Below are 144179 nucleotides of genomic sequence, written 5' to 3'. Positions count from 1 at the left end.
ACAATCGTGCAACCCATTCGTCAATCAATGGCAGTCGACAACAGCAGTCACAATCCTTCTTCTCTTCCTCCAACTCTAGCTCCAGTGGAAGCCAACCACGGAAGAAGCAACGTCGCCAAGGATGTTCATAAATCACTGCTTGTTCCAGTTTCAGCTACCAAAGTGCATAATCAGAAGCCTGCACCCCGAGACCAAGCAAGTCGATTATGTCGCAACTGTCATAAGCCAGGACATTGTTTCAGTGATTGTCCTCTTCCAAGAGCAGCAAAGGCAGTTCGTCGTGGTTCACAAGTTACCAGCACTGCCCACGACACCAATTGACACCTAAATGTGCAACCTCCGCCTCAACGGATCATTGTCAAGGGCACCGTCAAAGGCCGCATTGTTCCACCGGCAATCGTTTCAAGCCTACAACACCAACGCCAGCAGGGTAAGCAATGCCAGGAGAACAATAGCTCGCTACAGCTACAAAGAGGCAGTACGCTCCTTCGTCAGCACCCGCAGCAAGTGTTGTCAGCACCAGGTCGCCCAACTGTTGTCAGTTCTAGCAATGCACCTCGTACTGCTCCAATCCAGAGGCCCATCAGCAAATCACCGCTCGGCAACCCCGCGAGCAAGAAGTTCCCACCTGCTACAGCTGTCAAGAGAGTTGTTACTCCACCATCGAAGATCAACAAGCAGAGCAACATTCCCGGTGAGACTTCAGCTAGCAGGAACTAAAGGGACAAGTCAGTCAGGTTTGAATAATGGAAGCAACAGCAGTTCCAGTCAAGACCTCTACTTTTCAGGTCTAGAAGGCAGTTCTAGTCAGCAGCAGTCTACAAGTGTTTAACTTTGTCGTATTTCTCCTTGTACATAGAAGTTTATGGCAGTTATGTAATGAAAAGAGAACATTGAATAAAGTATGAGTCAATTAGTTTTCCACTTATATGATCCATCTCGAGCATGCAAAAGCAAATCAAAATGTGTAACTATCAGTGTCTCAAGAAACCAAGAGTTTCTCTTCTAACTCATCGCAATTTCGTTGAGCTCCAAAACTTGTTTGCGAGCCAAAAGAGGAATGGTTAACCAACGGAGTGAAAATGGTTAGACCCTCAACACTCGACATGATGAGATCTCTCTAAAGGCAGTATCGGCGGTATTCAAATGAAAAGAGGGATGGAATATTTGAAAGTGACATTATATAAAGAATCTTGGGAACTCTCTAACCTTGGAAGCTGTTAGAGGGTTGTAATCGACACTTACACCCTAGTGGTGCGAGCATGAATTCAGTATGTGTTTCCTTAGTTCAAGGCAACCAGTATAAGTTCCAGGAATCATTTCAATGTTTCTCAGAAGTTAAAAAAGAAATTGTTCCATACACGAGACAGGAAGATACAGAGTCAAGTCCAGAAATGTGTAGTCAGCAGGGTATATGGCCGAGAATCCCTTTTCAACGGATTATTGTTGACAGAAGATGATGGTCGAACTGAAGCGCTAAGTTTTCGTGATGAGATGAAGTTTGGAACCTACCTTAGCACCTATACCACCAAAGTGACTTTGAAGAATAGTTAGTAGGGAAGAACGCTGTTGTTTGCTTTGTGTGTAGATATGGTTGCATTCCCGTCATTGATGTAGTTCAGTGAGGAGCGTGTAACTATACTAGGTTGTTTGCTTAATCAACTTAAACAATATAATGAACTACACACACCAGATCAGTGGTAACTTGGTTAAGGTCTTAACGTTAGTGTAACCCCTCTCCTTTTATCTTTTCTAATCTGCAACAGATGGTGAACCCTCGTGCCAGTGGAAGTGGAAACAATAACAATGAAGGCAACCCAACCCTTGCTCAAGTGCTGGCTCAACAGACCCAATTGATCAACATGTTAGTGCAACAAGTGCAGAACCAGCAAGGGAACAACAATGTCAATCCTCCGCCGCCGCAGAACAAGTTAGCTGATTTTCTTCGTGTGAAGCCACCTACCTTTACTAGCACTACCAACCCAGTGGAAGCAGGTGATTGGCTGCACACTGTTGAGAACAAGTTGGAACTGCTCCAGTGCACAGATCAGGAGAAAGTTGTTTTCGCTTCATATCAGTTGCAAGGATCTGCTTCAGAATGGTGGGATCACTTCCGGATGAACAGAGCAGAAGGACAACCAATCACTTGGGCGGAGTTCACTGAAGCATTCACGAAGACACACATACCTGCAGGTGTTGTTGCTTTGAAGAAGCGTGAGTTCCAGGCACTTAAGCAAAAGGATCGTACCGTGACAGAATATCTTCATGAGTTCAATCGTCTAGCTCGCTATGCTCCAGAAGATGTGCGTACTGATGAGGAAAGGCAGGAGAAGTTTTTGGAAGGCTTAAAGGATGAGCTGTCAGTTATGTTGATCTCTCATGACTATGAGGATTTTCAGGAGTTGGTTGACAAAGCAATTCGACTGGAAGACAAGAAGAACAGGATGGACAATCGTAAGAGAGGAAGGATTGTTTTCCAGGAGGCACGGGATAGTAGCCAGAGACAGCGTATCAAGCCACTCCAAATTGGTGAATCTTTTTCTGCAGGTCAAGAACAGTCACAACAGTTGGGCATCAGTGGTGAGATCAACTCAGAGACTAATGCAAGCAATGAAGATAATGTTGAGCAAGCTACTCAATCAGTGCCAGCTCAGCAGGATCAGTCTCAAGAAGGTAATAGTAATGGAAGGGAGCAGCGGGTGTGTTTCAATTGTTATGAGCCAGGTCACTTTGTAAAAGAGTGTCCGAAGCCGAAGCGTCAACAGCCAAAAGGTCAAGTCAATAACATCATCCTCACAGGAGCAAATGCAGTGTCGGTTGCGTCTTCAAGGGATACAGCTCAGCCACCAGTTTCAAAGCAGCAGTAGTTTTCTTTAAAGCCTTAGAATAATTATCGGAGTTATGGAATAAGATAGACTACAGTTTACCTATTTCCTTTTTTCTTTCTAGCCGTTCCGAATCTCGGGACGTGTAAGGGGGGTAGATTTGTCACATCCTGATTTTCGTTTCAGGATTTATAAATTATTTAATAAATTATTATTAGAATTTATATTAAATGTTCGTTAATTTACCAGTGAAGTTAAATGTGGGAAATAAAATTTCCTAAATATAAAGCATGGATGGATTTAATTTTTATTAAATTCTCCATGGTTAACTATACTCTCTGAAATTTTCTCGGATTTTTCGGAGCTCGACTCTTAATTTTAATCGTACAAAGAGTAGTTCAGAAATTATTTAAATATTAAATTAATCATTAAATGGTCTAACCATAATTTTTTTAAGTACTTTGAGTGTCCAAGTATTTTCAGGATTTTTCTTGAAATTATTTGAGCATTGGAAGTAATTTTAACAATTCAAAGATCATTTCAGTGATTATTTTAATTGGAAAAAGTTTTTAAATCTTCTCCGAAGCCGTTGGGCTGATTTCAGCCCAACTATCTCCCTCCTTGCGCGCGTGGCCAAGCGGCCCACGTCGGCCCAGTCCAAGCCGCCGGCCTCCCCTCCTCTCAGCCAGCCCAGCCGGAAAAGTCTGATTTGCTTCCCCGGGTACTGTTCATCTTCTAGCTTCAGGCAGAGCCCGAGCTGCTGTCCTGCCTTGTAGCCGACGCCGTTTCCTCCGTTAAATCCACCACATCCCGAGCTCCGTTTGCAAAATTAGTTGAGGGGAAATATTCCTCTTATCCTCCTCTATCCTTTCCCCAAGAATCGGAGCAAACCGTTGAGTATTTTAACCGAATCGAATTCGTTTTCGATTTTATCCCCAAAACCGAGTTTAGTTTTTTCCGGGCCGATTTCTTGCGGGAGGAGTCCGATCTCTTCAATCCAAGGCTATAAATAGGACCCTCTAGTCGTCCTCTTTCGTTTGCCCCCTTCCCCGAGCTCTCTCGTGCCCCGTAGCCTCGTCGCCGCGTCGCCCAACCCGCCGCCGCCGCCGGCCGAGCTTCGGCTGCGCCTAGCCGCCGCATCCGCCGTCGCCGCCGCTTGCCGTCGCCGCCTTTGCGTGCGCACAGGAGTAAGGAAGCCCGGCCGCCCCTCCGCTGTCGCCGCCGACCGCCGTAGTGCCGTCGCCGCCGTCGACCGAAGCCGCACCGCCGCACAAGTTCGCCGCCGGCCACCATCCGTCGTCGTTTGTCGTATCGGTGAGCACCATTGAGTTCGCAATGTTGTCCGCTACGCGTAGGTACCCTTGGTTAGCCCCGCCGACCACCCTAGCTCCGGCGAGGTCGCCACCCGTGCCGTGGCTGCCGTCGATGACGTCATCATGACGTCATCTTCTCCTCTTTTTCAGTTTTTTTAATAGATTAAAACTTCGGAAATTCATAACTAAATCATCGTAACTCGGATTCGAGTGGTTCAAGTTGCTAAATTTTTATAAAATCAAGATCTACATGTTAAAAATATCCACATGTACTGTTTATGCTTGTTTTTGTACTGTTTTGTTGAATTTTGTTCTTTCGCTTTAGTTTCCGACATTCCGAAGGAGAGCGTTTTCGTTGCGAAGGTTCGTGAGTGCGTCGGAAGTGTTCAAGAAGACTAATTGAAGACCGATTATTGCAAGGCAAGTCACACAGATCCCAAACAACCCTTTGAGCATGTTGAACCCGTTTAAAGCTATTATTTTATTTCAACTTATGCATTATTTTCGAATGTTATCGGGGGTGGTGAGCCTTTCCCAATTAAATAATGGCCGAAGATGACTTTATTTTCCTATGAGTTATAATTTGATTAGCATGAACCTTATATATTGGATTGGTTCAGCTAAATGCCATATGTATGTTTGCTTAGTCATGCTTAGAAACATTAGCTAATTAAAGGGGTTAAATATAAATTATATATTATTATTATTATTATTAATTATGGTTACGTTAAATGGTAGCTCACGATGGTTAATCGTGTGATGTTAATTGATAATTAAAACCTGGTTAAGGTGGGTTGTGAGCATATGGTTTTGATGGTTGTGCTCATGACAATTAAGGACCGGTTCGCGAGCTACTGTTGTGAAACATTTATCGTGCCAACCACAAGCCAGCGTGGGCAACGGCTTTACCTTTTGTATAGCATGATTTATTATGGTGTGCCAGACTGTGAAGCGGCGAGAAGTCCGTGGGGGTCACTGGTGAGTCCATTGCCTCTGGTTTTGAGGGGGAGATTATGATCCAGGAACGGTGCACTGTTTTGAGTTGTGTTGTGCAAAGGGTATTGTCACGATTTCCCCCTTTGCAGTGCCGTGGTGGTACTTCGGGGCATGGCAACATGTGTGGAATCGTGTCTTGTGGGTACAGTGGTACACCTCTGGCCAGAGTAAAACTATTCGAATAGCTGTGCCCGCGGTTTTGGGCGAGTTGAGCAATGTTTTTCCAGATCAGCATATGACATACTCAACAAGGCACATAGCAAATATGCAAGTGCACAGGATAACAAAGGATGACATAATATAGCTCATTTGCATAAACAGCATTCAATAAATATTTAAAAGAATAATAATACAGTTGAATAATTAATCAATATTAAATAACACCATACAACACACCCGTGTTGCATAGGCCCAACCTCATTTGAACAACCAACCCTGGTTGTACAAATCAAACCTCCATACCAGGAACATGCCATTCCAAACCAGGAGTCAAATTAATTATTACAATTACCATTAATGTATAATATGAGACTAATCACGAAAAATATTGCTCAACTCACCCATAATCGCGGGTACGGCTATTCGAATAGATTAAACTCTGATTAGAGGTGTACCACTGTACCCACAAGACACAATCCCACAACATGTCACCATGCGCCTCAGCACCACCACGGTACCTCGGAAAGGAACTGTGACAATACACCTCGCACAACACAACTCACCACAGTGCACCGTTCCTGGATCATAATCTCCCCCTCAAAACCAGAGGCAATAGACTCCCCAGCGACCCCCACGGATGTCACAGCCTAAATTTTCGTTTTAGGATTTATAAATTATCTAATAAATTATTAATAGAATTTATATTAAATGTTCTTTAATTTACAAGTGAAGTTAAATGTGGGAAATAAAATTTCCTAAATATAAAGCATGGATGGATTTAATTTTTATTAAATTCTCCATGATTAATTATACTCTCTGAAATTTTCTCGGAATGTTCGGAGCTCAATTCCTAATGTTAATAATACAAAGAACAGTTTAGCAATTATTTAAATAATAAATTAATCATTAAATGATCTGGATATTATTATATTAAATACTTTGAGTGTCCAAGTATGTTCAAGATTTTTCTTGGAATTATTTGAGCATTGGAAGTATTTTTAACAATTGAAAGATCATCTCATTGGTTAATTTATTTGGAAAAGCAATAAAATCATCTTTCCTAGTTTTGGGCCGAATTCAGCCCATTCTCTCCCTTCCTGTCAGCCCAGCCGAAGTCTAAATTCTCTCCCTGGCGCTACAGTGCTCCTTCTTCCAGCTCAGGCAGAGCCCGAGCTCTCCAGCCGTGCACAGTGCCGCCGCCTCCTCTTTCCAAGTCTCGCCTCCCCGTTGCTCCTTTTTTCAAATTAGTTGCGGGAATGGAATCCTCTCAATCTCCTCTTCCTTTTACCCAAGAAATCCCCAAAATTTTATATGGAAATCCTTTCCAATTTCGCGGATCAAATCCTTTCCTTTTTCCGGCGAAGATAAACTTTCCCGAGTTTTTCCCGTCGATGTGGGCTCGATCCCGGCCTCCCATGGCTATATATAGAGCCCCCAGCCTCTCCTCTTTCGGCCGCCACCTCCTCCTTCTTCTGCCGCCGCCGAAACCTTCTCCCCGCGAGCTCCCTCTCTCTCCACCTCCGGCAGCCGCTACAGCCGCCCCTAGCCGCCGCCTCATCTGCCTCCTTCCTGCGCCGCCACCTCCATCGGCTTCGCAAGGTCTACCTCTACCCCGGCCACTGGTTATTTTGTGCCAAATCCCACCGGAGGTTGCCCGTCGTCGTGAACCAGAGCGCCGCCGTCGCCGCCGTGTCTCCAGCAGCCCCGCGCCGTTGCTGTGGTCGTCGCCTTCGGTCGCCGCTGTGCCGCTGTTGCTAACTGCCTAGTCACAGCCGTGCTGCTGCTGCTCGTGCGTGCCAAGTCGTTGCCGTTCCGCTACCGTAGCCACCATCTGCCATCGCTGTGTGTCGTCGTCGCTGTGCCGTCGCCCTAACCCTAGCCGCGTGTCTCCGCCGAGCCGCCGCCACCTAGCCGAGCCAAGTCGTCCTAGTGCCGCCGTGTCGCAGCTGTGTGCCGCTTTAACCTAGCCGCCGCTTTAGCCGTTGCTCGGTAATCAAGTTGTCTAGCCGTAGGTGCATCCCTAAACTCCTACCGGCTTATCGTTTGCCGTACCGGGGCTTTACCGTGAGTCGTGTCTAGCTCACCAGTTTAGTCGCAGCCGTTGTTGAGTCGTTCACTCGTTCGTTCGAACGAGGTGTTCCCCGTGCTTCGTCCGTCCGTCCGTGTTGAGTTGTCCTTTAGTTCAGAGCCGCCGGTTCCGTTCGCCAGTTTCGGTTGATCATTTGGGTGATCCCGTGTCACGTAGAATTGACTCATTGCGTTGGTATCTCGTGAGGCTCGCTTGCCAGATCAATCTAAGCCATCCGATCTTGGTCAACTCTCGGTCAAGATTAATCTCAGCCGTCCAAAATCGATATAAATCCGTTCTCTCTTTTCAGTGGCATATTATTCCTTTTTAATATATGTCATCTACCAATTATAATCTAATCTTTTTCCGGAGGTTGTTTTAATCTTTTATCTCAGTTATAAATCATTTGTAAATTGTTTAATTAATGTGGAATAGTCTTTTTCTTTAATAGGTTTAATTGGAATTTAAATCTTCTGAAATTTGTAATTAATTTATATGAAATCGGAATGAGACCGTTCAAGTCTCTAAATTTATCTAAAATCATGACCTACATGTTTGTTTACTTTATATGTATTGTTTATTTGGTTTTTATTAGTCTTTTTCCTCGTTTTGCGTGTTAGCTTGTCGTTTCCGTCGTTTCGAAGGTTCGTGAGTGCGTCGGAAGTGTTCAAGAAGATTAATTGAAGACCCTTTATTGCGAGGCAAGTCACACAGATCCCAAACACAATTCCTTTGAGCATGTTGATCCTATATTTAAATTCTCTATTTATTTCAACTGTGCATTTATTTTCGAATGTCACCGGGTGGTGTGAACTTATTCCTTTGTTATGGCCAATTTGCATTGATTACCCTATTTCTTGATTACCTCGGGTTATAATTTGACTAGTTGGATTTATATATTGGTTCAACTAGAGGTATTAGGTATAATTGCTTAGTCATGCTTAGAAACATTAGCACACAATTGGGATAACTAATGTTTCACTACTACTTAATGATGGACATGATAATGGTAGCTCACGATGGCTAATCGTGATTGGTTAATTAATTAATGTGCCAACTAAAACTTGATAATGGTGGGTTGTGAGCACATGGTTTTGATGGTCGTGCTCATGACAACTAAGGACCGGTTCACGAGTTTCGGTTGTGAAACATTAACCGTGGCAACCACAAGCCAGCATGGGCAACGGCTGGACACTTTGTATAACAAGGCTCATTGTGGAGTGCCAGACTGAGAAGTGGCGGAGATAAGCCCACGGGGGTCGCTGGGGAGTCCATGCCTCTGGTTTTTGAGGGGGTGACTATGATCCGGGAACGGTGCACTGCTTTGGGTTGAGTTATGCGAGGGGTCTTGTCACAACTACACAAATGGTGACATGTTCAGCATGGGCACATGATGATATGGTGACATATTGTGGAGTTGTGTCTTGTGGGTACAGTGGTACATCTCTGGCCAGAGTAAAACTATTCGAATAGCCGTGCCCGCGGTCATGGGCGGGTCTAACAATGTCTTTCGTGATTAGTCTCACACTTCTCACCATAATAAATGATGCTATAACTGGTAATAATTTGATTAGCTCCTGGTTTGGAATGGTACATTCCTAGTTTGGAGATAGATCTGTACAGCCGGGTATGGTTGTTCAGGATGGTTGGGCCTGTGCAGCATGGATGTGCTGTTCAGTGATTGATTAATATTGATGATTAATTACTCTACTGTTTTACTCTTAAATGTTTGCTAAATGCTGCTTTTGCAAATGAGCCCTATATTATGCCATCCTTTGGTATCCTTGTGCACTTGCATATTTGTTGTGTGGCTTGCTGAGTATGTCATATGCTCACCTTGCAATAATCAATCAAACCTCAGTTGAAGACAAGTTGCGAAGGAGAAGACGTTTGGCTTATACCCAGTTGAGCTGCCTGTGGGAGTGGAGCCGGAGCTTCGCTAGATTTTATTTTCCGCTGCAGTTTTCTTCATGGTGAGGACTAAGTGCCTCCTAAGTAAGTATTTATCGTTTTAGCTAATTTGATGAATCTGTATATTAAATTGTCAGTTTGTGTACCTCAGCTGATTCCTGGACGAGGATTTAATGCACAAATAAGTTCGGGAATTACTAGTGAATTTCCGGGCGTGACAACGGACTTCTCGCCGCTTCACAGTCTGGCGCACTATAATGAATCATGCTATACAAAAGATAAAGCTGTTGCCCACGCTGGCTTGTGGTTGGCACGGTAAATGTTTCACAATAGTAGCTCGCGAACCGGTCCTTAATTATCATGAGCACAACCATCAAAACCATATGCTCACAACCCACCTTAACCAGGTTTAATTATCAATTAACATCACACGATTAACCATCGTGAGCTACCATTTAATGTAACCATAATTAAAAATAATAATAATATATAATTTATATTTAACCCCTTTAATTAGCTAATGTTTCTAAGCATGACTAAGCAAACATACATATGGTATTTAGCTGAACCAATCCAATATATAAGGTTCATGCTAATCAAATTATAACCCATAGGAAAATAAAGTCATCTTCGGCCATTAATTAACTGGGAAAGGTTCACCACCCGATGACATTCAAAAATAATGCATAAGTTGAAATAAAATAATAGCTTTAAACGGGTTCAACATGCTCAAAGGGTTGTTTGGGATCTGTGTGACTTGCCTTGAGCTTCCGCAAACGCTTCGGAACCTTCCTCAACGGAAACGCTCTCCTCCGGAACGTCGGAAACAAAAGCAAATAAAAAATAATCAACAAAACAGTACAAAAACAAGCATAAACAGTATATGTGGATATTTTTAACATGTAGATCTCAATTTTAGAAAAATTTAGCAACTTGAACCACCTAAAACGGATCTACGGTTATTTAGTTATGATTTTCCGAAGATTTAATCTATTAGAAAAACAGGAAAAAGAAAAGATGATGATGTCACGGTGACGTCATCAATGGTGGCCGGCCCGGATGACGACCTCGCCGGAGCTAGGGCGGTCGGCTGCGAATTTGGAGGGCATCTACACGTAGAGGACGTCGAGACGAACGCGACGGTACTCACCACCACGTCTAACGACGACCGACGGTGGCTGGCGACGAACAGGCGGCGGCGATGGTCCGGGTTGACCGGCGGCGAAGGGGGAGGTGCGGCCGAGCTTGCCCACTCCTTGGCGAACCCAAGGGCGGCGACGGCAAGCGGCGGCGACGGCGGACGCGGCGCGGCGGCGCGGCTGCTCTCCGGCCGGCGTCGGCGGCGAGCTAAAACTCGAGGCGGCGGCTCTAGGGGTCACGAGAGAGGACGGGAGTGGGGGCAAACGAAAGAGGAGGACTAGGGGGGTCCTATTTATAGCCTTGGATTGAAGAGATCGGACTCCTCTCGCAAGAAATCGATCCGGGAAAAACAAAACTCGGTTTTGGAGATAAACTCGAAAACGAGTTCGATTCGGATAGGATACTCAACCATTTGCTCCGATTCTTGAGGGGAAAGATAGAGGAAGATGTGGGGATAAAAACCCCCCTAACAATCGGACTCAGGATGGCCGGAATCGATGCGGATTCGAGGGAGAAAAGGGGCGGCTCGGCTCGGCATGCACAGCTCGGCCGGCCGGCTGGAGCTAGAAGGAGCTCCCGACAGGTGGGCCCCACTTGTTGGTCTCCACGAGAGAGAGGAGGCGGCGGCTCGGCTGGGCCAGCTTGGCCGGCTCGGCCGCGGGTGGGTAGGAGGCATGTTGGGCCAAAAACGGCCCAACAACTTTAGGGAGGGGTTTTGGAACTTTTTAATTAAAAATAATTTGTGAAATGATGTTTTATTTACTAAAAATACTTCCCTTGCTCAAATAATTCCCAGAAAAATCTAGAAAATAGAGGAACAAGTAAAGTATTTAATAAAATTTTATTTAGCTCATTTTTGTGTTGAAAATTTTCCTAAATTATTAGAGTTTAACTTGTAGGCTTTTAAAATAATTTCTAAAAATGATTTAAGCAATGCATTTTTAAATTAGGCGATTTTTAGGGCGTGACAAACCTACCCCCCTTAAACGGAATCTCGTCCTCGAGATTCAGAAGAACTGGCGAAGAGATGAGGATGAGCTGACTTCAATTCATCTTGTCGCGACCGAGAAAATTTGCATTTTCCCGAACGCTAGTGTATTAATCCCCGTCCCAGGAAAAGCCGGGGTACACCAAACAAACATGATACAAAATGCACATCTTTATTATATCGATAATATTTACATTATTACAAAGGTACTTCAGGCCTGACAATCAAAAGTAAACAGCAGCGGACTAGCGGGCCTACGGCTCCATCTTCACAGGCGCTCAACTGGGGTATAAGCCAGGACTCCACCTAAGACTTCTTCTCCAAAGCTTCTCTTACTGAAGGGGGGAAAGATAGAGCAAGAATGAGTACAACCACCGTACTCAGCAAGTCACACCGGCAGATGCATGATTAATGCAAGGGGGTACAAGGGGATAATAATAGGGGTTAAGTTTTGCAGTAAACAGCATTTAAAAGTCACTTAGTTGCCCAAAGCCATTTTATAAAGACGATCCTAGAGCTACATAATGTTATTAATCAAGGCCGTGAACCCACACGAACCTGCCTTAACCCAAGGCCTACGATGATTCAGACCGAACTAGCAACCCGACCCTGGGTCCCAGCTCGTCCCAAGCCAACCCAGGCCAACCATTCCACATTTTAGTTGTTAAGCAGGTTTTAAGAATTAAAACACTAACTTGGGTACATTGCTAGGCTTGCCCATAACCGAGGGCGCGGCTATTCGAATAGATTATACTCTGATCAGAGGTGTACATCTTTACCCACAAGACACATCTTCCTCACATGTAACCACGTGCCACATACCACCACGGCATACGGACGGAAGACATGACATAGTTTCCAACCCATCCTAGCCATAGACAAGAGTACCGACCCAACCCCGCCTACGGCCGGAACCTCCGGGACAGGTAGGCAGGACTGAGCCCCTAGCAGCAGGACACCAGCCCTGTGCCATGACATCTCGACTACCGGGCCGCAGCTCGTGTAGCCTTCATTTTTCCTAGAGATGTCCATCGACCCCCGACTTCGTCCATCTCCATCCATGTACCTTTGTTTATAACCAGACTGAGCCACAAACTAAGCCTTACCCACTAGACATGTGGAAGTACGGTAGTGCTTTGCAACAGAGGCCCGAAGACCGGTCCTTATGTGGCCGAGGTGCTACTATCAAAACCATGCACCCCGAGCCCAGCCTAAAACCATTTTGAGGGTTTTGAATAGAGGGGGAGGTGTGCGTCCAATTCCTCAATAATCCAACCATTCCATAATGTCCAAGTGATATGAATATTCCCAAAGTCTAGAGTTATAAAACCACCTAATGTTGCCTAATTAATCAGCGAAGCATCTACCTAAATTCATACTAGTGGAACCATGAATAGAGTACCCACTAGTTGGGGTTTTGTTTATTCTAGGGTGAACAAGGTAATAATAACAATAGCAATAATAATAAGGTCATAACAAAGGTAAATAGGCATGGCTAAATAAAACAGTGATAACGCGGAATTTAAATAAAGCGATAATGCATTAATTTAAATCAAAATAATTTTATAAACTGGGATTCAATATGCTCAAGGATGATGTGACTTGCCTTGCTTAGAGAGAACGGCCTGCTGAACCTTCGGCGACGACCGCGAACCACGCTTCGAGAACCTCCGGAACGACAGAAGCTACGCGAAACACACAAGCAAAGCTAAACCCTATAAAGAAGCAATAACAATACATAAAAAGAAAGCACAGGGTTCTTTAGGTTATAACAAACATTAGGAGATTTGAACGGGTCGATTCAGAGTTCATATAACCAAGATATGATCATCCGAAGTTTAATGCTGTTATATGGAGATTTGCGGATTATTATAATTAAGCTTTGCAACTATAAAACATGTGGAAGCGCTAGCCTGGAAAAGACAGGAAGGCTGCGCTGTTGACATGCGGACCCCACATGTCAACCTAAAGGACCGCGGTAGACCGAGTACACAGAGACAGTCCGCGGGTCGACGGAAGCGGACCCCGTGTGTCAACCGAGGTGAGTGGCTGACAAGCGGACTCCACTAGACACCACGCGGGCTGCACACGTGAAACCACGCGGCTACCGAGCGGGCACACTAACACGGTCACCACACGCACAAGCGAACGACTACCGACACCGGTACACGGGTACCGGGGTCGACAACCGCACAACGGGCACGGGCGACACCGAAAGGACGAGGACGGGGGCAGCGAGAGGACGGACCCTTTCCACCACGCGACGAGGCGTGGGAACGACAACGACGAACGGGCGCGGCGGAGACGGCCGGGAATGACGGAGACGAACGGCGAGGGGACGACTTCGGCGGCGATCCTTGGACGAAGGCGAGACGCGGCAGGCACAAGGCTTGACGACGCGGAGGCGAGGACGAAGACGATGACGGGGCTGTAGCGGCTCACTTGACGGAACGCGGACGACAAACGCGAACGGCTTGACGGAGGGACGAACGCCACGACGATGAAGACGACGAGAGGACGACGACGACCGGGGCAGGCGAGGAGGCGACGAGGCCAGCCGGCAGCGGCTGCACGGAGACGAGGACGGCGCGGAACACGCCGCTGCGATGACGATGACGGTGGCGGCGCAGCAAGACGACGAGCCGGGCGACCGACGGGACGTCGACGACGAGAACGAACAGAGACGACGATGATGGACCGCGGAGGGGTTTGGATGGAGGGGAAGCGATGCCGAGGACGACCTTGCCGCTGCGATGCCGGAGAAGACGGCGACGCGGTCGACCGGGGAAATTCCGGCGAGGAGGATGGAGAGGCCGGCGCGGCACGACGGTGTTCCGGCGAAATACGGGCGACGCCGTGGCCTGGCCGGGGAAGGGGACGGCGTTCCGGTGCCGGGAGAGGTGGTGGCGACGTCGGCCGACGCACGGGAGACGCGGCAGAGGCTGCCGGAGGCGGAACAGTGGCGGCAACGCCACTGTTGCCGGCGGGGGCGCACCTCTAGGGGTCTCCGTGCGAAACGGAGGGCAGGCCGGGGGAGAGGAGGCTGCTGCGACGCCGGGGAAGGCGGCGTCACGGCCGGACGGCGCATGGGCGAGGCGGTAGGGGCGGCTGGAGGGTGGCCGGCACCGAGGAAAGAGAAGGAGGAGGCGGGGAGAGGTGGTGTGGTCGCGGGGGAGCTCAGGAAGGGGCTAAAACGATAGAATGGAGCGAGAGGATTCCGTTTTATAGCGGAGGGAAGCGAGCCGAGCACGGGAGGAGCGGGGAACGGCGGCGGAAAAGGCGCCCGGCGGCCATGGAAGGCGGCCATGAATGGCGCAGCCGTTTCGGTCAAAATAGTGCACGATTAAAGGGGAGATTAGGGGGAAAAGGGAGAGGAAGGAAAGGGGATTAATTCCCCCCAATTAATTTTGGAATCCAACGCTTAAATCGCGCGGATTCTAGGGAGGAACGAACTAGGGTTTTCACGGGAGGGAGAAGAGGCCGAGCGGGAGGAGGAAGACGCGCCTGGCAGGCGGGTCCTACGCGGGGCGAGCGGTCAGCGCGCGTGCGCCGCACGTGCGCACGCGGCTAGGGCAGCTGGGCGGCGCGGCTCGGCATTGGGCCAGGAGGCGGCCCAGCTGGGAGGGGGCAGGGCGGCCTGGGCCGGGCAGGCCGGGAGGGGAGGGAGGATTGGAAGGAGTGGGCCGAGGGGAAGGAGGGAGGGCGGCCCAAGAGAGAGAGAGGGGGAAAGAAAAAGAGAGGGAGGAGGGAAAGACTTTGGCCGCAGGCCGAGGGAGAGAGAGAGGGAGGACTTTGGGCCAGACTTGGCCCAAAGGGAGGAGGGGGATTTATTTTTAGCTTTTTCTTTTTAATAAACTTTGTTAATTGTTTTTGTTGCTTAATAATATTTCCGGTGCTCTGAAAATTCAAGTAAAATTTGAGGGCTCATTTTAGACCAAGGAGAATTTAACAAAAATTCTCCGGGCCACATTCGAATTTTTCTTGTACGTATTTTAGTGTTTGCCAATTTCTTTTTGAATTTTAATTAATTCTATTATTCCTTTAAGAAAATGATTTTTAATTCGGGATGAATTTATCAGGACGTGACACATCTTCTCTCTCCCAAGTGGCTTCTTCTTCTGAGTGATTGCTCCACTGAACCTTACAGAACCGTATAACACGATTCCTGGTATTCCTCTCGCTTACTTCCAAGATTCTTACTGGCTTCTCAACATAAGTTAAATCTTCTTGAAGCTCTATACGTTCAGGATCTGCTTCCTCCGTAGGTACACGTAAACACTTCTTGAACTGCGACATATGGAACACGTCATGTATTCCCGCCATAGACGGAGGCAACTCTAGCTGATAAGCTACTTCACCTCTTCGACTCACGATCTTAAAAGGTCCCACAAAACGCGGTGCCAATTTCCCTTTGTTCTGGAAACGATGAACACCTCGTAACGGCGTAACCCGTAGGTATACATAATCCCCTTCTTCGAAAGCCAAATTTCTACGACGATTGTCGGCGTAGCTCTTCTAATGTGACTGAGCAACGCGCAACCTTTCTTGGATAATCTTCACTTTTTCTTCTGCCTCTCGCAATATGTCGGTCCCAAAAACTTGACGCTCACCGGTTTGATCCCAAAGGAGTGGCGTACGACACTTTCGGCCATACAATGCTTCATACGGAGCCATTTGAAGACTAGCTTGATAACTATTGTTATATGAAAATTCCGTGTACGGCAGATTCTTGTCCCAGCTTCCACCAAAATCTAGAACACAGGCTCTCAACATGTCTTCTAAAATTTGATTCACTCTTTCTGTCTGGCCATCAGTTTGAGGGTGCTAAGCGGTACTGAAATTCAAACGAGTACCCATCTCTACTTGTAGTTTCTGCCAAAACTTCGAAGTAAACTGACTACCTCTATCTGACACTATCCTCTTGGGAACTCCATGCAAACATACCACTCTGGCCATGTATAACTCTGCAAGCTTGTTCCCCGTATAGGTTGTTTTGACCGGTATGAAGTGAGCGACTTTAGTCAATCTGTCAACTACTACCCAAATAGAATCATGTCCTGCCGACGTTCTGGGTAGACCGGTTATAAAATCCATTCCTATTTCTTCCCATTTCCACTCTGGAATCTTCAACGGTTGCAACAGACCGGCTGGCTTCTGATGTTCTGCCTTGACTCGCTGACATACATCACATAGAGCCACATATTCTGCTATCTCACGTCGCATACTGGCCCACCAGAATTGTTGCTTTAGGTCTTGATACATCTTAGTGCTTCCAGGTTGAATGGAATACAAAGTTTCATGAGCTTCTTTCATGATAGTATCCTTCAACTCCTTATTATCAGGCACGCAAATTCTTTCTCCTAACCACACAGTTCCTTGCTCATCTTCTATATAACCGATGGCTTTTCCTCTTCTCATGTTCTTTTTGATTTCTTGGATATCAGGATCGTACACTTGAGCTTGTCTAACTTGATCAAACAGAGTGGGTTGAGCTTTTAAAGTGGCTACAAAACCTTTGCTGACTATTCCCAAGTTCAACTTTTCAAATTCCTGGCATAACTCCCAAGGTAGATGTCGACCTTCTGACATATTACAGTAGCTTTTCCTGCTGAGAGCATCGGCTACAACATTTGCTTTACCCGGGTGATAATGGATTTCCATATCATAATCTTTAATCAACTCTAACCATATTCGCTGATGCATGTTCAAATCAGGTTGAGTGAATATGTATTTCAAACTTTTATGATCCGTATACATCTCTGTACGGTTACCAAAAAGATAATGACACCAAATTTTCAATGCATGCACTACAGCTGCCAACTCTAGGTCATGCGTAGGGTAGTTGTTCTCATGAGGGCGTAACTGCCTAGATGCATAGGCAACCACCTTCCCATCTTGCATCAAAACACAACCCAAACCAAGTCGGGATGCATCACAATACACTTGGAAACCTTTCCTTGAATCAGGCAAAATTAACACAGGCGCAATCACTAGCCTTTTCTTCAGCTCTTGGAAACTTTGCTCACAATCTTCTGTCCACTTGTACTTCACTTCCTTCTATAGCAGACGAGTCATTGGTCTAGCGATCTTTGAGAAATTCTCAATAAACCTACGGTAGTACCCCGCAAGACCAAGGAAACTACGAATTTCTGAAATCGTCTTGGGTTGCTTCCAATTTAACACTGACTCCACATTGCTTGGATCTACTGCCACTCCTCCGGATGATATGACATGACCAAGAAACTTCACTTCGGACAACCAAAATTCACATTTACTGAACTTGGCATAGAGCTGATGCTCACGTAGTTTCTCTAAAGCTAGACGAAGATGCTCTTCGTGTTCTTCCTTTGTCTTGGAGTAAATAAGAATGTCATCAATAAACACCACGACAAACTAATCCAGATAATCCATAAACACCTTGTTCATCAGATTCATGAAAAAGGCCGGGGCATTAGTGAGTCCAAATGACATAACGGTACATTCGAACAAACCATACCGAGTTGTAAAGGCGGTCTTTGGTATATCTTCCTCACGGATTCGAAGTTGATGATATCCACAACACCCGTCGGTATGTGCGTCTTCTTGAAAGCGGCCGTGAACTCCTGCCAGGTGATAGGTTCTCCCTCAGCCCTGCCTTGGCGAAAGTGATCCCACCATTCAACAGCAGGACCGTGCAACTGATGCAAAGCGAAAGAAATTTTTTCCTGCTCCGTACACTGAATCAAATCCAACTTCTTCTCGACTGCATGCAACCAATCTCCTGCCTCTACTGGGTTGGTGGTGCTTGAAAAGGTAGGGGGTCTCACACGTAAGAAATCTGCCAACTTGTTTTGGGGAGGTGGGGGTTGATTCTGGTTATTTGCCTGCTGATTCTGTGCCTGCTGCACTAACAGATTAATCAATTGTGTTTGTTGGGCCAGAATCTGAGCTAGCGTGGGATCTCCTCCATTGTTACCAGCTCCACTTCCACTTCCACTTCCACTTCCGGTGCGCGTGTTCACCATCTGTAGATAAGCACAGACAACAGGAAAGAACGACAGAGAGACACCCTTAGAACGGAGTTATTTAATTAATTCAAATTCTATATTGCTCTTAACTGTGTATGATTACATTTAGATTGCATTAACACTATCTCACCAACTATCTTACTCTCTGACAAGCAAAAGAACTAGACTCATGCTGTTACATCCCACCAATGATGTAAGCAACATACTAGAACCCACACACTCACAAGCAAACTTAAGCAAGCAATCTAACACAGCGAACTACGGCAACGATCTAACTAAGCGACTAATCCCGCCTTGCGTCGGAACGAAGCGACGGATCTTCTTCCTCTGGGTCTTCCTCTTCTTCCTCATCACTTAAGATGTGGATGACAGGTTCAGCACGATCAGGCACAGCGTCTCCCATCACACGAATCTTCAAAGCTAACTGGAGACAGGGTGGTGGACAGGTTCTCTTCCTTGCAGTGAGGCGAAGCTTGGGCGTTGGCGGCGGCGTTTCTCCTTTAAGCTCAGCTAATTCCTTCTGTAGACGGTACACCTTGCTCTCCAACTTGCAAATCTTGCCTCGATTCCAGTTTTCCCTGTCATGAGCTGCTTTATCTCGCTCCACACTTACTGCATCCATAGCACTAAGCATATGCACAGCATGCATCAGAGTGGCACTCTCTTCACCATCAGGACAGGTGTAGGTTCCATAGTCTTGACCATGAGGCTTGTGGGGGTGATACTGGAAAGCTGATGAATCCATCTCCTCTTCAAAACGTTGACGCAACTCTCCAATGGACACCAAAGCTGCTTCTTGATAAGCATGGCTGTACTTTCTTCCTCCAGCCTCGAACTTAATGGACGGAAGGTCTTCACGATCACTAGCCAACGTCACACGAACACGACACTTCTCCTCGTTGGGGTCATGGGAAATTTGGCGATACTCGGGAGCAACTTCATAACCTACTTCAAAAGCCATCAACCTCAGCTCCCTGACGAATCCTAGCACCTTGATCAAATTTTTCGGTGAATGGGGCGGCATCTAAAGAAACATAGAAGGGAGGAATTAATGCATATTTTTAAGTTAGCTGCACCAACTTGACTTAACTGATTTGACCAAAAAGGAAGAAAATAAAAGAAAACACACATACAAAGCTATTATATATATTTTTTTGAATTTAACTTTTGAACAGGGACAAATTAGTTTAGACAAGTGAATAAAATAAAACTAAAATACCTAAGATCTACTATAAGCACGGTACAGTGTCACGATAACAGAGATGAGTAGTACTAGTGCTAACATGATTGAATCGATACCATAATAGATGTACAGTGCCGACTAATCAATGAAGTTTAATAAAGTGAAATAAGAAACATTTTGAGAAGAACAACTTTTTGCTTTCAAAAGAAAAGGAATTATGTTAAATAAATTTTGTGCATAACCTTGCATGTGCTGCCAACTTAATTAATTTGTAAGAGAATAGAGAAGAGCAGTTCGATTTTCCAAAATATTTTGAAGGCTACTTAAGGTTTACCATTTGGCTTGTCCTAAGGTCAAGGTGGCTCTGATACCAACTTGTCACGCCCGGAATTTCTATCCAAAATTTCGAACACTTACATGTGTGTTGAACCCTCGTCCAGGAATCAGCCGAGGCACACAATAACAAATTGATAATAGAGTACAAATAAACATCTATTTAATATTCGCAAATAATAAATTATTACAGAGGTAGATAATTCCTCTCAAAGAATAACATTCTACGCAGCGGAAAAATAAAACTAAAGCAAACTACGGAACAGCTATGGCGACTCCACTCCATAGGCATCTTAACCAAGAACAAGCTTAATCCTCCAGATCATCACCATCGCTGATATACTCAATAAGGCACACAGCAAATATGCAAGTGCACAGGATAACAAAGGATGGCATAATATAGCTCATTTGCATAAACAACGTTTAATAAATATTTAAAAGAATAGTAAAACAGTTGAATAATTAATCAATATTAAATAACACCATACAACACACCCGTGTTGCATAGGCCCAACCTCATTTGAACAACCAACCCCGGTTGTACAAATCAAACCTCCATACCAGGAACATGCCATTCCAAACCAGGAGTCAAATTAATTATCACAATTACCATTAATGTATAATATGAGACTAATCACGAAAAACATTGCTCAACTCACCCATAACCGCGGGTACGGCTATTCGAATAGATTAAACTCTGATCAGAGGTGTACCACTGTACCCACAAGACACAATCCCACAACATGTCACCATGCGCCTCAGCACCACCACGGTACCTCGGAAAGGAACTGTGACAATACCCCTCGCACAACACAACTCACCACAGTGCACCGTTCCTGGATCATAATCTCCCCCTCAAAACCAGAGGCAATGGACTCCCCAGCGACCCCCACGGACTTCTCGCCGCTTCATAGTCTGGCGCACTATAATGAATCATGCTATACAAAAGATAAAGCCGTTGCCCACGCTGGCTTGTGGTTGGCACGGTAAATGTTTCACAAAAGTAGCTCGCGAACCGGTCCTTAATTGTCATGAGCACAACCATCAAAACCATATGCTCACAACCCACCTTAACCAGGTTTTAATTATCAATTAACATCACACGATTAACCATCGTGAGCTACCATTTAACGTAACCATAATTAATAATAACAATATAATATAATTTATATTTAACACCATTAATTAGCTAATGTTTCTAAGATGACTAAGCAAACATACATATGGCATTTAGCTGAACCAATCCAGTATATAAGGTTCATGCTAATCAAATTATAACCCATAGGAAAATAAAGTTATCTTCGGCCATTAATTAACTGGGAAAGGTTCACCACCCGATGACATTCAAAAATAATGCATAAGTTAAAATAAAATAATAGCTTTAAACGGGTTCAACATGCTCAAAGGGTTGTTTGGGATCTGTGTGACTTGCCTTGAGCTTCCGCAAACGCTTTGGAACCTTCCTCAACGGAAACGCTCTCCTCCGGAACGTCGGAAACTAAAGCAAATAAACAATAATCAACAAAACAGTACAAAAACAAGAATAAACAGTACATGTGGATATTTTTAACATGTAGATCTCAATTTTAGAAAAATTTAGCAACTTGAACCACCTAAAACGGATCTACGGTTATTTAGTTATGATTTTCCGAAGATTTAATCTATTAGAAAAACGGGAAAAAGAAAAGATGATGATGTCACGATGACGTCATCAATGGTGGCCGGCCCGGATGACGACCTCGCCGGAGCTAGGGCGGTCAGATGCGAATTTGGAGGGCATCTACACGTAGAGGACGTCGAGACGAACGCGACGGTACTCACCACCACGTCTAACGACGACCGACGGTGGCCGGCGACGAACGGGCGGCGGCGGTGGTCCGGGTTGACCGGCGGCGATGGGGCTCCGGTGGTCAGCGGCGAAGGGGGAGGTGCGGCCGAGCTTCCCCACTCCTTGGCGAACCCAAGGGCGGCGACGGCAAGCGGCGGCGACGGCGGACGCGGCGCGGCTACTCTCCGGCCGGCGGCGGCGGCGAGCTAAAACTCGAGGCGGCGGCTCTAGGGGTCACGAGAGAGGACGGGAGAGGGGGCAAACGAAAGAGGAGGACTAGGCGGTCCTATTTATAGCCTTGGATTGAAGAGATCAGACTCCTCCCGAAAGAAATCGATCCGGGAAAAACAAAACTCGGTTTTGGAGATAAACTCGAAAACGAGTTCGATTCGGATAGGATACTCAACCATTTGCTCCGATTCTTGAGGGGAAAGATAGAGGAAGATGTGGGGATAAAAACCCCCCTAACAATCGGACTCGGGATGGCCGGAATCGATGTGGATTCGAGGGAGAAAACGGGCGGCTCGGCTCGGCATGCATAGCTCGGCCGGCCGGCTGGAGCTAGAAGGAGCTCCCGACAGGTGGGCCCCACCTGTCGGTCTCCACGAGAGAGAGGAGGCGGCGGCTTGGCTGGGCCAGCTGGGCCGGCTCGGCCGCGGGTGGGAAGGGGGCATGTTGGGCCAAAAACGGCCCAACAACTTTAGGGAGGGGTTTTGGAACTTTTTAATTAAAAATAATTTGTGAAATGATGTTTCATTTATTAAGAATACTTCCCTTGCTCAAATAATTCCCAGAAAAATCTAGAAAATAGAGGAACAAGTAATGTATTTAATAAAATTTTATCTAGCTCATTTTTATGTTGAAATATTTCCTAAATTATTAGAGTTTAACTTGTAGGCTTTTAAAATAATTTCTAAAAATGATTTAAGCAATGCATTTTTAAATTAGGCGATTTTTAGGGCATGACAGCGGGGGAGCTCGGCGTCGGCGCTCCTCGGGACGAAGGCAGAACGGCGGCCCGGCGGCGTTCCGCGAGCGGGAACCGGCGGACGGCGGCCGGAAGGACCTGGGGAGGATTGGGGAGAGGTTAGGAGGGGGAGAGAGGGCTCCCAGCGGCATGAATCGCTGGTCGGAGGTGAGAACGGGCGGCGGATGCTCACCGGCGCGAGGAAAACCGTGTTCCGGCGGGATCCCGACCGTGAAAAGCGGCGGCCGAGGTGCTCCTCGGCGCTGCGAAGCGAGCGGCGGCGACAGCGCGACTTGGGGTGGCTAGGAGCGGCGCCAAGCGGCGGCTGGAGTCGGCGGCGGCGGTGGTGGGAGGTGGTGCGCGTGGCGACGGTGCTTCGAAGGCGGGAAGGGGAAATTGAGCGGATGCCGGGGTGCGGCACGACGCGGCGAAGCCGCTGGTGGCGGTCGCGCGAAACGGCGGTGGTGGGAGCTGCTGTGGCGACCGGCTGGAGGGTCGCCGACGAGCGGCGGCGGGAGGTGCGACGGTGGCGGGGTGGTTTTCGTGCACGGGAGGGCTCGGGAGAGATGGGAAAATGGAGAGGGAGGTGCGGGGAATGTTTTTATAGGGGAGGGGAGGCCGAACCGAGCCCGGGAGAGGCGGAGTCGGGGCGGCAACCGCCGGTGGCATGGGCGGCATCGTGGGGTGTGCGTGGCGGTTTTGGAGGGGAGAGGTGGGGGAAAACGGCGCGGATGTGGGCGGCGAGGTCCCACGGACGAGCGCGCGCGCGGGGTGGAGGAGGTGGGCGGAAACGGCGGCGTCGTGGGGCGGCTCGGGCGGCCATGGCGGCAGTTGGAGCTGGAGGAAGGGGATGACAGGTGGGGTCCACGGGTCCCACCTGTCGGGGAGAGAGGGAGGGAGAGCTGGATGGGGGACGTAAAACAGACTTCGCGAGGGAGAGGGGAAACGGGCCGACGGCCCAAGAGAGGGGAGGGAGGCACAGCCGGGAGAGGGAGAGAGAGGGCGCGGGCCGCGGGAGCGGAAGGGAATTGGGCCGGGGCGGCCCAAAGACAAAGAAAGGGAGATTTTATATTGTTTTCTTTTTATTTAAAATTAGTTTAATGAACTTTGTGACTTTAAAAAATTATTTCTTGAGCTCCGAAAATTCACGGGAAAAATTCGAAGAGTGTATTAGGGCACAAAGAATATTACAAAACATTCTCGGCCAATGATTTTTAAAGGAAATATTTTACTTCCCTCTATAATTTCACTTGATTAAATTGCTTTAACTTTTATTTAAATTCGAGAAAATGCATTATTTAATGATTTTTAATCCCGAACGAAAATCGGGGCATTACAAATCTACCCCCCTTACAGGAATCTCGTCCCGAGATTCTGGGATGGCTAGAAAGAAAGTGGGCGCTGGCGGGCGGTCTGACTGATCTGACTGATCTGCACACTGCACTGTTTCTTTTTGTCTCAAACAGACTAATTGACAGACCAACCTGCATAGCTGAACTGACCGGCATCGACCATTCTGTTCTTTTGCTCCAAACAACTGAACTTACTGGCCTCACTAGATTCGACCTTGGAGTTCTGGCACCCCACAAACCTGTGTGAGTGATCTGGCTGGATTCAGCTCTACAGTCCTGTTGCTCCCAAAACGGAACTGATTGGTTCTGCTTGAACTGACCCATACTAGGACTGCAGATGCTCCTGAAATTTACTTATCTTGGGCTGAACTGTTGATGCTAGCAATTTGATAACCTGCCAGTTCACCAAGCTGGCTAGAGAAGGATGGAGTTGTTCCTAAAACTTACCTCTGGCATTCGTAAATCATTGACCCTTAATTCGCTTGGGCTGCTCTTGATATGAATGGTAAGTGTTCTAAGAGGCTGCTTGATCCATCTTTCGTCTGAACTGCAACTGTCTCTGATGCTGCTTTTCAAAGCTGAGCTGTTGTCCTGGCCTCACTGGTGTACCTCAGAATACAATCAGATAACTTGAGATCGGCGTAACTCTACTAACACCTTGCAACAGGCTTCTTCAAGTACTACCCGAATTGCTGCACTGAGTCGAACCTTCAACTGAAACAGCAACGAGGTGAGCCAAAACTCATCTCTGCAACCTACCCCCCTTACAGGGAGTAGTCTTACTTTCGCCTGACTGGGAACATTTGAGCTGTTGTCCTCGTAAAAACAACCAACACTCCTTGGATCTACAAAGAGTCCTGACTTTGAAAACCGAAAACTTCATCGGTCAATCAAAATGAAGCAATGACGGATACACTTTCGTCCCAGCGAGACATGGAGCTTAACCCTTAACTGATGATAGGAGATCCCACACAAAGAAATTCGCATATAGCTCACGAGCATATTGACTCCTGTCTAACCTTCCCATGAGTTCTACTGCTGGCATAACTTTCCTGTTTCTAGCCTGACTTCGATGTCATATGCCTGAACGGATGGCATAGACGACATTCCTTGAAACAAGCACTGATCACTTAGCAGATCGAACTCAAGAGGTCCTTCCCAAGGCACGACATTTCACTTCTTCGATCATCCTGTGCTGACTCTTCCTGGGTTGGCGGGCTATAGACCCTGCAACTGCTTTCCCATGAAATATTGCAATCTGAGCGTCTGGCGGAAACTGACTTTGATGCTGCCGAAAGTTTCTGCTCTTTGATCCCAACAACTTCCCTTTCATATCTCCAGTAGAGCTAACCTGTTGACAAGAGAGGTTCTCTACCCTACGCCCTGCTGACCTACACATTTCTATTTTTGGACCAGACTCTTGTATCTTCCTGACCAATGTATGAAACAATTTCTTTTTCATCTTCGGAGAAACATTGAGATGATTCATGGAACTTATACTGGTTGCCTTGAACTAAGGAAACACATACTGAATTCATGATCGCACCACTAGGGTGTAACTGTCGCTTACCATTCTCTAACGGTTTCCAAGGTTAGAGAGTTCCCAAGACTCTCTATGTGATGTCACTTTCGAATATTCCATCACTTTTTTCATTCGATTACCATTGATGTTGCCTTTAGAGAGATCTCATCATGTCGAGTGTTGAGTGTCTAACCATTTTCACTCTGTTGGTTAACCATTCTTCTATTGGCTAGCAAACAGGTTTTGGAGCTCAACAAAATTGCGATGAGTTAGAGGAGAAACCCTTGGTTTCTTGTAGCACTGACAGATACATAGGTTAACTTGCTTTTGCATGCTGAAGATGAATCATACAAGAAGAGAAACTGACTGACTCAAACTTTATTTAATATTCCCTTTTCATTACATAACTGCCATAAACATCTATGTACAAGAAGTACTACAAAACCAAACAATTGAAGACGGCTGCTGATTAGAACTGCCCTTTTCACGACTGAACTTGAAAAGTGGAAATCTTGACTGGAACTGCTGTTGCTTCCATTATTCAAACCTGACTGACTTGTCCCTTCAGTTCCTACTAACAGAAGTTGCATCGGAAACATTGCTCTGCTTGTTGGTCTTCGATGGTGGAGTGGCAACTGTCTTGACAGCTGTATCAGGTAGGATCTTCTTGCTCGCGGGGTTACCGAGCGGTGGTTTGCCGATAGACCTCCGGATTGGAGCAATACGAGGTGCATTGCTAGAACTAACAACAGTTGGGTGACCTGGTGCTGACAACACTTGCTGCGGGTGCTAACGAAGGAGCGTACTGCCTCTTTGTAGCTGTAGCGAGCTGTTGGTTTCCTGGCATTGCTTACCCTACTGGCGCTGGTGCTGTAGGCTTGAAACGATTGCCGCTGGAACAATGCGACCTTTGACAGTGCCCTTGACGATGATCCGTTGAGGTGGAGGTTGCACATTCAGGTGTCGATTGGTGTCGTGGAGAGTGCTGATAACTTGTGAACAACGACGAACTGCCTTTGTTGCTCTTGGAGGAGGACAATCACTGAAATAATGTCCTGGCTTACGACAATTGAGACTTAATTGACTTGCTTGGTCCCGGGGTGCAGGCTTCTGATTATGCACTTTGGCAGCTGAAACTGGAACAAGCAGTGACTTATGAACATCCTTGGCGACGTTGCTTCTTTGATGGTTGGCTTCCACTGGAGCTGGAGTTGGAGGAAGAGCAGAAGGATTGTGACTGCTGTTGTCGACTGTCATTGGTTGACGAATGGGTTGCACGGTTGTCCCTTGTTCTTTCTTGGTCTTAGCTATGACCGCGTTCAACTGACAGTCCTTAGGCACATGATCTGTTCCTTTTCACAAGAAACATGTGACCTTCCTCAAAGGGCATGCATATGAGTAATGGGTATATTCACCACAGCGGCATGTGGGGAGGCATAAACTAGCAATGTGTCCGACTATCCCACATCTAGTACATGCTTTGAACTCCATTCCTCTTTCCACGAAACTGTTAAGTGTCGCCTCATCCTCATCATCATCATCATCGTCATTATCATCATCGTCAGCAGAGAACCGCTCTCCTGATTCATCATCTTCGGGTCTGGGCGGACCGTACTTTATGAGGTGTCGGGTTAGCTGACGTGCTCCACGGAAGGTGTTTCTTCTTCTCTGACGCTTGGGTATCCTTGCTGCGTCTTCCGGAGTAAATTCTGAACCGGTGACGATCATGGTCCTGCCATTATCCATCTTCCATATTATTGTCCCGTTCGCTCCATAGTTGGGCTGCAAAGTACCATCCTTCTTGTCGGTAGACTGACTTGGAGCTTGGTTACTTCCTGGGCACTGCTTCCCGTCTTTTTCAGGTGAACTGGCGAACACTTTCCATGGACAGTTCCGTACATAATGACCTTGCTCACCACAGTCATAACAGGTAGCACTTATTTTCCTTTGGTCTGACAATGACTTGACTACAGTTATCTTCGGGGATCTGGACAGCATTTTGACAGGGGTCTTAGGTGCCGATATTGGGAACTCCTGACTCTGACTCTGATTCAGGTTCCGGGCTAACACCTGGACTTGCATTTGTGGCTGGTGGCCTTGACGCGGCTCCTGACATTGCCGTTGCCTCTGCTGCATCTGGTATATCTGGTACTGACGTCGCATCTGTTGCAACAATTCTTCCACTGTCTGAGTCTGATTAGCCAGGACTTTGGATTGAGGCTGATCTTCTAAAGGTTGACGTGGGAAGCTCATAGAGTTGTGCTGAGTTGATCCATGAAACTGTTGAGGTCCTGATCCGATGAAATTGTCCCTCATGCTGACCAATTGCTGCGGGCACAAGAGAGAGAGTGGGAGATGAGAGGGGTTACTAGAGATGAGGTACTAGACCACTTGCCTACTGATCTGTTGTGAGTAGACTTTTATTGTTCAAGATGCTTAAGCAAACAACCTAGTATGGTCGCATCCCCACCAATGATGCAAACCATACCCCTACACACAAGCAAACAACACATGATCTAGAAGCTAACGAAACTACTCTTCCGGGAAGGATTGGGTTTAAGGTAAACTCCGAGAAAACTTCTCTTGATCTTCGCGGAGCGACGACTCTGGGCTGATCTTCTTCCTCCTTCTGCACGAAGCTTGAGACTTGACTTGACTTCCGAACAGGCATGAAGTTGGCGGTTTGTCCTCCAGGTTCGACAACTAAAAGAATTGAAGAGACAGGGAGGAGAATTTTAAAAACCGTTTCGCAAAGGAATGCCGAAGGGCGAGAGGAGACATTTTTGCAAGTAGGATTTTCAGAAAACTTGTCCTTAGGGTTTGACCATTTGGCTCAACCTACAGTCAACCTGGCTTTGATACCACTTTGTCACGCCCAGAAATTTAGCCCAAATTTCCAGACTATTTTGTGTATTAAATCCCCGTCCAGGACCAGCCAGGGTACACAAAACAACAAGTAATATACAGTTCCAAATGTAAATAAAAGCGTAAAATACTTACAGAAGAAGCACTTAGTCCTCACACCGAAACGAAAGTAGCAGCAGCGGAAAAAGGCGATCCTAGCGGGGCTTCGGCTCCACTCCACAGGCAAAACTCAACTGGGGTCTGAGCCTTGGGCCTCTAACTTCGTCTTCAGCTCAGAAGCTCTACACTTCTGAAAAGGGGGAATAATAGCAAGGCTGAGTACAACCACCGTACTCAGCAAGCCACACCAACGATGCAGACGTGCAAGGGGAACACAAGGACGGTTTGTGGCTATTTGCATAAAGGCGGTTGTAAAGCATTTTATTGAACAAAACCGTAAAACAGTTGAGTAATTAAAGTAACATTAAATCTCCAATGATCAACGCTACACCACGTTGAACAGGCCCAACCAACCCACCTGAACTACAGTGCAATGGGTCAATTTATTAAGGTGGGACTAATCACGGTGAATCTGGTTGACCGCCCATAACCGCGGGCACGGCTATTCGAATAGTTTTACTCTGATCAGAGGTGTACAACTGTACCCACAAGACACAGCCCCACGACACGTTTCCGTGCGCCGACATGCCACCACGACATACCGGAAAGAGGCCGTGACAGGACCCTTCGCATAACCCCCTCTAACCAAGCACACCACACCTCAGGTTTCACCCCCACTCCTCGCAAGGCAGCGGGCAGTCCCCTCTCGTGCCTAGGTGAATCCGGAAGCCGCATAGGCCGTCGTAGGGCCCATCCAAACTCCATCATGCCCACCCTTGCCTGGATGCGTCAGCTAGAGGAAAGCTACACTACAAGCCCAGCCGTTGCCCACGCTGGCTTGTGGTAAGTACGATAAGTTCTTCCAGGGCATCCCGCGAACCGGTCCTTAATTTCCATGGGTGCGACTAGCAAAACCATGCACCCAGAGCCCACCATTCAGTCGCATTTTTGTTGGATAATTACGACCTTGAAGCATGGCCAGATGTCTCGAGCACGCAGCTCATTCTGATACTAAAAAGGTCTAATACTGCAATTATCCCATCAACTGAGCTAGCAGTAATTAAGCATGGCTAAGCATATAGTTCTAGCTAGGTCACATAAGTAATATGAGCTAGTTGATTTACTACCCCAGGTTGACAAAGGACAGATATCAAGTAAACATAGCACAAGCAAGCAAATAGGTAATACCCGGATCCCATGTAATTAGCAAGACATGCAATTTTATTTGCAAACGATAAAGCATTTGTAAATTAGGATCAAAATGCTCAAGGGGAATGTGTGACTTGCCTTGTTTCTTCACTTTGATCTTCCGAACTCTTTTCCTCGCGACCGCGGACTTCCGAAACGACGAAACTACACGCTGGCACGCAAAACGAGGAAAAAATCTAATAAAGACCAAGCAAACAGTACATAAAAAGTAAACAAACATGTAGAGCTCAATTTTAGATGAATTTTGCAAGTTGAACGGCTCAATTCGGAGTTCGAATGAATTAGATATGGATTTTAGAAGTTTTGAGCCGTTTAAATGAATTTCTAGAATTAAACCGAATTATTGCGCAATAATTATTTATTTTCTCAAAGGAAAAAGCTTAAGCGCTGACGTCATCAAAGAGGCCGGCGCCGACAGGCGGGCCCCACACGTTAGCGGGTCAAGGGAATCGGTCCACCGTGGACCGGCACCACGGGGTGGTCCACCGCCGGTCCACGGGAACCGGCGGCCCAGATCAGCCCGAGCTGATCGGGCGGCCACGGGGTGGCGCGGCTGAGCACGGGCACGGCTCAGGCCGGCCCGGCCGAGCGAGGGCTCACGGCGGCGCGGCCTCCTGCGGCGACGGCCGACGCACGCGAGAAAGCGGCGGCGCGGCGCGGCAAGGGGATCCGGGCGGCCCAGGCGAACGGGGCGGCGGCAAGCCGGCCGGCCGACCTAACGGTGGCGGCGCACGGCCCGGTGGTCGCCGGCGGCGGCCACCGGCGCGGCAGCGCGCACGGGAGACAGAGGATGGAGGCAAGGAGGGAGAGGAGGAGCTCACCAAGGACGCGATGATGAGAGGCGGGGAAAGGCGGGGGAGCTCGGCGTCGGCGCTCGTCGGGACGAAGGCGGAACGGCGGCCCGGCAGCGTTCCGTGAGCGGGAACCGGCGGACGGCGGCCGGAAGGACCTGGGGAGGATGGGGGAGAGGTTAGGAGGGGGAGGGAGGGCTCCCAGCGGCATGAATCGCTGGTCGGAGGTGAGAACGGGCGGCGGATGCTCACCGACACGAGGGGAACCGTGTTCCAGCGGGATCCCGGCCGTGAAAAGTGGCGGCCGAGGTGCTCCTCGGCGCTGCGAAGCGAGCGGCGGCGATAGCGCGACTTGGGGTGGCTAGGAGCGGCGCCAAGCGGCGGCTGGAGTCGGCGGCGACGGTGGAGGGAGGTGGTGCGCGTGGCGACGGTGCTTCGGAGGAGGGGAGGGGAAATGGAGCGGATGCCGGGGTGCGGCACGACGCGGCGACGCCGCTGGTGGCGGTCGCGCGAAACGGCGGTGGTGGGAGCGGCTGTGGCGACCGGCTGGAGGGTCGCCGACGAGCGGCGGCGGGAGGTGCGACGGTGGCGGGGTGGTTTTCGTGCACGGGAGGGCTCGGGGGAGAGGGGAAAATGGAGAGGGAGGTGCGGGGAATGTTTTTATAGGGGAGGGGAGGCCGGACCGAGCCCGGAAGAGGCGGAGTCGGGGCGGCAACCGCCGGTGGCGTGGGCGGCATCGTGGGGTGTGGGTGGCGGTTTTGGAGGGGAGAGGTGGGGGAAAACGGCACGGACGTGGGCGGCGAGGTCCCACGGACGAGCGCGCGCGCGGGGGGTGGAGGAGGTGGGCGGAAACGGCGGCATCGTGGGGCGGCTCGGGCGGCCATGGCGGCAGTTGGAGCTGGAGGAAGGGGATGACAGGTGGGGTCCACGGGTCCCACCTGTCGGGGAGAGAGGGAGGGAGAGCTGGATGGGGGACGTAAACAGACTTCGCGAGGGAGAGGGGAAACGGACCGACGGGCCAAGAGAGGGGAGGGAGGCCGGCCGGGAGAGGGAGGGAGAGGGCGCGGGCCGCGGGAGGGGAAGGGAATTGGGCCGGGGCGGCCCAAAGACAAAGAAAGGGAGATTTTATATTGTTTTCTTTTTACTTAAAATTAGTTTAATGAACTTTGTGACTTTAAAAAATTATTTCTTGAGCTCTGAAAATTCACGGGAAAAATTTGGAGAGTGTATTAGGGCACAAAGAATATTACAAAACATTCTCGGCCAATGATTTTTAAGGGAAATTTTTACTTCCCTCTATAATTTCACTTGATTAAATTGCTTTAACTTTTATTTAAATTCGAGAAAATGCATTATTTAATGATTTTTAATCCCGAACGAAAATCGGGACGTTACAGGCGGCGCCGAGAGGCCACGTGGATGGCCCAGATTCACCCGGGGTGAATCGTGCGGCCACGGGCGAGCGGGAGCCAGCTCGCTGGCCGGCCGGCAGGGGAGCGGCGGCGTGCGGCCCGGTGGTAAACCGGGGACGACCACCGGCGCGACGGTGCGCACAAGAATGCGGCGGAGGAGGCAAGGAGGAGGGAGAGAGGTGCTCATCGAGTGCATAAGGCGAGGAGGCGGCGCGAGAGCTTGGTGGTGAGGAGAGGTGGCGGCGGCGCCCATCGGGGTAAGGACGACGGTGGCGGTCCGACGATGGCCAACATGCGAGAAGCGGCGGCAGGGGACATATGGAACCTGGGGAAGGAGATAGAGGGATTAGGGAGCGAGGAATTGCAGCCGGAGGCGGTGGAGCTCACCTCAAGCGGGGGAAAGCGGGCTCCTGTGGCGATTCACGAACAGGGAGGGGTGGCCGACGTGCGGCTCGACGCCGTGGAGCCGGAGGAGAACGTGGAGGACCCGGCGGCGCTCCAATCGACGGCAAGTGGCGGCTGGATGCGGCGAGGGTGGTGATGGCTTGGGTTGGCGGTGGAAGCGGGGCTCTCGTGGTGGTTTGGGGAAATGGAGTGGACGCCGGGGTGCAGCACAGCGCGGCGGCGCTGGGGATGTCCTCGGCGCGGCTCGGGATGACCTGGAGAGGCGGCAGATAGCGACAGGAGGCGGCGAATGCGGCGGAGGCCTCGGGTGCGCGGTGGCGGCGCTCGGGCGGTGGAATGGAAGAGTGGTGTGGCGGCCGGGCTTGCCGCGTAGCGGCGAAGCCATGGTGGTGGAAGCACAGTGCGGCGATGGCGGGAGCGGCGGCGGCACGTGGCTGGAGGGCTCCGGCGAGCAGCGGCGCACGGGCTTCATGGAGAGGAGGGGGTTTCGGGCATGGGGGAGGTTGGGAAGAGAGGGTGAAATGGAAGAGGGGAGCACGAGGGTGCTTTATATATGGCTCGGGACTCGGGATCGTGGCTGTGAGGGCGGCAGGGGCCGGCGAAGTGGGGCAGGTGGAGGAGAAGAGAGAGGCAGGATTCTAAATTTGAATCCCGGACATCTTGAGCCGCGCGGGATAGGCGGGGAGGGTGAGCGGTGGCGGCAGTTGCCGGCCCAACCGAAGGAAGGGGACGGAGCTGACAAGTGGGGCCCACGGTCCCACCCGTCGGCCGGAGTGAGGGAGGAGGCCGAGGGGGAAGTAAAGCAGACTTGCAAGGGCCGAGCGGCGAGCTGGGCCGGGGAAGAAGGGAAAGATGCGCCAAGCCCAAAGGGAGGAAGGGGATATTTAATTTGTTTTTCTTTTTATTTAATTGGTTAAGTGAACTTTGTATTGTTAAAATTACTTCCTGAGCTCTGAAAATTCGTGGGAAATTTCAGAGAGTATTTTAGAGTACAGAGAATATTACAAACATATTTCCGGCCATGATTTTTAAAGGAAATTTTTAATTCCCTCGTTATTTCACTTGATTAAATTGTTTTAGCTTTTATTTAATTTCTAGAAAATGCCTTATTTAATGACTTTTAATCCCGAAGAAAAATCAGGGCGTTACAAAGCTTCACCACCACATGCATTGCTCTTTAGCCTAAGTATCCCGCATGATCTCCTGATCGTCTGGATATCAACTCCTCCCAAATCGACTCCCGGTCCATGACCGCCAACACTCTCCCGAGGCATTAAGACACAACTACACATGAATAAACAAGATACCATATTCTGAGCACAATGTCTTTCCCAAAGTGACTCAATATTAGCACACAACAGAATTACACACATATAGAAATCATCTAGAAGTCATAATCACAAAGTAATCGCATTTATCCAAATAAACAACCCGAAACCAACTCCAAACAGGGGGTTAGCTTGTTAGACCGTCAGGCCAGCCGGTCTGACCACGCGCTACATGCTAGTCTGGTCGATCCCACACAGTTAGCACCATTTTGATAATAATCTAGCAAATATCAAAACAAATTATCTCACATACTAAGTATTCATCATAAAATAATAATATAAAACACTTTGGTTTCATAGTCCGCCTTTCAGGTGACGTGGCTCAACCACAATGTAGGAAATTCCAATCACTACATGCCAGTCTAACCAGCCTACTCCACCTGGTCTATCCGACCCCCACACAGTTAGCACCACTTCGATTATAATCCAGCAAATATCAAAATTAATTATCTCACATACTAATTGTTTATCATAAAATAATAATATAAAACACTTTGATTTCATAGTCCGCTTTTCAGGTGACATGGCTCAACCACAATGCAGGAAATTCCAATTAACTACACTAAGTGGGGAGATGGATTGTATAGGTTTATAGGGTAGAATTTAGAATTAAAGTATTTAAATAGAAGACACGAACTTTAAAGATTGTGTTATAAAAATAGCAAAACTGTATAGAAAAAAATCAGGTTTAAATAAAAGTCAGTAGGGACTAACAATAGCATAGCATAAATTCAAATATTGTATAGCACATTTCGAAATTTGCTAATCAGGTAATTTCTGAAAATACCCTAGAAAATTTCTCTGAGTTCACACCATCTATCCATCACATCTGACTCACTTATTTTAATAATACAAGTACCGATTCTTCATGACAAGTAAGGTATAGACAATGTCAATGGAATATTGATGTCAGAGTATAGGTACCTGCATTGCATCTAGTAATGGAATATTGATGTAGATTTTCTGGATTACCTCGATGAACCGGCTGACCTGCTCATCCACGGTTGGCTTCCTGTTGCCGCGAGGAAACGGCTAAATGTTTGTATCCAGAAATTTCAGCGGAGTCGTCCTTCCGTCTTGTGCCGTTTTGGAATTTTCAGGAGTGGGTTCCTCCTCCAGAACTTCCTTTCCCTTAGCTCCCTCAGTGGGATATGTGTCACGCCCGGAATTTCTATCCAAAATTCCAAACGCTTACATGCGTGTTAAACCCTCGTCTAGGAATCAGCCGAGGCACACAATAACAAATTGATAATAGAGTACAAATAAATAGCTATTTAATATTCGCAAATAATAAATTATTACAGAGGTGGATAGTTCCTCTCAAATAATAACATTCTACGCAGCGGAAAATAAAACTAAAACAAACTACGGAACAGCTATGGCGACTCCACTCCACAGGCATCTTAACCAGGAACAAGCCTAATCCTCCAGATCATCACCTTCGCTGAGATACTCCTCCTCTGATGATTGAATATTGCAAGAATGAGCATATGACATACTCAACAAGTCACACAGCAAATATGCAAGTGCACAGGATAACAAAGGATGGCATAATATAGCTCATTTGCAGAAACAGCATTTAATAAATATATAAGAGAATAGTAAAACAGTTGAATAATTAATCAATATTAAATAACACCATACAACACACCCGTGTTGCATAGGCCCAACCTCATATGAATAACCAACCCCGGTTGTACAAACCAAACCTCCAAACCAGGAATATGCCATTCCAAACCAGGAGTCAAATTAATTATCACAATTACCATTAATGTATAATATGAGACTAATCACGAAAAACATTGCTCAACTCACCCATAACCGCGGGTACGGCTATTCGAATAGATTAAACTCTGATCAGAGGTGTATCACTGTACCCACAAGACACAATCCCACAACATGTTACCACGTGCCTCAGCACCACCACGGTACCTCGGAAAAGAACTGTGACAATACCCCTCGCACAACACAACTCACCACAGTGCACCGTTCATAGATCATAATCTCCCCCTCAAAACCAGAGGCAATGGACTCCCCAGCGACCCCCACGGACTTCTCGCCGCTTTACAGTCTGGCGCACTATAATGAATCATGCTATACAAAAGATAAAGCTGTTGCCCACGCTGGCTTGTGGTTGGCACGGTAAATGTTTCACAACAGTAGCTCGCGAACCGGTCCTTAATTGTCATGAGCACAACCATCAAAACCATATGCTCACAACCCACCTTAACCAGGTTTTAATTATCAATTAATTAACCTCACACGATTAACCATCGTGAGCTACCATTTAATGTAACCATAATTAATAATAATAATATAATATAATTTGTATTTAACCCCTTTAGTTAACTAATGATTCTAAGCATGGCTAAGCAAACATACATACGGCATTTAGCTGAACCAATCCAATATATAAGGTTCATGCTAATCAAATTATAGCCCATAGGAAAATAAAATTATCTTCGGCCATTAATTAACTGGGAAAGGTTCACCACCCGATGACATTCGAAAATAATGCATAAGTTGAAATAAAATAATAGCTTTAAACGGGTTCAACATGCTCAAAGGGTTGTTTGGGATCTGTGTGACTTGCCTTGGGCTTCCGCAAATGCTTCGGAACCCTCCTCAATGGAAGTACTCTCCTCCGGAACGTCGGAAACTAAAGCAATTAAACAAAAATCAACAAAACAGTACAAAAACAAGCATAAACAGTACATGTGGAAATTTTTAACATGTATATCTCAATTTTAGAAAAATTGAGCAACTTGAACCACCTAAAACGGATCTACGGTAATTTAGTTATGATTTTCCAAAGATTTAATCTATTAGAAAAACGGGAAAAAGAAAAGATGATGATGTCACGATGACGTCATCAATGGTGGCCGGCCCGAATTGACGACCTTGCCGGAGCTAGGGCGGTCGGCCGGAACTTTGGAGGGCATCTACACGTAGAGAACGACGAGACGAACGCGACGGTACTTACCAACACACCGAACGACCACCGACGATAGCCGGCGTCGAGAAGGCGGCGGTGGCGGCTCGGGTTGACCGGCGGCGACGAGGCTACGGCGGCCGGCGGCGAAGGGGAGGAGGCGGCCGAGCTTCCCCACCTCTTGGCGAAACCAGCGGCGGCGACGGCAAGCGACGGCGACGGCGACGGCGGAGGCGGCGCGGCAGCGCAACCGGAGTCCGGCCGGCTGCGGGTGGTCTCACGTAGTGGCGGCTCTACGGGTCACGGGAGAGGATGGGAGAGGGGGCAAACAAAAGAGGAGGACTAGGGGGTCCTATTTATAGCCTTGGATTGAAGAGATCGGACTCCTCCCGCAAGAAATCGATCCGGGAAAAACAAAACTCGGTTTTGGAGATAAACTCGAAAACGAGTTCGATTCGGGCAAAATACTCAACCTCTTGCTCCGATTCTTGAGGGGAAAGATAGAGGAAGATGTGGGGATAAAAACCCCTCAAAAATCCGGACTCGGGGTGGAGAGATCGGGGCGGAATCGGAGGAAGAAGGCGGCGGCTCGGCCGGCTCGGGCTCGGCTTGCAGCCGGCCGGAGGTAGGAGACACCACCGACAGGTGGGCCCCACCTGTCGGCCTCCACGTGAGGGAGGGGCGGTGGTGGCGGGTTGGGCCAGATGGGCCGGCTCGGCCGCAGGATGTGGGAGGGATGTTGGGCCAAAATGGCCCAACGGCTTCAGGGAGGAGTTTTGCAACTTTTTAATTAAAAATAATTTGTGAAATGATGTTTCATTTATTAAAAATACTTCCCTTGCTCAAATAATTCCCAGAAAAATCTAGAAAATAGAGGAGCAAGTATAGTATTTAATAAAATTTTATCTAGCTCATTTTTATGTTGAAAATTTTCCTAGATTATTAGAGTTTAACTTGTAGGCTTTTAAAATAATTTCTAAAAATGATTTAAGCAATGCATTTTAATTTAGGCGATTTTTAGGGCGTGACAATATGGCAGGTCACAAGTGGACCTGCCTCCTCGTGTGGTCACTGAGTTGACATTCTCTAGGGACGGTTCAAATTGTCCTAGAATCTTCCCTATCTCAGCAGAAGGGATGGCAGTGGCCGGCTAAGCTGATTGAGTCTCCAACATCTTGTTGAAGCTCAGTTGGTTCTTAGCATGGATGCTCTCCAGGATTTTGTCGTTGGCTGCCAGTTTCTTGGACATCAGCTCATTCACTTTGGCCTAGCCATAGACAAGATCTTTCAAGGAGAGTTGATTGGGATTGAAGTTAACGCTGATCCCTCCTTGATAGTGTGGGTGTGGTTGATTCCACCACAGGCCTCCTTGTAGACGGTACCCATTGTCGTTTTTTTTTTTTGACTGAACGGAACCCATTGTTGTTCATGAAGAAAACGTCTTCACAGGTATTGGGGCACTCATTCCCCGATTGCCAGTGTTGCCACAGGTCTCACACGTCAGTGGGACGTCCTAGGCCCAGACTGTTCCTCCGTAAGTACACGCAAACACTTCTTCAACTGCGACACATGGAACACGTCATGTATTCCCGCCATTGACGGAGGCAACTCTAGCTGATAAGCTACTTCACCTCTTCGACTCACGATCTTAAAAGGTCCCACAAAACGCGGTGCCAATTTCCCTTTGGTCTGGAAACGATGAACACCTCGTAACGGCATAACCCGAAGGTATACATATTCCCCTTCTTCGAAAGCCAAATCTCTGTGACGATTGTCGGCATAGCTCTTCTGACGTGACTGAGCAACGCGCAATCTTTCTTGGATAATCTTCACTTTTTCTTCTACCTCTCGCAAAATGACTGTCCCAAAAACTTGACGCTCACCGGTTTGATCCCAAAGGAGCGGCGTGCGACACTTTCGGCCATACAATGCTTCATACGGAGCCATTTGAAGACTAGCTTGATAACTGTTGTTATATGAAAATTCCGCGTACGGCAAATTCTTATCCCAACTTCCACCAAAATCTAGAACACAGGCTCTCAACATGTCTTCTAAAATTTGATTTACTCTTTCGGTCCGACCATCAGTTTGAGGGTGATAAGCGGTACTGAAATTCAAACGGGTACCCATCTCTACCTGTAGTTTCTGCCAAAACTTCGAGGTAAACTGACTACCTCTATCTGACACTATCTTCTTGGGAACATGCAAACATACCACTCTGGCCATGTATAGCTCTGCAAGCTTGTTCCCCGTGTAGGTTGTTTTGACAGGTATGAAATGAGCGACTTTAGTCAATCTGTCAACCACTACCCAAAAAGAATCATGTCCTGCCGACGTTCTGGGTAGACCGGTTATAAAATCCATTCCTATTTCTTCCCATTTCCACTCTGGAATCTTCAACGGTTGCAACAGCCCGGCTGGTTTCTGATGTTCTGCCTTGACTCGCTGACATACATCACATAGAGCCACATATTCTGCTATCTCACGTCGCATACTGGCCCACCAGAATTGTTGCTTTAGGTCTTGGTACATCTTAGTGCTTCCAGGGTGAATGGAATACAAAGTTTCATGAGCTTCTTTCATGATAGTATCCTTCAGCTCCTTATTATCTGGTACGCAAATTCTTTCTCCTAACCACACAGTTCCTTGCTCATCTTCTACATATCCGATGGCTTTTCCTCTTCTCATGTTCTTTTTGATTTCTTGGATATCAGGATCATTCACTTGAGCTTCTCTAACTTGATCAAACAGAGTGGGTTGAGCTTCCAAAGCGGCTACAAAACCTTTGCTGACTATACCCAAGTTTAACTTTTCGAATTCTTGGCATAATTCCCAAGGTAGATGTCGACCTTCTGACATATTACAGTAGCTTTTCCTGCTGAGGGCATCGGCTACAACATTTGCTTTACCCGGGTGATAATGGATTTCCATATCATAATCCTTGATCAACTCTAACCATCTTCGCTGTCGCATGTTCAAATCAGGTTGAGTGAATATGTACTTCAAACTTTTATGATCCATATACATCTCTGTACGGTTACCAAAAAGATAATGACGCCAAATCTTCAATGCATGCACTACAGCTGCCAACTCTAGGTCATGCGTGGGGTAATTATTCTCATGAGGACGTAACTGCCTAGATGCATAGGCAACCACCTTCCCATCTTGCATCAAAACACAACCCAAACCGAGTTAGGATGCATCACAATACACTTGAAAACCTTTCCTTGAATCAGGCAGAATTAATACAGGCGCAGTCACTAGCCTTTTCTTCAGTTCTTGGAAACTTTGCTCACAATCTTCTGTCCACTTGTACTTCACTTCCTTCTGAAGCAGACGAGTCATTGGTCTGGCGATCTTTGAGAAGTTCTCAATAAACCTGCGGTAGTACCCCGCTAGTCCAAGGAAACTGCGAATTTCTGAAACCGTCTTGGGTTGCTTCCAATTTAACACTGACTCCACATTGCTTGGATCTACTGCCACTCCTCCGGATGATATGACATGACCAAGAAACTTCACTTCGGACAACCAAAATTCACATTTACTGAACTTGGCATAGAGCTGATGCTCACGTAGTTTCTCTAAAGCTAGACGAAGATGCTCTTCGTGTTCTTCCTTTGTCTTGGAGTAAATAAGAATGTCATCAATAAACACCATGACAAACTTATCCAAATATTCCATGAACACCTTGTTCATCAGATTCATGAAAAAGGCCGGGGCATTAGTGAGTCCAAATGACATAACGGTACATTCGAACAAACCATACCGAGTTGTAAAGGCGGTCTTTGGTATATCTTCCTCACGGATTCGAAGTTGATGATATCCAGAACGGAGATCTATCTTGGAGAAAACTGTAGCACCTTCCAGTTGATCAAACAAGTCGTCAATCCTGGGTAGAGGATACTTATTCTTGACAGTGACCTCATTCAACGCTCGATAATCCATGCACATTCTCTGAGTATGATCTTTCTTCTCCACAAAGATGACTGGTGCTCCCCATGGCGAAGTCCTGGGTCGGATATATCCTTTCTGAAGCAAATCATCTACCTGTCTCTTCACCTCTGCTAACTCATTAGCTGCCATTCTGTATGGTCTCTTATGGATAGGGTTGGTTCTAGGTACCAAGTCTATCCGGAACTCTATGTCTCTCTTAGGTGGCATGCCTGGCAAATCCTCAGGAAACACATCTGGGTAGTCTTGTACTATTGGGATCTCTTGTAAAGCAACTTGGTTTAAGGTCACACCATGAGATTTAGGAGAGGACACAAAGGAAGAAACGGTTTCCCCATTGCTACTGGTTAAAGTCACCTTACGATTGGCACAATCTCTAACTCCTCTGTGACGAGATAACCAATCCATCCCTAAGATAACATCTAGATCTTTGGATTCTAGCAAGATAAGCGAGGATGGGAAAGGAACTTCTTCTATTTCTATAGTAGCGGAAGGACAATACTGTGTCGAAGATACTTGATTGCCTGGGGTATTAACTAGTAAAGGCCTCCCAAGACTAATAACTTCCATCCCATGATTGCTCGCAAAACTTTTAGACAAAAAGAAATGTGTAGCACCGGAATCAAAAAGCACGGATGCGGGTATAGAGTTAACAGGAAACGTACCCAAAACCACATCTGGTGCATTCTGGGCTTCTGCCGCTGCAACATGATTAACACGAGCCTTCGGTGCTGGAGCATTGGAGTTGTTCGGGGCTGGAGCATTCTTCACACGTCGTGGTTTTGGACACTTATCAGCATAATGCCCTGGATCACCACAATTGAAGCACACCCCTGGCTTGCTTCCCTGTTCCTTCCTGACAGGCTGGTTCTGAGCTGGAGTTGCTGCAGGACGGGCGACCACGTTGCAGTTGTCATTGCTGCGATTACCAGTGTTGTTGTTGTAGAACTGGCGTTGAGGGCGAACAACTGACGAAGATCCTCCCTGAGGGTACGATGCAGCTTGAGGTCCCATAACGAGCCGCGGCCTCTGGTTACTGCCCTGTTGAGCCTTGAATTGGGCAGCCCTGCGCTTTTTCTGCTCCATCCGGTTATACTTGTCTTCCTGGCGAATCGCCTTGTCCACCAACTGCTGGAAATCCCGGTAATCCGTAGATATCAAAGCATAAGACAACTCATCATTTAGTCCCTCCAAAAACTTCTCCTGACGTTCTTCATCTGAGCGAACATCTTCTGGAGCATAGCGAGCTAAACGATTGAAATCGTGGAGGTACTCTGTGACGGAACGGGATCCCTGATTAAGTGCTCTAAATTCTCTCTTCTTCAGGGCCACAACACCCGTCGGTATGTGCGTCTTCCTGAAAGCAGCCGTGAACTCCTGCCAAGTAATAGGCTCTCCCTCAGCCCTGCCTTGGCGAAAGTGATCCCACCATTCAGCAGCAGGACCGTGCAACTGATGCGAAGCGAAAGAACTTTTTCCTGTTCAGTACACTAGATCAAGTCCAACTTCTTCTCTACTGCATGCAGCCAATCTCCTGCTTCTACTGGGTTGGTGGTGCTTGAGAAGGTAGGAGGTCTCACACGTAAGAAACCTGCCAACTTGTTTTGGGGAGGTGGGGGTTGATTCTGGTTGTTTGCCTACTGATTCTGTGCCTGCTGCACTAACAGATTGATCAATTGTGTTTGTTGGGCCAGAATCTGAGCTAGCGTGGAATCTCCTCCATTGTTACCAGCTCCACTTCCACTTCTAGTGCGCGTGTTCACCATCTGAAGATAAGCACAGACAACAGGAAAGAACGACAGAGAGACACCCTTAGAACGGAGTTATTTAATTAATTTAAATTCTATATTGCTCTTAACTGTGTATGATTACATTTAAATTGCATTAACACTATCTCACCAACTATCTTACTCTCAGACAAGCAAAAGAACTAGATTCATGCTGTTACATCCCACCAATGATGTAAGCAACATACTAGAACCCACACACTCACAAGCAAACTTAAGCAAGCAATCTAACACAGCGAACTACGGCAACGATCTACCTAAGCGACTATTCCCGCCTTGCGTCGGAACGAAGCGATGGATCTTCTTCCTCTGGAGTAGCTGGCTCTCTTTCTTCTTGGTCTTCCTCTTCTTCCTCATCACTTAAGATGTGGATGACAGGTTCGACACGATCCGGCACAGCATCTCCCATCACGCGAATCTTCAAAGCTAACTGGAGACGGGGTGGTGGACAGGTTCTCTTCCTTGCAGTGAGGCGAAGCTTGGGTGTTGGCGGTGTCGTTTCTCCTTTAAGCTCAGCTAATTCCTTCTGTAGACGGTACACCTTGCTCTCCAACTTGCAAATCTTGCCTCGATTCCGGTTTTCCCTATCATGAGCTGCTTTGTCTCGCTCCACACTTACTGCATCCATAGCACTAAGCATATGCACAGCATGCATCAGAGTGGCTCTCTCTTCACCGTCAGGACAGGTGTAAGTTCCATAGTCTTGACCATGAGGCTTGTGAGGATGATACTGACAAGCTGATGAATCCAACTCCTCTTCAAAACGTTGACGCAACTCTCCAATGGCCACCAAAGCTGCTTCTTGACAAGCATGGCTGTACTTTCTTCCTCCAGCTTCGAACTTTATGGACGGAAGGTCTTCACGATCACTAGCCAGCGTCACACGAACACGACACTTCTCCTCGTTGGGGTCATGGGAAATTTGGCGATACTCGGGAGCAACTTCATAGCCTACTTCAAAAGCCATCAACCTCAGCTCCCTGACGAATCCTAGCACCTTGATCAAATTTTTCGGTGAATGGGGCGGCATCTAAAGAAACATAGAAGGGAGGAATTAATGCATATTTTTAAGTTAGCTGCACCAACTAGACTTAATTGATTGGACCAAAAAGGAAGAAAATAAAAGAAAAGACACATACAAATCTATTTTATATATTTTTTTTTGAATTTAACTTTTGAACAGAGACAAATCAGTTTGGACAAGTGAATAAAATAAAACCAGAATACTTAAGACCTACTATAAGCACGGTACAATGTCACCATTAAAAGGGATGAGTAGTACTAGTGCCAACATGATTAAATCGATACCATAATAGATGTACAGTGCCGACTAATCAATAAGATTTGGTAAAGAGAAAAAGAAACATTTTGAGAAGAACAACTTTTTGCTTTTAAAAGAAAAGAAATTGAATTAAATAAATTTTGTGCATAACCTTGCATGTGCTGCCAACTTAATTAATTTGTAAGAGAATAGAGAAGAGCATTTCTATTTTCCAAAATATTTTGAAGGCTACTTAAGGTTTACCATTTGGCTTGTCCTAAGGTCAAGGTGGCTCTGATACCAACTTGTCACGCCCGGAATTTCTATCCAAAATTCCAAACGCTTACATGTGTGTTAAACCCTCGTCCATGAATCAGCCGAGGCACACAGTAACAAATTGATAATAGAGTACAAATAAATAGCTATTTAATATTCGCAAATAATAAATTATTACAGAGGTGGATAGTTCCTCTCAAAGAATAACATTCTACGCAGCGGAAAATAAAACTAAAACAAACTACGGAACAGCTATGGCGACTCCACTCCACAGACATCTTAACCAGGAACAAGCCTAATCCTCCAGATCATCACCTTCGCTGAGATACTCCTCCTCTGATGATTGAATATTGCAAGAATGAGCATATGACATACTCAACAAGTCACACAGCAAATATGCAAGTGCACAGGATAACAAAGGATGGCATAATATAGCTCATTTGCAGAAACATCATTTAATAAATATTTAAGAGAATAGTAAAACAGTTAAATAATTCATCAATATTAAATAACACCATACAACACACCCGTGTTGCATAGGCCCAACCTCATATGAACAACCAACCCCGGTTGTACAAACCAAACCTCCAAACCAGGAATATGCATTCCAAACCAGGAGTTAAATTAATTATCACAATTACCATTAATGTATAATATGAGACTAATCACGAAAAACATTGCTCAACTCACCCATAACTGCGGGTACGGCTATTCGAATAGATTAAACTCTAATCAGAGGTGTACCACTGTACCCACAAGACACAATCCCACAACATGTTACCACGCGCCTCAGCACCACCACGGTACCTCGGAAAAGAACTGTGACAATACCCCTCGCACAACACAACTCACCACAGTGCACCGTTCCTAGATCATAATCTCCCCCTCAAAACTAGAGGCAATGGACTCCCCAGCGACCCCCACGGACTTCTCGCCGCTTCACAGTCTGGCGCACTATAATGAATCATGCTATACAAAAGATAAAGCCGTTGCCCACGCTGGCTTGTGGTTGGCACGGTAAATGTTTCACAACAGTAGCTCGCGAACCGGTCCTTAATTGTCATGAGCACAACCATCAAAACCATATGCTCACAACCCACCTTAACCAGGTTTTAATTATCAATTAATTAACCTCACACGATTAACCATCGTGAGCTACCATTTAATGTAACCATAATTAATAATAATAATATAATTTAATTTGTATTTAACCCCTTTAGTTAACTAATGATTCTAAGCATTGCTAAGCAAACATACATACGGCATTTAGCTGAACCAATCCAATATATAAGGTTCATGCTAATCAAATTATAGCCCATAGGAAAATAAAGTCATCTTCAGCCATTAATTAACTGGGAAAGGTTCACCACCCGATGACATTCGAAAATAATGCATAAGTTGAAATAAAATAATAGCTTTAAACGGGTTCAACATGCTCAAAGGGTTGTTTGGGATCTGTGTGACTTGCCTTGGGCTTCCGCAAACGCTTCGGAACCCTCCTCAACGGAAATACTCTCCTCCGGAACATCGGAAACTAAAGCAATTAAACAAAAATCAACAAAACAGTACAAAAACAAGCATAAACAGTACATGTGGATACTTTTAACATGTAGATCTCAATTTGAGAAAAAATTAGCAACTTGAACCACCTAAAACGGATCTACGGTTATTTAGTTATGATTTTCCGAAGATTTAATCTATTAGAAAAACGGGAAAAAGAAAAGATGATGATGTCACGATGACGTCATGAATGGTGGCCGGCCCGAATTGACGACCTCGCCGGAGCTAGGGTGGTCGGCCGGAACTTTGGAGGGCATCTACACGTAGAGAACGACGAGACGAACGCGACGGTACTTACCAACGCACCGAACGACCACCGACGATGGCCGGCGACGAGAAGGCGGCGGCGGCGGCTCGGGTTGACCGGCGGCGACGAGGCTACGGTGGCCGGCGGCGAAGGGGAGGAGGCGGCCGAGCTTCCCCACCTCTTGGCGAAACCAGCGGCGGCGACGGCAAGCGACGGCGACGGCGGAGGCGGCGCGGCGGCGCAACCGGATTCCAGCCGGCGGCGGCGGCGGGTGGTCTCACGTGGCGGCGGCTCTACGGGTCACGGGAGAGGATGGGAAAGGGGGCAAACGAAAGAGGAGGACTAGGGGGTCCTATTTATAGCCTTGGATTGAAGAGATCGGACTCCTCCCGCAAGAAATCGATCCGGGAAAAACAAAACTCGGTTTTGGAGATAAACTCGAAAACGAGTTGCGATTCGGGCAAAATACTCAACCTCTTGCTCCGATTCTTGAGGGGAAAGATAGAGGAAGATGTGGGGATAAAAACCCCTCAAAAATCCGGACTCGGGGTGGAGAGATCGGGGCGGAATCGGAGGCGGAAGGCGGCGGCTCGGCCGGCTCGGGCTCGGCTTGCAGCCGGCCGGAGGTAGGAGACTCAACCGACAGGTGGGCCCCACCTGTCGGCCTCCACGTGAGGGAGGGGCGGTGGTGGCGGGTTGGGCCGGATGGGCCGACTCGGCCGCGGGATGTGGGAGGGATGTTGGGCCAAAATGGCCCAACGGCTTTAGGGAGGAGTTTTGGAACTTTTTAATTAAAAATAATTTGTGAAATGATGTTTCATTTATTAAAAATACTTCCCTTGCTCAAATAATTCCCAGAAAAATCTAGAAAATAGAGGAGCAAGTATAGTATTTAATAAAATTTTATCTAGCTCATTTTTATGTTGAAAATTTTCCTAGATTATTAGAGTTTAACTTGTAGGCTTTTAAAATAATTTCTAAAAATGATTTAAGCAATGCATTTTAATTTAGGCGATTTTTAGGGCGTGACAATATGGCAGGTCACAAGTGGACCTGCCTCCTCGTGTGGTCACTGAGTTGACATTCTCTAGGGACGGTTCAAATTGTCCTAGAATCTTCCCTATCTCAGCAGAAGGGATGGCAGTGGCCGGCTAAGCTGATTGAGTCTCCAACATCTTGTTGAAGCTCAGTTGGTTCTTAGCATGGATGCTCTCCAGGATTTTGTCGTTGGCTGCCAGTTTCTTGGACATCAGCTCATTCACTTTGGCCTAGCCATAGACAAGATCTTTCAAGGAGAGTTGATTGGGATTGAAGTTAACGCTGATCCCTCCTTGATAGTGTGGGTGTGGTTGATTCCACCACAGGCCTCCTTGTGGACGGTACCCATTGTTGTTTTTTTTTTTGACTGAACGGAACCCATTGTTGTTCATGAAGAAAACGTCTTCACAGGTATTGGGGCACTCATTCCCCGATTGCCAGTGTTGCCACAGGTCTCACACGTCAGTGGGACGTCCAAGGCCCGGACTGTTCCTTACATCTCCGCCTTGTCTTGTGCGCGTTTTTCCAAGCACTTTAGGCGGAGGTCCATCTTAGCAGGGAGCATATCTGTCTTCTTAAGAGTATGCATGCTTCACTGACAGGATTGGAGTTGTTGTTCACTCCATCCTTGGTTTGAGACAATCTTCTCAATCAATTCTAATGCACCATTGTCGATCAGTGAGAAGAAGGCTCCTCCAACAGCTACATCAATATGATCATGGGTCGACGGCGTCAACCAGTTATAGAAGTTCTGGATGATGAGCCAGTTGTCCATGCCATGGTGAGGACAAGCCATGATATACTCCTAGAGCCTCTCCCATGCCTCTGGTATCAACTCATTACTGGCCTGCTCGAAACTTTAGATTCTCCCACGAAGGGCATTGGTGTTGCCTACCGGGAAGAATTTCGTGAAAAACGCAATCGAGCACCTCTCTTGGAGTAAAACCACTGCTTCACTCTCCCGAGTAGAGAGAACGGGAACATGTGGATCCTGCTAGCATCCTGGGTTACTCCCTTGATGTCGATGGTGTCACAGAGCTCAAGGAACTGTTGGAGGTGTGCATTAGTTTCCTGATTGGCCTTCCCACAGAACGGATTAACCTGCACCATAGTGATCAGCCCGTCTTGATCTCGAAATTGGCATCCCTAGGGTTGATCGATGGCCCAATGGGCATATTGGAAGCAGAGGGAGCCGAGTATTCGCGAAGGGTATTCTGAGCCATTGGTTGCGACCGATCTGGTGCAAAGATGACTAGTTCAGGTGTCGAGAGCTTGATCTGTGGAGGAACGATGCACGGTCAAACTTGTTTCACCAATTTCTATGGATTGTCAACGAGGTTTGTCGGCGGGTTGAAACCAGTCATGCACTACCTGTTTTCACATAAAAGAGAAAACATATCATGGTAAACCTGTTTGGACTAAGGTTTCATTAATCATAGTATGATTATGGACATAAAAAATATATTTTAAAATCAATGTCTTCCCCGGCAACGGCGCCAGAAATGCTTGTTGGTATTTCATACAATCACCGAGGATCGTATTTATATTTCCGCAAGGAAGGCGACGGCATAAAGAAATATTTTCTTTTATATCTCCTTAATCAATCTATAATTAATTCACCTAGTCTAAACAGTGGTTAGGATAACAAATTATAAGATAGTGGACATACACTGAGATGTCTAGTAGGGACTTAGTATTTGGAAATTACGATTCATATGTACTTTTCTACTAATCATGTCTAGTATACACTTAACATATACAAGCTTACAACATAGGACATATTTCCATGGATCCAGATACCACCGAGAGACCCCTCTTTGCTGGTCTACCAGTGTGGTTATGGTATTTACACAGTCTTACATCATACCCGAACGTGGAGGAATACGAAGGATGGACAGGGCTGTCACCACCTACTCCTTACCTCACTTTTCGTGGGGCACACCCGCATCCAACGGTATTTGTGAAGCCTAGCTTATGCGAGTAAATAATATCACTAACTCCCCCAGGACTCTCACCCTACGGATGAACAAGTTGGATCTGCAGCAACCTATAAAGGTCATTGGACCGATTGACTAGTGTAAGATGAAGTGGATATACAAAGTGTACACTACTCATAGAACATATACTCAATAAAGAGATATATATACACCATGAGCGTAAATAAATAAGAACATAATTTTATTAATTCAACTACAGTCGGTGGCGGCGGGAGGAGCACCACAGCGGCAAGGCGAATCCGGTGGTGGTGGCGGGAGGAGTACAACGGTGGCAATGCCCGCGCGTGGCAAGCGGGCGGCAGCGAATCTGGTGTGGGGTGGCGAGGGGCGCATAGTGGCAGGTAGGTGGCCATGGCCGTCCACCGAGCAGATCTTGCGGCGACAGCCGTCCCCCGCCGGGATATGGGTGGATCCGATGGCGGTGGTGGGAGGAGCACGGCTGCAGTGGTGGCAGGAGCTTGGTGGTGGTGGGAGGAGCACGCGGCGTCGGACGGACGAGCCTGCCAGGATCGAGCGGGGTCGATCCCGCCTAGATCAGGCGGCGGCGAGTGGCAGCGGCTGGCGGGAGCGATTTTTATTTTTATTTTTGGATTTTTGTTCTCGTGTGCAGACGACATAAGCACCCGCAAGCGAAAAGCCAATTTTCACGTGCGGGTGCGCTACCTGCATGGAAAAATTGGATTTTCGTAGACCCTTATGGGCAAACGGGCCAAAGGTTCGCAGGCGAAAACCACTTTTGGCCCGTGTGGACAAATTGTTTTTTAATTAGTGAAAGGTTGGTTGTATGGCAGTTGGAGGCCGTTATCACGCACATCCGTCATTGCGAGTGGCTAACGGAGTGATACGAGGAGGGTGGAGATGAGAGGTGGCAATGGCGGTTCGGGTTCAGCCGAACCCCTAGCCCCACCTCTCTCCATTGCCATTCACGAGGGACTGACTTGTGGGCCCCTAAGGTGGTGCACGGCTGTTTGGTCCCACATTAGGTCGGTTTGGCCTGACATGTTGATGTGACCATGGCTACCATTGATACAACCGTTGCTCACATCAAGATGAAGTTGCCCAAGTGCTATAATCCAATTTGGCCACCTGTTAAAGTGCTGACTTTAAACGGCCGCCAAACGTGCATACAAGCTCCATTTTGGGTACATAAGTACTTGATGGAAACTTTTTGGAACCCTCTTTCCAACGGATCCAACCTCATCACCAAATTCCATCTTAGTCATACTCAATTGAAGAAACAAGGTGTTGTGTCACATTTCATGGGCCTTTAGGCTTGTAATTTTGTTTGGGACCCTGGCCCAAGTGGGGACCATGTGGGGTGCACCCCAAATTGGTGGAGCATAACCCTAGGGACTCCTTGGTCATCCTCCCACTTCCTTAAATAGTTAGGCACCCATTTAGGGTTTCTCGGCTTTTGTTAAGGTTAAAGTTTAACCATTGCTATTTGCTTGTAGCGCGCATGTTGACTAGACCGTCTGTTTTCTTGTCTTCAAAACCCCAACTTATCGTTTGTTTCATTCACATTTGCAATGCAATATCAAATTGCTTTTATCTTGTTCTTACTAGTTTCTTTGATTTGCCTGCAGGAATAGAGTTGATATGCACCGGCAAGATCAACACCCATGGAGAGGTGTATTGATCGCTAAGGCCCAAAACAGCAACATCTTATTTGGTTATAGTCGGGTCGTCAACGTTTCTATCACTCGAATCGCAGTTATCATCAACACACCAAAAGATCCGGCCAAGTAGAACCGTGAGCGTATCGAGTGGTGCTCAGGGTACATGTGGGCCCTTCAATTTAACTACTACAAAAGGGCTTTTTGCATGCGGGCGAAGAGGATTTTTGCATGCGGTTGCCCCAACCGCATGGGGGAGAAGGTCTGCAAAAATCGCTCTTTTTGCATGCGGCCAGTGCAACCACGTGCGAAAAAGGGATTTTCGCATGCGGACGCTTATACCGGACGCATGCAAAAATACATTCAGCAAACAAAAAAAAAACTAAAATCCAAAAAACCCCAAACCCTAGCTTGCCGCTAGATCCGTCGCCCCCACCTCACGCCGTCGCAGGATCCTTCCCCCCCCCCCCCCCCCCCCCCCCCCCGCGCACGCCGTCGGCGGCGGCACCGAATTGGCGCGGGGCAGCGCCGCCTGAAGCGGCCGAGCCGCCCCCGCGCCGCAGTGTTGAGGAGGGGGGAGGCGCCGCTGCCGTCTAGATCTGCTGCCGCCGGCGTCGCCGTGACCGCTGCGCTTCCGCTGTCCAGATCCGCCGTCGTCATCACCGTGCCCGTCGCCGTCGAGGAAGGGAGGCCGCTGCTGTTGCCGACCCTGCCGCTGCCGCGCCGGATGGGAGGTCGGGGAAGGGAGGCCACCGCCGCCGGTGCCGAGCTCGCTGCGCGCCCGCCGTGCAGACCCACCGCCCGCCGCCTTCGTCGTCATCGTGCCCGCTGCCGTCGAGGAAGGGAGCTCCGTGCATGGGAGGTTGGTGAAGGGAGGCCACCGCCGTTGCCGAGCCTACCGCTGCCACGCCGGATGAAAGGTCGAGGAAGGCCGCCGCCACTGGTGCCGAGCCCGCCGCTGCCGCACCGCTACCGCTCCGTGCCTCGCCATCAGTGAGAGAGAGAGGAGAGGAGGAAAGAGTGAGAGGCTGAGAAGAGAGATAGGAATAGGACAAGGATGGAGAAAATTAAAATATTAAAACTTCGAATCGAATTTTATTATAATAAATGAACTCGTGTGAAAAAATTGTCAAAAACAAAGTTGTAGAACTCATTGAGATGTACCAATTTTATTTTGATCATTTCTCCATATGAGTTTGATGTAACTATATAAAACTTGAATTTTAAAATATAAGAAATCCAAATAATTTTTCGGGTAGTAAATAATTTTAAATGGAAAAGTTGTCAACAACAAAGTTGGATAACTTATCAAGATCTTCATCTTTTGTTTTGGTCAATTTTCTATGTGACTTTGTTTGAACAGTTTGAATTTGAATTTCAAATTATGAAAATTTCAAACAAAATTTACAAGTACTAAATGATTTCAACTGAAAAAGTCATCAATAACAAAGTTATATAACTCATCAAGATCTATAACTTCTATCTTGGTCATTTCTTCATCCGACAAAGTGATTTGTAAGATTATTCACAAAATGTACATCTCTTATATATAGATTATATACATCTCTTATATAGTTTTATATAAACTATATAATAGATGTACATTTTGTGAACAATCTTACAAATCACTTTGTCGGATGAAGAAATGACCAAGATAGAAGTTATAGATCTTGATGAGTTATATAACTTTATTATTCATGACTTTTTCAGTTGAAATCATTTACTGCTGCAAAATATTATTTGAAGTTTTGACATTCAAATTTTTAATTGATAAAACAAATTCACAAGAAAAAATAGCCAAAATAACACCAGTAAGAACACAATAACATGATAGAGCATGATTTTAGAAACATTTAGGAAAAAGAATCATCCAATTTGGAGTTCATATGAGTGAGATACACTAGTTTCAAATTTTTCAAATTTTATTTTCGCAAACGGCTAATTAAGACGCCCGTATGGAAAAATCGATTTTTCCATGCGGGCGCTTAAGTGAGCCGCATGCAAAAATGAGGTCATTTTTGCATGCGGACCTCTTAAGAGGCCCGTATGGAAAAATTGATTTTTCCATACGGGTGTCTTAAGCAGCCGTCTGCGAAAATGGTGCTCGATTTTTGCATACGCCACTAGTTATGGTTCGTTTGCAAAAATCATGGGGGCTCGTACAGAAAAATTACTTTTGTAGTAGTGTTTGTGTGCTCACACATGATTTGCATGCCAGCCTTATTTCTCCTTCACTGTGATGTAAAACTCCTGCATCTACGGTAATTCTCCAATCCTAATACAACTACAGTATGATATATATATATATATATATAAGAAATGCTAATTTTTCATTTATTCATTGTGCTAATTAGCGGTCAAAATTGGTATTTAACGATCATCAACGCTAGGCATCGAATCTTATTTGGACATATACTACGATGGTGCGTGTGTGACGCACGACACGACTTATTGTATTCAAAAGAAATTAACTAATGAGTCTCTTCAAATGTTTAGAAGGTTATGAAAATTTCGGATGCAATGTGAGGGGTTTCAATTAGCTTGGATACATATATAAGGAATGAAATAAAACCGAGTTAAAGCAAAACCATAGGCAGCTTTACGTAACAATAACGTCCACCCGCTTGAGGCGTGCTGATTGGACAAGCTAGCTAGCAATATAATGCACAGCCCGCTGACAGCCAAAGCCTCATGTAGAATATGCAAAAACCAGTTGTTAATAGTTAGGCAGTCGTCTTAAACAGCCTGTGCAAATATATATATGTGTGTGCGCAAACCCTTGGGCTATAGCTAGAATCAAATTATGCGGTAGGAGCTGAAATCTCTTTGAGAGAAGTATCCATCGCATAAGGCAAGTCTCTTACGTAGAGGAGGAGGAAGAGAAGAGAAGATCAGAAGAAAAGGACGGATGGTTAGCCAGTCCAAGACGCCGGCGCCGGAGCCGTCGACGACGAACATGCCATCGGCGCCTCCGGCGGTAAAGGGCGTAGCGAAGACGCTGGCGCAGCACCACAAGGCCGTGATCGGGTTCCTGCTTGGCTTCTTCCTGGTCCTGCTGCTCTACACTTTCCTTTCTGGCCAGCTTGTTTCCTCGGAGGATGCCATTGGTTAGTACCCTACCTATAGCTAGCTAGTATTAGTGATCCTTTATTATTGATTCTATTAATATTTTCTTTTTGAGAGAATTATTCTACTGCTGTTAAACACTGCTTGGTTTATCCACTGTTATCTATTTATCTAGCTAGATGCATCTTACGGTTACCACAATACCACTCGCATTTCCATGTATGCATATATATCTGAGTTTCTTTTCATGTCTTCATGGCTAAATGCCATTGCAGTTTTTCCTTTTTTCTTCTTCTTGTAGTTAGCACATCTTTCTCTTTCTTAATTAGGCACCAATAATTGTGTGTAGACCTGGCCGGTGATGTATGCATGAGACTCTATAATTCTCTGAAATATTTTTCTCAACATCCATTATATAGAGCAGCACGAAATAGAGATTGAAATTTTAAAAAGAAACCAAAGAATTCCATGTGCATTCCAGTACTGTGCGAAGTCGACGGTGCTTCAGGGGGGGAGAGAGAGAGAGAGAGAGAGAGAGAGAGAGAGAGAGAGAGAGAGGGGAGAGATGTGAACATGGTCTAATACGTACAGCTGACAACACCTAAATTAGGTGCCAATCGCTGCTAAGTGATGCACACATGCTCTAATCAACCCCTCGGAGAAAGCTTTAATTAGTACTATAATGACTAAAATTGGAAAGTCTTTATTCCTCTGTTTATACTGTTTCATCATTTATAATGCACTCTACTTAGATGTTATCTTTCTGGAAGAAGAACTAAAATAAAGTTCCTACCTAGCTTAGTTTCCTAACGCAGTGGAAATAAAAATACAAGGAAGAACAAACTCGGTTTTTTTTTCAGAAAAATAAGCTATATGTACATGTTTTGTTGTTATCAGTGAGGGCCGTCACACAACAGTCCACGGCTGCCGTGCATACCGATCAAGACGGCAGGACCACATCTCCGACTTCACCAACGTCCACGTCCAGCAATACGACACAAGGTACTAACTACTTGACAACGATGTATACGTACAGTGATTGCTACTTTATTAAACTCATAGTAGTATTAATTATACCCTCTGATACATATTATAAGTTACTTTTGGTATCCTAAATATATATATTAGGACAAACTAGAAAACAACTCGCAGTAAGAACAGAGGGGAGTAGTAATACGCCTAATACCCCAGAAAACTCCATATCAAACTCGTCTAATAACATCATAAATTCTAAAATTACCTAGTATTTTTAGCAGGTTCGAAATTGCGACCCCTAAGATGTTTTGCACACAAAAAGGAGGGCGGCAGAACCGCCTCAACAAATAAATTGATATCCGCTTACCTGTAAAAATTTCTTTGGTCGTAATGTAAACAATTAGTTTTGCATGCATCACTCAAGCAACACTATTAACATGCAAGTAATTTCTAAAATGACCGCACATACTACTATATATGTAAAAACAAATTTGAAATGGATATAATGTGACAATTTCAATGTCATGTATAATCTTACACAACATGTTTACTCTCTTCTTTATATATATCTATGCGAATGCTATATTTCTCTTTAATCTGGTTATATATAGTGGTTTAATTAGCGCTATATACCGTTCCAAAACCTTCAAGTTAGTACCCTACACAAGTAAAATTATTCATTTGGACCAGAAGGGGAAATAGATAGCTCTATACCCATTTCAGTGGTTCAGGATACACAGACTATCACGTACTACTCTGTCCCAAAAAAAAAAAAGATAAACTCTAGCTACGTATGGATCTGGACATGCGTGTCCAGTTTTGTAGTTAGGATTGGAATTTTTTTTTAGGATGGAGGGGATAATGTTTAGTATTTGCACATTTCCAAGTAAGATTCATCCAAAAAGAATTAAATTAAAATATCCAATGATCAATAATATATTTTTTCTGCTACCTCACAATCATGGCGTACAAACTGACGATTTGGGAACCAAACTCATTGGCCCACGTGACTTGTGGCTTAATTAGTGTTTGATGCCGTGTTGAGGTTATATACTTAGTGGAACGATAGTTAGTACGATAGGGAAATGGTTACATATATATGTGCAGGCATGACCTTGATGGATGATGACTACATGATAGAGATATAATCATATTAATACACGTTTCTTACATTCTGGAATAACTCAGCAAGCATTGCTATTACCCCGTAATCAGCGCATAAAGTTTTGATAATTTAATTTAATTTGTGTATTTTCGTCGTCTAGTTTTAGAGATGTGTGAAGTTATATATATATATATATATATGTATGTATGTATGTATGTATATATGCTTGACAGTTCTGTTTCACCGTGCAATCTACCATTATATTATCATATATATACATTAAAAAAATTGTTCCACATTAATTTTTTTTAAAAAAAGAGGGCAAAAGCTTTGCCTCGTATATATTGATAGAGCAGAGAGTAAAAAAGTACAAATTGTTATTTACAGGGCATCAACTGAGGCCTAGGGAGGCTTTACTGAATCTCTCCCAAAGCTGTAAGCTCTCTTAGGCTAGTCGCCCCAGCAGTCACCCAAGTGGTTGTTCCACATCAATAACAAATCACGTACGCTCGTGTGGTCCTCCCTGCACACTGCACATTACATCATCCTATGGCTTGATACCAAGGTCCAAAAATACTCGAAACTGATTGCTGATTTGAACATAACCTCTAGAAAATAAAGAGGATAACGAAGAAAAAGAACAAATTGCCTGCTGGTTGCCTAATGCCAACAGACAAAAAGTGAAAATAGGATGTATAAAATGGGAGCCAGTTTGTCCGTTGCACCCGAAGTCCCGTGTTGATCCAAAAACGTATATCATGACATCTAAAAAAATATCTATACTCAACGGACAAGAATAACCAGGGTGGCTCTAACTTCGGTATTTCGATGGTAACTCTCTACCAAACTCATCGCCAATATTTTGTTGACTTGTAAATTTTTATATCTCCATATATAATCAATCTTCTTCTGCGGCGTGTACTATAGTACTAGTTGACTCACTGTTATTAATTAGATAACTTGGAAGGGAAAAATACTGAGCGGTCTAGCCAGCCAGCTGTGAACGACGAAGCAAGTGACAAGATGGAGGAGGATCTTATCCGGCAAGACATTGATCAAGCTGGAACGAAAAATGGCACAAACCATAAACCCGGTATGTTTCGCCCTTTCTCAAAGAATTTTTTTTTGACGAAATCAATTTTTTTTATGAATCTAATACTTACAATTGCTTGTCCGTCCTTCCATTTTACTACTTGGACTACCCTCAAAAAATCGACGCTGCTACCTATATATATACATTGAAAATGAAGTATGTATTAGTGATGAATTTCATCGTTTGCTCTACAGCTGATAAAACAGTTAAAATAAAAACTAAGCTGATAAATTAAGTTTTACATTTGTGTTACTGAAAACTAAACTATATATGTTGATTGATGATATGCATGTGCTAGATGTCAATCATCGGCTCATATTTTACAATATTATATTTATCACCATCATTAATTTATGTGAGGAATCACCAATTGTACGTGTCGGCTGCAGGTGCACCACGCAAGCCAATATGCGACCTGTCAGATCCCAGGTATGACATCTGTGAGATCTCCGGCGACGCACGGACCATGGGCACCAATCGGACCATACTCTACGTGCCGCCCGTCGGAGAGCGTGGGCTTGCCGACGACAGCCATGAATGGAGCATCCGAGATCAGTCTCGCAAGTACCTGGAGTACATAAACAAGGTGACGGTAAGGTCATTGGATGCCCAGGCAGCGCCGGGATGCACCTCTCGCCACGCCGTCCCGGCCGTGGTGTTCGCCATGAACGGGCTTACCTCGAACCCGTGGCACGACTTCAGCGACGTGCTCATCCCACTCTTCATCACCACCCGCGTCTACGAGGGCGAGGTCCAGTTCCTCGTCTCCGACCTGCAACCGTGGTTCGTCGACAAGTACCGGCTCATCCTCACCAACCTGTCCCGCTACGACATCGTCGACTTCAACCAGGACAGCGGCGTCCGGTGCTACCCGCACATCACCGTAGGACTCCGCAGCCACCGCGACCTCGGGATCGACCCAGCTCGCACTCCGCGGAACTACACGATGCTGGACTTCAGGCTTTACATCCGGGAGGTCTACTCGCTGCCGCCCGCCGGCGTGGACATCCCGTTCAAGGAGTCCAGTATGCAACGGAGGCCGCGGGCCATGCTCATCAACCGCGGGCGGACGAGGAAATTCGTCAACTTCCAGGAGATCGCCGCGGCGGTGGTGGCCGCAGGTTTCGAGGTGGTCCCGGTGGAGCCGCGTCGTGACCTGAGCATCGAGGAGTTCTCCCGGGTGGTGGACTCATGTGACGTGCTCGTGGGCGCGCACGGGGCCGGACTCACCAACTTCTTCTTCCTCCGCACCAACGCGGTGATGCTGCAGGTGGTGCCGTGGGGCCACATGGAACACCCATCCATGGTGTTCTACGGTGGTCCGGCCAGGGAGATGAGGCTGCGCGACGTCGAGTACAGCATCGCCGCCGAGGAGAGCACGCTCTACGACAAGTACGGCAAGGACCACCCGGCGATCAGGGACCCGGAATCTATACACAAGCAAGGGTGGCAGTTCGGGATGAAGTACTACTGGATTGAGCAGGATATCAAGCTCAACGTCACCAGATTTGCTCCCACGCTGCAGCAGGTGCTTCAAATGCTCAGGGGATAGACCGTACTCCGATCCGATCCTTCCTATACAGGCAGGCTTAGAGATACATCCGTAGAAACAAACAATTTCTTTATTTTTTGACGTTTCGACTTAGCATGCCGTGGCGAATTCGCGCGCCTCCGTTTGTTAGGTTGCACTATCTGGATGTTTACACAAATAAATAGTAAAGTGAACAAAGTATACCATAGTACCATACCATATACTCTATGAAGGAAACTAAAGGAACGCACATTACTATCTGGTGCTGCGTGGTATATGGCCAAATGGCCTGAGGCCCGACTCATGGCACAGGGTTTTGGCCCGGCCCAAATACAACAGTTGGCCCCGTACCAGTCCGGCCCTACTATTGGCCCATGCCTAAGGCTCTTCCTTGACACGACGTGCTGACCCGGTCCAACGATGAGACGAAATAGATAAGGGAGGCCAAATAGACTATTCCAACCATATAAGGTATGGCCCAAGGAGATGAGGGAAACAGATAGACTTATCGCAGCCATATAAGGCAACCCAAAGAGATGAGGGAAGCACAATAGACTTAGGGCATCCACAATGTGGTAAAAAGTGGGTAGTAGGAGGCCCTATTACCTGGTTCAACATTGTGGAGATAGATATCAAGGTGGGTAGTAGTAATATTCGGTAGTAGCACTACTACCCAGTTGTATGATTAAACAAATATTACAATCTCTCTTCTCTCCATTCCACCAGCCATCTCTCTCATTGTCACAATATTTTTTTTGTTGCAATGTGGCCCACCTTACTACCACCTCCTACTAGTATACATTGTGACAATTGAAACAACTATTACCTACTGTTAAAGGGGCCCACCTTATTACCAACTTAGGCAATATACATTGGTGGAACCACTCCTCCCCGGCACGTAAAACGATATTCGCATTAACATGTGATTAATTAAGTATTAGCTATTTTTTTTTCAAAAATAGATTAATATGATTTTTTAAAGCAACTTTCGTATAGAAACTTGTTGCAAAAAACACACCGTTTAGTAGTTTGAAAAGCGTGCGTGCGGAAAACGCGGGTGGGGAGTTGGGAACCCTGGGGAACGAACATAGCCTTACTCCAAGGAAGAGCACGGTGCACTTATCGTGTCTTCGGGTCGGCCCGCCATGACCAGAGTCTTATTTGGCCATACCTGGCCATTGGTGCAGCCCGTGTGCGGCCACGGCATGTCCCGGTGTGCCAATCGGGCCGTGCCTGCTCGTGCTGGGCCGGGCAGCCCATTTGGTCATTTATAGTGGGCAGTTGAAACGCAGAGAGTCAACATATCTATTCTAATGCATGAACGTAAGTTATCGGTGTTGTCCCACCAAAATCAGCACTACCATATGTGAATTTTCATTGATGTAGTGAACTCTAGATTGCTCGTATTTTATTTTACAAAGTAGTCGGTATATCACTCGGATCATGTTATTCGGGGATTCACACAGCATATGTTGTATATTAATATTAATTCAATTTGTTGACTATATTATCAAAAACCACTCGGTTGATTGGATTATTTATTCCTTGACTATATGCTTAGTTAATTCAACTAACGACATAGTCGATGGCTACACCTAATTAATTACATCTAGTCGATGCACCTAAGTATATATTCTTTTTGAAAAATTTTCAGTCGTTCACAGCCTTAGGATTTTTATTATGTTTGTTTCCGATTGCATACGAGTAAAATGGTGTTGTGGTTTATATCACATACTAGTATACTTGACTTGTACCATGAATTGTTCATTTCAACCTACTATCTACAAGATTGCAATAAAAATGTAACATGTTGTTAACCAACTATTTACTAGCCACTTTGTCCTGCATTGCGTGACTTTGATGCCCACTTTGACATATAAAAGTTCTATGATGAATGTCTGTTGGATATATATGCGGAATTTCAATTTTTATATGAAGAACTTGATAAAGAACTGCTATGGATTTTATTTCATCATATTTTCTTCATCTTAAATTGAATTACTGTTTTAATTGTCAAGTTTATAAATATCTTTCGGTTTGAAAGAAGAAGATTCATTTTAATAGAATCCACATTTTATTAGTAGAAAAATTTTATTTTGATTTTTCTTTTAAAGTTGGGTTTCATGGTATAATGGATAATCATCAGTCTGTTAACTCATCACATGGAGAAAAGTGAATGGAATTTCTGCTGCTATTAAGAAGGAATTTATAATGGTCCAATTAAGCCCATTATTATGTTTGGGCCATCAATTACTCAGAGCCACCAACAAATTGCTTTGTCTCCATCATCGTGGAACTCTTCCCTCTCATTTTCTCATGAAAGCCTCTTGAAGCCTACAGACAAACCCTCCTTTATCTTGGCCTTTTGATTCTTTGTTGTGCTCTATATCCAACGGTAAAATTTGTTTCAAAGCTGTATCTGACGATCATTAGTCTTCTGATGACATGGCAAATCCTCCATTCGAGAAAGAATAATTATTTCACTAGTTAAGATTTGCTGAGCAATTTTAACAATTATAAAGTTCGGCTCATGTTGGATGGATAACGTTATGTGATGGAATATTTGGTACTGGGGTAGACATATAAATAGACATTTGTAATGGTATATATTATAGGATGGTGTAAAGTTACCAAGTATTATGTCTTTACTGTTAGGATGGCGTGTCTGTAATATTGCCGGTACACCTTTGTAACAGCAGACGCATATGACAAACACGCGTAATGTCAACCATCATATCGCCAAATCCAACCGGCCATCGCGCACAGAGCTCGCGCATCGCAGTACACAGCCATCATGTACACTGGAGAAAACGGACGATATGCCTGTTAACGGTCGTTATCGATCAGTTTCGACCGTCAATATTACTAAAATAGAGGAGAACTAGTGATGCTTGCAATGCATAAATATGTTAGAATAATAATATTCCACTAGTATTAGGTCTACTAACCTTTTGCAGAGAATGACAATAAAGTGGAGGAGAATCGACGTCAACATATAAGATAAATCAGTCGGACGATGTCGAGAATCAGACTTATGCATGAATGGGCCAAGAACTCAGAATTAACACGTCAAACTGGGCCAAAATTCACAAGTCTACATAAAGGAGCAACAGAGGAGGCTACTAGCCGAAAGGTGGGCTGGTTGGGCCGGCCCCTGGTTCGGCCGAACCTCCCTCGCCTCCGTTAGATCCGTTTTGGCTAGATGGTTGAGATGAAGCCCCAATGACGGTTGGACGGTATTACCGACCATTCCAACTGTCACAACCGTCATAGTTCAGCTATAAAAGGTGTTCCTCTTCTCACTTCACTCACACACCTCAAGCAATAGCTCTCTCATTTATCTCAAGTTTAGTTTAGTAGTATCTAGCTGGAGGAATAGGAATAGAGTAGAAATCAGGAGTCTGGAAGCCTTCGGAAGAGTTCGGGTATGGCTCAAGTAGCTTTTCTTTTCTCTTTTGTAAGCTTTGTACTTTTATTAGAATACTCTTCTTTATATATTTATGGTATTGAAATACTTTCCGAGTATATGAATGCTTACTTTACATTATGTTCATGTTATACTAAATATACGGCTAGCTTATCTGGGAGATGCTTTGGTGCGGGTATAATGTTTGCATATGCAATTACTCTATGTCATGACGATGATATTAGAGTAGTATATGGTAGTTTAGGCATGGTGTCTAGATTACGGGATATCATTATTTGGGGTTATATATTGCAGATGAGAGGTGGGCCGCTGATGGTGACAGCTCAGTACGGGTATTCCTCCGCGCCGGTATATAATCCTAAGTTAATTCCCTGGGGAGGGTATTCCTCCTTATTTAGCCCCGGTTGTATGGTCATGATGGGCTGTCATAAGAAACTCGGCAGTCTGGGGTGGCTTCTCGAAGTACCAGGAGGGCATCGGATAGAGGGTATTAGCTAGTATATCAGTTAATGTATACTATGTATATTAGAAGAATAGGAATAGATTATCTTTCTATTTTCTATCCACTTAGCTTAGATAATATAGTATGAGAATGAGTAGTTAATGCTTGTGTGTCACTCTACCCTTGGATTATCTTAACCCCTACTTAGAATATGATTATCAGAAGTAATCTATAAATTATTAGTCAATGTTCTCTCTAGATGATCTTCCCACGGGATAAAATAAATACGATACCCTTGGAATACTCTCGGGTGAAATGCTACAATGGTATATCCGTGCGCTTGCGGATGAACTCTATAACCATAATATACCAGGAGTATTTCTGCGCCATTGCTGGGAATTATATTTCTAGTAATGTCGTTAAGAAATACCAACAAGCATTTCTGGCGCCTTTGCCGGGGATTATATTTCTAGTAATGTCGTTAAGAAATACCAACAAGCATTTATGGCGCCGTTGCCGGGGAAGATTCATAATAGAGATTACTTGGACTAATACTTTATATTTACCTATGTATAATTGTTTTCCTTTGCAGGCTAACCTTGGTTGTTTTCACTTTTGTTGTGAAAACAGGGTAGTGCACGATTGGTTTCAACTTGCCGGAAAACTTCAAAGAAAATCTAGAAGCTTTCTTCCGGAGCGTCAGGCTGCGAGTCGCTGCTCCGCAGAAAACTCTACCGACAGATAAACCAGCCGTACCAGCGCCACCAACCTTCAAGACTATGGCTAACAAGACTCTTCGCGAGTTCGATGCTCCCTCTACTGACAATGTGGCCATTGGGCCGCAGGTCAACATAGGGGGGACGTGGATTTCGACTTGAAGTCCAGCCTCATCACGATGGTGCAGGCTAGCCTGTTCTATGGCAAGCCTAATGAGGATGCCAATGCTCATCTGCAACAGTTCCTGGAGATCTACAGCACGTATACCATCAAGGGCGTCAGTCCCGACGCCGTCAGGCTACGACTGTTTCCATTCACCCTTCTCGGGAGAGCGAAGCAGTTGTTCTATGCCAACCATGCTGCTGTCAACACCTGGGATAAGTGCTCTACGGCATTCCTCTCGAAATTCTTCCCGATGGGCAAAACCAATGCCCTTTGTGGAAGGATTTCCAGTTTCCAGCAGATAAGAGATGAGTCCATTCATGAAGCATGGGAGCATCTGCAGGAGTACGTGGCCGCCTGTCCTCATCATGGGATGGACGACTGGCTGATCCTGCAGAACTTTTATAATGGACTCACCCCGATGTCCCGCGATCACCTGGACATGGCAGCTGGAGGAGCTTTCTTCTCTAAAACGATTCAAGGAGCCATAGATCTGATAGAGAAGATGGTCTCCAATATGGGTCGGAGCGAGAAACGACTCCAAACCCGACAGCGAGGAATGCACACCGTCAAAGAGACGGAATTACTTGCCGCCAAGCTGGACCTCCTCATGAAACGCTTGGACGACCACGAGAAACGGCCACAAGGCACCATCAAGGCTTTGGACTCTCACGTCACGTGTGAGGTCTGCGGCGGCACGGGTCATTCTTGGAATGACTGCGCGGAAACCCGTGAGGAGGTGATGTACATGAGCAACAACAACGGGTACCGTCCACAAGGAGGTTAGGGGTGGAACCAACCACGCCCATATTATCACGGAGGTAACAACAACGGTAACTTTTCTAACCAACCCTCCTTGAAGGATCTCGTTTTTGCGCAAGCTAAAACCACTGATGCGTTAAGCAAAAAGCTTGTAGCCAATGATAAGATCCTAGAGAACATTAACGTCAAATTAGATGGCTTTGCTTCTGCTTTTCAAAATCAGCTGAGCTTTAACAAAATGATAGAAACCCAGCTAGCTCAGTTGGCATCCTTAGTCCCTGCAAATGAAACTGGGAGGATTCCGGGGCAACCCAACTCTTCCATTGAAAATGTCAAGGCGATCACGACGAGGGGAGGTAAGTCCATTCGTGATCCGTCGTACCCTAACCCTGCAGGAGCTACTGGGATAACCAAAGAAGCGCCATCTAATGACTCGGCTGACAAGGAAGTTCAGCCAGAAAAGACAGTGCCGCAGGAGTACTGCGACACACGGTTGCTGCCATTCCCTCAACGGAGTAGAAAACCATCAGTGGACGAGCAATTCGCTCGTTTTGTTGAAGTCATCTAGAAGATCCACATCAACATGCCGTTGTTGGACGCCATGCAAGTGCCCACATACGCCAGTTATCTCAAGGACATACTCAACAACAAGAGACCGCTCCCAACAATGGAGGTGGTCAAGCTGAAGGAACAATGCAGTAACCTGATACTCCACAAGCTCCCGGAGAAGAAGAAAGATCCGGGGTGTCCTACGATCACCTGCTCGATCGGGGCACAACAATTCGACCAGGCCTTGTGCGACCTTGGAGCCAGTGTCGGCGTCATTCCAAAAGACGTTTTTGACAAGCTCAACTTCACGGTGTTGGCGCCAACACCAATGCGCCTTCAACTGGCTGATTCATCAGTCCGTTACCCGACAGGGATAGCGGAGGATGTGCCAGTCAAGATACGGGATTTCTTCATCTCGGTTGATTTTGTGGTGTTGGACATGGACACAGGGAAAGAGACGCCGCTCATCCTGGGGCGTCCGTTCCTTAGCACCGCAGGAGCCAACATTGACGTGGGAACGGGGAGTATCCGTTTTCATATCAACGGGAAGGAGGAAAAGTTTGAGTTTCAACCGAGGACGGAACAATGCTCCATGGTCAGAATCAAGTACGGGCCAAACCCGCAGAATATTTAAGTGGTCGAAGTGGAGCCACCCAAAACGGACAGCATGGTGAAATTCATGCAGAATTTCCTGGAGAAGGAAACAACGATGCCCAGGAACCGTTATTGGAAAACGCCGGTAAAACCACCTATACCGGCCAAGAAGCTAGAGCAGCCGGCTCAGAAGAAGCCGTCTTCCGCACCAAAGCCAAGGAAGGTGTGGAAGGAGAAGCCAAAGACGCCCGCTCCATCACCTTCGGAGACGGGTGGAATATCCACGAACTGAATCAGAAGGAGGTACGGTCTTGCACATCGGACTTTAAACGACACGACCTTCGCCAACAGGTAAATTGGTATGTTTCCGCATATTTGCTTTCAACAGTTTGAATTTTTGCATCATCACATGTTTGAACTTCAAATTGCATTTAGGATTTTTGAATTTTGAGGAAATTTCTTCAAATGAATTTTTCAGAGCAAACCAAAATAAAATTTTCAACGAAAATTCGCTGTGCCACGACCACACTGACCGTTGGAATCCAAAGGCCGAAAGTGGGGCCGGTTGGGCCCACCAGGGGTTCGGCGGAACCCACTGGTTCGGCCGAACCGGCTAGGCAACGGTTCCCTGCCACTTTTGGCAGGTAACGGCTAGTGGGTCCCACATGTCATTTCTGACCATTGTGGGTACCCTATAAAGGCCAACCAGGCGAGAGAGGGAATTCCACCCATTTCAACACATTTTCATTCCCTCTCCAAAGATTGCTCTCAAGTATATTCATGCTTCCCTCAAATTCAAATATTTAGTTGGATATATACAAGTTGCTTTGGTGAAACTAACCGGCGGGTGAAATTCTTATCATCTCTAACCCCCGCCGAGTTAGTCCGTTCTTGCTCCATTGTGCAGAATGAGGAGGCGATTGTCTCGTCTGTTCAAGGGGTCCGGCTCTTCATCAAGTCATCATGACGAGTCTAGCGCTCGTTCATCAGCCGATGTCTCGATGGAAGACGTCGAAGCTCCGCAACGACTCCTGAACGACACCGACCTCGACCTTGTCAGTGATCGGGAGAGACAAGCCTACTACATGCTGAGCAACCGGGAGTATGCTCACACACGAGAATACTCACCGGAGCTACTTAAAAAGATAGGTATGGATGTTGAATTTCGTTCTATTTGGAAAGCGGTTGGTTGGCAGAGATTTGCTGGGGTAGATGAGCCTGGCTCTCGTTTGCTTACTTTGCAATTTCTGTGCACTTTGAAAGAAATAGAAGATGGAATTTCCTTTCATTTTTTCCATAAAAAGTACACACTTACATAGAAAGGCTTAAGTACACTTCTTGGTTTTCAAGATTCCTGTAAAATCGATCTCCAGAAAGGAATTTCTGGGTTCGAGAAAAATAGGTTTTGGGAAGACATTTCTGGTGCTCCAATTTGCAAAAACCTAGAACGAATGATATCCATAATCCTACACTTAAGCTCATGCATAAATGGATTGCTATGACTTTGTTTCCTAGAAGTGATATGAGACCCATTAGGGGGGATGAATTGATTATCATGTTTGCCATGGTTAGAAAGATCAAAATTTCTCCTGTGAAATGTATGATAAGGCAATGGTTAGAAAGTATAAAGTTCTCTGCTCCTGTTGAGTGCACTTCTCTGATTACTCGAATAGAAAAAGGGCTAGGGGTCGCTAGCGACCAAATTGCTTTTATCTCGGCCGCTTGTCCGTGTATTGATGAGACCTATTTAGTGCAAGGGCATATTCTAAAACATGGAGTAGATGGATCTTTGATTTACTTTTTCCCCGGTTGTACAAATGAAATCACGTTGCCAAATACGGGGTATCATTTGTACAACTGCTATGAACTAACCATTCCCCTCAGACCATAGAAGAATCTCGTGCAGGTGGAGCATACAGGGAGACGCGCAACATGACAAGGAACGAACGAGAAAGTTCATCATCCTCAACATCCATGCAGATGTATGAGGCAGGTTGGGAGCCAACTGGGGATGCACCTGGATGGACCCAAGCTCCACGCCATAGCATCGGAGTCTCAACCTGGGCAAGCGCCAGTGAGGACCGGTGGCATGCGCCTCATGACATACATTGGGGGGACAACCAACCTTCCAGATCAAGTGGTGTGCCTCCATCTCCAAGTGAATGGCGCTCAAGTTCCTCTTGTTGGGACTTGGGTGAAATCACTAGGAGAATGGACACACTTGATGTGCAGACGGGGGAGATTCAGTACAACCTCACGGAACACATAGCTCAAACGCAAGAATGGCAACAATCTGTTGATGCTTAGTTCACCTACATCAACAACATGATGCAGCAATAGCACGTCTACAATACCAGATATTACTCTAATATCATCGTCATGACATAGAGTAATTGCATAAGCAAACATTGTACCCGCACCAAAGCATCTCCAAGATAAACTAGCCGTATATTCAGTATAACATGAACACAATGTAAAGTATGCATTCATATACTCGGAAAGTATTTCAATACCATAAATGTATAAAAAAGAGTATTCTAATGAAAGTACAAAGCTTACAAAAGAGAAGAGAAAAGCTACTAGAGCCATACCCGAACTCTTCCGAAGGCTTCCGGACTCCTGATTTCTATTCTAATTCTATTCCACCAGCTAGATACTACTAAACTAAACTAGAGAGAAATGAGGGAGCTATTGCTTGAGGTGTGTGAGTGAAGTGAGGAGAGGAGCTCCTTGAATAGGCTGCCAATGACGGTTGTGGCAGCTGGAATGGTCATAATTGACTTGTGAACCCGAACAGCAACATGAGTTTGACCTCGGAATTGCCCTCCAACCGTCATTGGGGAGTGATCCACGCCGTCCAGCCAAAACCTGGATCCAACGGTGCCAGGGGATATTCGGCAGGTGGCCTCCTTAGTTCTTCTCCACCGTAGACTTGTGAATTTTGGCCCAGTGTGTCATGTCAATTCTGAGTTCTTGGCCCATTCATGCATAGGTCTGTCTCTCGACATCGTCCGATTGATTTATCGTCTGAGTTGATGTCGATTCTCCTCCACTTTATTGTCATTCTCTGCAAAAGGTTAGTATACCTAATACTAGTGGAATATTATTATTCTAACAAAATATATGCATTGCAAGCATCACTAGTTCTCCTCTATTTTGGTAATATTGACGGTCGAAACTGATCGATAACGACCATCAACAAAACACCCCCAAGCTTGAACCTTTGCTCGTCCCGAGTGAAGGACGAAAGAAAACAAAGACTTGGTTGTTGATCAGGAGCTGCTACTATGCTGCATATCTCAAAGATACAGGTGCAAGGTATATGTACTCTCTCTCAGATTAAATAATCTTTGGCACGGTGGCTTACCCTTACCCCTGATTCCCACGAGACACTGCTTCTCCTTGCCTTGGGCGGTTGAAAGACAGAACAACAATTAGAGCACCAATCACCTGATCTTTATTCAACTCTTATTCTGGAAGTTTTCAAATGATTTTGAAAAAGAAAGCCAAGTTCCTCAATTGATTCTCTCAGTCTCTCTAAGTGTATCAACATGAATTCCTTACCAAATGATGCCTTTCTGCTCTGTAGACTTTTGTTTACCGAGGGTTCGAATCCCTATCTTTCCGTTTTTCTTAATTCCGCAACGTTAATGATTACAATGTATCAAATCAAATGACAATTTATTCCAGCAATAATACATACCTTTATTTAATAGAAATTCTCTATACCAAATTACTATGGTATGTAAAATACCCATAGAGGAAAGAACAAAAAACAAAAAGGAATCCTAGGGTTAATCCATTTCTGTTAGGTGAATGCGAAAATACGAATTAAGAGCCTTAGGTCGATTTAGTTCGGGGAAAGGGGAAGGGGAAGAAAATTCTATGAACCTTTCCGTTTTTCCTTAAGTTCAAGTTTGACGAGAGTAATATTCTACAACTAACAAAATATTTATTTTGAGACCGACCCACTTCCTATCCATGATTTTTTTACTAGTCCTTTATATTGCAATGTGTCAATCGTCAAATGCTTTGGCAATTTCCCCGGGTCGGATGAAGCAATAGAATTTTGAACCAGACGTTTTGATCTTTGGTTATCCTTCGTAGTAATAATATCTCGGGGTTTGCAACGAAAACTTGGTATATCGACTATACGACCATTAACTAAAATATGTCTATGGTTAACTAATTGCCGGGCCTCGGGAATGGTTGAAGCCATACCTAATCGAAAAAGGATATTATCCAAACGCATTTCAAGTAATTGTAGTAAAACCTGACCTGTTGAACTTTTTGCTTTTGCAGTGATATGTACATATCTTTAGTAATTGTCGTTCTGTCAGACCATAATGTGTAACATACCCGAATTCTAGGATTAAAGAATTTCTATCAAAACTAGTTGAAAGGAAAGTTCTTCAATTTTGTAAACCAAAAATTTCCATTTTAAACCTAGGTGAAGTTGATCTAACTCTTGCATGATAAATTTTTAGAACAAATTAAAACCTTTGCATCTCTAACCTAGGACAAAAATATAAATTTATGTGTAAGCATGCATACTCTCATAGACATGTTTGACTTGAGTCCTTCGTATGCATTTGGATTTGGATTGCATTTGGATTTTCGATTTGCATTTCATAATAAGTCTCATGAATATTAACTAAGATCTAGATAAACAACTAAACCATTAGGGCCTAGTGCTAGCTAGAGGAAGTTAAAATAGAAACCATACACCTTAAAATATATCAACAAGGCCAATGTCAAGCCCCACAAAACTATTTTGGTCATCCATCTGAAGACTAGTCATGAACATGGAAGTGACCAAATAAATTATATCATATAGGGTATATTCTATCTTAATCATCTCTATAAGCATCCTCTTAATTTAATGCTAAAGTAAACTTATGGATAAATAGGTAAGAAGCTTATGACATGTGTAAGGTAAACTGTAATTCTAACATATCAACATCACCTTAGGTCCAAATATAACTTCTATAAATGTTTACATACATTTGCATACAAGAGATAAGTCTAGCTAATTATCTAAAATAATTTGTGCAAGATAAAATCATGGAAAAATTCATGTAGGTTCTACTCAACAAATACATCTCACTGTAATTTTGGTACAATTTAATAACTAAATTTGATACCTCGAATAAATCAGTCAAACCAGTCAAATATTAGATTAATTATAATTCTCAATTGGCTAAAACCACACCTTGTCTAAAAGTACATTTAACTGCATAAAAGTGTATAAGTAAAATAATTTATTCAAATACTAGGTCATTTATCATGAATAAATATAATTTTTTTAGAATTTATATTTTGTGTTTAGGTCTCCTAAAAATTCAAACTAGTATCCAAAGGGCCCAATTTCTTCTAATTTCTGTGAGTAATCAATCCATAATTTTTAAGTGAAATCAAAGAAAATGTAAACTAGGTACATTCATATAACTCCAGTAAAATCCACATGAGCTTTTCTGCACTACAAATTAATTTATGAATTAACAAAGATGGAGAAGAGAAATAATCCTAAAAATTCGTCCAAAACCGTGTTCACCCAGAATCTTACCCACATCTCTCTTCCACCTAGCTTACTTCGACCTGGGCCCCCCTTGTCCGTCCCTCCGGCTTGCCCTTCCTCTGTGCAACTTCCCTAGCTGACCGAGAAACACTGAGAGGGAGAGATCGAGCGCTGACCGGCTCTGGACGCCGCGCGACGCGTGGCCACGACGTGTCGACGCCCTAAAAACGCCGAGCTCCATTTCTGCCTCTCCCAGACGCGTCGCCACTCTTCACCCACCATTCCAGTGCCGATCCATCCGAGGGAGAGCATCCTCGCTGCTCTTCTCCACTGGTTCTCCATCGCCGGCCGCGAAGAAGACGATGGCCGCAATCGTTGATGAGCCGCGATCGTTTCCTCTTCTCTTGCGTTCCATACTCTCCTCACCATGCCGAATATTTCTCCTTTTGATTTCATCCTCTCTGGTGCAGCCAATCGACGGGAACGCTGCCGTGCACACCGGAGCTCTGGAGCGCGCTCTGCGCACCGCCGCAGCGACATCGTCGCCGTTGCCATCAATCTAGATCAAGCCGGAGCGAGCCACCACGCCACCAGCTTCACCTCAACCTCCTCTCCATTTCGCCTCAAGAATCTTGAAGAATGGTGCTACGAGTGTGGAGATCGTCCACCGTCTTCTCCACCTCCGGTCGCCGTCGCCATTGTCGATTCCGCCTCCTCCGGTGAGCCATTGTCCGATTCTTCGCGTATACACCATCCCTGGGACCTCGCTAACCCCATGAAAACACATGCATGTCAATTCGATGAGTGGATCGAGCCGTTGCCGTCTTCCCGGAGCTCTACACCGTCGCCGGACCATCTTCTTCACCGCTGCCGCTGTCCAGACTTTCCCGCGCCTCGTTCAAGGTTCGGTGAGCACCCTTGAGCCCATAGGATTGCATTCATGCATTTCATTCACTTAGAATCGAGCACCAACTCAACATGCAGTAGCAGCCTAAGCACAGCCGCCGCTCGGACTCGCCGCCGGCGTTACTCCGATGTCCACTGACCAAGAAAAGAAGAGGAATGGAATCGCAATAGCATGATTTTCATTTTGTCTTTTGGTCGCACCCTCAAACGAGCCACCGTTTGCCGCTGGCAAGCTTGAGATCGAGCTCAGCCATGGCTTGATCTGCTTAGCTCGAACCAGGGACCCCGTCACAAGAATTTAGGTTAATGTAGGGCTCTTTATGAAAAAGCTCAAGACACACAGAACAGTCATAGGACTGCGGGTTGATTTCCTGAAACCATAGGGGCCTTTTTGCATATTGGCCTGAGACTGACAGTGCACCCCTAGGAACAAAATCTGAAATTATAAAAGAACAGTAACTAAAACTTGTAAAAATCCATATAAAATTAAATATAGCTCATTTTAAGATGATTCAAATTTCTGTGAACTCACCAAATTGGGAACTTTGATGTTATGGAATAAAAACTTACACTCACAGTACAAATTTAGCCTCTAAAATTTATCCAAGTTAAATCACACATAAAGCACGCACAAATTTATAAAATGCATAAAAAATTCATTTCAACTCATTTTGGAGCAAACTCAGTTTCTACAGATCCACCAACTTATGTTCTCCTATAAAGCAAAATGAAATAGTATACATACTATACATCAAATGCCTCTAAAACTATTACCTATAAATGACTAGTTTTAGATAAGTTGAATTTTAGAAGTTCATATAAAATTCATCTTAGATCCTTTTTGAGTAAACCCAAGTTCTGTAGAATCACCAAAACATATACTTCCAAGTTATAAAATAAAATTATATACTTACTGTATGATAAAAGCCTCTAAATACTTATGTAAGTAATAACCATCATAGAGCAACCTTAAATTGTAAAATTTGTAGAAAATTCATCTTTAGTCTAAATGAAGTGAACCAAATATCTATAGAACCAGCAAACAGTGGGCTTCAACATAGTAAAATAAAATATGGAACCTTCTGTACAGGTTATAGCTCTAAACTTTAAATTTATAGGATAGGTGCTAATCACATAGTATCGATTGAGCAATATGTATATATATAAATGTATATAGAAATACACCCTAGCTATAATGAAACCCAAATAAAACTTGTTAGACCAGTGAATGCATAGTTCCATTCCCATCCACCAAAACTTAAGGCACTTAGCTCATATAATAATTTCTAGGTTGATATAATAAATTGCTAACATGGACTAGAGCTCCCCTAGTTTATAAAATATGAACCATGATAATAAAGATCATAAGCCTATGAACTAAGGTTAGATTAGTTAACTAAAATACTCATTTTATACATCACTAGCTAGATGAGGCAAGTTCTAGACCTAAACCTCTAAAGCCATGAACCTATAGAACACTATACACCTATAACACGTTATAATTTGTAAAATACATAAAGAATTCATATTAACTCTAAAAATTATGAAACCAAATGTGTTAGTCTTAGAAAACACATATCTTCACCCCAGCAAACATAAACTTAATAAGAATCACCTTACAACAGCATTTCACAATAGTATCTAAGTAAATCCTACACTATACCGACGAAACTTCTAAAATTCATAACTCCCAAATAAAATGAGATAAAATAGAAATTCTTTCACCTAAATTAATTTTAGACCAGTACCTATTCACTGTGCACAAATCATCCATTTTAGAGCATTTTGGATTTTTCGCATATTTCGGTGTTTAATTGCATAACGTGTACTTTGTTTAGATGATTGCTTAATCGGTGAAGAAGTGATTTAGGTGCTGACATTTTCCTGATTCAAGGCAAGTCCCACCTCCCTCTCTTTGATCACTTTGAACCTATGTTTTGGAGGTTATTGAAAATGTTTGCAAATCTTGCATGTCGATTGTACACTAATAAATTAAAATTTTGTTAAACTTGTTAGATAAACTCCTATTATTTGCATTATCACCTTAACTCCACATATATCCATATTCCTCATTCCTAACCTTAGGAACAATATGGCTATAACACTTTATATATGAGTTTTGGTGACACTAGGTTACTATAAAGCTTAGCCATGCTTAGAATGGTCTTCCTTGTCATTATAGGCTCATTACAAACATGAAAATTGATTTTTAATTAATCTGGACAGAACTTTAATACTTGTGATTTTGATAAATAAAATGGTGGAAAACATGGATTTTAGGTTTGGGCCTCAAGTGGTGCACATATGGTGATTAGTTGTGTACCGATAGGGGGAGAGTGCGCCCAAACCGACCTAAGGACTTCACTCAATGTCAGTTCATTTCGTATACAGTACAACCACATGTGCTAGTATGGGATAGCCCAAGCTTAGTAAATTATTTATGGTTTAGCCTTACATTTTGGTAGGCCGGTGTGTATGAGTTCGGATAACTCAGAGGAACTTCCTATTTACCCCGACGTGGTAGTTTAGGTGACTAAGTCTGTCCAATACAACGGTATTGTGCCACGTGGGTGGGTTCCCGTTGTGTCCGCCACCACGGCGTTAAGTTCAAGGCGTGGGCCCGCCACTTAACGGTTCTAGATCATATTTCCAGTATGACTAGGATGGAGGAACACGTATCGTGCTGGTGTAAGGCTAAATCATGAATTTTGGAAAAGCTTTGTTGCGGGTAATAAATCGGGTACTTATGTATCGCGTGCCATGCTCTTGCATGATTATTATTTCGCATCATGTGGGTAAAGTGTACATACTCTGCAGAGTTAAAACTAATCGATTAGCCGTGCTCGCGGTCATGAGCGGCGTGTGGATATGTATTGAATATAGACTTGTGTTTATTCTTCTAAATGCTGAAATTTACCTTCAAATTGTGATGAGATTTGAGAATGATCTCCTTGCTGCCATGGATGGCAATGAGGTGTACATTTATACATGATTAATGACTACTTTGATGCCCAATATGTCAAGTACTTGCTTGCTGAAATTTATTTGAAAGCAAATCTGATTTGAAAATGTTTTATGCAAATAAAACTTGCTTTATGCTAAAAAGAACCATATCATGCCTTCCTTGATTATATGCCTTGCAAGTAGGGTGTTAGGCTTGTCTTGGTGCTTGCCAGTACATTATTTCTAATAATGTACTGACTCTTGCTATTGAATTAATCTTTTGCTTGCAGATTTTAGTCTTAGTCTTTGAGTGATGCGGGTAATAGACTGCTTCTTCTAGGACTTGAACTTAATGGGGTAAACCCCTAGTCGGTGTGCTTGTGGATTGGGTAGACAAGCTTCCGCTGTTCTATATATTTATTTGGCCGGTCGGCCAATGTAACTAAAGTAGATGTAGTTTATAATCGCTTTCATCTTATTTGTGTTTGCAATGTAAAATCATGCTTGAGATGAAAGTGTGAATCTAGTGCACATCCTGGGAACTAGATTCACATGAGTATGAGTTAAGAATATTTGAGATGTTGTAGATCTTTAGCCATTTTTGTCAAGTCTCCTGAATGTGTAACACATCTGGTCGCCGCCTTCGAGTGGTTTGACGGGCACATCTCAGGCTGAAGTTGACTGGCAGGTTAAAGGCCCAGCAATGTCTCCAATATTCTTCTCTCAAGGCGTCGGATGTTTCATTATGTTTGTTTGATGACTTGAATTATTCACTTCATCTCTCAAATATAATGGAAGGTCCGGAAAGCCTACGACATAGTGAAAACGCAATTTCTGTTTTTCTTGAAGACGAATACGATATTGTTCCTTTTTCCCAGAATGGAATTTCTTTTTCAGATTACTTCCGGATTTAGGTGTTTTTCTAGTGAGTCCTGGTAAAGCTCCCAGACGGCGTATTTTTTTAAAAAACGAGGTCCTCGATAATGGGACATGAAGACTCCTTTTTTTATTGAAATTTCATTTTACACAATTAATTTCATTGTATTTACATTACAGAATACATCGAAATTAAAACTGAATTAAAGTAAAGGATAAATAGAGTAAAATCTACTAAAAGTACCACAAAAAAATGGAATTTCATCAACATCTGAATTTTTGTATATATATTATTTATTTTATTGTTTTGTATCTAGCAAAATTGTAGGGTAGAACGACATAATAGATCCTGGCTTCTCCATTTAATTCGGAGAAAAAGAGGTATTTTTGTTCATGGAACATTGATAGAGAAAAAAGCCGACTATCAGATTTGAACCGATGACCCTCGCATTACAAATGCGATGCTCTAACCTCTGAGCTAAGTGGGCTTACATAATAGAAATAGTGTAACAAATAGAAATATGTATAGTATGGGAAATCCGTAAAATGTCAGATCTTAATTATTAATCTTAGCTATTAACTAGTTCGAAATTGGAAGTTCTACTTAGAAAAAAATACTAGAACTTCATAAAATAAAGTTAGATAGATTTTTTTGAACTTTCTTTTTTCTCTAATTCGCAAATCTATTTTTCTAATAGAATCTATTCCAATTTCTATATTGAATTTGATTTTAGATATTTTTAATTTGATATGGCTCGGACGAATAATCTAATACATGGAAAAGAATAAATAATATATATACGAAAACATAATAAAGAGAACATGCGAATTTCTTGTATTTTCAGTCCATCATTATAGACATTTTTTGAGATATTTTGTTTTTTTTATTTGCTAATAATTTAATGATTAATATTTCACTAAGGAGAACATAGAATCGTAGCAAATGAAATTGCTAATTCTGATTAGCAAAAAAAATGAATATCAAGTGTTATAGTATGATTTTGAATACTCTAAAAAAGGAACGCGGTAGGTGGGGGAGAGAAAAACCTTGGGATATATTGATTCGCATTGAATTGCAAATACATCAACGATAGAATCAATTCAATGCTGAATTGCAATAAGCGGAGTCTCTCAACTAGAGACGAACCGCTAGACTACATAGAGTAATGAATTCAACGATTCAAAAAAAAAACTAACAGATGGAGGAAATTGCACAAGGAATCCTGGTCTCAAAGAAAAAGAAAATGGGGATATGGCGAAATCGGTAGACGCTACGGACTTGATTGTATTGAGCCTTGGTATGGAAACCTGCTAAGTGGCAACTTCCAAATTCAGAGAAACCCTGGAATTAAAAAAGGGGCAATCCTGAGCCAAATCCATGTTTTGAGAAAACAAGCAGTTCTCGAACTAGAACCCAAAGGAAAAGGATAGGTGCAGAGACTCAATGGAAGCTGTTCTAACGAATCGAGTTAATTACGTTGTGTTGCTAGCGGAACTCCTTTCTAAATAAGGGAAAGAAGGGCTTTCGAAATCTAATACACACGTATAGATACTGGCATAGCAAACGATTAATCACAGAACTCATATCATAATATAGGTTCTTTAATTCTTTTTTAAAATGAAAATAGGAATGATTATGAAATAGAAAATTCATATTTTTTTTTAGAATTGTTGTGAATCCATTCCAATCGAATATTGAGTAATCAAATCCTTCAATTCATAGTTTTCGAAATCTTTTTAAAAGCGGATTAATCGGACGAGGATAAAGAGAGAGTCACATTCCACATGTCAATACTGACAACAATGAAATTTCTAGTAAAAGGAAAATCTGTCGACTTTCTAAGTCGTGAGGGTTCAAGTCCCTCTATCCCCAAACCCTCTTTTATTCCCTAACTCTAGTATTTATCCTGTTTTTTTATTAATAGGTTTAAGATTCAATGGAATACATTTCTTTTTTATTATAGTATCGGCAAGGAATGTCGATTATTAACTCGATATTTAAATATTATTAGAAAGGCTTTCTTTGTACAATGCATAGGACTGCCCCCTCCCCATTTCCAAATTTTGGATATTGACATAGATACAAATACTCTACTAGGATGATGCACAAGAAAAGGTCAGGATAGCTCAGTTGGTAGAGCAGAGGACTGAAAATCCTCGTGTCACCAGTTCAAATCTCGTTCCTGGCACAGAAAAAAGGGATCTTCCGAATAGGTATTCATACAAATACCTCGAGATGGGTTGAGATACATATTCGTTAATAATATAGATAGAGTATGATTTTTTTCATCTAAGTAGATAAATCTCTAAATAGAGGCACTTCTTTTTCTACATTTTTGCATTTCTTAATTTTCTATTCCGCTATTCCGACAAATATTTTTTATTCTTGCTTATCTTATCTTACTTTCCTAGTTGTTCTAAGTAATCCACGCGGTACAAAGTTTGTGGTAGGGAACTTCTTTGAGTCATCATATTTTTTTGTTCATACGAAGGAAATGAATATGTGATTTTCCAACGAAATGAAGCCCTTTTTTGCTTAGTCTATCTGAACCTTTTGTATAATTGGAATTAATTAGAATGTAATAGGTATTCTGTTTCATCTAGGAACAGAGCGTAAAAATATTCCTTGACTTGCATAAAATCTGGAGTTGTGTTGTATAAGTGAGCATGAATTTCTTAAGTTACTTTATGGTTTTGATATGTGGAGTTAGGTAGGGATCAAACATGACATACTTGCATTCACATTTATTACTAAGAGCAGGTACAATAGCAGGCTATAAGCCAGCTGCAAACATATTTTAAGAAGATAAATCAGGAGAGAGAAGAGCAGCGGGCTACAGATTTGTAGCCAGCTGTAGCACAGACTCCAAGACGCAGTGTGTCTATGACAGGTGGGACTAGGTATTAATAGTGTAGTATGTAACTATTGTATGAATGAGCTATTAGATTGGCTATAGATAAATTGAAGCTAGTAGTTGGCTATACTATTGAACTTGCTCTAAGTCAAAATCTTAGACTAGAGAAGGTAACTAAACATACTCAAGATCAAGATCGTGCATAATGTGTGTGTGGTATAGAGTGGAAAGGGTAAATGAGGAAAAATAAAAGAAAAACGCTTCTCCTTTGTGCTTACTTTCTTCTCCCAAAAATCCTTCATTTATTTATTAGGAGAGGGCATGGCTACATTTTTTTTAACATCATGCTCATGCTTGATGGAGCATAACTTTATTTATTTATTTATTTATTCATAACCATGCCTTTCCATCCCTCTCTTTTTTTTTCAAAAGGACTTTTCTTTTTAGGAGAAGAAAGCACATAAAAGCATAGAGAATTTATTTTGGTGGAAAAATGGAAATGGAATGGAATATTGCTTAGTTCCCAGTGTAGGAGTTTAGCATGTGGGTGTATGATCTTGATCATAGAGCATGAGAAGTATCTACACAAGTCACAAGAGTTTGACAAAGTTCAATGGAATGTCAAGCAACCAAAATGTATATGGTTTAATCATGATAGCAAATTTTTGGCTCTGATAGGAATTTATATCAAATGAGGAACTTTCAATTTTATCATTTTGAAAAACAAAACATCCGGAATTCAAGTCAAACTAGTAACGGGATCATAGCAACTCATATTTACTATCTCATATCTCGCAACAACTTAGACTTAGATCAGCAAGTGCAGCCCATTTACCTCAGATTCCTGGATAATTGTTGGCTACTTATATTTAACCTTTGAGAGAGTATTTACCAAGAACCCATATATCAGAGATATAAAACAGAGCAACTATTCATCATTTCAACAAAGTGAACTAGCTTGTCTTACCTAGCATGACTCAAACCTATCCTATCTTTTTGGTATTTTCTATTTTGCAAATTTTTATGTTGTTTTCAAGTTTTATAAGATGCAATTGGAAAGCAAATATGCAATTGGAAAGGAAAATATGCAATGGGATACAAGTTACCTCAGTGGGGGGAACGATGGCTCCCCCCAAGCTTGGCTTTCGCTCAGGGTCCTTGATAAGGATTGAACCCCTAAAAGCGAAAGTACGCTTGAAGGTCATCATGCTGTTGCTGCATCATGTTGTTGATATTAGTGAACTGAGCATCAGCAGATTGTTGTCATTCTTGCATTTAGGCTATGTTTTCCGTAAGGTTGTACTGGATCTCCCCCGTCTGCACATCAAGGGTATCCATTCTCCTAGTGATTTCACCCAAGTCCCAATGAGAGGAGCTTGAGCGCCATTCACTTGGAGATGGAGGCACATCACTTGACCTGGGAGGTTGGTTTCCCCCCAGTAGATGTCATGAGGCGCATGCCACCGATCCTCACTAGCGCTTGCCCAGGTTGAGACTCCGATGCTATGGCGTAGAGCTTGGGTCCATCCAGGTGCATCCCCATTTGGTGCCCAACCTGCCTCATATATCTGCACGGGTGTTGAGGATGATGAACTCTCTCGTTCGTTCCTTGTCATGTTGCGCGTCTCCCTATATGTTCCACCTGCACGAGATTCTTCTATGGTCTGCAGGGGAATGGTTAGTTCATGGCAGTTGTACAAATGATACCCCGCATTTGGCAACGGGATTTCATTTGTACAACCGGGGAAAAAGTATACCAAAGATCCATCTGCTCCATGTTTCAAAATATGCCCTTGCACTAGATAAGCCTCATCAATACGCAGACGAGCAGTTGAGATAAAAGCAATTTGGTCGCTAACGACCCCTAGCCCTTTTGCTATCCGAGTAATCAGAGAAGTGCACTCAACAGGAGCAGAGAACTTTATACTTTCTAACCATTGCCTTATCATACATTTCACAGGAGCAATTTTGATCTTTCTAACCATGGCAAACAAGATAATTAATTCATCTCCCCTAATGGGTCTCAGATCACTTCTAGGAAACAAAGTCATAGCAATCCATTTATGCATGAGCCTAAGTGTAGGATTATGAATATCATTCGTTCTAGGTTTCTTGCAAATTAGAGCACCAGAAATGTCTTCCCAAAACCTATTTTTCTCGAACCCAGAAATTCCTTTCTGGAGATCGATCTTACAGGAATCGTGAAAACCAAGAAGTGTACTCAAGCCTTTCCATGTAAGTATAAACTCCTTACGGAAAAAGCGAAAAGAAATACCATCTTCTATTTCTTTCAAAGTGCACAGAAATTGCAAAGTAAGCAAACGAGAACCAGGCTCATCTACCACAGCAAATCTCTGCCAACCAATAGCGTTCCAAATAGAACGAAATTCAACATCCATACCTATCTTTTTCAGCAGCTCCGATGAGTATTCTCGCGTGTGAGCATACTCCCGGTCGCTCAACATGTAGTAGGCTTGTCTCTCCCGATCACTGACAAGGTCGAGGTTAGTGTCGTTCAGGAGTCGTCGCGGAGCTTCTGCGTCTTCCATCGAGACATCAGCTGATGAACGAGTGCTAGACCCGTCATGATGACTTGATGAAGAGCCGAACCCCTTGAACAGACGAGACAGTCGCCTCCTCATACTGCACAATGAAGCAAGAACGGACTAACTTGGCGGGGGTTAGAAATGACAAGAGTTTCACCCGCTGGTTAGTTTCACCAAAGCAACTTGTATATATGTAACTAAATTTTTGAATTTGAGGGGAACTATCAAAGTTTGAATGAACTTGAGAGCAAACTTTGGAGAAGGAATGAAAATGTGTTGAAATGGGGTGAAGTCCCTTCTCCCAGCCGGTTGGCTTAAGTAGTGCACCCACAATGGTTAAAACCGACCTGTGAGGCCCACTAGCCGTTGCCTCAAAAAGTGAGGCAGCCGACCGTTGCCTGGCCGGTTCGGCCGAACCAGGGTGTTCGACAGAACCCATGGTGGGCCCAACCGGCCCCACTTTCGCCCGTTGGATTCTAACGGTCAGTGCGGTCGTGGCACAATAGATTTTCGTCGAAAATTTTATTTTGGTTTGCTCCGAAAAATTCATTTGATGGATTTCCTCAAAATTCAAAAAAAATCCTAAATGCAAATTTGAAATTCAAATATGTGATGATGCAAAAATTCAAATTGTTGAAAGCAAATAGGCGGATACATACCAATTTACCTGTTGGCGAAGGTCGCGTCATTTAAAGTCCGACATGCAAGACCGTACCTCCTTTTGGTTCAGTTCATGGATTTTCTACCCGTCTCCGGAGGTGATGGAGCGGGCGTCCTTGGCTTTTCCTTCCACACCTTCTTTGGTTTTGGTGCGGAAGACGACTTCTTCTGAGCCGGCTGCTCTAACTTCTTGGCCAGTACGGATGATTTTACCGGCGTTTTCCAATAACGGTTCCTAAGCATCGTTGTTTCCTTTTCCAGGAAATTCTGCATAAATTTCACCAGGCTATCCGTTCTGGGTGGCTCTACTTCGACCTCTTGAATATTCTGTGGGTTTGGGCCCTACTTTATTCTGACCATGGAGCATTGTTCCGTCCTCGGTTGAAACTCAAACTTTTCCTCCTTCCCGTTGATATGGAAACGGATACTCCCCGTTCCCACGTCAATGTTGGCTCCTGCGGTGCTAAGGAACGGACGCCCCAGGATGAGCGGCGGCTCCTTCCCCGTGTCCATGTCCAACACCACGAAATCAACCGAGATGAAGAAATCCCGTATCTTGACTAGCACATCCTCCGCTATCCCTGCTGGGTAACGGACTGATGAGTCAGCCAACTGGAGGCGCATTGGTGTTGGTGCCAACACCGTGAGGTTGAGTTTGTCAAAGACGTCCTTTGGCATGACGCTGACACTGGCTCCAAGGTCGCATAAGGCCTGGTCGAATTGTTGTGCCCCGATCGAGCAGGTGATCGTGGGACACCCCGGATCTTTCTTCTTTTCTGGGAGCTTGTGGAGTATCAGGTTGCTGCAATGTTCCGTTAGCTTGACCACCTCCGTTGTTGGGAGCGGTCTCTTGTTGTTGAGTATGTCCTTGAGATAATGGGCGTATGTCGGCATTTGCATAGCGTCCAACAATGGCACGTTGATGTGGATCTTTTGGATCACTTCAACAAAGCGAGCGAACTGCTCGTCCACTGACGATTTCCTCATACGTTGAGGGAACGGCAGCAACCGTGTGTCGCAGTACTCCTGCGGCACTGTCTTTTCTAGCTGAACCTCTTTGTCCGCCGGGTCAATAGATGGCGCTTCTTTTCATATCCCATTAGTTCCTGTAGGGTTAGGTTATGGCGGATCACGAGTGGACTTACCTCCCCTCGTCGTGATCGCCTTAACATTTTCAATGGAGGAGTTGGGTTGCCCCGAAATCCTCCCAGTTTCATTTGCAGGGACTAAAGATGCCAACTGAGCTAACTAGGTTTCTATCATTTTCTTGAAGCTCAGCTGGTTTTGAAATGCAGAAGCAAAGTCATCTAATTTGACATTTATGTTCTCTAGGATCTTATCGTTAGCAGCAAGCTTTTTGCTTAGCGCATCGGTGGTTTTAGCTTGCGCAAAAACAAGATCCTTCAAGGAGGGCTGGTTAGAGAAGTTACCATTATTGTTACCTCCTTGATAATATGGGCGTGGTTGGTTCCACTCCTGATCTCCTTGTGGACTGTACCCGTTGTTGTTGTTGCCCATGTACATCGCCTCCTCACGGGTTTACGGGCAATCATTCCCAGAATGACCCGTGCCGCCGCAGACCTTACACGTGACGTGTGCGTCCAAGGCCTTGACGGTGCCTTGTGGCCTTTTCTCATGGTCGTCCAAGCGTTTCATGAGGAGGTCCAACTTGGCAGCAAGTAACTCCGTCTCCTTGACGGTATGCATGCCTCGCTGACGGTCTGGAGTCGTTCCTCGCTCCAACCCATATTGGAAACCATCTTCTCTATTAATTCAACGGCTCCTTAAACCGTTTTAGAGAAGAAGGCTCCTCCAGCTGCCGCGTCCAGGTGATCGCGGGACATCAGGGTGAGTCCATTGTAAAAATTCTGCAGGATCAGCCAGTCGTCCATCCCATGATGAGGATAGGCGGCCACGTACTCCTGTAGACGCTCCCATGCTTCAGGAATGGACTCATCTCTTATCTGCTGGAAACTGGAAATCCTTCCACGAAGGGCATTGGTTTTGCCCATCGGGAAGAATTTCGAGAGGAATGCCATAGAGCACTTATCCCAGGTGTTGACAGCAGCACGGTTGGCATAGAACCACTGCTTCGCTCTCCCGAGAAGGGAGAACGGGAACAGTCACAGCTTGACGACGTCGGGACTGACACCCTTGATGGTGTACGTCCTACAAATCTCTAGGAACTGTTGCAGATGAGCATTGGCATCCTCATTAGGCTTGCCACAGAATGGGCTAGTCTGCGCCATCGTGATAAGGCTGGACTTCAAGTCGAAATCCACGTCTCCTATGTTGACCTGCGGCCCAATGGCCACATTGTCAGCAGAGGGAGCAGCGAACTCGCGAAGAGTCTTGCTGGCCATAGTCTTGAAGGTCGGTGGCGCTAGTACGGCTGGTTTCTCTGTCGGTAGAGTTTTCTGCGGAGCAACGACTCGAGGCCTGACGCTCCAGAAGAAAGCTTCTAGATTTTCTTTGAAGTTTTCCGGCAAGTTGAAACCAGTCATGCACTACCCTGTTTTCACAACAAAAAGTGAAAACAACCAAGGTTAGCCTGCAAAGGAAATGATTATACAGAGGTAAATATAAAGTATTAGTTCAAGTAATCTCTATTATGAATCTTCCCCGGCAACGGCGCCAGAAATGCTTGTTGGTATTTCTTAACGACATTACTAGAAATATAATTCCCAGCAATGGCGCAGAAATATTTCTGGTATATTATGGTTACAGAGTTCATCAGCAAGTGCACGGATATACCATTGTAGCATTTCACCCGAGAGTATTCCAAGGGTATCGTATTTATTTTATCCCATGGGAAGATCATGTAGAGAGAACTCAACTAATAATTTATATATTACTTGTGATAATCATATTCGAAGCAGGGGTTAAGATAATCCAAGGGTAGAGTGGCACACAAGCATTACTACTCATTCTCATAATAAATGATCTAAGCTAGGTGGAAAGAAAAGAGAAAGGAAATATATTCCTATACTTCTAATATACATAGTATACATACATTCTAGTTAACTGGTATACTAGCTAATACCCTCTATCCGATGCCCTCATGGTACTTCGAGAAGCCACCCCTGACTGTCGAGTTCCTTACGACAGCCCGTCATGACCATACAACCGGGGCTAAATACGGAGGAATACCCTCCCCAGGAAATTAACTTAGGATTATATATAGGCGCAGAGGAATACCCGTACTGAGCTGTCACCATCAGCGGCCCACCTCTCATCCGCAATATATAACCCCAAATAATGATATCCCGTAAAGACACCACGTCTAAACTACCAGATACTACTCTAATATCATCATCATGACATAGAGTAATTACATAAGCAAACACTATACCCGCACCAAAGTATCTCCCAGATAAGCTAGCCGTATATTCAGTATAACAAGAATATAATGTAAAGTAGGTACTCATATACTCGGAAAGTATTTTAATACCATAAATGTATTTAGAAGAGTATTCTAATAAAAGTACAAAGCTTACAAAAGAGAAGAGAAAAGCTACTAGAGTCATATCCGAACTCTTCCGAAGGCTTCCAGACTTCTGATTTCTATTCTAATTCTATTCCACCAGCTAGATACTACTAAATTAAACTTGAGAGAAATGAGAGAGCTATCGCTTGTGGTGTGTGAGTGAAGTGAGGAGAGAACCTCCTTAAATAGGCTGCCAATGACGGTTGTGGCAGTTGGAATGGTCGGAATTGCCCTCCAACCGTCATTGGGGAGTGATCCACGCCGTCCAGCCAAAACCTGGATCCAACGGTGCCAGGGGAGGTTCGGCCGAACCAGGGGTCGGCCCAACCTGGCCCATATTCGGCAGGTGGCCTCCTTTGTTGTTCTCCTCCGTTAACTTGTGAATTTTGGCCCAGTGTGTCGTGTCAATTCTGAGTTCTTGGCCCATTCATGCATAAGTCTATCTCTCGACATCGTCCGATTGATTTATCGTCTGAGTTGATGTCGATTCTCCTCCACTTTATTGTCATTCTCTGCAAAAGGTTAGTAAACCTAATACTAGTGGAATATTATTATTCTAACAGATATATGCAATATAAGCATCACTAGTTCTCCTCTATTTTGGTAATATTGACGGTCGAAACTGATCGATAACGACCGTCAACAAGTGGCATATCGTCCGGTTTCTCTGCCAACTCACCACTGCCGCGCCGACACCTCCGCCCACTCGCCTCAGCCAGCGACGCTGCGGCCCGCGGCCGCCCACCCGCAACCGCCGCCGGTGGCCGACGCTGCCGTCGTCGATTCCGTTCCAGATCCCCCCGACGGGCCGACTCCTACTCCTCCTCCTCCCCACCGCCGACGCCTACTCCTTCGCCTACCTGCCACGCGCGCTGCCCACCTGCCTCCTCCGCCCACCCGTCCCCGTCGGCGACTACTACTCCTCGAGATCACCACTGTCACCATGCCTGTAGCCGCCGTGTGCTCCTCCTCCCCATCAGCCCACTCCCCCGTTGCATCGCCTCCTCACCCCGCCGTCTCTCGACGCCGCCACCGCAGGATTCGGGAGCTACAACGCAACGACGACCTGTGGCTCCTAGCTCCCCCTGGATATGGCTGCATCGACTAGGTAGAATTTCCACTTTTAGCAGGTTCTTCATCTACCAAGGGTTCCCGTGTATTGTGTTGGCTTGGGGATTCAGTCTTGTTCTCCTGCCCATGATGTATGATGAGTATGACTACTGCAGAAAGGGCTTACAAATACTGGACTGCCAATATTCCTTTAATGTAACTTCCATTGTGTGATTTTCTTATTAATCATGCAGGAATTTTCACTTCACTGTGAAGTAGGAGTAATTTGTCTCTGTTCTTCTCTTTTTGGCAGATTGGATTCTCTGCTCCAATAATCCCATTGAGGGTGATATAGTGCTCTGTTGCACCCTTCAGAAATCGCAGGCAATACAACTGGTCACAAAGTTATATTTTGATCAAAGATGGATGGAGGGAGTATATACTGGGCAACATATCCTATGCACACAGGCCCTCACGTGTACACACGTGCACACCAACTAAAAAATGTCACCAAAAAATCTAGAAAAAATCATATACATACTTTCAATTGTACTACACCTAGGGTTAAAATCTTAACGTCAAATTCATTATATTTTAGCCGTAACAAAAAAACAAAAAATCTGACAGTTTTAAGGTTGCAATTTTGTCAGAATTTTATCTTTTTTGTTATTCTCTATGTAAAATGAATTTGAAATTGCGACTTTGCACGTAGATGTAATACTATTGAAAGTACATGTATGAATTTTCCTAGAATTTTTTGTGATAATTTTTAGTTGGTGTACACGGTGTGTACACGCGAGGGCCTGTGTGCATAGGATACGCTCCCGTATATACTGTAAGTGTGAACTTTGAAATGCCAAATTGATATCCCATTTTCTTATGCTTATTATAGATTGCAGGTTGTGAGCTTCTCTCTCGGAAGGACTGTCAAGTTGCCAGGTAATAGCTGTGAAAGTGCATGAAATTTGAGGTGAATGGTTGACTTTAAGTACAATAACTATATCATAAAGTATGCAACTGATCAAATTTCTCATCATTGCAAAAGGTTTGGACTGCAACACCATTGTGAAGTGCAGTGATACTGACTCTTGAAGATAGACTAGTAATCATGCACGTGCAATGCACGTTCCCACATTATGTAACATTAAACATATAAATATACTTAAACTTTGGCGTGTTTTCCCCAATATATGACACCAAAAATATAGTTTAAGAATTATATCTATTGTAGTGTAATATAGCATAACTTAATAACTCCCTTTGACACATGGTAAAAAAATTTTTGGAAAGTAGCAAGCGAGGATAAAATCATCTAGATACTAAATATTGACCAGTAGCCGTCAACTGGAAGTATTTAAGTCATTAAAAACCCTTTAGCAGTCATCAGAAAATGGGAACAATTATCCCTAATCAATTTGTGCCATTATTATACCTCTGCATACTTAAGTTGAGTTCACCTAATAGAGTTATATCCAAATATATGGCCATACACCTACATAATCTAGGTAAGGAGTCATAGCTGCACATATGGACTCTACTTTTTTTATGAGTATATGAAATAAAAAGAAAACTCAAATGAAGGGAATATTCATCATGCCACCCTCTATAACTGTGACCTTGGCTCCTCTACAACTCAGTTGAACTATTAATAGAATCTAACATGTAACCACCAACCAACCTATGGTAAATAAAAGAATAAAATTTCTTTGACCACCTCGTAGGGCTTGTTCAAAGCCAAAGGCAATCTGATGAACGACCTATTCTTCTTCATTATGTTCACTCCATCTCTAGAATATTCATTTACAGCTTCTAAGATTGTAGTACAGTTAATTCTGGCCTTTTTTTAGCATGCCTACACACCAACCTGTAAAATAGAAGACAGAAAGGAACTTTTAGCAGTACTCCTAGAACCTAGAACAATGAAACCTGATACCTTGGAAATAATATAGGCTATAAGCAAATTTGATGTGTATGGACAACTACAATATATTATGATGATGCATATTTTAAAATGATTCCAACAATCACTTGTAAGTTGCTAGTAAAATCATGCTTGAACCATCTAATTAATCTGCTTAAAACTCAAAGTTACTCTGCAGAGCAATAAATTAACGATGCGTCGCAACAATTTATCAAATACATGGTCAGTTAAGAATTTTACATTCAGGAATTTTAACAAACATGTGGTGGGCAGCCAGTTATAGGAGCAAGATTAGGGGGTCAAACCGGCGGTAGAGCATTAAATATCTGAACAGAATTAAACTTGCTCAAAACAATACTTGCATGAGTCCAATTCAAAATCAATTAAGTTGATGGAACCATTTTAATCACAATGATTGATAAGCATTCATGCTTGAAGAAAAGATCAAAGTTCAGTTGCTCCCCTGAATAAATTCAATACCTTAGAAGGAGAAAACAAAGGACAACGAACTTAATCGATCGATTGCAATGACATCTGAGTATTCAAGCAGAAGGGCCTGTTCCTAAGCAATTGCCATAGGCCCAAAGCCATAGCTCTCTTTGCCCACCTCTGTATGCCGATCAGCCTGCGCGAGGCCGCGAGGAGCCTTGGAATCAAACGGAGACAACGGTGGAACAGCAACCCACACCCAATCAGCCACAAGGGTCTTTTTAAATAAGTAATATAGATAAAATCAACTTACGTTGATCCAATACTTGACTTATTTTATCCAAGTTCGCATGGCCCAGTGAAGTTATAAGTTTGGCATGGAGTATACATGTGATCCTACTTGCCCTGCTGATGCACCTCCATGGCAAACAACAAACAGTGCTATCTGCTGCTGTCTACAAAAATATCAGAAATTAAATGGGCTGCATGTAACTCTTCTTCCCTACAATAAGCATCTGAGTGAAGCCATTAAGGAATATTACCAAAAATATTCTTACAACCATCGTACAAAAACTCAATGAAATGAAATTAAGGAGTACCTGTTGGCGTATCTGATGTGAAGAACAGATTGCACAAATTGAAGCCATAATATTCCTAAAACAATTAGGCACACGGAGTACATACATACATATGCTCTGCTAAACCTAAACCAGAGAGGTTGAAGATCCTAAGCTCCCTACAGCATCTTAATAGAAGTCTCACTTTTCATCTACCATATGTCAGTTTCACTTAATAACTTAGTACTACGTAGAGTAAAAATTCATATTTACCTCAAGAACCTTTCCGTTACAGTCATACCCAAAATTTAATTCTTATACGGTAATACCCCAATTCCATCTTCAGGGATAAGGTGAGGAACTGCAAATTGGTTTGGTAAACCAATATTATCAGTTATGACAAATGAAAAGGTGCCTACTACAAAGAGGTACTCCTGAAAGCTATATCACCATTAAAAACATTTGCTACAGTAGGTTCACTTTAGAGATTTGATATGCATACAAATGTCGTGAACGGACAAATGAAACAACCACTTCTAGAATTGAAAAGGTCATATTTAACATGTGCATGATTCTAAGCTGTAAGACTAATTTGAATGGTACAATATTTACTCTGATGCCTCATCAAAGAATGGCTATGACAAGAATTGGCTGCACACACACAAAATAATTTATTTGTCTTTCTGTTCGTTAAAAGCTAAATGCTTGGAGGTATAGATAAAATTATCAATCATGATACCAAGTTACAATTACCTCTACTTTCTTATTGACATCATTACCACAACAGATCAAATTTTTAAGTTTAATAAGCAAACTTTAGTAACTTTATAGCGCATCCGTGTTGTTGAATTTTTCTTCCTGATGAAGAAGAGATATTGGGGTTCATGTCGAGGGAGAGACCAGTGTCCTACAACGTTCTCAGCCTCATCCGCGCACCATGTGCACACCGGTTGCTGCTCTTGCCTCCAGAGAACAATGTCAACAAGACCATGATACCCAAAATTGACCTTAAAACGCCACCAATAATAGTCATGGCCACCGTTTCAGCCACTTGACTCTTTACTAACACCCAAGATGCCTGAAAAGCAAGGGCCACAAAAAAGCAAGGCAATGTTATGCTCAGCATACACATCAAAGATGGGCGGGACATAGTCATTTCTGATTTTACCGAAGATTGGAGTGATGCTACAAAACCTCTCTCTTTAATGACCTTACCAAAACATGCCTACCGGGGAATCAAAACAAGCAAAAATAGAAGTACCATTCCGTGGACAGTGGACCATTCAAAACATTGCAATATCATTTCTAAAATCTTGAGTCAATTAAATCAGAACTATGTTAAAACCAAATACCCAACTCAGTTTGCAAAAAAATAGTTCGGCCAACCTCAAGCCATGGACACAACACTTCGTTTAGAGTCTGCATAATTATTGTTTTAGCCAATTAGTGTTATAGCTATTGAGGAAACACTTAACATATTGATAGACTTGTACATTAGAAAGATCATCTAAATCCAAAGATGATTTGGTTCGAGATACCTTGAAATCAGTCCTAACGGCGAGGATGGATAAGACGGCTGCAGTGGCCATGACTGTTCCCAAAATGACACAACACTCAATCTCTGCATAGCCCCGTTGGAGGCCGCCACCGCTGCTTGAGCTGGTTGATGTCGTCGTCCGAGGTTACTGGAAAAAGAATCATAAGCTGTTACTGAAACAAGAATCATAAGCATCATCCAGATCTAGAAGAGAAGCTAGGTTTAACGCAAGAGCATTCCAAACAAAAATGGGTGGGAGATAGAGAGATGAATGAGAAAGAGGATGTGTATGCTCACCGAGATGCAGCAGGACGACGGCGCCCCTCCCCTCTTCTGTTCTGTTCGTGAGATTGGAGCAAAGGCAGCGATGCGGGCAACGACGGCACCCCTCCCCTCCCTGGGGTTGGGCGGATATCGGCGCGCGCGAGGAGATGGGGATGCGCAGGGCCGACGGTGGGGTAGGGTTTGGGGATTGGGGTGGCGGTGCAGCGGCGAGGGGCGAGGGGCAGGGGCGTGCCAGCGGGAGAGTAGGGTTTGGGGATTGGGGGCCGCGGCGATGGGCGATGGGCGAGAAACATGGCGGCGATGGGCGAGGGGCAGGGAGAGAATCGCGAGCGAGAGAGGAAGGGGATTTGAGCGAGGAGGAGGAGGATGCGCGTGGAGTCATCGCGTTGGCGGAAAGCCCGGTGGAGAGGAATCGGGTAGGATTGGTGATGATTTCCTACAGCGAGAAGAATAGCGATGGACGGATGAGATTAGATAGATGGCGGATGAACGGATTAGATGAGATAGGTTGATTTCACCTGTAGGATTGCTAGGGGTGAACTCCTCCTTTTTATATTAGTATAGATTACTGAACAACTGAACTCTAATTGTGAGTACTTGTGTAGTTTCTGTTCTTTTATCTCTGAAAGCTTTTGTGCAACCTAATTGTGTAGAAAAGTACATATGCGGTGCAATTTAGGTGACCAAAGTTCAGAAGAAGCCATATAAAGCAAGGCGACACATAAAGTGCTCTTGCAGTTTTACTTTTTTTTAAAAAAAAAAGAAAATCTCAACTTTGCCCTTTGCATTGCATCTGACACTAAGAGCAAGTTTAATAGTATAGCCACCTACTAGCTCCAATTCATCTATAGCCAATCTAATAGCTCATTAATACAATAGTTGCATACTACACTATTAATATCTGGTTCCACATGTCATACACACACTGCGTCTTGGAGTCCGTGCTACAGCTGGCTATAAATCTGTAGCCCGCTGCCCTTCTCTTTCCTCATTTATCTGCTTAAAATATATTTGCAGCTGGTTTATAGCCTGCTATTGTACCTGCTCTAAGGGTGTGTTTGGTTGGGCTTTTCAACCTGCTTTTGGCTTTTGCTTTTGCAAGCCAACCAAAGGACCCAAAAGCCACATCTGCTTTTACCCAAAGCCAGTTTTTGGTGCAGTACAAATCAAAAAGCATCCCTACCCCTGGGGAGGCCTAGTTCGCGATTGATCGCGAGACCTTGTGACCCACGATCACGTCCATACTACTTCACACGCGTTTTTCTTTTTCATAGCACTGTCCTGTTCGATTTTTTTTTTGCGTGACGTTGAGAAAATCCTACCGTGCGATCACCCCCTCCTCCACGTGATTCTCTTTTTTGGCACTGTATTACTTTTCTATTTTAGTAAATTTATGCACATAAAATTTATACATCTCAAGTTTACACATCTAAAGTTTATGCACCTAAAGTTTAGAAACACAAAGTTTATATATCCGATTCAAATTTGAATTTGAATTCAAATATTTTTTTATATGTAGTATTTCTATACATCTAAAGTTTATATTCCTATTTTAGTAAATTTATACACCTAAAGTTTATACATCTCAAATTTACACATCTAAAGTTTATACACCTAAAGTTTAGAGACACAAATTTATATATCCGATTCAAATTTGAATTTGAATTCAAATATTTTTTATATGTAGTATTTTTATACATCTAAAGTTTATACACCTAAAATTTATAGACCCAAAGTTTATGAGTCAAAAGTTGATATACCCGGTTCAAATTTGAATTCGAATTCAAATAATTTTTATATATAGTATTTACATACATAGATAAAAGTCTAAACAATCGCTAACATCAGCTGTGTAGAAATCTTGAGCAATAAAGCAACTAAACATTGTCAGCACTCATGTGGGCCGAAAAATGGATTTGAACTGATTGCATGATGCTCCGGCACGCGAGCGATCGCTGATTAGCCATTTCGCCTTACCCTGCTTTCATCTGCTTTTGGGCGAAAATATTACCCACCACTAAAAAAACGGTTCGATCTTCCCCCCTCTCCTCTCGCGTTTTCCCGTCTCCTCTCGCGTTCGTTGGGGGTGGAGCGGCATCTAGGGTTTGTGCGCCGGCCGGCCGCCCTCCCCGCACGACGCCGGCGCCGTCCTCCCCGCCCGACGCCGCCCCTTCTCCTCCCCGTCCGACGCCGACCCCGCCCGACGCCGGCGCCTCCGACGCCGCTCTGTTCCTCCCCGACCGGCGCCGACCTGCTCCTCCCAGCCCGGAGCCCGACGCCGGCACCTCTCATCCAGGTACATGTTGGTTGTGTGCGTTGATTGCAGAAAAGAAATCAGATTAGGACCTTGAACAAAGCAGGGTGACACCTTAGTTGCTGTTAGTTGTTAGCATCATAAACTTTTTTTTCTTGCAAGGTTTGGGGTTTGGTTGGTTGTCCCTATCAGAAAAATTTCCATACTGTCAGCCAATGGGCACTCAACACATTCCCCAAATGGAGTTGGTTTGTCTTCTTAAATGTAAAAAGTGGGGTAATTATGTATTTATTCATGATCTACTAGTAATGCAAAATGGAATATAATCAGTTTAGTTAGTATGAGTTGTGTCCTTCAGAAGAAGCAAACTTGGTAAAAAAAGTTCTGTACATAATAGTTGACAGGTTAGAAATGGGGACCTCACCTACCATACTAGTATCAGTGCACTGGTAATAGGCAGTTTCTGCTGCAGATGCAGATGATTCAACAGAATGATACACTCATCTGCATTCAGTAAGACAATAATCAATTACATGATCTTGTTTACCAGGACAAGAATTTTGCACATCTTCAGTGTACAGCATTATCTTCAGTTAATGTACATATACTATTATTCTCATCATCGCATTTCATTTGAATGACAATTTTAAATTCTAATTGGCAGCCCATGCTGCCCGACGCCGCCCCTGCTCCGACGACGGCGTCCGCAGTCCGCCCAACGCCGGCTTGACAGGTGCTCCGACGACGGACGCCGGCTTGACAACTTTGCCTGCTGCTCTAGGTAAACTGATCACATTCCTCCTTGTTCTGTGTTTTGTTTTGTGATCACATTCCTCCTTTCTTAATAATTGTATATAATTTAGTTTTAGTTTCAGATGCCTGGGGTTTTCTTACTTTGTCGAGTTCGTCAATTTTACTGTCTAAAGAACTCCAAATGTGAATAAACCTCAGGATACAAAAGGGTGATAATTTTGTTAGACTTAGTAATTTTAATTTTAATTTACAACATGTATACTTATTGCCTTGAGATTGTATGTCTGACGGAGACCTGCTCAACTAGAGGCAAATTCTGCCAAATTATAGAATTTGAGTGTTTGTCAGTTGTTAATCGCAAAATTTCTTAAAAAGTTATATGGTTCCCGTTGTGACGCACGGGCACCCAACTAGTAATCTCCTATTTGTTTTATTAACTATTTGACACATTGATGACATATTGTGCACTTGGTTACAACATTTTATTGTTTCAGGTTAAACCATGACAATAATAGACTATGTTGACCTGTGCGATGATGAGGAGATTATTGTAGAAGAACCTGGTCCTCATGGACAAGTTCATGCAGCTGACATGCATGTAGAATTAGTTGACTTGACCACTGAAGGAGATGGTGTGGAAGATCAAAATATTCCTGGCAAAGATGATGCTGTTCTGTGTACAACATTACACAGTCCAAATTTTGTTGCAGCTCATGGTCAAGGTGATACAGCTCACCGCATAGTAACATTGTGTAAACAGGGATTCATTGCAGTAGTTGATGATGCAGAAGAGGCTATGCAATCTGGAAATAGGGAGCTGTCTGCAGCAAATGATGGCAAGGGAGAGGCCATGCAATCTGCAGATCAGGGGATTGTTGTGGCAGGTGATTGCACGGAAGAGGTTATGATGTCTGGAAATCAGGACTTTGCTTCAGCAGTTGCTGACGCAGAAGAGACAATGCAGTCTGGAACTCAGGAATTTGTTGCAGCAGGTGATCACTCAAGAGATGCTATGCAGTTTGGAAATGCTGGTCAAGCTTCCACATGCTCATCAATGTCAGAGCAAGGTGCTATCACATACTCATCAATGACAGAACAAATTGCTACCGCATCCTCATCAATGACTGGACAATGGAGTAGGGAGGCAGCTGCTTTTCTATGTTCACGTCCCATGTCTATTGCATCGCCATTCCCCCGGCAGTTCTGGAAAGCTGGGGAATACAGTGTTGCTGCTCAACCCACCATCAACAGTATGCTCTTTACCTTCCTTTTCAGGCCCAGCAGTCTATATCTTATCATGCTACCAACAGCAATAAATGTCACCTCATTTAGAACCCTCAGTGCCGGTGGCATTTTATTTCCAGTTTTCCACTGTCTACTCCACTTGACCAGACCTCATCATTGGCAGGGCAAAAACTGCAAACGAACAATTGACTCTTTCATATAACTGTACTCGAAAATGAATTTTATAGAAGGGTTGTTGCAACTTATATATAGGAGATATAATAAGAGATATTGTGTTCATCTGAAGTTAAAACAAATCTAAAAAACCTTCTTTCATCATCTATTTCACAGGAAAACCCACTAGGTAGACTAAAACATTTGCTATATTTTGTATATTCATCAGAAATGCTTTCTACCTGGCACTGCCGAAAATGTTGCCGTGCGGATGCTATGGCACTATGGCAGACATACTAATATACTATTTATTTGAACTATTTCTTTGTTAATTCGGTCTATCTAGGAGTAAATAACTAAATGTCAGTATTTCCCAAAATCACATGTTTTGTTGAAGTATTTCGGCTAGAGACATGTAGCCCGAAGTTTTACTTCAATCAAGCAAACCATATAAAGCTAGTATCACTAGCCACTGAACATGATATTTTTAAAAGCTTATGAACTCCAGATCTGGAGCGACATGCTACCAACTAGAAAAACCTAGCGTTATCTGCAATTATGATAATACAACATGTGATATTTATGAAACTACCTTTTCTCCTAGATATATTCCATATAATAGTGATAAGTTTTCAATTGTTAAATTAGGTTGCATCTAGGATTCAGTTAAGAAACAGCAAAATAAGTCTTATGATTGTAATATTTTTTCTCCAGACTATGTCTATTCCTCCCCTAATACCAAAATCTCCTTTTAAGCCATGTTGCCCGCCCTCTTTCTGTATGCTATTTAACATAGCATACAGAGGAAAATCTTGCTCTTATGTTGTATTAGGATTATTGGCTAGTTCACTCATCTGGATTGGTGGTTTTGAACTTTAATCCCATTCCTGTTAGTTTGCACCTTTTTCTTTATTATAGGTTATTCTCACGATTAAATTTGCAATTTTTCAGGTGATCAGAACCACTTAAGGATTCACCCCAAGTTTCTTCATTCGAATGCTACTTCACACAAGTGGGCATTTGGTGGTGCGTCATAGTGGCATCAGTAAAAGCTTTGCACTTTTCTTCTGCTTTTGTATATGTGCTCTTAACTATTCAGACATGTACTCAAGGGTGATTTATTGATTAAATTTTGTTTCTACAGCTATTGCAGAACTGCTCGACAATGCTGTTGATGAGGTTTTGATTTAAATATATCAATGCTAAACTTTGTCAACATTATTTGTGTTTCAATTCTGTTGTTTTACATGTTTAACATGGAAAAGGTGAACAATGGAGCAACCTTTGTGAAGATAGATAAGATAAAATGTTCTCTCATTGATGAGTATTCATTGGTAATACAAGGTATCATTCAAATTTGTACTATCTAATTGTGTTGCCGATGTAATATGTTTTTCTCTGAAGGAATTTTCTGCATGAAGTTTTTTCCTAAGTAGAAATATTGTGTGTATTGTTTATTATAACTGATATTCTTAAATTCTATTTCAAGATGATGGAGGTGGTATGAGTCCAGAGTCTCTTCGACATTGCATGAGCTTTGGGTTCTCCAAAAAAAGTGGGAATTCATCCATTGGTCAATGTAAGAGTTCTGAACAGTGCCTTTGGCACCTGTCTATTGCTTAATACTTCAGAACCTGATTTGCAAGTTCACCACTACCAGATGGAAATGGGTTCAAAACCAGCACAATGAGACTTGGAGCAGATGTTATTGTATTCAGCTGCACACAAGATAATAGGTTCTTCCCTAATTTAACATTACATTATCTTCTTATAATATTTATATTCAGATAAGAAAAGTCAATGCAGAGTAATACTGTTTCATCGACATATTTAGCGTCAATTCCTCAACCCCTTTGGTCCTCACTGACCCTGAAAATCACCACAATATTTATTATATTAAATGTTGCTTTCAGTTCTCTCTGATTTATTGAGCTAACTCTGTTTATGTTAATGTTTTGACAGGAGATTGACACGGAGTATTGGTCTACTCTCTTATACATTCCTTACAAAAACTGGCTGCAATGACATATTAGTACCAGTGGTCAGTTCATTAACTTGTTAGCTACATAACCTATATCAACTTAACTTTGTTTCAATGCAGAAGTCAGCTAGTAGTAAAAGTTTTCAGCAAACTAGTTACGTGCATATGGCTCTTCAATTTTGGTCTGTACATGACACTAATTTTATAATCAACTAGAGAAACTTTCTGTTATTTTCTTTGTAGGTTGATTATGAATTTGATGAATCATCTCATACTCTCAAGAAGATAATGGACCGTGGTGAGAAACATTTTTCTTCCAATTTGTCCACTCTTTTGAAGTGGTCTCCATTTACTACAGAAGATGATTTATTGAATCAAGTAAGTTTCTCTATTTATCTTTGTTTCTTTATATCTACCATAATACATTTTGTAAATATATGTTGCAAATGATTTTATTGGGTCACGGTATCCTAAGAATCAAATATGCAGATACACCAAATACAAGTAATAGTTAGTTCTTCAATGATAGCATAACTACTTTATACTCCCCCTACGTGTGGAAACATGTTTTGAACATATGTAAAGTTAAATTTTCTAAACTTTGAGCATCAATATTCTTTATTATGACTGGATACATAAAATCCATATGCATAAATTTGCCAGAAAAATACTTTAATAATATTACAATTTTATGAAATTCTAAAAGTATATTACAATGTAAATCAGTGGTCAAAGTCACATGATTGGGGCCATTTTAATGTCAAAAAGAATATATGTTCCTGACTGGTAGGTGTAACACAAAGATTTATTGTTATTGTTATTGTTATTGGCGAATATCTATAGTTTGTCTCGATGTGCAATTGCTCATGGTATATATCTTTTTTCATATTTAGACAGCAGGCTGTTCAAGATTTTCACATACTCATACATTTTCTTTCAGTTTGGAGACATGGGATGCCATGGTACCAAACTAATTGTGTTCAACTTGTGGTTCAACGATGAATGGGAAATGGAACTTGACTTTGCATCTGATGAAGAGGTAAATGTAAATGTAAATGGAACTTGACTTACTATTTACTTTTTCCTTATCCCAGAAATGTAAATGTTCATTGTATTTAGTTTGTGCAATACTCTGTGAAGTATTATAAAACTTGACTTTCAAGCTGTTTGGTTTGAGTGAACTGGTGAATCAGTGAATACAACATCTAATTCTAATTTTAAACTTAACCACTTGTTTAGTTGGGAGAATGGAATGAATCGGTGCATCAGAGAATGTACATAGGCTCTAGAAAGATGCTAGAGGAGAGATAATGTTGTTATTATAGGTGCTGAGGGGTGTGTAAGTTGGTTCTTTAGCTAAAATGGTTGGCATCTCTTGCTAATCTTGGCACCTGGTCCTAAGCAATATTTTTTTGTTTTTAGCAAGGAAAATCTATCCATATCATTTTATAAATTATTCATTTAAAATATAGAATTTCCAAATTTTTATAACATATATCACCTAACATGGTGCTAAGGGATAGGAGAAAAATATATGAGGGGTCTTTTGGAGAGATAGCACTCATATGTCACTGTCTACTATATTATCCAGAGTGGGTGGTAAGGGATGCCAATCATGCTCTCACCTCCTCACCCTCAAAAGTACCAAAAAGCATTCTTCCTGAGATGGTTAGATTACTTATGCTAAAAAATCTACTTATTTGCTTACATTTGTTTATATATTTTTTGGCAGTAGTATACAGTTATGTTTGCACGCGTTGAGTATCTGATATCATCTTATGTACTGAAATCATTTACTTTCCATTGAGGGAAGATAAAGAAATATTATGATCTAGGTGTACATGTCCATTTTTTTATCTTTTACTTGTACCACCTTTGGAGCCTGATGAGGACATCCTCCACTATTACCCGCTGGCAGAGACGCTAAAGTCGGGCGGCGACCGTGTGAGCCTCTGAATAATCCCACCTTGCTTAGCTTAGGAGGAGGAAGCCACCTTAAAAGGGAGAGCCACCCTTCCCCTATTGGACTAGTCTTTTAGGGAGATTGGGCCTTTCCCCGAGTGAATGTGCCTATGAACTGTTGGGGTCCGGGCAACCTTAAGTTATTGGGCCTCGGCTAACCCCACCTGGGCCGGATTGTTATCAGAGCCCTGATGCACTGCGGAGGACTTCCCTCTTCCAAACAAAGTGGGTTATTAAATTTAGAATCGTTGGATGTCTGTAACTGTATGCTTATGGACTACAGTGGCCACTAGGAGCCCTGGATCTTGTTTCATTCAAGATGGGAATTGACTAGTGCCCTTTTGCAATCTCTAATGTTCTATTTTATATCTTTATCTGAGATATGCACATAATTTTTGCTAAAGAACTCTGCTGCATGGTTGTGCAGGATATTATGATCTCAGGAGCACCTGCCATGCCAGATGGAAAGAAGACAGTAGGAAGGTTAAATCATATGCATGTCGCAAATCGCTTTCGATATTCACTTCGTGTAAGTTTCAAGCAGAAAATATGGTTTTACAACATACATGTAGACCTGTGGTATGTTTGCAATGGCTTACTAGCTTAACATTTCCAGGTTTATGCATCTATACTATATCTTCAGCTACCAAAACACTTCAAAGTCATCCTGTGTGGACGAGTTGTTGAGCCACATCACATTGTCAATGATCTCATATACTGTGAATGCATCAAATATCGACCACAAGTTGGAATAAACATAGAGGTTTGTTCTAACCAACTTTGTTTAAAACCTGATTCCAGATGCAGATCTACTACTACTAAGATATTATTTACATTTACATTTCACCTAATAACAGTGATAATTTTGCAGAGACAACTAACTCTATATTGCAACATGATTCCCTTTTACCTAATACATTTTTATTTCATTTATTCAGGTTGACGTTATTACTACAATTGGCTACTTAAGAGGTGCTCCAAAACTGGATATACATGGATTTAATGTCTACCACAAGAACCGCCTTATACTGGTAAAATTCGTTGATATTGCTGTATGCAATTTTTTTCCGTAAGTTATTTCACAAACAAGAAAATTTGTATGGCAATGCAGTGGCTGAGCTGTAAAGTCCAAATCAGTAATAGGGGTTAATTTAGAACTTGTTAAGAGGGGAGAATTAGAATCAGGAAAATTACAAATGGATCTTCACTGATCTGTATTTCCAATTAGTTATTCTGTTTTTTTAGTAAATACGGATAAGGGCTTTGGTGATTTCTTTTTGGTTTCAAGTGCTTTTGTTTTTTTCTCCTTTTTTTTTTGGATAATGGAAGTCTTATTGAACTCAGTCAATTACATCAAGATGATACAATCATACTGAGAACACTCTTGGCCTCTGAATTCATAATTTACAATTTTGAGCTCCATTATGATGGCATTCCGTCTTCTCTTTGTTCAGCCCTTTTGGTGTGCTCACCCTGATAAAAGTCACAGCAAAGGCATTGCTGGTAAGTGTTTCTAATGCAGTTTTGACTTGGTTTCCAGGTAATATTTCTTTTAGTGGCATGATTTCTGTTCTGAACAAAATACTGTATGCTAGGGGTTTTGGAGGCAAACTTCATCAGACCTACTCATGATAAACAAGATTTTGAGAAGACAGGACTTTTCCATAGACTTGAGACACGGTTGAAAGAAATGACACTGGAGTATTGGTGAGTTCACTTGCGGGCCAAAAGTGCTCACTGCTGCGATCCCAGCCATTCATTGTGTACACGTACTTCCAAATTACATGGGCCATCCAGTCAGACACAATAGTTCTTCATCTGTTATCATATCCATCCTCTCATGACACATCAATTATCTATGTATATGGCAGGAAGCACCATGCTCATTTAGTTGGATATGCTCGAGTCACAAAAGCACTTCCTCCAGCTCATTATGCATCCACTGTTGCTCGTGATGATAGTTTAGCAGCTCAAGCTTCCACAGTGGCTTATGATGACAATTCAAGAGCCAGAGAATCTGTATTGTTTGACATGTCTTCCAATGGAGGTAACTACTGATCCTTTGCATGTTGGTGCCTCAAAGGATAAACCATTGTAAATTTATGAATAGTGTATTGGATACAGAGTCATCCAAAAGAAGAAATTCATGCTCAGTGATTCATTGGAGGGCTCAAAAAAGGCAGCACATCAATGATTACGCAAATCAACCTCCAGACGTCAATGCTGTTCAGGTTTGAATTGTGTTCATTATTTTTGTTAATTTGATCAGTAATATTTTTAAGAACATATTCGTTGATCGCATAATTCTAGATGAAAGATGAAAGGATCAGACATTTAATCTGTCAGAAGAAGGTGCTAAAGGATGAGTGAGTACAGAAAACTTATCTTGTTCCATAAAAAGTATTTTGCACTTTCATTTCTCTCTGTTGCATATGCTATTTTTGAGCAAGTAACAATTCACACCTACATTATGTCTAAATAAGGTGTACAGTACTTTGAATTGATAAAGCAATCGAATTGTGTTATCTTCAGCTCATTTTGTTGCACACTAAGCAGTAACAGATATAAGAACACAAACACAAGTCATGCACCACTCCTGCATTATTCTGATTTAGAAGCAAAAGTATTTCATTATTATGTCAATTTTTTGTGTAGTGTTTGTTATCAAAATAATTGTTTTACCTACTTTTTTTTGTAGGTGCTCTAAACTTGAGGCATCAGAGCAGCAACTCTTATGTAAGGTATGTATCACCTACTTTTCATGCTTGGAAGTTTGTAGCCTGTAGTATGTAAATTTTACGCCCTACTTAGTTCAGGCACTATGAATGCAAGAGATTTTACGCCCTACTGATCGATTAAATCGCATATGAATTGCGCCCTTATGTTCAGACGGCTGATGTGCGCACCTGTCACTAAAACAGGCAGACCGCTTACGAAGCGAGCTCCTTGAGTGGCATGAGATGTACAAGAAGCTAACCGACGAGGTGAAATTCTACGATGGCCTATACGCATTGCAGCGTTGCAACCACTCCAGCTTCCCACGGTATCAAGGTTCTGACGCTGGATGTCTTACAAGACCTTAGCCAGCACAGATTTTTACACGTGTATATATCACAGTGCCAGACGCAGAAGGTATTTGGGGTGCATGGTAAAACCCCAAAGTATATGATCTCGTTACTTTTTTAGTGGGTTCAGCTGAGTGAGCTCCGTAAGACCTTAATTTCTGTTAGCACAGAAGATAGAGAAAAGAAAACCTAAACAAGACCTCCTAACTGAAGAAGATGCATGGGACAAGAACTTTTGGACTGAACCCGGGATATGCTTTTGGCTCTGTTCATGGCTGCTGTAGTGTAGTGTGACAGGCACGTCGCACCCTGCAAATCTGGAATTTGGTTGTACAGGTTACGAAATGTTCGAAATGGGCGATCGATCGGCAGGGCGATGGGGGTAGCGATCGATCCCCCTCCCCTCCCTCCATCTGTTTTCTTTTTTGGCACCGCATTACTTTCCTATTTTAGTAAATTTATGCACCTAAAGTTTATACACCTCAAATTTACACATCTAAAGTTTAGAGGCCAAAAGTTTATAAGTCAAAAGTTTATATATCCGATTCAAATTTGAATTTGAATTCAAATATTTTTTATATATAGTATTTCTATACATCTAAAGTTTATACAACTAAAGTTTATAGACCTAAAGTTTATAAGTCAAAAGTTTATATACCCGTTTCAAATTTGAATTTGAATTCAAATATTTTCTATATATAGTATTTCTATACATCCAAAGTTTATACACCTAAAGTTCATAGACCCAAAGTTTATAAGTCAAAAGTTTATATATCCGTTTTAAATTTGAATTTGAATTATGTCCGATTCAAATTTGAATTTAAATTCAAATATTTTCTATATATATTATTTCTATACATCTAAAGTTTATATACCTAAAATTTATAGATCTAAAGTTTATAAGTCAAAAGTTTACATAGCCGATTCAAATTTGAATTGGAATTCAATTTTTTTATATATATATATAGTATTTCTATACATAAATTTTTTAACTTTTTATTTTTTTAAAAAATTTTTTTGTGTACTGTGGTAGGAAGAGAAGTAGGGGAGGAGGAGGGGGGAGAGGAGGGAGGAGTGTATCTGAGTATAGGGGAGGGGGCGGACGGGAGCGATCACCCGCCCATTAGGCGTGCCCTGAAATGTTTGCGTGATGTTGTGAGCCGTTGGAATTATCCCTCTATTACCTTTTTCTTGTAGGGAAAATAACTGGTCGTCCATGTAAAAGTGAGCCATGTGATAGAACTAGGGGTGGGCATTCGGTCTACCCGAAAAATTCGGTTCGGTTTCTCGGTCTTTTGAAAAATTCGGTCTTTCGAATCACAAGACTGATCGATCTTCAAGGAAAATCAAGAGCGAGCACTTCGGTCTTCGGTTAGTTCGGTTCGGTCTCGGTCATAGACCGAACAAACCATACGAACAGCAAAAAAATTAATCAGAAAAAAAGTGCTCCATACAAGATGAATGAATCGAAGCAACTCGGACGAAGAACTACAATATGATGCCACTAGAAAATAGAGCATGATTCAGAAAAAACAAGCAAATCAAAACAAATCGATCTTGTCGTCGATCTCCATTTCTCCACCATTCCACTTGAAGCACCAAATCCCATCCATCTCGTCTCCCACCATTGTTGCCTCCCCGATGGAGACTGCTGCGGTCGGCGGGATGGAGGAGGCTAGCCGGCGTGGGCGCGGTGGAGGACGACGGAGGCGGCGCGGGTGCGGTGGAGGGCGGAGGCGGCGCCGGCGCCGGCGGGCAGAGGCGGCAACGGCGCGGTGGAGGGCGGAGGCGGCCCGACGCGGAGAAGGGCGGAGGCGGAGGCGGAGCCGGCGCGGTGGAGGGCGGCGGCGGCCCGACGCGGTGAAGGGCGGAGGCGGAGGCGGCGTCGGCGGCTCGGTGTTCGGAGGCGGCGTCGGCGGCTCGGTGGAGACGGAGGCTGCGCGATGGAGGCGAGAGGATAGGGATGCGGCGCGACAGGAGGGAGTGCGGTAGATGGTGGCTGATAGGGTTGTATTAGGGTTAGTACTACTGGCCTTATTGGGCTCTAGGCCTATTGGGCCAAATTTTCGGTCAATTCGGTTAATTCGGTTAACCGAGCCCAATAACTGAATTAACCGAACTAAATTCGGTCTTTCGATGGCTGAGACCGAATAGGTGACCGAATTTCTCGGTCTCGGTTTTATCGGTCTCGGTCTCGGTCTTTTCGGTTCGGTTCTTCGGTTCGGTCTAAATCTGCCCACCCCTAGATAGAACGGCCCAGCGTAGAAGTCGCTATCTAGAAGCGAACGCAACGACAGAAGGAAACGGGTGTCGCTCATCCTGCTGGGATCCTCCATGTCATCACTGTCAAAAATATGTGGCGAGACACCAGTCTGTTTGTTCTTTCCCCCAGGGACTTCTGGCTAAATTGCTGGATTGTTGTCTCTAAAAAAAGAGCTGCCGCCGTAGGGTTGAGGATTATCTATTTTACCAGTGACAAATTAAAAATAATCTTGGGAAATAAACTTAACAAGTAGCTTAGGACAAGTTGTCCAAACAATGCTGAAGGAAGTTTCTTTAAAAGAATTTTTTTAGGGAGAAAAATATATTTTTAAAGGTGTAGGACAAACACATAATAATAATAATCCGATCGATTAGATGAAAAAAAAAAAGCGTGGCCTAACTGTGCACAAGGCAAATTTTGTGCTAGGTTGATACCCTACACTAGGAGCTGTTTGGTTGGGCTGTTTTCGGCCCGTATTAGATACCAGCGTGAATTGATTCCCTTACATCCGTTTGTTTTAGATGGACCGTAATCGATTAGCCCGCAAACGAATCTCAGCCCAATACAAAGTTGATTACGCTCCAGATCGGGCGTTATGCGTTACCGATACGGAGGCGGAGGGGCGAGCGTGACCTAACCTCGAGCGCCGCCACCTTGCAGCGCACCGTCGCCGGCGCTGCTCCCCAACCCCGCACGCGTCGCCGGCGCCGCTCCCCCTGCCCGGCGTGCGTCGTCTACACCGCTGCCCCCTCCCCTCGCGCGCTCCACGACCGCCCGAAGATTGCCCGCCTCGACAAGGCCGGCAACCCGCTGCTCTCCTACCTTCAGTCCCTCCTCCATCTCCCTCGAGTTCCACATCCTTGACGACTGGATCTGCGAGAATGACGAGGCTGTTGATGAGCATCAAGGAGGCATGCCAGAGATCTTGATGCACACGAAGAAGGCACCAGCCACCAAGGAGGTTCTTCTGTCGTTTCCGCTGTCGCCGGTGAGAACCCTCCCCTCACTGATACCACCACTCTTTATGATGATATACTTGTGATGCTGATGAGTGATGATCTTTTCATTAACAAATCACTAAGTAGTTTATACTAGTGAATCACTTGTATTCTTGATTGGTTGCATGTATTCCTGCCTCAGTTCTGATTGCTTCATAAGTTTACATGAGTTTTGTAGAATCTGTTTTTCCCGATTGCAGAAAAAATCTGGAATAGTAGTTGATGGTTCTTTCTCTCTTCTTTTTTTAGTGTAGGGAAGTTCCGAAATTTTGTCGAACCAACTCATTTTACTCTCTAGATTTTGAGAATTTTGATTTTCATTACTGCCAGGTGATTTATTATTTTGCACAGTGTCAGATTGGAAAAAAAAAAAGGTTTGTCGTGCATTGCCTTTTTGACAGAATTGTCATCTTGCACATATATAATCAATTTACTTATGTTTCGCAGCATGGACTGATCCAAACCAATATACTCGCTGAATCTGAGTCTACTAATCTAGTACTTTCACTCATGTCAATTGTTCATCCATATATTTCCTCAGTACTTTATTTTGACAGATCACAATGTATCCTCTTGTTGTTTAGTTCATTGAACTTCTGAAGTTCTCACTCCCGGCATGGGTCTAATATTAAATACTCTTGAGTATTCGGAAGCTACATCTACAAGATCTTGTTCAGAGATCTTCCAGGATGATGTTAGGCTGATATTAGATACAAATTCAAGAAACTAGCTGCTTTCAAATATTTGCATGTCAAAATGGGTCCGATATTTACTCTTGAGTATTCCGAACCAAACACCATCCTAGCTTGAGATCGTTGGATCGAGATTGAACTGTTTGAGTTCCACTGCTCTCATCGTGATCCTTCCACAAGGATTCAAGTGCCAATTATTGCTTATCTCATGACTGCTGCGAAAATTAGTCTCACGGTGCAGCTATTTACTTGTTGGTTAGATTAAGATAATTAGTGTGTGACCTGTATATACACCAGTTTTGCTACTGCTTTTGAAGGGGTTGTGTTGATGTGCTACCTTATTAGCTGACATATATAACATCTCTGTCGTTTCTTTGCTCGTGCTTGAAGAAAATATATTTAGTTAAAGCATCAATTTTTTTTAGTACCATGAAAGATCTGGACATTAATCCAGGCACCGTAGCCATGTCCTCATCACACTTATGATATTGGATAATATTTTCCATCTATTTAATATCTACATATCTGGTATGTGCATAACTGTCCCATGGGCAATTTATTTCTTTACGTGTTATATTCCAGAAACTTTGTTAGCAAATAATTTTTTGCAGCTGCAGTTGACATTGTTCAGCAAATATTTGCGCTACTTTCTGAATAGCATTTAATTTTCTCTTGTCCAGGAAGTTGACTTCAGATGGCCCTGCTTTCCATTTTCTTTTAAAATTCACTTTGCAGAAGCAAATGGAGGGTAAATTTGCAGGTGAGCTAACTTGTATTTCATGAAAAGTGTATGATTGGAAACCATAGAAACCATTCCATTTGTTACCAATTGCATAAGTGGAACACATATTTTTGGGTTTTGTGCTCTCCTTTAAACTCACAGTGGCATCTTTTATTTCTTTTAATGTGGAAGTAACATTATAAATTGGAGTCCTTGCATCTTTATTTGAGCATGAGACATATTTACATGCATGTGTGCTTCTTAACTTTGGAGTAAATGCCCTTTTTAGAATGAAGCGAGGACCTGCCCGATTATTCACTTTCAGTAGTTTCTGGATGCATGTTGTCCAATTATATCACTTGAATTCTAAAGCCACATGACCTTTTCTTGAATTATTCCTGTACATGCCCTAGCTAGAGTGCTATCTGCTATTAAAAATACACATTTCCCTTCTCTTTTTTTTTTGGGCCAGGAAGCATGTCACAAAATTTAGAGTTTGCCCTATATGAGAGCTACTATTGCATATTAATTACTGCCTTTTTAGATTGTTGTTGGATCACTTTTGAAGACTGTTTGTGCTAGACTCCTTTTAGGTGCTTTTAGACTTTTTTTTTAAATAAAGTTATTGCATATAACTGTTCTTTCACTAATTTCTGAATTATTTCGTTATTACCACAGATGAAGCAATGAAGAATAACCGATGTGTTAGCTCAGTCACAATATTTGGAGCTTGTTCATTATTATATGCCCACTATCCATAATTTCTACTTGAGATTATTAAACTGATGTTCACATTTTCAAAACTGTATACACTTTCCTATGTGTGCTAGTATCAAACAGTTGCATGTTATAAAATTGTGAATATTTTTACATAGCTTAGATGTGCTACACGTGTTTGAGAACACTGCTGCTATGTAGCTTCTTCTAATGTGCCTTTAGCTTTGAGCTGCGTCACTTTCTAAGCGCTCCCTGCTTCGGAAGCAGCCGTTACTCGTTACCATGTCCCATCCAAACAATGTAATGCAAACAGGAGACGTTACAGCGGCCAACCAAACAAAACATGTAAAGTGATACATTTTCTTCCGTTACCGCTGTAGCTGATCCCATTTACGTTTGCATTACCTGACCTCAACCAAACACCACCCGGTTTTATTGTTTGAGCTGCAGTTTATAAGCCACGGTTAAATTTTGAATTTTATAACTTGCGGTAGAATTATGTCTGCGCATATTTGTTGTTTTCTTAGTTCAGATTTGATGTTACGAGGTTACATTTTGTTACGTCGATCGTGTTTTCGATTATAAGTAGCAAACCAGAATGTGTTCCTAGAATCTCCGCAAGCTGTTTGGTTCGAAAATGGAAACGTAAACGTAAACGCTATTGGAAAGCGCTGCAAACGAAAACAAATTAAGGGATTAATTGCTTTGTTTGGTTCTTCTCCGGTAATGGGACCGGAATCCGATCTTCGAAGAGATGAGCAAAGTCCTCCATTGCGATTATTCGATAAGAAGAGCAATTAACTAATCCTTCTCGCGAGCTGGGACTCCACCATCTCGTTGTTGCTCGGTTACTCGCTCGCCTGTGCTGCCACCGTCGCGTTCTCGAGGATACGAATGGAGAGCGGTATCGCATTACGCCCAGATTGAAGCGGTATCAAATTTGTACATCGCTGTAACCGGTTGCAGGGGGAGTTGATTGCGGTGGGCCTGAAACGAACAAGACATAACGTAATCGGTTAGCACCGTAATTAGATTACGTTACAAATGACGGAACCAAACACTACCGAATCACTTCCTTCATTACCCCGGCTTCCTTCTTTACCCGGCAATAATTCACACTGACTGGGCAGCAGACGCAGCCGCGCAGGCAGCTCACCGACAGCTAGACGGTAGGAAACAGCCACGATCACAGCGCTGGTCCTCCGTTCCTACTCTGTTAGCTGCTGCAGTTATTCCCACACTGCTGCCGTTAGTCCAGCTTTTCCTTGTGCACTTCCAAAGACAAGCTGATTATTTTGGATGAGGCACTTCCAGCATACGAACGCACCCGAGCTCTAGGAAGAGATCGAATGGGATATGTGTGGGATGTGAGAGGACGTGGTAACCAGAGAAAGTAGATGAGAGGAATAGATTGAATTCGGCTTGATCTTTATTGATTGAATGCGTGCTTATATAAGCTTACATGCCAACTGAATTGCTAATTAAAAGGTATAATAACTAATGCAACAAAACCGGATCCAATTAAACGAATTCGAGATGAAATCCTATTGCCAAGCCATACCGTAGCGCGTCGGACACGCTCCATTCACGCCGCCGTTGCGCGATCCGACTGATCGCCCTCATCACGCGCCGTTGTTCCCGCGTGTTCCACATTCCTACGCCTCCGCAGGGATTGCTATTTCGAAACTATGTTTTTTGCCCGAGGGGGCCAAAAGAACCGAAATTCGGTATTTTTTTTGGACCGAAACTACTTAAAAATTTGACAAATTTTAAATGAATTTGAATAAACTTTGATCAAAGTCACAAAAAAAGGAAAAACCCGAAAATTTCAGGAAAAATATTTGCTTGCCCGGGGGGGGGGGGGGGGGGGGGGGATTTCCGAAATTTCAATCACTGCGCCTCCGCTGATATCCAATTCTGACCATGATAAAAGCTGATTAAGTATTCTTCATCTTTAATTTGCATAAACTCCTGTTTGCATTTATTCGAATCAAAAACCTAAATCTTTACTTTGTTTACATTTTCTGTTTGGAAGAACAAGGCTTATTTCATTTGTTTACCAGATCAAGGAGCTGAAGGAGAAGATGCTAGGCTCTGGAATGCCCTGGCCTGGAGATGAAGGTGACCAACGTTGGGAGCAAGCATGGATGGCAATTAAAAAGGTCTGCTGCCCTATCATTCATACCAGAGATAGATCCAGACTTATATCTCTCTTAGTCCTTTTCTTTTAGCTCTTTAGAAACATCATGGTCATTATTAAGTCATAGGTTTTACCAGTTTAAATAATGGAATTGGACTTCTTTGCATATAACTTTAGCTTCTTTGCATACAGTACATTTTCTCATAACATACTCATGGGATCATTTGACACCACAAATGGCACCTGGATTTGTTATGGGTAGGGAGATTTATTAATCATAAAATACGAATGTTAAAGAAACCCTTTTTAAAAGTGGTCATCAGATATCTAACTTAATTGTATTTAGGTTTGGGCGTTAAAATGGAATGAAAGAGCATATTTTAGCACTCGCAAGGTGAAGCTTGATCATGACTACCTTTCCATGACTGTACTTGTACAAGAAATTGTCAACGCAGACTATGCCTTTGTCATTTACACTACTAACCCATCATCGGGAGATTCGTCTGAGATATATGCTGAAGTGGTGAAAGGGCTTGGAGAAACACTTGTAGGACAGTAGGAGCCTATCCTAGTCGCGCCATGAGCTTCGTATGTAAGAAAAACGACCTTGACTCTCCCAATGTAAAAGCTACCACTTGAAATTATCCTATGTTAAGGTCTACCTGAGCTAAATGCATTCCATTTGATAGGTACTGGGTTTCCCAAGCAAGCAAATTGGTCTCTTCATAAAGAGATCAATCATCTTTCGTTCAGATTAGGGTATGCTGGAGCAGCAGTATATGATAGGTTAGAGAAAGTCCGCCATAATTTTTGTAGTTTGCTCAAGAATTTATTTGGCATTACAACTAAGCTGACTGCTTGTTTCAGTGTCCCTATGGATGAGGAAGATGAAGTCGTACTCGACTACACCACAGACCCCCTCATTACAGATCAGGGATCCAAAAATCAATCCTCTCGAGCATTGCACGGGCTGGTCATGCCATTGAGGATTTCTATGGGTCACCACAGGGCACAGGATGTTGAGGGTGCAGTGAAGGAAGGGAAGCTATAAGTAGTACAGACAAGACCACAGATGTAATCTATATGTATATTTTATAGCCAAGTCAATCAGGAAATGTTGTAGAGTAAGATATACGGGCCGTGGGACATGTATAACACGTTATGCTCCTTTTTTTAAAAAAAAAAATTGCTTGCATACTCACAGTACACTAATTTCTAGGGCTTGTTTTATCGCCAATAAGTGTAATCTGTCAATGATCATGAATAAGCCTCCTAGGCTACTGAAAGCCATTAAAGGTCATTTTGATCAACTGGATTTTGCTTCTGCAATAATAATGTAAATATCAGTGGTCTGCTTGCTTTTGGTCCTATCCTTTGTAGTCAAGAAGTTGAAAAGTATCAGTAAGTTCTTGTAAATATCTGTTCTCTGAAATGGACAGCTACATGGAGATATCTGAAGCAAATATCTAAAGAGAGCTATCCCCAGTCGACCGGAACCAAATACTGAAAGGCACAAGAGGAAAGACAGAAATGGTGGGGTTCTTCAGCCTCTGTTCTTCCACTCATTATTATCATTTGCAGCTCCGAAATGGATCAGTTCAGTATGAACTGATTAGACCAATCAAGTACAGACCAAGGAGCATCATCAGGTGCTGTAGCACTACAAGGGGAAAAGCCAGGGAGGACTACTACCAAGTGCTGGGAGTGACCGTTAATTCAACGCCTCAGGAGATCAAGGAGGCTTACAGGAAGCTTCAGAAACGACACCATCCTGATATTGCTGGCTACAAGGTGTGTCGTCCATCCGCATCTACTTCGGTTTGGTGTTGCTAGCTACAGGGTTCGGTTTTTAGTTTCTTGGAAGCTCGGATAGAAATTTTATACCTTTTACCGATATATCAAGCTTATTTTGTTCTTTCTTGTGGAGTTTAAATGTGAAGTTGGCACTTGAATTTTCAGGGTCATGACTACACCCTACTGCTGAATGAGGCATACAAGGTGTTGATGAGAAATAGTCCCAGGAACGCTGGTGCTAGTGGCAGAGGCTTTGGCAGAGGTTTCACTGGAAACGGGTACAGTTGTTGGAATGGGCCTGTGAGAAGCCATGCACTCTTTGTCGACGAGAACAAATGCATAGGTACGTAGCATCAACATTTCTGATCACAAGACACGACCCTTTTTTTTTCCACAGATAGATGGTTCATGAAAAGAACAAAAACAACTAGATTATTGATGCACCGTGCACCGTATGTAGGATGTAGGGAGTGCGTCCACCATGCCGGAGAGACATTCGCGATGGACGATGTTCTTGGAAGCGCTCACGTCGAAGTCCAGTTTGGAGACCAGGAGCAGAAGATACAGGTACCATAGATTGTTCGAGTTTCTGACGAAGCATACACTGTCACTAGAACTGTTTGAGGCACTATTAATTGGAGATCTGTAGCTCAATGGACGTGCTTGTTTTACTTTGTGGCTTATCCAATTTTTAATTTTAATTTAATTTAGGTGTTTTTTCATGGATTTCTATATTCAGTCTTGGCTTGAGTATATGAGTATAAAAATATTACGCTAAATTGTTTTTCGTTTCTTTAGTGACTTCAGTAACGTGTCTTCTGCCTGTAAAGTTGCTGCCATAAAAGTGCCTTCTAAACATGCCAAATAAATTAATCTAATATATAATTTATTTTCCATGGCTGATCGATCCGCCGATTAATTCACCATTGAATTGATGTGCATGCAAGGGCAGGTAGCTGTGGAGTCGTGCCCAGTGAACTGCATCCACTGGGTGATGAGCGAGGAGCTAGCGGTGCTGGAGTTCCTGGCACGGCCACAGCAGAAGGAAGCGCACGGCGTGTTCGGCGGCGGGTGGGAGAGGCCCCGGGACGTGTTCGCCGCGGCCAACAACTTCACCAAGAGGCTCCAGAGAGAGGAGCAACAGGACATGGCACGGCAGCAACGCTACAATAATGGTCAAAAGAAATAACTGAAACCAAACGAACAGCTTCTAGCAGCTGTGAACCAGAAAAATAACGAAGAAGTCCAAATTACCCTCTTAACCATAAAACCAGACATCCTTCACCCTTAGACTTGCTTTAGAGCAGTTTCGGTCTAGTTGATGCACACGTGATAGTCCAGTTAGCATAAAAGAATTAAGAAAAGCGATTTGATCCACACATCAGTTTGACCTTCTTAAGTTTTTTTTAAAAAAATGTTCAAACCCACAAATCAAATCTGACATGTGAGTCTCACCGTTTTTATTCTTTTTATGCTAACCAGACTACCACGTGTGTGTCACATGATTTTTTTTTAGAGAAGGGTATTTTTTCCCGGCCTCTACATCCAACCGGATATATGCGGTCATTTAAATTAGGAACTTAGCCCCGCAAACAATCCAATCTGAAATTCGCTTCGATGGAGATTTGAACTTTAGAACCTTGGGGTACTACTCAGGTCACATGATAGTACCAAAATCGCTCCAAAACAAGTCAAGGAGATAATTTGTCCAATATAAAAATTTGAGGGTGAAGAATGTCTGATTTCGTGGTTTAGAGGGGCAATTCGTACCGTCGCTCTAATTTAAAGTTGTACTTTTTCCCAAAAATAATGAAAAGGGAAAGAAAATTGATTTATTAAAGGGTTATTAGAATGTCAGGAAGTCAAGCGAGACAATATTTTGAATGCCATTTTATCGAAGCTAACTTTCGGAGTGCCAAAATGTGGAAACCACATTTTAGAGTGTTAATAGAGCAATTTTCTCAGAATTTATATATGATTTTCACATTAATTAGTTCGATCCTATAAACCATTTTTAATTTTTTTTCTATATTCAAAAAGATGTAACGAAAAAAATATTCCCTCCATTTTATATTATAAGTCGCTTTGAATTTTAACCTAGCCAAACTTATTTAAGTTTAATTAAATTTATAGAAAAATTTAGCAACATCTACGTAGAAAATTAGTTTCATCAAATTGAGCATTAAATATATTTGAGTAAATTGCATTTAGGGCCACCTTTTATCACCAAAGTTCCAATTTGGACTACCCTTTAAACCATTTTTTCACTTTGGACTAGATTAGTTTGCCTCTGTTTCACTTTGAACCACCCAAAAACTTTTCTCGAGCACATAAATGACTTTAACCACATCGGCACCCATAAACCAATAATGTTTCCGACTTATATATAGACTATTCTTCGTAAGATTAGAGGGTAGATGTAGCTAGAAAAGTGACTTGGGGTGGTCCAAACTGCAACAAAGGTAATCTTACCTAGTCTAAAGTGAAAATATTAGCTAGAGGGTGGTTCAAAGTGAAACTTTGGTAATAAAAGGTGGACCAAAGTGCAATTAACTCTATAATATATTTTAATAGTATATTTATTTGGTGTTAGAAACATTTTTATGTTCTTTTTTTTTGTAAAATTGGTTGACTTAGAAAAAAAAATCAAAACACGATAGAATGGAGGGAGTAGAAAATTAAACACGTCTACTTGAGCAACCGTTAATATTGTTGCAGGTGATGCATGCGAGGAAGGTGAAACCGAACGGCAGGCCGAGGCGAGGCGTCGCGCAGGGCAGGAGCTCCGGTGGAAGCGTTTGCGCGATGTGTGGAATGGGCTGAGGGACTGGACGAAACCTGGTGTGGACGGCCCGTAGATTATCAGGCGCTCCTGGCTGCAGCTGAAGGACTAAAACAGGTTTGCACGCACTGTAAGTAGTGTAACCGTTTAAAAAAATATTATTCATCTCAAGTACAAACAGGGCATGATGTATAACGGGCACAACTCAACATCTAAAGTTATGTTTCTGATCATCCAGTTTATCCCTTCCTCCTGCAAATCATACACAATTTAGACGAGACGTCAAGACGATCGTGAGCCAGTGTGCCGATTTGTGCAATGTGTTGTGCACGTCGCACACTCGCGTTCGCATGGGCCTGTTAGGAACACCGAAACAACATCACGCTAATTAGGCCCAATTTGATACAGCTCCAGCCCCCAACTCCAACTTACCAAGAGTTGGAGCTGTGCCAAACGGTATAGATTCTCTATTTTTTTAGCGTAGTGGGAGAGTCGCTCCACAAATTTGTACTACAGGGGTGGAGCTGGGTTTTTACTGCTCCACATTTCACTTCACCCAAAAAAACCCACTACCCTTTAATTTTTCCATGTACTAGCAATGGTGTCCATGCGTTGCAACGGATAAAGGCAATTTTAATCATGCATGCTGGTGGGAAAAAATATAAAGGAATAATAATAATAATAATAATAATAATAATAATAATAATAATAATAATAATAATGAAATAAAATTGCAGTGACCTTTGGTCAAAAAGATAAAAATATATAATTAATTTTCCATTAATTCCATTAGCTAAAAATAATATAATACGAAGTAGGAAAAGTTATTCTTAAATTTTAGTAATTTTCAAAAAGCTTAAATAGAGCAAACAAATTATAAAAATGAAAACAAATTTAATCACCTAAATAAAATAATTAAACCTGTAATTGAAAATCAGTTGCCAGTTCGTTTAAACATCAGCATATATCTCTCACTCGTATGTCATGGTCCTTTTTTTTGACATAGAAAAAATACTCGTGCGTTGCGACGGGTAATTAAAATTACAACAAATATAAAAATATTATATGATTAAAGTTTAGTTTTACATGATATGAGCTCTTTAAGAAAATATATTCATAATGAAATAAAAAAGTTCAGCTAAAGGGACCTAAAGTGAACTTGGGACCTAAAGTGAACTTATTCCATACGGAGCGTACATGTGGTCCATGAGGCGGCCCAATAGTGTGGGCGGCCTGGGAATAGAATTGGCGAGGAACAACTTAAGCGACCTAAAGTGAATTTATTCCGTGTGGGCGGCCTGGCAATGGCGTTCGGCCTGACGCGGGAAAAGCTAGAGCCGTCCGATATGACAGACACTCCTGATTGATCCCGACCTATATAAAAGTTTAACAGCCCAAACCTTAACCCTAAAATCATTTTGCTCTCCCTCCTCTCTCTCTCTCAAAACAACGTGGCGGCGGCCCGGCATACCGACGGCAGTGGCGGTTCGGCATCGACGGCGACACCCTCCCCTTCTGGCGTCGGTGTTTTCTTAGTGTTCTTGAATCTAATCTTGTACTCTTGTAGTAGTGTTTTTCTTTAGGATTTAGGTCCAAATTTGATGCGGTCTCTCGTTATCGTTTTTCTTTCTTTTCTTTTTTTTTTTGCCATCTGAGAGGGATTGGAGCGGGATCGAACGCACTTGCGATGGAAATTTTTTTTTGACGGACGAAAACTATAACCCATAAGCCATACAAATTTTTTTAATTAGGTATATATAGATATTGAATCGGACTTTCCTTTTTTTCATGTTTTTTTTCGCCCTTTTTTCGTTACTACGGATGTCGGAAACGTCTTTATTTTTTTTACCGCGCCACGTATAATCGGATTCGATTTTTTTTCGCCTGATTTCTTTTTCACGCCTTTTTTTCATGGACGGACGACGGAAACGCCTTTTAATTTTTAAGTAGTAGAGATAGAGATACAGATAGAGATAGAGATAGAGAAAGAGAAACGGAAAACTTCTTTTGCAACTTTTTTTTTGGAATTGGACAGAAAAAATTTTTACGCTTGTTTTTTACCGCGTCGATGGAATCGGATTCGATTTGTTTTTTTTACCACGCCGTGTCATATATAATAGGATTCGATTTTCTTTAGAATCGGACAGATACTTTTTTTTATTTTTTTTCGCCCTTTTCTTTACCGCGTCGATGGAGTCAGATTCGTTTAGATTTTTTTCTCCTTTTTTCGCCCTTTTTTACCGCGTTGACGGAGTCGGATTCGTTTCTATTTTTTTCCTTTTTTCGCCTTTTTTTTTTGGATCGGACATATTTTTTTTTCTTTTTTTCGACCTTTTTTTCTTTTTTCGCCCTTTTTTGGGATCGGCCAGGTTTGGTTTTTTTTTTTTGGCCTTTTTTCGCACGTATTTTTTCGCCTGCGGATTTTTTTCGTTTGTTTCGCCTTTTTTTATCGGACAGAGTTGTTTTTTTTCCTTTTTTCGCCCGGTTTTTTTCACCCACTTTTTTTTTACGGACGATGGAAGCACGTCTTAATATTTTTTTTAAGTAGTAGAGATTTACACGATATGCTACTGAACTACCCCTTTCACACCCCTCTCCTCCCGTTCTCTCTCCTCCCCGTCCTCCTCCTTACAGCAGCCAATGTCGGCGGCGTGGGCGGCCGGCGGCATTGGCGTGGGGCGGCGATGGCACCGGCAGGCGCCCGGACGGTGGCGACGTGCGAGCAGCGGCGGCGTCGGCGTCAGTAGGCGCGCTGGCAGCTGCAGCAGCAGCAGCCGGGCGACGCGCATGCGACGGCGGCAGGCGGCGCATGGGCAGGGCTGGCCTGCGGCGGCGGCGAGGCGACGCCAACCTGGTGTTCGACGAAATGCCAACAAGGAACGTGGTGGCGTGGAGCTAACTAATCTAGCCAAACACTTTCATACCCACTTCAGCTCCTATAGGAGCTAGCTCTCACTAGAGTTGGAGTTGAGAGCTAGAAGTTAGAGTTTGGAGCTTTAATGATGGACGATGTGTGTCTCGCGAACAATGGATCGATTCGGACTGTATGGCAACGAACGAAAGATGAAGCAACGGAAAAAACTGGTTGATGCGACAGACGAAATTTCTTAAGTGACAATCGAAAAATTACGTATTTTTAAGTAGTTTAGATTAACAAAAACTAAGTAGTTATAATTGACTAAATTCGCAGGTATCAATTTCAATTCCATCTAAGTTATTGTGGCTCTGGAATTCAAAATTTGGTATGCGAATTTTATGGTGATAACTGAACGGTTATTGCAAATATATATTGTCAATGCGTTGGGACCAGTTTTCGTGTCCCCAATATAATGGATCCATTTGTAAATCTTAGGTAAACAATCTCAGCCATCGATTCAATAAATGGACGCGTGTGAAAATGTCGCCAGGCGAGTCCATGTGTTCAGATACATGCATTTTTGAATTGATCGAAAAATATATCACCAGGAAATCGCCACATTCGTCAAAACGCCTCTCTGATCGATCGACCTATCTCAAATCACAAAGGTGTAAGTCAGCACGATGCAGAGGGGATATATGGGGGTATGGCCGTATGGGCAGAAGCATAATACTAACAAGAAAGAGGCGAAAGCACGATAGATAGGAGTAGAAGAAAATCGCTGCCTTTATCGATTCGAGCGTGCATGCATATGCATGAGCGTGACCAGAGAGACCGAGCCTGATGCAGGCTGAGATGCATGGTGTCGTACGGCCCAAAAAAAGTTGTTGCTTTTATCGGGATTTGGATGCAGCACGCAGTAGCAGTACCATGGCCACTAGCTAACTCACCGTCACCGGTATGGGCCTTGCTACCCCTAGTGAGAGCAAGTTCAATAGTATAGCCCACTGCTAGCTCTAATTTTTCTATAGCCAATCTAATAGTCAATTCATACAATAGTTGCTTACTACACTATTAATATACGGTCCCACCTGTCATACACACATTGCGTCTTGAAGTCCGTGTTGCAGCTGGCTATAAATCTGTAGCCCGCTGCTCTTCTCTCTCATCGTTTATCTCATTAAAATATGTTTATAACTAGCTAATAGCCTGCTATTGTACCTGCTCTTTTAATTAGTGCAAGAGACCTATAAACATGTGTGTCATGTGTGACCACCACTCCATCGGGCTGGCATCGTCTGTCTTCGAGGGTGATACGACAAACTTTGCCGTTGCTTCATCCGGAGCATCCATACATAACCAACGGCTGGATTAATTCCATCTGGAATAAATGTTTATATTTGGACGTTACTAAACCACACATCAATTGAATGCAGAATCTAACAATTAATAAGAGTCATTGATTGACAAATATGTCCGTCAATTGCTCCTTTAATAGTCTTCGAGAAGAAAGCCCCTATATCAACAGCATCCAAATGGTCACACGATGAGGGAGTCAATCCATTGTAAAAACTTTGCAGGACTAGCCACTCGTCAATCCCATGATGAGAACAGGCAGTGACATATTCCTATAGTCTCTCCCAAGCTTCTGGGATTGTCTCATCTCTTGTTGCTGGAAGCTGGATATTCTTCCACGAATGGCATTGGTTTTGCCCATCGAAAAGAATTTTGAGAGGAACGTCGTTGAGCATTTGTTCCAGGTGTTGATCGTCACACGGTTCCTATAAAACCACTATTTCTCTCTCCCAAGAAGAGATAACGAAAAAAGGGGAGTCGGATGGCGTCTTGGTTGACTCTCTTAATAGTGTACGTGCTACAAATCTCCAGGAACTGTTGCAGATGAGTACTTGCGTCCTCATTTGGCTTGCCACAGAATGGGCTAGCCAGCGCCATGGTAATTAGGCTGGTCTTGAGTTGAAGTCCACATCTCCGATGCTGACCCTAGGCCTGACATGCACATTGTCAGCGGAGGGAGCAGCGAACTCACGGAGGGTCTTCTCATCCATAGTCGTAAAATGTTGATGGTGCGGTAATGACGGGTTTGGTTGCTGATAGGATCACTCGCGGAGGGACAACACGGGGTCTGACTCTTCTCAAAAGTGATTCAGGATTTTCTTTAAAATTTGTCAGCAAATCAAAACCAGTCATACACTACCCTGTTTTCACATAAAAGCGAAAATGACCAAGGTTAGCCTGCAAAGGTCAGAGATCCTATGGGTGGATATTAATTAATAACATGTAGTAAACTTTTAAACCAATTATCTTCCCCGGCAACGGAGCCAGAAATACTTGTTGATATTTCTTAACAACATTACTAGGAACATAATCCCCAGCAATGGTGTTAGAAATATTAGTCGGTATTTCTTATGGTTACATATATAAGCCCGCAAGTACATGGATATACCGCTGTAGCATTTCACCCGGAAGTATTCCAAGGTATCATATTTGTTTAATCACAAGGGAATATATGGTAGGAGAATACAATATTATTAATTCACATCACATTCATATAGCACCACTTAATGATATTCAATAATCTAAGTATCGCGCTTACATTACTAAATATTACTCTACATCTTTACAGATGACATAGAGCAATCATACGAATGAACACTAAGCCAATACCACTACATATCTCCAGTAAGCTAGCCATACAACTAATACTAAGCAAGTATAAACCAAAGTTGGTACTTGAATAATGGTACAAACAGAGTAAAGGACCAAAACTATATAAAGAAGAATATTTCATTATAGAATAAAGTCTTACAAGAGAGATATAAGCTATTAGAACCATACCCAAATTCTCCGGAAGACTTGAAGAACTCAAGAACTATTCTAATTCTAACTCCACTAGCACTAGAACAAAATATAGATCACTAAGGATAGCTTCTTTCACTTGATTCCTTCTTGGTGTGCTGTGAATGAAGAAAGAGAGGGGTATTTACGCGGGGGGGGGGGGGGGGGGGAGGGGGGGTTGCTTGGAAGGATAGAGATGCTCCATGGAATCCAAAGGGCATAATTCTTCCTCTCTTGCCAAGTGTCCTCCTGATGACAGTAGGAGCACAGGAAACGGTTACAACCATCATTGGAGGTCGGTAATTACCGACCTGGAGAATTTTTGGGCCAGCTAGGCTGGGCCTGGGTCGGCCGACCCCTGGCTGGTCCCTTTGGCCCAGAGCTTTCTCCAAGCTCCTGTATGGTGGGTCCAAGGTCTAGCGGTGTGTCGGTTGGGCCCAATTGCAGGTGTTTCATTGGGTTTGTGGGGCCCTTTTTTACATTTATTCGCCACTTGTCGACATTTGACTGATTGAACGGGTGTTTTCCACCATTTCTCCTCTATTTATATGGGGAACTACTGTAAGCAAATATAATGCCAAGTACAAGTAGAAATAGATTATTTCTATGTATGCATGCAAGCATTGCTAATTCTCTATTATTTTTGGAAGTATTGACGGTCGAAATTGGTCTATAACAACCATCAACACCTATGATGTGAATAATGGTTGTATCGATGATAGCCATAGTCACATCAATATATGATCTACAAAAGTAACACAAAGCCACAAGTAAACAAGCTAGATGCAATGATAAATGCAAAAGGGAAAGAAATCAATAAGGATGGAGATGTAGAGAATTTTTTCTCAAAGTTTGGCTTCTTAAGGTGATTGTACGTCTCAGTTGAGGAGCTCACAAAGAGCTAAGTTTATTTCAACACTGTTCCTGTTGAAGTTGCACAAGCATTCCTCTTTCACAAATGTTATCTCGCTTTTCTTACACAGTTGTGATCCAATCTTAACAAACCTCTCTTGACACACCACAAGCCAATTAGTGACTCAAGGCCAAATCCTGGCCATCTTAAAAACTCAAGCGAATATTTTTTGAACTGGCGAAAGTTCCAATAAAATACTTCCTCCGTCGAAATATCTTAAAAACTAAAGCAAGTATCCAGACAAACATTTCTTTTTTTTTTTGCCTGTGGTCACAAACACTTGGGATTGTGCTATATATCTAGCTATTGGGTCGAAATATCTAGCCAATTGGAACTTCTAGCTATTGTGTCGAAACTTCCAATAAAATAGGGTACCTGAGAGCTTAACATTCAAGAAAATTGTTTTATTTTTGAAACATTGGATATTGTGGGCAACTCATCGAAAGTTCTGGTCAAAACAAGAAAGCAGACTCTTGGGTATTCCATGAGACCCAACGGAACTTCCAGTAAAATTAAGATTTGCAACCCAAGATTTGCCAACAGAAATGAACACTTACAAATAATTTTACTTTCACTAAGGTTCAGTCTTAGTTAATTGAATGGCATCCCTCTCAACATACGGCAGTCCTATACTCAAGAAAATGAAAAAAAGAAAACAATTGCCACATGAATCTAATTGCATCATATATAGTGTTGTTCCTGTGTTAAATTTGTTAATCTCATGGTAGCGATAGCAACTATTGTTGGATCAATCAATGAGACCAATCAACAATTTGTTATGATTGTTTTTTTTTTGGAGCAAAATGAGTATCATTGCCGGTTTATGAGTTGAACCGATAGCGTTGTATGATTTTGGGTAGTGCCTGCTCAATTCTTTGGACGGGTTATTTGAAAAATGCTCAAAATACCCTTATATATTCAAAAGTCACTACTACAAAAGGGCAAATAGGTGTCGCCACTATAGGTGCCGGCACACCAAAAACTGGCACCTATAATGCCTTCTCCACCCATGCGCCCACCCACACGCGCCACATATTCAACAACCAGCACCTTTATGTCCAAATAGGTGCCGGTTTTTACATAAAACCGGCACCTAAAACCTGTGTCAGAGAAAGGTGCCGGTTCTAGACCCAAAACCAACACCTTTAATCTTCTCCCTCCCACACTAGCCGTTAGCGGGCCCCACATATAGGTGCCGGTTTTAAGACAAAGGTGCCGGTTCTCAACCCAAACCGACACCTTTGTTTCAAAAGTGCTTTTCATGCCCGATGGTGGGCCCTACACAAAGGTGCCGGTTATTGGTATGACAAGACAAAGGTGTTGGTTCTCGACCCAAAACCGGCACCTTTAACATTCTCCCTCCCACACTAGCCGTTGGTGGGCCCCACACATAGTTGTCGGTTTTTGTATGACAAGACAAAGGTGTCGGTTTTTGGTCTAGAACCGGCACCTTTGTTTCGATAGTGCTTTTCATGCCCCACACAAAGGTGCCGGTTTTTTTGTCTAGAACCGGCAAATCTAGCTCCTCCGCCTCGACAGAGGACCTCCAGTCCACCTCCTCGTGAAAACACACCTAATGAACCGCATCGTCCGGAGAAGTCCACGAGTCCACCCCCACACAGAAAAAAGACCCGAACACCAAGTGCATCACATATGTCTGTTCCATCAAGCAAAGAACGACTCAAACATTCCAATTCAGACTTAGTGTCAAAGCCGACAACGCCGCTGCCTAAGAAGACAATGAACGCCAGCATCACTTCGCTTTTTTGTCCTCCGCATCTCATCGAGCATTTCATCAAGTGCGCACCACCGAAGTCACCTAAGAAGCCTATATCGGACTTCTAGAGAATTCTTGGCAAAAAAAAGATATGCAAGCTTAGTCTAGGGAGTTGTACCTTGAAGAGAAAGCGTCCAAGGAAGCTGATTTCTGCAAGTCAGCTGGTTTGAAAAGCCTGGACAATCTAAATGAACTTGAAGAGGCCCCGATTGTATTGCGATTCCAACTTGGTCAACCGATGGTGCTTGACATGGAAATTGAATCCTTAGGAACTCAAGCGCATTGGCTGCATGAATGGTATTTGGAGGAGGCCAAAAAGGGTGTTGGGATGTTCGGTGCCTACTACACCAACGTGGATTTTCACCACCCCAATAATACATGCTTTGTAGATTTTAAGGAACTCTTCCAGTTGTACCAAAGAAGGGAACTCGATATCTGCCTCCTGCAATTGTGGTCATTGTGAGTCCTTTGATATCTTGTCGACCTTAATTCATAGCATTCTACGTACTCTCAGTAATTCTCAACTGTGTTCTCCTTTTGCAGGCATTGCTCTTATCAGGTTAGATCCATGAACCATAAGATAGCTTTCCTAGACCCAACTATTGTAAACTTTGACAAGCAATGCACCTCCGAAGCTGAAATTGACCGCTATCTCTTTGATGCCCTCGTCAAGCTTAATGGATGTGACCACATTTTGTTGCCTTACCTTTCTCAGTAAGTCACTATCATCGATTTCCAGTTATGTTTGCTCTCGACCCATATCAAGTTATTGGTACATTGTCACTATGTGTATCCATCATTGGATCCTCCTCGTAATCAACATCGACGACAGTTCGATTTGCATATATGATAGCCTGAGAGGGATAGACAAGTACCAAACTATTTTAAGTGCACTAAATAGGGCATATAAGAAGTACCGTAGGTCCGGAAGATCGTATGGGAGATGCAAGATTGATGCAACTGAATTTCGGATTTTCGAGCATAAATATATCCTTCGTCAACTAGAGGCCACCGACCTCTGTGGATTCTACGTCATGCGGTACATGCTATATTTTGTAGAGGATGGATACAATCACCGCAATGCCGAGGTATGACATGCTTCAGGTACCTAAGTCATAACATTAAGCAATTCTATTTAAGTACTAAGTAAATTTCTACGTGCTTCCATCCTTGTGTTGTAGAAATTGGGTCTCGATACAAGTGAAATTCTACCACACGTCTTCAAAGCTCTCACTGACGAGTTTTGCGGGTTCATCCGTCATCATGTTGTAGACCCAACTGGCGAATACAACATCAACAAGGTCACACAACGAGTGCAATCTTCTGTCCCTCCCCCTCGGGACCAAGCCGCGAAGAAATTAGCTCCTAGGAAAAGAAAAACCAGCTAGCTAGATTTATGTGAAAAAAAATGTATTTAATTAGTGTTTATGCATGAACTATGGAAGTGTACTTTATGTGTAATGCATTTGAATATTTGCTATTATTATGGATTCTATTTTATGTTTTCTATTACAGGCTCGATGACTTGAGGACAAGAAACTCTTAAAATCATATGCTCACCCCATGTTGGAGGTAAAAAACAATCACATTTATATTTTTGCACTTATGAATTCTTAGATATTGTAGACTTAGGAATTTTTCACTTACGATATATATGTAAATGTTTAGAGCATTTGAGATGTTGTAGAGCTCTAGCGATTTAGTCAAGTCTCCTGGGATGTGTAACACATCTGATTGCCGCCTTCATGTGGTTTGACAGGCACGTCTCAGGCTGAAGTTGACTGGCATGCTGAGTCCCAGCAATATCTCATTTGCTCTTTACTCGAGGATATGAATGTGAATTATATGCAAATGTCTAGAATTTACACTCAAATTTTTCTAGACTTATGAATTTTAGACTTGTGAATTTCTGAGATGTTGTAGAGCTCTAGCGATTTAGTCAAGTCTCCTGGGATATGTAACACATCTGGTCGCCGCCTTCGTGTGGTTTGACGGGCACGTCCCAGGTTGAAGTTGACTGGCACGCTGAGTCCTAGCAATATCTCATTTGCTCTTTACTTGAGAATATGAATGTGAATTATATGCAAATGTCTAGAATTTACACTTACAATTTTCTGGACTTATGAATTTTAGACTTGTGAATTTATGACCTAAGGATGTATGTGCAAATTAATGTTCACAATTTAGACACTGGAATTTTTGGACTTAAAAATTTTAGACTTACAATCTTTTGACTTAGGAATTTTAAACTAGGCATATTTTGAGTTAGGATATATATGCAAATGTTTAGGATTTAAAGATAGCAATTTTTGGATTTATGAATTTTGACTTAGGCTTGTAGGTTTTTATATGTTGTGAATTTGTGATGAATGGCTTGTAGGTTTTTATTTGTTCTGATGAATGCGAATGTGAATGAATGTGCTGTATGTATGTGGGGCTGTAGCCTGTAGGGATGAATTTGGGTTTATATGGAATTGGGGTTGAATGGATGAATTTACTGCAATTATTATTATTTTTTGACCCAACAAATAGGTGACGGTTTTTAGGCTTGAACCGGCACCTATTAGGACCATATAGGTGCTGGTTTTGAGTTCAAAACTGGCACCTATCTGACGGCCACGTGGCAATTTGGCTTAGAACCAACACCTATTAGGACCATATAGGTTCGGCACCTATTTGACAGCCACGTGGCAATTTGGCCTAGAACCGGCACCTATTAGGACTATATAGGTGCCGGTTGTGAACCTATTAGAACCATATAAGTGCCGGTTTTGACCTCAAAACCGACACCTATTACCTAATAGGTGCGGTTTTAGAACCGGCACTGATGACAAGTATCATCAGTGCCGCTTCCTTTGTGCCAGTTCGGAAAACCGACACATTTTACCCTTTCTGTAGTAGTGAGTGCCTGGTAACTATTGGCCCCATTGACATGTTTTAATTGTTTTTGTAACGTATTTTTTTAAAAGAAGAATCACTTATGCAAAATATAAACATGCATATGTTTTGTGCCGCATATGAAAGTGGACGAGCATATATATAAGAAACACAACACAAAAATATTATCTATTCCATATCAAAGAGAATTTTTTTGCACAAAACTAAACAATATAAATAAGATTCAAAAACCATGAGGCATGCATATATGCAAGCTCTAGATGTACACCCCCGTCCTAAAATATAAAAGATTTTTGTTCAATAGGAGTGAGACATACTAGTGCTACAAATCTGAAGCCTCAAACCCTTACTTATCCCTAACGAGCTATATGATTATTCTTGGTTGCAGCATGTGCTATCATGACAAAAGTCGTTGCTAATTGGTCCTGCTGAATTGCTGATCATGAATAATAATATGTGCATAATTGATTTGCCACCCTTCACATACCAATGAAGAGACGGCTGTACAATTGGTCGTTGAATTTCTTCGTCCTCCATTGTGGAACACTAGCTAGTGCATGTGTACATATGCAAATGGAGCTAAGACATAACATGGGTGATGTTTGAGATAGAAAAAGATAAAGTCAGTGCACGTAAAATAAAAAAGCTACTGGCGTATCTTTAATTGGGTTTACAAAACTAAAAAAAATATTTAATATTTTAAAGCAACTTCTATTTAAAAGGTTTTTTAATAAAAAATAGTATAGAAGGTATGCTTTGAATATGTCATAATACTATTAACCTAGACATGGATACAGTCAAATCAATCTCATAGTTCTAGATTGCTATATACTCCCTCCATCTTATATTAAAATATAAGAACATAGAAACGGATGAGATATTTACTAGGACTAATTAGGATAGCCTGCTTATCTAGATTCGTAGTACTAGAAAATGCTTCATCCAGTCTTAAATTCTTATATTTTGTGACGGAGGGAGTATTTTGAGACGGGGTGATTGATAGCATGCACACTCCTATATTTCTAGTACAAGTTGGATGAAATTGAATGCAATTAAGGCCCTGTTTAGTTCACACCAAACTTCCTCTGAACTCCCAACTTTCCATTACATCCAAAACTTTCCACTCACATAAACTCCCAACTTTTTTTCCAAACTACCAACTTTCCTCAAACTTCTCCCTAATTTCAGGAACTAAACACAACCTAATAATTTCACTGACATGCATTCTAATGCATGCAGTATATTTGCAAGTTTATCTCCAAAGCAGTGAGTCATCAATGCCCGAGAAGATGAGGAACTGTTTTTTCTCATTAAGATATATATTTTATTTTTGTTTTTTTAGCATGTTATTCAACCGTTAAATGGTGTACTTATACGAAAACTTTTTAAATAGAAGTTGTATTAAAATATCATATAAAACCAATTTTTAAGTATGTTTATAATAATTAAAACTTAAACGCAAATGATTTTATCGTTTTACAGTTCAAACAGGGTGACGTCCTCGATATCCAAAGCAGTGAGCCAGCTGCATGCGACGATGCGACGGCGCCGGTCATTTACGCCTTGAGGGAATCCGGCAGCGGCGGCCGGTGGCGATGGGTACGGTGGTCTCGCTGACTGTCCCAGCCAGCTGCACACCGTGTTGGGTACGATACGTACTCGCAGCTAGCATCAGAGAAGAGTTGTTACGCGATGTACGTAGTACTCCACAGCTTATAGCTGGTCGCAAACAACTATACACCACACCACAAGGAGTGATTCTGATCAGTACTACGCGAGGGGACGAGGAACAGTCTAACAGGAGTAGGGCAGCTAGGGTTAGAGCCTTCTTCCTATTCGTGGGTGTATGTCCCACGAAAACTCAACATAGTACTTGATGCCATGTTGAGTTTTTATAGGATGGAGGGAATACTCCTGACCCTAAATCCCAATTGAAATAACACTCCAAATCTATTATCTATTATATACTAAAAGTTCATTAAATATCCTACAAACGCTCTCAAACCGTCACATGGCATTCTACAAACACTCTCAACTCGCCACGTATCACTCTAGCAAATTAGGAAAAAAACTTATAGCCGTCGATTTTCACTAATATGCGATGGACTCATATTTTCTACCATCAGATTTATGTAAAGAAAAAGGAGAAAAGGCCCACAACCCAACCCCAGCCATCAAATATGTTATAGACATAAACATTATGTAACATATGCCCCAGTCCTCACCCTGATGCACGAGGACAACCTCCCTATTTTCAAGCATTCTTAATTAGTACTGTATATGGAAACATATTTTGTGATAATAATTTTTAAACAATTATACCATCTAAATCTTTGGTTAATTTTTTTATCCATGCACGTCATGAGATTATTTAAAACAAAATTTAGAATTCAATATACAAATTAAAGTAGAATAAATGCATTACTTAGGTCCTATACTGGTAGAGACTAGCTATTAGTCACTCGATAAATTTTTAGAAAAAAATCTACATATATTTTTAAACCATCTAATTATCAACATTTAGCTTATAGCTTATAGTAGCAAATACAATACCTGCAACATTTTCTAATATATCCAAAATTAGATCTCTCTTTTTAAAATAGACTAAAAAGCTCGGACCCGTTGGAATATGTCTTAAAGAAAAAAAATATCTACCCCTCCTCCTGCTATACGTATACCTCACATACTCTCTCTTCTGACTCCCGCTTCTCTCCTCTTCTGTTTATCTAATTAACAAACTAATATAAAAAATCATAGCTAAATGATTTATAATATCTAGAATTATATTTGATGTTTAATTTGTTTGAACTATTGATTTATTAACAATTAATTAAATAATTCAAGATCCATTATAGTTGTATTTTACTATATAAAAATTGAAATACTCCTTTGCATAACAACTAAATTAAATGACAATGAAACATTATAAAAAATGATAGTATTTTACATAGTAAAAGCCAATTAAATGCCCTTTAGAGCGCACTTAAGTCACCATGTATCATGTCTAAAAATTATAAAATATTTTAATTAAATCCATGGACCCATTATTTTTCAACCACTAGATCTAATTTACGAGAAAAATCTTATGCTGCCACGTGTCATGCCATAATTTTAAGCTACATTTCTGAATTCTAATATAATTGTTGCTCTTCTCTTTGTAATTAAACTAGGAATTTAAGATCCGTATACTTATATTTTGCTATATACAAAATATGCATTTGGCCAAAATTCAGTCATGTGCTTTGCACGACATTCAAATATAATTGAAATACCTTAAACAAATTGGCTACATATATTACGTCATTATACATCATTCTGCAAACACGCATAGCTAAATTAAATCAATAATATCCAAAAAAATTACAAAGTGAACTACGAAACAATTTTTTTTATTGAGGGAGAACACCCCTGGCCTTTTACATGTCATTTGAATTTTTGTAAAAGAATTATGAAATAATCCAACAACACATGTCGCATCATCATATGTTGTTTTTGCAAACATGCATAGCTAAATTAGATATACACTATCTAAGCACATAAAATAGAACTAACTAAAATATGAATAGTCCAAACCACTAATGCATAGAAAATCCAATGCCTTTAGTTAGAGAAAAAATCGGATTACTTCGTGAATTGATTTTTAAATGTGCTGAAATAATCTAAGCAAGCTAAATGAACTTTCGTGTATCTGCTTTAAACTATGTTACCATCTAATTAACTTGGATTGTGTTTAATGCACTTTTAGTATATCATAGCATGTGGTTGTGGACAGACGGCATATCCAGATTGTCACATCCACCCAAAATCTCTTATATTATGGGACAGAGGGGGTATGTGTGTGTGTGTGTATATATATATATATATATATATATGTATATGTTCAACAGACCTTTGCTAATACTACTATAGTAGTATAATTTGTAGCAAAACTCTGGTAGAACTAGCAACGTACAGCTATAGTCCCCACCCCTCCACCTGAACTCGTGTTGACAAAATGTTGTGCACCTTTAACCCGCGGAAAGCCGTGCTGTTGCTGCAAAGATTTCGAACACTGGCATGGCTAGCTACAGGAACAGCAATAGCAGTAGTAAATACTAACTCAGGCTCCTGGTCCTCCCATGGTAGCAGCAGCCAGCAGGGTCCCTTGCTTTAGCTGCACGCTTGGTTGGCAAATGCATGGCTTCATGGAACCATGAAATTAAATAAACCACCTAACTTTGGGAAACCCCGACTCTCTGCCTGCACATGCAAGTTTTAAAAAAGGGCCAAAACCCAGCAGTACAGTACCAGCTCAACACACTCATCTGAGTGAGATCCCCCTTGTCCTACACTCCTCCATTCCGATAGTACTAGTACAACTACAAACCTTGCTTGCAAGTTGCTGAATAGTAGTGGAGCAGTGGAGCAGCAGCAGTGGCATATAAACACACACACACAGCAGCAACAGCAGCCTCCTCCTAGCTAGATGCTGGTGAGGCAAAGTTCAGTGATCACTTGCTTCAAAGGGTGCAGCAGTGTAGGAGAGGTGAGGAGGCACAGGAAGAAGACAACCACATACTATTGCCACTCTCTCCTGTGACTGTGTGTGTGTGCGCGCGTGTGCGTGCTTGCTAGATCCAGACAAGCTGTGGAAGCAAAAGGAGGATGGCTTGTAGCTTCCACTTTGTTCCCTTGCTCCTCCTCCTCACCTTGCTCTTGCTCATCTCCTCTGCCAGTAGCACTGCTGCATCGCCCTCCATGCGCAGTAGCAGTGAAGACACCGCCAGTAATGCTACTGCTGCTGCAAGGCTTAGGCCAGGGAAGGAGCTGCTTAAGTACAAGAGGATCAGGGCTCTCCTCAAGAAACTCAACAAGCCTTCTCTCAAGACCATTCAGGTCATCATTGCTAACTTGTTTGTTATCTTTCTTCTTCTTTTTTTTTCACACTGAACATTTACATCTCTAGCTAACTTGTTTGCTGCTGAGATTTGCAGAGCCCAGATGGTGATCTCATAGACTGTGTTCCCTCTCATCTCCAACCTGCATTTGACCATCCAAAGCTCAAGGGACAAAAGCTTCTGGTAATTAACACACCCACGCGTTCTTTCTTCTACTATCTTTTTGAACCAACATTGTGATGATGAATTTTGTAACTTTTGTTCTTTCGCAGGACCCACCGGAGAGGCCCAAGAACTACAACCTCACCATTGCCGTCAGCAGCAGCAGCAGCAGCAGAGTAGGTGAGGTGGTGGTGCAGGCCTGGCATGCCGCCGGCGAGGAGTGCCCGGAAGGGACGGTGGCGATACGCCGGACGACGGAGAAGGACCTGCTCAGGGCCAGCTCCCTCCGGAGGTACGGCAGGAAGCCGGCACGCCGGAATATTCGCCGTGATTCCACCAGCAACGGCCATGAGGTTAGCCTTGCACATTACTGTCTCCTCGCTTCTTGACAAAGGAAAATTTTCAGGATGAGTAACAGTGTAACACTGTGAAAGTAAAAGCTCTTCATTTAAAGCAGCTAATTTTTTTTCACAAGTCACTAACTAATGACTTCGAGTTTTAATTCCTAAAATTATTTTTTTAAAAAAAAAGAAAAGAAAAGAAAGTGAACATCGATATGGTTACACTACTGCAAATCCTGAAGACAAATAAACCAAGTCGTCCCAGGATGAAAAAAAAAAGCCTGCAGGGATCAATATCATTGTGAACCCAAATCTTTCCAAGTTGTCTTGTAAAAAAAATGCAAGGAACACATAGAAGTTACTCCCTGCAGGGATTAATTACTAACTAAAGTGCCAAACTTGAAAACATACAAAAGAGAAGCCCATGCAGTCGGAATAAGATAGCAACCTGCATGAATCTGCAGAAGCTTCACTTGGGAAAAATCCATATGAGAAAATTTTACTTTGCTACTAGGATCAATGCTCGGTTTTGTTCATATCTGTAGGCCGAAAATTTCTTAGACCCAAGTGGCATGCTACAGTACAGATCTACTCTGCTTGACCGCACAACCTGACCAATGAAATATTCGTGTCAGTGCAGTGGTTAGACTCCTGTTTAGGTGTCTATCACTACAGGTTTAAGTGGCAGCATGTGCATCTCATCTTGGGTTTTGAGTAATAAAGAGTAGTTTCCATAATCGGTGGTTTAAGTAAGATCTCTACATGTCAGGCATCGATGCTTGCTGCTAGGTCAATGACAAAGTTCTCACATTTCTAGAGCAAATTCATATAGAGGCCTATAATTTAAACAGAGAAGCCAAGTAATTCCAAAGAACCATGCGTTTACATAACATTAAGTAATCACTTCCCTGTGCAGCTAAGCTACTGAAGGTTCGGTTAATTGGCCTGTTACAAGGCTAGCTATTTGACTTCCCTAGTTACTATTATTACAATCAAACAAACATTTTTGTTGTCAATAGTGAAATTGCTAAACACGATGCTCTTAGGAAATAGTGCTCAAGCAATGTCTTCTGTAATTCAGTAATTAGCATCCGTGTTGCGATGACTTCCTGAAAAATTTCGACTCATTGTCAGGACCAAGAAGGCTCCCTCTGTTTTCATTTCAGTAACCAATCTGTCGTGTGATTTTGTGGCCAAGATAGTTAAGTGGACACTTGAAGTGAAATGCTCATTTCATTTTGTTTATAGATTATGCGAGTATCTGTGTTTAACTCAAGAGCTTGACGTTTGTTGAATTGCATAAGAAAATTCGATCAACAGTAGAGTTTGTTGGTTGGAAAAGATTCTCGCTTTAACTAATTAGTCCGTAGTACGTCGAGTGAGTTCACCAAGAAGCTTAATTAATCTCTGGGGAAGAGATGCTCAAGAGAAAACATAGCAAGAAAACCCATGTGGTTCGGAGAAAGAAAAATACTAATATTTGTACATGTGCAGAAGCTTCATTAAGCTAATCCAGATGAGCAAATCAACTCCTCTTGAAGCATGGACTGTTTGACCCAACCATCAAATTAACATTTTTCTTGTTTTGTCTTATATGGACAGCATTTAATGGCCCTACTAACTTACTAAGTAGTCTCCCTAAGACAAAGATTGGAGCTGCCAATCTGGTCAAATCTAAACTGAACACCGGTTGAAATCAACTTTTTAACATGCTTCTGCTCTGGTTAATTACAGCATGCAGTTGGATATGTGAACAATGATAATTACTATGGGGCCAAAGCTAGTGTTAATGTGTGGTCACCAAGGATAGGTGACCCATCTGAGTTCAGCCTGTCACAGATCTGGGTTATCTCTGGCTCCTTCGGCAATGATCTGAACACCATTGAAGCTGGATGGCAGGTACATGAACGGAGGAATTAGATTCTGCCATCTTAAACAAAAAGTGATGAATAATTATATGTACTATTTTGAACGAGCACTTGTAATTTATTTTTCTTTTGCTCCTTCTGCAGGTCAGCCCTGAGCTGTATGGAGACAGTAACCCAAGGTTCTTCACATATTGGACAGTAAGTGTGGCTGCTACAAACTGTCACAAAAAATCTTGTGTTTTTCAAGGTAGAATTTGAAGTAATTTGTACATACAATTTTCAGACCGACGCATATCAAGAGACCGGTTGCTACAACCACAACTGCCGTGGATTTGTCCAAACGACCAACAAGATCGCGATCGGCGCGGCTATCACGCCAGAATCGGTGTACAACGGAAGGCAGTTTGACATTACCCTGATGCTATGGAAGGTAACTCTTTTATCCATTTCTTGATAACTGCATTAGCATATGCAAGAATTTTGGTATACTGAAGCAGCTAACTTCAACAAAAATGATTTCTGCACCAATCCTTTTCAGTTTCACTAGGGCACATATGTTCCATTCGTCCCATAATATAAATGATTTTAGATAGACATGACATATCCCAGTACAATGAATATGGATATTTGTGCTAGGATTTGTCATATTCACCTAAAATTCCTTATATTATAGGATGGAGGGGGTATATAGTTTGTCGTGAAGAGGTCGAAAATGTAATCACATTTGAAAAAAAATGTATTATTTTTTCAGGACCCCAAGCATGGGCACTGGTGGTTAGAGCTGGGCCCGGGTATGGTGGTGGGGTATTGGCCATCGTACCTGTTCACCCACCTGGCGCACCACGGCAACATGGTGCAGTTTGGCGGCGAGGTGGTGAACACGCGGCCGTCAGGGTCGCACACGGCGACGCAGATGGGGAGCGGTCACTTCCCCGGCGAGGGGTTCGACCGCGCCGCCTACTTCCGCAACCTGCAGGTGGTGGACTGGGACAACAGCCTCATCCCGGCGGCCAACCTCAAGCTCCTCGCCGACCACCCTGCCTGCTACGACATCCAGGGAGGCTCCAACTCCTACTGGGGCAGCTACTTCTACTACGGCGGCCCCGGCAGGAATGTCAAATGCCCTTGAAAGGATCTCGCTCTCTCCATCTCTTGTTGCTTGATGGCCGGTCACTCTTGTTTTTCTTTTTTTGTTCGTTTGTTTGTTTGTTTTCTTTCTTCTGTTCTTCTTTGTGATAGAGATTGGTTAGTGCATTAATGCTAGGATATTACTCTATTTGTTAGGTCTTAGCTTGAGCTGCTGAATGCATATGGGAGCAATTAAATTGAGAGGGATTTGTAAATTTGAGAAGCACCTTGATTTTGGGATCAATATATGCATTCAGTTCACAGAGTAGCGCTGGTTCTTCTATTATATATTTCTATGATTCCTTCACATCCTCAATTGTGGTTTAGATTTCAGGATTTTCGTAGAATCACTTTATTAATTACACTAATCGAGATTGCCAAGTAACTTGCTTAATAGACTCTGAGCTAGATACTACCTCCGTTCCAAAATAAGTGCAGCCATAGATATCCGTGTTCAACGTTTTGACCATCCATCTTATTTGAAAAATTTATGAAAAATATTAAAAAAAAATTAGTCACACATAAAATACTATTCATGTTTTATCATCTAATAACAATAAAAATACTAATCGTAATCTTTTTTCAAATAAGACGAACGGTCAAACGTTGGACATGAACAGTGCTAAAACTGTACTTATTTTAGGACGAATAGAGTAGATCATTGTACTGTTCCCTTAAACAAAGAAAACGAGATTAGACACGTATGTTTTTTTTCCTTCTCGAGATGAACTGTCAGTAGTACTCAGTATGCACTGTTCCCTTAAATATGGACTGCTCACTCAGTCACTCTACCTCAGACCAAATGCTCACTTGAGGCAGTAGCTCACATTTTAATCTGGCCGAAGTGCCGAACAATTTTACCGTCCACGTGGTTGTTGTGTAGCGATCTGCTTTAGTTTAGCTTAGCACTACCTACTAGTTGGAGTTGGCCAAGCAGCTACAAGCTGAGACACAGCTAGCACACGAATCATGCACGGAAGTTGGAGGATGGTGAGCCAGTATGACAATCAGTGACATGCATGATACTAAGAAAAGAAAGGACATCGATGCAGGGACAAGGCACAGTTAGCTAGCTAGATGAGAGTGATAGATTTGGCTGTGTACACTTATTTGGATACACAGAGACCGGGTTTTCAAGTCTATTATCTAAAAAAAATTACTTCCATCCCATAATATAGCACATATATTATATTAGGTTGATATATTATGGGACTCTTACTCCACTATTCCCATAATATATCAACTTAGTATAGCCACTATTCCCATAATATATCAACTTAGTATAGCCGTACAGGATAGACTATCATTTTCTCTTCAGATACAGTCTTGAAAGCTAGAAAGTGGCATTAGAATTTATAATCTTCTCTTAGGTGAAAAATAATCTTTAAACAAATGACATTTAAAAATAGGCCATCCGGAAGCATGGCATAAATTAAAAAACGGAGGAGTCCATTTTACACCCTCGAACTTTTATGCTTCTCTAAAATACACCCCCGAAATATAAACCGGTATAATACACCCCCCTCTCCCAATCAGTTTTTATCGTGGTTTTTGACACGTTAGATGCCACGTCTGCTCTCGCCACATCAGCGCACAGGATTATATGGGCCAAGTAAATATTGGCTCGATCTGTTTTGACCTAGCATAACCTTCTCACGAGCGTCAGTGACATCGGCGGCGGCTGCGGCGGCGACGCTGCTTGGGTTGCGCTGAGGCGACGCTATCAGGGTTGCGCGGAGGCTTGCTAGGGACGACTGCGCGGTGAAGAAGCATCTTCGATAGGCTGCCCGCGGTAGTCGACTGAAGCCTCTGCATGTTGTCGCCACGGGCACCCACGGAGATGGCTGAGCATGGAAGAAGCAGCTTGGCGTGAGGCGGAAGCAACAAGACTTGGTGGAATGTTCAACTAGTTAAACAATCAAATCGAGGGGCACGAGCAGCTCTGGAAACGGCAACAGATCCAGTCAAGCAGCCCCATCGTTGAATAAGCCAAACGGCATATTCAAATGAAAAATAATTTGTGAATAAAACTTTTATATATGTGTTCTTGACGATCTAAAAGCAAAGGCTGAAAAATAAACTACGATAAAAAAATCCCCCCAAAATCAACTCCAAATTTAATATTGAAAATTCAAATTTTGGCTGATAAGGATAAGCATAAGCGAAAAAATGAGACCGAAGGTAGAAGCAAGCCGCCTCCGATTCAATACATTCTCTAGCTGTTCTATGCGAGTGTCGTAGGAAAGCAGCAAGATGGATTTCTTGGAGTGTGGATAAACCATCTTGGAGGTATCTGACATGTGCGAGAGTTGTGGCTGATTAGACAAGAAAACTGAAGGAGAAAGATGATTCAGCTTGTAAACTTAGTGCTAGAGTTTTTGAATTAGAAGAGGGAAGGAAATTTTTGTTGTCAATTATTGCTGGATTAGTATTGTTGATAGTTGCATTGTGGCTTAGGGGATAGGCATGCTTATGGTTTCAGTCAACTTTCAGATACAGTGGTAGCTCCTTATGGGTGATCTGTATGTATGTTATGTATGCGATGGCAATGAACTTTAGTTGTGTACTCAATTGATCTGTTTGTCAACATGTATTTTGCTAGTCTGAGCAACACTCAAAAAGATTCAGGAGTTTGATATGTGTAAAATTTGTGTAAAACCTATCTAAAAATTCAAAGAAGTAAAATTAATTTGGCATTTAGGACATGGTAAGCCAATATTTGGCATCATAACTAACAATAGGCCATAAGTTTGGCATCATAACTTACAAAAGGCCATAAGTTCGGCATTACAAAGTACGGGCATAAGTTTGGCAATACATAATAGTGGCTAATTGGTAGCAATGACTTTACTTCTCATTGCCATCATATCTTAGGGCTGATAGTAGAACTTGTGGTAGCCTTCTTCTTTGTGGTGAACTGCATCTAGAAACTTCATTCCTAATTTCTACGGGATAGTCATATGAATCACCATTATCACTAATTTCTTTCATCTAATGCTCAAAGTCACTACCAACTTCATCCATGTTTGCCTCAGCAACTATCTCCTCAATATCAACCAACTCAACATAAATATATGCCACAATTCCTTGTGTAGTATATGCTCTATCATCAAACAATAAGACTTATCATCATGCAAAACCCTAAGTCCATCGGCCATTGATTTCCCGAGAAAGCACCAGTGAAACAACACCTTTTCTACAACCTCACAATGATCCTTTACTTGAGTATGGATCTCATTGAGGGAAACTTTCTTGCGGTCAATGTAAGACAATGCCTTGGATTCATTGACATAACATGTTGCCCCCACTTGCCTGCTCGTTCGCTACTTCAGAGATCCACAAGCAGGGGGAGAGATGTTGGACTTTTATATGGCTTACAACATTTATATATTATGGTATTTATTTAACTCAATGTGGAAAATAGTTATACTACATTTGACGAGGAATTATTGATGTGGAATTTAACTCGAGGAATTAATACTCGAGGTGCCGAGGACGACTATGCTGGAATACAGTAGAGAAATAATAGAGATATACTGTACTGGAATTTATATGTACATGCATATTCATGCCCGGGTATAACACAGGGTGGAACGGCTAGGTTTGTTTATAGGATTGGTTTTGTAAGCTATTAACCCACATGATTATATTGGAACTAATCTCATATACAATAGATCATGGCACATGACTCACACATGTGTGCTAGGGACTATTTTATTGTAGACTCATTTAACTGAACTATCTGATCGTGGTCAGTGACATGGTTCAAGAGTCTAACTGATGAGGACATCCTCCACTATTACCCGCTGGCAAAGACGCAAAAGTCGGGCCGCGACCGTGCGAGCCTCTGAATAATCCCACCTTGCTTAGCTTGGAAGGAGGAAACCACCTTAAAAGGGAGAGCCACCCTTCCCCTATTGGACTAGTCTTTTAGGGTGATTGGGCCTTTCCCTGAGTGGGTGTGCCTATGAACTGTTGGGGTCCGGGCAACCTTAATTTGTTGGGCCTCGGCCAACCCCACCTAGGCCGGATTGTTATCATTTGGTATCAGAGCTGGGCCCTTGTTAAGGGGGTGGGAATGATGAGGACATCCTCCACTATTACCCGCTGGTAAAGACGCAAAAGTCGGGCAGCGACCGTGCAAGCCTCTGAATAATCCCACCTTGCTTAGCTTGGGAGGAGGAAGCCACCTTAAAAGGGAGAGCCACTAGTCTTTTAGGGTGATTGGGCCTTTCCCCGAGTGGGTGTGCCTATGAACTGTTGGGGTCCGAGCAACCTTAATTTGTTGGGCCTCGGCCAACATCACCTGGGCCGGATTGATGAACCCTGAGTTCCTCTCGACACTCAAGGCAGTTGATTGACCCGATCTTTCGGTGAGTTGAGATAACTACATCTTGTGGAAAAGACGTTGACGACCCGACTACAACCGTACAAGACGTTGCGTTGCGCCTTTGCGATCGATACACCTCTCCGTGGGTTGTTGATCTTGCCGGTGCAGATCAACCTTATTCCTGCCAGCAAATCGAAGAAACAAGCAAGAACAAGACAAAAGCAATCTGATATTGCAAATAGGAATTGAGTACACACGATAAGTTGGGGTTTTGTATACAAGCAGACGGACGGTCTAGCCGACACGCGCGCTGCAAGGAAGTAGCAATGGCTAAACTTTCATCTAAACAAAACCCAACTAACCCTGAAGGGGTTACTAGCTATTTAAGGGACCGAGGAGGTCAGAAGAGCGTCCTCCCTCTGTTTGGGGCGCAGCCCCCCTTGGGCCCCACTTGGGTCGGGGTCCCAGATGAAGTTACAGGCCCATAGGCCCATTACAGACAATGCAGCCCCTTGTTTCTTCAATTGTCGATGACTCAGATGGAATTTGACAATGAGGTTGGATCTGTTGGAAAGAGGATTCCGAGAGCTTTCCATCAAGTACTCATGGGCCCAAAATGGACCTTAATGAAGTTATAGGCCCATAGGCCCATTACAGACAATGCAGCCCATTGTTTCTTCAATTACTGATGACTCAGATGGAATTTGACAATGAGGTTGGATCCGTTGGAAAGAGGATTCCAAGAGCTTTCCATCAAGTACTCATGGGCCCAAAACGGAGGCCATATGGATATTTTGCAACCGTTTGAATTCAACACTATCTTAGGTGGCCGAATTGGATTCCAGAACGCGGCGAACTTCATCTCCATCTCTGCATGCACCATGGCCATCGTGTTTATCTTCCATATGCAACCCCAAATAAGTGGATTGGTCCTGAACATATAAACGCATACATTATGAGGTAGTGTCATATTCTTGATTAGATTAAATTGGCACTTGTTATAAAACGAGATCACCTGTGGGTATATGACATGATCAATGGTTGCATCCGTCGTAGGCATGGTCACATCATCCTCCCCTTCTTCACGGAAAACCGTCCTCGGTTTAAACATGGGTAATTCACGTAGCATATCCTCACGCAACGCTTCATATGGTGCATTCTTTACTGTATATGGCAGCAACATTGAGCGATCTCGTCGCTCCCCTTCTTCAGAACCAACCTGTGTCTTTGGACAAAAGCAAAACAAACTTGAAGTAACATCGGTGGTCCTAACACTACTCTCCAGTTTGCATTTTCTTGGCACAACAACAGAGGGTTGCGTATCTGAACAAATGTAAACTTTGTGCACCAAATAAATTTCTCTATCATTATATTTGGCCAAAGATGTGAAAAATAACATTACAAGGACATGGCAAATCAGAATGAGCAAAGATTTTGTCCTTCAAACAATTGAGCTCACAAGAATCATCAAACAGAATATAGCAAAATGTATTTAAAGAAGATTGCAATTGAAGTTCATCATTCTCGCTGGACATGTGAATAACATGCTTAAATTCAGTACATGGAGAATCAAGATTAAAAGTAGCATGTTCATTCACTAGGTGTGGAATGGATATAAGTGAAGTACTATCGCACAACTCTTCTTTATCACAAGGAACAGAATGCAAATCAACTTGTGACAAAGACAATTCAGAAGTAGGTTCCACTAAAGTTTGCTCTAGGTCAGCATGGGAAGTGGAAAAATGTAATTCATCATAAGCATACTCACCTTGAGTAATTTCTGCACCATTTAATTTACCTTTTATGCCCTTTTCAGATAATGTAGGTTCAACAGCCTTCTCCTCATTCGCGAGTGATGGAAGTGACATCTCAAACATATCGTTCTTCTCATTTTGGGGACTGTTCTGAACTTCCTGCAAAACATCAGTGATAGGAGGCAAAAGCATAGCTTGTTGCTCCGTTGGGTTCTCCAAAATTTTGCGCTCAACATTGCAAGCAAGCATAAACAATTGGCCTATATGATTATGTCACATTAACAAGCCCAACCTGAATATTGGAATTATGCCCTCTGAAAAATCTAGTCATTGTGTTCTCATTAGATTCTTGTAAACCACTATAAGTGATACAAATTTTAAAATCATGAAAGTACTCCCTAACAGTATTATCACCTTGTTTTAGATGTTCAAATTTCCCAAGGAGAGCACGTCTATAGTATGAAAACACAAATCTTTTTCTCATCAGTATTTTGCATTCATCCCAAGTTTCAAGCTTATTTCCCATTGTATGCCACCAAAAAGATGTAGAACCGGTACACTTATTACTAGCATCCTTAATCATTTGAGCATTAGAAAAATCATACTCATCAAATTGTTTTTCTACTGCTAGCTCCCAATTAACGTATGCAGCGGAATCATACTTTCCATCAAAAGATGGCAAAACAAACTCTACTCTTGCAAGATTATGATCATGTACCTTATTTGCGTCATGTTGGTCACTTGCCATGTGTTGTCGAAGGTGAAAATGTCCACATTGAGCACGAACAGCTCCAAACTCTTTGTGTAACCCTGCCATAGTTAGTAGCAAACAAGCAACATATACAAGTATATATGCGTTCTTATCAACTACTAGGTAGTGGAAGCTCACAAATCACACACACTCAAGCTTTATATCGAGCTCTCACAAGTTCTTACCAATTCAAACTAGAATATGGTGTCCACACCGACTCAACCGAACACCCGATGGAGTTGGATGTATCGACACTTTGGCACACACGTTCACAATCTGTATAGCTGCAGTCAAATCTGTGGAGCTCTGGTAGGCTTAAATATGTAGCAAGGATGGCAAATGGTCAAATCAGAGAATGCAAAGTTGAATAATCGTTCAAAGTCAAGTATCGTGCTGGTCCTAGGCTAGAACGAACTAGAGACGCGAGCCTAGACACAAACGATACCACAAGATAACACTAGAATCAACTCAAGCATCACTCTGATATAAAGAACCAAGATCAAGAATAAACTGAATTTTTTCCTTGTCTCTTCTTTTTTTTTCTTTTTTTTCACACTTTTTTTCGGTGCGGCTTTTCTCTTTTCTTTTTTTAGCACCTTTCTGCCTTTTCTTTTTTTATCTTTTTTCCATTTTTTTTCTGACCAGAACTGACCAAGGACCAAAATGCAAAGTTACAAGGACTCAAATGTAAATATAAAATTTACTGGGACTCAAATGTAAAAGTCCAAACCAAAATTAAAAATTATAAAAAATAGAATGCTAAATTTATGTCGGTTCCGTTTTTCCAAACAGATCTCGAAACTGACACCAAACGAAAATTCACCAAGGTGTTTGACACGACTCACACTTTGTGATGTATGTGATTTGGAGGAGGGAGTCGACTCGAGGAAGGAATGCCGCATGCAAGGGGGTGGGACTCGCTGAAAATTCTGAAAGAAGGAAACCGATTCCTTTTACCTTTTCTGCGTGGCCCCAAATAGAAACCAAACCAATCTGCTATTTCTTTCCAGATCTAACTTGCATACTTTCAAAAAATGATTTGGTAACTTTTCTTCCTCCTCTCGTGCACGAACACAAGCACGACCGAAACATAAACACGGCCAACTCAGCAACCTTATATGCAACTCAAAAACTCCAAAATCGACCGACAAAAACTTCTGGAAACTAGAAAAACGAAGTTCCGACAACAAGACGATTCCGTTTTCCTAGGTCCCGATGACAACAAAGACACGACGGGGGCGACGACTGTGGTACATAACGTGTCCAGAACTCGAAACTCTAAACGGACTAAACTCTAAGACTAGCAACACGACTAGACGATGCAACGCAAACTCAATAAAGCAAAAACTGAAATGAACAATGCAATGGCAAAAAGATGGCTAGGTACAGGATGAAAATTTTTTTGTAGGGAAATTTTCTAGTTATAGGTAGATAAAAACTCACCGAGCAACGAAAGCTCTAATACCACCTGATGAACCCTGAGTTCCTCTCGACACTCAAGGCAGTTGATTGGCCCGATCTTTCGGTGAGTTGAGATAACTACGATTTGTGGAAAAGACGTTGACGACCCAACTACAACCGTACAAGATGTTGTGTTGCGCCTTTGCGATCGATACACCTCTCCGTGGGTTGTTGATCTTGCCGGTACAGATCAACCTTATTCCTGCAAGCAAATCGAAGAAACAAGCAAGAACAAGATAAAAGCAATCTGATATTGTAAATAGGAATTGAGTACACACGATAAGTTGGGGTTTCGTATACAAGCAGACGGACGGTCTAGCCGACACGCGCGCTGCAAGGAAGTAGCAATGGCTAAAATTTCATCTAAACAAAACCCAACTAACCCTGAAGGGGTTACTAGCTATTTAAGGGATCGAGGAGGTCAGAAGAGCGTCCTCCCTCTATTTGGGGCGCAGCCCCCCTTGGGCCCTACTTGGGCCGGGGTCCCAGATGAAGTTACAGGCCCATAGGCCCATTACAGACAATGCAACCCCTTGTTTCTTCAATTGTCGATGACTCGGATGGAATTTGACAATGAGGTTGGATCCATTGGAAAGAGGATTCCGAGCGCTTTCCATCAAGAACTCGTGGGCCCAAAACAGAGGCCATATGGAGATTTGGCAACCGTTTGAATTCAGCACTATCTCAGGTGGCCGAATTGGATTCCAGAACACGGCGGACTTCATCTCCATCTCTGCATGCACCATGGCCATCGTGTTTATCTTCCATATGCAGCCCCAAATAAGTGGATTGGTCCTAAACATATAAACACATACATTATGAGGTAGTGTCATATTCTTGATTAGATTAAATTGGCACTTGTTATAAAATGAGATCACCTGTGGGTATATGAGATGATCAATGGTTGTATCCGTTGTAGGCATGGTCACATCACTAACGGTGTACCAGAAATAGATATAGTGTATATCTGGAATTGGAGTCTATAAATAGCGGCACCAGAGAAAAGGTAGAGGAATAGAGGGTATACCGGATAGACCCATATAAACCTAACAAGAGAAGAGAAAGAGAGCATGTGTGTGTGAGAGAGAATCCCGGCCCACACACACTTAAGACAATCCAATGCGCTGATGTGGCGAGGACTAATGTGGCATCCTATATGTCAAAAACCACGGTAAAAACAGCCCGGAGGATGTTAAGCATCCGGTATTGGCAGTTCCAGGGTGTATTATACCCGGTTTTGTTATTTAAGGTGTATTTTAGACACGCATAAGGATCTTGAGGGCGCAAAATGGACTTTTGCCAAAAAGAAAAAAGAACGGCGATGAGAGCACCGGCCTTGGATAAGGGCTGAACGCCATGCGTCAGCAATTCAGCAGCTAGTCTTGCGTGCGGAGGCGTCTGGAGAAGGGACACAATGAAACGCGGATCCATTTTCCTGTCAAATGGGCTCAAAACCATTTCAGTCCAATGGGCTGGTTCAGGCAGCAAAAGCACATCGCAACAAGGGGAATTTCTGGAAGGCATGTTTTTAGCCAACTCAACATGATTAATATTTTTGTTTTTCTTTTCCGAAAAAAAAACAGAGAGGTTGAGGGAAAATACAGAAAAATAAAGGAAAAGTTTTGTATGCAAGAATATTGATGAACTCACATGTTCCTGCCCAAAGTTTGTAATCCCGGCAAAGGAAGTCAGAGAAATGTTAGAGACGCACTTCAACAATGCAATTCCAGAAGTAGTAGTACCAAAATCCAGCACAAGGAGCAACCGAATCTGTTACAAGGGCTAGAAAGTTCCAGTAGCTTCTGGACAAGTAGAGGAAGAGGGAAGGTGGAGATCGACAAGGAGGCAAGCACACCTCCAGGTCGCCGCCGCCGCCGTTCACCGCCTTGGCCAATTGATCGATCGATGTTATCCTATAAGCTATTGCTGCTTATGTATTGCTTCAGTTTGGGTTTGCTTGGGCTTCTTGGCGATGGGCTGACCAGCCCATGGTGCAACCAGCTGTTCCATGTACAGCCCACCAGAGACCCTGACAAGAAAATGGGTTGGTTTCCCCTTTCACCTGTTCGACAGAAGTTCAGAAGTCTGATGACATTACTTTTGATGTCCAAGATCCTAATGAACAGATCTAGCAACCCACATTGAATTTAGGATTGATTTGCCTTCTAAGTATTTATTATATTCAAATTCACCTTAATTCAGAACAGAGCAAACCCTGCAGATTTTTTGGACATTAATCCACATCGGCAACCCTGCAGATGGAATTTTTTAACTTTCCCTCTGTATAATAATAACTAGCATAGTGGCCGCGCAGATTGCGTGGCTAA

General features: G+C 43.1%; 6 protein-coding genes, 2 long non-coding RNA genes, 4 other non-coding genes and 2 pseudogenes across 16 annotated transcripts; 11 read left to right on the top strand and 3 right to left on the bottom strand.

Moving 5' to 3' along the window:
* The first annotated feature begins 47526 nt into the window (after positions 1 to 47526).
* LOC127778176 (small nucleolar RNA R71) lies at positions 47527 to 47602 on the top strand (annotated as a pseudogene).
* A 5461-nt stretch (positions 47603 to 53063) lies between these two features.
* LOC127775614 (beta-1,2-xylosyltransferase XYXT1-like) lies at positions 53064 to 58357 on the top strand. Of its 2 annotated transcripts, none has more exons than XM_052301880.1 (4): positions 53064 to 53473; positions 54330 to 54434; positions 56480 to 56605; positions 56995 to 58357. In XM_052301880.1, exons 1-4 carry the CDS (start codon positions 53275 to 53277, stop codon positions 58155 to 58157), a joined length of 1593 nt encoding a protein of 530 aa, XP_052157840.1. In that variant the 5' UTR covers positions 53064 to 53274; the 3' UTR covers positions 58158 to 58357. The 2 variants fall into 2 exon arrangements, with proteins under 2 accessions (XP_052157840.1, XP_052157839.1); XM_052301879.1 differs by having other exon boundaries at positions 56468 to 56605.
* A 4795-nt stretch (positions 58358 to 63152) lies between these two features.
* On the bottom strand, positions 63153 to 63259 carry LOC127778160 (small nucleolar RNA R71). The gene has a single exon (XR_008018429.1). It is a non-coding gene; the product is annotated as a small nucleolar RNA R71 (small nucleolar RNA).
* Positions 63260 to 70542: 7283 nt separating this feature from the next.
* On the top strand, positions 70543 to 73063 carry LOC127776926 (uncharacterized). The gene is made up of 3 exons (XM_052303483.1): positions 70543 to 71024; positions 71098 to 71215; positions 73052 to 73063. Exons 1-3 carry the CDS (start codon positions 70735 to 70737, stop codon positions 73061 to 73063), a joined length of 420 nt encoding a protein of 139 aa, XP_052159443.1. The 5' UTR covers positions 70543 to 70734.
* A 2384-nt stretch (positions 73064 to 75447) lies between these two features.
* Positions 75448 to 75520, bottom strand: TRNAT-UGU (transfer RNA threonine (anticodon UGU)). The gene has a single exon. It is a non-coding gene; the product is annotated as a tRNA-Thr (tRNA).
* A 1628-nt stretch (positions 75521 to 77148) lies between these two features.
* Positions 77149 to 77221, top strand: TRNAF-GAA (transfer RNA phenylalanine (anticodon GAA)). Its single transcript has one exon. It is a non-coding gene; the product is annotated as a tRNA-Phe (tRNA).
* A 5762-nt stretch (positions 77222 to 82983) lies between these two features.
* Positions 82984 to 83090, top strand: LOC127778161 (small nucleolar RNA R71). The gene has a single exon (XR_008018430.1). It is a non-coding gene; the product is annotated as a small nucleolar RNA R71 (small nucleolar RNA).
* Positions 83091 to 87037: 3947 nt separating this feature from the next.
* Positions 87038 to 90766, bottom strand: LOC127777405 (uncharacterized). 2 transcript variants are annotated; one of them, XR_008018326.1, is made up of 5 exons: positions 90372 to 90766; positions 90076 to 90222; positions 88294 to 89615; positions 88032 to 88197; positions 87038 to 87494 (listed from the first exon to the last, which is right to left on the bottom strand). It is a non-coding gene; the product is annotated as an uncharacterized LOC127777405 (long non-coding RNA). The 2 variants fall into 2 exon arrangements; XR_008018327.1 differs by having other exon boundaries at positions 88032 to 88176.
* A 1635-nt stretch (positions 90767 to 92401) lies between these two features.
* On the top strand, positions 92402 to 102037 carry LOC127776542 (protein MICRORCHIDIA 6-like). Of its 3 annotated transcripts, none has more exons than XM_052302955.1 (21): positions 92402 to 92655; positions 93278 to 93394; positions 93861 to 94616; positions 95716 to 95790; positions 95909 to 95943; positions 96030 to 96108; positions 96254 to 96343; positions 96425 to 96500; positions 96727 to 96805; positions 96989 to 97123; positions 97686 to 97784; positions 99135 to 99236; positions 99324 to 99470; positions 99646 to 99738; positions 100162 to 100210; positions 100303 to 100414; positions 100579 to 100754; positions 100832 to 100938; positions 101018 to 101073; positions 101406 to 101448; positions 101597 to 101739. In XM_052302955.1, exons 3-21 carry the CDS (start codon positions 93869 to 93871, stop codon positions 101621 to 101623), a joined length of 2328 nt encoding a protein of 775 aa, XP_052158915.1. In that variant the 5' UTR covers positions 92402 to 92655; positions 93278 to 93394; positions 93861 to 93868; the 3' UTR covers positions 101624 to 101739. The 3 variants fall into 3 exon arrangements, with proteins under 3 accessions (XP_052158915.1, XP_052158914.1, XP_052158916.1); XM_052302954.1 differs by having other exon boundaries at positions 92403 to 92655; positions 101629 to 102037; XM_052302956.1 differs by lacking the exons at positions 92402 to 92655; positions 93278 to 93394 and having other exon boundaries at positions 94472 to 94616; positions 95716 to 95809; positions 101629 to 102037.
* Positions 102038 to 102810: 773 nt separating this feature from the next.
* On the top strand, positions 102811 to 107395 carry LOC127776543 (uncharacterized). Its single transcript, XR_008018186.1, has 3 exons — positions 102811 to 105023; positions 106406 to 106485; positions 107125 to 107395. It is a non-coding gene; the product is annotated as an uncharacterized LOC127776543 (long non-coding RNA).
* A 1230-nt stretch (positions 107396 to 108625) lies between these two features.
* On the top strand, positions 108626 to 110381 carry LOC127776925 (alpha-glucan water dikinase, chloroplastic-like; annotated as a pseudogene).
* Positions 110382 to 110789: 408 nt separating this feature from the next.
* Positions 110790 to 114112, top strand: LOC127777323 (chaperone protein dnaJ C76, chloroplastic-like). The gene is made up of 5 exons (XM_052303899.1): positions 110790 to 111094; positions 111263 to 111440; positions 111558 to 111664; positions 112050 to 112272; positions 113816 to 114112. The coding sequence occupies exons 1-5, from the start codon at positions 110834 to 110836 to the stop codon at positions 113953 to 113955; spliced, it is 909 nt and encodes a 302-aa protein (XP_052159859.1). The 5' UTR covers positions 110790 to 110833; the 3' UTR covers positions 113956 to 114112.
* An 8408-nt stretch (positions 114113 to 122520) lies between these two features.
* On the top strand, positions 122521 to 124116 carry LOC127776924 (uncharacterized). The gene is made up of 5 exons (XM_052303482.1): positions 122521 to 122741; positions 122826 to 122996; positions 123049 to 123370; positions 123464 to 123583; positions 124042 to 124116. The coding sequence occupies exons 1-5, from the start codon at positions 122521 to 122523 to the stop codon at positions 124114 to 124116; spliced, it is 909 nt and encodes a 302-aa protein (XP_052159442.1).
* Positions 124117 to 129551: 5435 nt separating this feature from the next.
* On the top strand, positions 129552 to 133824 carry LOC127775693 (uncharacterized). Its single transcript, XM_052301979.1, has 7 exons — positions 129552 to 130055; positions 130154 to 130240; positions 130330 to 130572; positions 132295 to 132459; positions 132573 to 132626; positions 132712 to 132858; positions 133180 to 133824. Exons 1-7 carry the CDS (start codon positions 129825 to 129827, stop codon positions 133555 to 133557), a joined length of 1305 nt encoding a protein of 434 aa, XP_052157939.1. The 5' UTR covers positions 129552 to 129824; the 3' UTR covers positions 133558 to 133824.
* The last annotated feature ends 10355 nt before the right edge of the window (positions 133825 to 144179 follow it).

This window comes from Oryza glaberrima, chromosome 6 (genome assembly GCF_000147395.1).
Source record: "Oryza glaberrima chromosome 6, OglaRS2, whole genome shotgun sequence".
In the NCBI taxonomy this organism is placed as follows: domain Eukaryota; kingdom Viridiplantae; phylum Streptophyta; class Magnoliopsida; order Poales; family Poaceae; genus Oryza; species Oryza glaberrima.
Note: the sequence above shows the minus strand (reverse complement) of the source record. Positions and strands in the feature narration are given on the sequence as shown.

Coding starts and splice junctions, on each gene's coding strand:
- LOC127775614 (XM_052301879.1), top strand. CDS start 53,275: ATGGTTAGCCAGTCCAAGACGCCGGCGCCGGAGCCGTCGACGACGAAC. Junction 53,474..54,329: donor TTCCTCGGAGGATGCCATTG/GTTAGTACCCTA, acceptor TGTTGTTATCAG/TGAGGGCCGTCACACAACAG. Junction 56,606..56,994: donor TGGCACAAACCATAAACCCG/GTATGTTTCGCC, acceptor TGTCGGCTGCAG/GTGCACCACGCAAGCCAATA.
- LOC127775693 (XM_052301979.1), top strand. CDS start 129,825: ATGGCTTGTAGCTTCCACTTTGTTCCCTTGCTCCTCCTCCTCACCTTG. Junction 130,573..132,294: donor CCACCAGCAACGGCCATGAG/GTTAGCCTTGCA, acceptor GGTTAATTACAG/CATGCAGTTGGATATGTGAA. Junction 132,627..132,711: donor GGTTCTTCACATATTGGACA/GTAAGTGTGGCT, acceptor TACAATTTTCAG/ACCGACGCATATCAAGAGAC.
- LOC127776924 (XM_052303482.1), top strand. CDS start 122,521: ATGGTGCTTGACATGGAAATTGAATCCTTAGGAACTCAAGCGCATTGG. Junction 122,742..122,825: donor CTCCTGCAATTGTGGTCATT/GTGAGTCCTTTG, acceptor CTCCTTTTGCAG/GCATTGCTCTTATCAGGTTA. Junction 122,997..123,048: donor TTGTTGCCTTACCTTTCTCA/GTAAGTCACTAT, acceptor ACCCATATCAAG/TTATTGGTACATTGTCACTA.
- LOC127777323 (XM_052303899.1), top strand. CDS start 110,834: ATGGTGGGGTTCTTCAGCCTCTGTTCTTCCACTCATTATTATCATTTG. Junction 111,441..111,557: donor CGACGAGAACAAATGCATAG/GTACGTAGCATC, acceptor CACCGTATGTAG/GATGTAGGGAGTGCGTCCAC. Junction 112,273..113,815: donor GCAGCAACGCTACAATAATG/GTCAAAAGAAAT, acceptor ATATTGTTGCAG/GTGATGCATGCGAGGAAGGT.
- LOC127776926 (XM_052303483.1), top strand. CDS start 70,735: ATGCCGAATATTTCTCCTTTTGATTTCATCCTCTCTGGTGCAGCCAAT. Junction 71,025..71,097: donor ATTGTCGATTCCGCCTCCTC/CGGTGAGCCATT, acceptor AAAACACATGCA/TGTCAATTCGATGAGTGGAT.
- LOC127776542 (XM_052302954.1), top strand. CDS start 93,869: ATGACAATAATAGACTATGTTGACCTGTGCGATGATGAGGAGATTATT. Junction 94,617..95,715: donor TGCTCAACCCACCATCAACA/GTATGCTCTTTA, acceptor GCAATTTTTCAG/GTGATCAGAACCACTTAAGG. Junction 97,124..97,685: donor AAGATGATTTATTGAATCAA/GTAAGTTTCTCT, acceptor ATTTTCTTTCAG/TTTGGAGACATGGGATGCCA.